This window comes from Crinia signifera, chromosome 12 (assembly GCF_055691185.1).
Source record: "Crinia signifera chromosome 12, ASM5569118v1, whole genome shotgun sequence".
Lineage (NCBI taxonomy): Eukaryota > Metazoa > Chordata > Amphibia > Anura > Myobatrachidae > Crinia > Crinia signifera.
Window position 1 is genome coordinate 13,496,645 of NC_139228.1, and position 117,849 is coordinate 13,614,493.

Here is a 117,849-nt window from a genome sequence, read left to right on the forward strand (position 1 = left end):
GGGATTTTTGTTCGAACCTCTTTCTCTGAGTCCAGTCCGGTGACACGGCGATCCCTCCCTTACGCTCAGTAAGTTATACAGTTCATGTGTTGTCATGTTATGGTTCTATGAGTTTGCATACAGTATAAGATGTTCAGGCATTGTACTGAGTTTTGTATCCTAGTGTGCTATTGAAGTTGAACTGAAGCATTGTGGGGTGCAGAAGGGAGGAGCCTGCTCCCAAAGACTTAGGTGCCTGACTCCTGCGGACCCCTTCTACATCCCAATGTTAGCCGTGTCACCAGGATGGACTCAGAGAAAGGGGTTCGAACAGTAAGTTCTTACAAAAATCCCCTTTTTACATTAAATGGCAAATTATCTACCCAATTCTATTGTAACATCTATGAAGCCTCCTCCTCCATCATCACTTGGGGGGAGATGTATTATTACAGTATTATTAGGTTTGATACATCTCCCCTACAATCTTATGCCAGAATCACAGGAGCTCAGATTCAGGTAACAATGAGTGGGCCAGGATTGTTGGGGAGAGCAGAACACATGGATGCCAGGCAGCAGGAGCAGATCATCAGGGTGATCCAGGTGCTCTCATCAGCTGCAGCACAGACTGACAAGGTAAGTGCTCAGCAGAGGAGGCCAGGAGTGACTCAGTGGTAATGACTGTGACAGGGGACACTTCATAGCTGCCTCCTCTCCTGCATTCCGCAGGAGACTCCCCGAAATACGAGCAATCTCCCGGACACCCTGCAGAGTCAGCAATCTCTCTGATTTCACCTAACCCATATTATGCAGCAGTACATTTTTTTGGGGAAAAAGGGATATACAGTATACATTCACATGGAATCATCAACGCCATCTCCTGCATTCGGCATGTGCACAGTGATCCCTATGGCTGCAGCATTTTATATAAGGTTTCTCGAGGTCACTTATATGGAACCACATGTAAGACACAAAACATGAACAAGCCCCGACATGTATCAGTGTTTATACTTCACCCTGTACAGTAGATGTTACTGACTGCTTTGGGGCTCATCTACATTTGGATGCAGGTCATTTTATGATGTGTCTCTCAGATGTAGCAGTACATGACCGCACCTCTAGGTGTCACCCTCACAGTCTCCCTGACATGCTTATTCACAAGTGTGGGACACTTTAGTGACAGCTGTCTTAGGCTGAGATTTCTTGGGGACGTGGAGCCATCGGGAGGTCTTCGGCTGACGACACAATGAGTTACACAGTGCACCTGAATGGGACGAGGGGCTGTACGATATCCGTGTTTCCCCCATACACTGCAGCACAGATGTGGGCATGATCTGCATGGCACATCACAGTAACAGAGGGTGTCAGATTAGTTCCTGTTCTTTGGGTTCTTTTAATCATAGCTATGAATAGAAAAGGGGAAGAAGGGGAGCCGAGACTGGTATACGGGACATGCTGAGCAGTCGCTATGTCCGTCCTGGTATTCGCCATCGTCATCTGTGAGTACCGAGACTTTCTCTTACTTTTTCTTAAGTGACCAGATAATTAGATCTGTGCTTATCGGGGGCTCAAATATGACGTCACAGTTACAGATGGTTAGATATCAGTATATATGTGATTCAACATGTAATGAAGGCACAGTCTACAGTGGTGGTTGTCGCACTCAGTGGGTTATTCTGGTTCACTTCTTCTGGCAAATTCCTTCTTAGACGGACAAAACCATGTGCACTGCAGGGGGGCAGATGTAACATGTGCAGAGAGAATTCGATTTGGGTGAGTTATTTTGTTTCGGTGCAGGGAAAATACGGACTGCTTTATTTTGACACTGCAATATAGATCTCACTTTGAAGTAAAACGCCATCAAATCAAACTCTCTCTGCACAAGTAACATCTACCCCACCTGCAGTGCACATGGTTTTCTCCATCTAAGAAGGAATTTGCCAGGAGTGAACCAGAATAACCCCCTCAGTCCTCAAGGATCCCCAACAGTTCATGTTTCCCCAGATCACCGAGCACAGGTGCACTCATTACTCGCTGACAAATTTCCCAGGTTACACAGCAGGTGCACAGGTGCACTCATTACTCACTGGCACATTTCCCAGGTCACCCAGCAGGTGCACAGGTGCACTCGTTACTCACTGACACATTTCCCAGGTCACCCAGCAGGAGCACAGGTGTACCCATTACTCACTGACACATTTCCCAGGTTACCCAGCAGGTGCACAGGGGCACTCATTACTCACTGACACATTTTAAGAGATCTACAGGTGGAGGTAATTATTTCACCAGTGATTCTGTGAGGAGACCTGGAAAACGTGCCCTGTTGGAGGTCCTTGATGACTGAGGTTGGGGAGAATTATAAACATTTGGACGGAGAGAGATAAAGGGCAGACTGCATCAATGATAACAATTTGGCCAAGCCTTTGATGATGCCATTTTCTGAGGTTTAGCCACTTACCACTTATGCACCAAGCTCCAGAATAACACGTACTAGGGCTTGGATGCGGTGAGTAACTCCAGAAGGCGTAACCCTATTGAAGCCAATGGTCTGCAAAGACTGTTTCCAACGGCCAGGCAACACCTGCATATTCCGTGGCACTCCCAGAAAAAGCCAGCATTGCCTGTCAATCACCTTGTGTAGTCCAGCAAAGGCTAGCCTTCGCTTGGTCTGTTCGCAAGAGGCCCCCGTGCATGCGCGTTGGTTTGATAATTGGAATAAGCCCCATTATGTGTTACTACAGAGGCATATATATACGTATTGCACGGACACATACATAGTACATACGTGTCTAGGTCAACAGGCAATAGATTGACACATACAAAAGGTTGACATGTAAATGGTCAACACACCGTTTTTATGTCTATGTCAACATTTGTTGAAATGGACACCGTATTAGTGTCCTGTGTCCCCTGGCATGGCTGTGCTTGGGACGCTATTAGATTCTCCCTTTATGCTCACTGGGATCGTGAAGTAAGAAGTCATGAAGTCAGTTTAAAAAAAAAACCATGAAAAAGTCATGTCAACCTTTTCCTGTGTTGACCATTGTCAAGTCAACCTTTTCCTTGTGATGACCTTTCATTGTTGGACCTAGTGCAAGCCTACCAGCCTGTAAGTAATTATCATCCGCACTGTGTCATATACTGTACCATAGCACAGTGTTCCCTCTCTTCCTGCGGACATCCAGAATTGTCTTCGTATTAGGCCGTATATTCCAATATACTGTAGTTCCCTATATCTCAACTAAACATCTACAGTCTCGGTGAGTCTCCTTCTGCTAGAGATAAAAGAAGACCTGGTGGCAACCTAAGTACCGGTATGAGAATCTAGCAATAAGGGAACAGCTGGTGGCTGTTATAGGCAGAAGACCCTCCCCAGGGCTCTAGAGGTCCAACACCATTGTGCTAGTTTCCGTTACACACAAATTTTAGTATAATTAACATTAACTAGTAGGCAGGCTTCTACGGTCATAGTAAACCCCACACGCAGATGTGTCCGACTGTGTTTATAATCACTGACTTGTTTCTTTGTTACTCCTTCTTTAATATTGCAAAACAACCCTGAGTGGTTACATCACCGGCTGATTCATTTTCTTGTGTATGAGAGTTCATCTTTCTGTATGTACTGCTCTATCATTGAAGGATCTTATCTGCAGGGGTGCCGGACGGGGTCCCGACAGTCGGGATCCCAACAGGCATTCACCTGATGTCGGGATCCCGACTGTCAAAACACCAACAGCCGGGTTTCTGACGGCCACCTGCTATTTTCCCTCATGGGGGTCCACAACCCCCATAGAGGGAGAATAGAATAGGTGGCCCGCAGCATGGCGAGCGCAGTGAGCATGCAAGGGGCTTTGTTGCGCTCACCATGCTTTCTGTGTCCGGCCAGTCGGGATCCCGACATCAGGATAATGACTGTCGGACCCCTATACCACATCCATCTGCAGCACCCAGGGCAGGTACAGCTGTCTCTGCAGTCATCCCCTTCCCACGTCATGCCTGCAGCACCTGCTTGAGGTACTCAAATTCCTACCTACTGTGCTCTCTGGCAAGAGGAGGCTCCATAAAGAATTAATTGACATTCACCCTTGGTTGTGTGTGTGTGTGTGTGTGTGTGAATCACAGACTTGTGAATCACAGCCCAAAAACTGTGGTGAGAGAATGTGCTCTCCAGGATTGCTGTCAGTTGATTGGTTACTCTGCATGTCTTGCTCTGTAATTGGCCTGACTCTCCGATGGTCGCAATTCTAAATCTATGTGCTACTTAATAATACACAGACACAACAGCTATCCTGTATAACCTGGCCTGTAGCGGAGATGTCGGCTCACCTAGGTCTGTCTAATACATACTGTACCTGTCAACATCAGGATCCCGCCCCACATAAGCACCACAAATGATGAATGTATTATTATTAGTGTTATTATCAGTGTAATGCTGGTGGAAGTATTATTCTTACGTGACATTCAGAGTAACACATTAATGATTCTCTTTCTTTCAGTATCAGCTGTGAAGAATTCATGTAAGTACATTACCAGGAGCAGCAGAGACCTGATTAGTGTATGAGTTGTCATTGGTGCAGACTCTGGGCCTAATTCAGAGCAGCGAGCAAGGCTGCAATGTTTTCAGATGGACAAAACCATGTGCACTGCAGGTGAGGCAGATGTAACGTGCAGTGTGTTCTCTGATCCGTCAGGACTGACATCACAAATGGGCAAAACCATGCTGCTCTGCAGGTGGGGCAGATGTAACGTGCAGTGTGTTCTCTGATCCGTCAGGACTGACATCACAAATGGGCAAAACTATGCTGCACTGCAGGTGGGGCAGATGTAACGTGCAGTGTGTTCTCTGATCCGTCGGGACTGACATCACAAATGGGCAAAACCATGCTGCACTGCAGGTGGGGCAGATGTAACGTGCAGTGTGTTCTCTGATCCGTCGGGACTGACATCACAAATGGGCAAAACCATGCTGCACTCCAGGTGGGGCAGATGTAACATCTGCAACGTGTTCTCCGATCCGTCAGGACTGACATCACAAATGGTCATAACCATGCTGCACTGCAGGTGGGGCAGATGTAACATGTGCAACGTGTTCTCCGATCCGTCAGGACTGACATCACAAATGGACAAAACCATGCTGCACTGCAGGTGGGGCAGATGTAACGTGCAGTGTGTTCTCTGATCCGTCAGGACTGACATCACAAATGGGCAAAACCATGCTGCACTGCAGGTGGGGCAGATGTAACGTGCAGTGTGTTCTCTGATCAGTCAGGACTGACATCACAAATGGGCAAAACCATGCTGCACTGCAGGTGGGGCACATGTAACATGTGCAACGTGTTCTCTGATCCACCGGGACTGACATCACAAATGGGAAAAACCATGTGCACTGCAGGTGGGGCAGATGTAACATGTGCAGCGTGTTTTCTGATCCGTCGGGACTGACATTGGGCTGTCAATCACCATCGGCTCCCGGCGCGGCTGTACAGGCCATATGCTGTAATGTGACAATATATCGGGCATTGGCTGTGGTGCACAGCCGATGTGATATATCTGTGAACGATATATTGCTCGAACACACTGGCCGATGGTGCATCAATATATCGGACGTTCAGTTGAACGGCCAATATATCACCGAGTGTGTACGCACCTTAGACATTAAACTGTATAAGGTTCAATAAAAACTGGAGAAAATTAGGTTTGTTCCAAAACTATTGACCAGTAGAGGACAAATTGGTGCATAAGTCACAAAGGTCTCATAGATATGTAATGTTACCTTTCTGTATAATTCTTATCCCTGCGTGTTGTCAGAAATAAGTAACTACAAGAATTGACGCTAGGACATGATGAAATCACTATATTTATAAAGAACAATCTGAAGTCTCGATCTCTGCACTGTTACGTTGTGTGTCCTGCACAGGTGTTATTAATATCTATTTACCAGGTGACGCAGCCGGACCTGTGGTGGTGTTTACTCCGAACTGGAAGGATATATATGAAGGTGATAACGTGACTATGTCATGTGATGCGGAGTCTACGGCAGGATTCTACTTCTGGTATAAGAACAAGGTGCCCATAGAGAAGTATGTCCAGAGCTTTACAATTACATCTGCAGAAGAGGAGGACAGTGGGGATTATGAGTGCTGGGGCACTGAAGGTAGTCTCCCTGCCAGGCTGCACGTTCTCCCTAGGGGTGAGTTATGTTTCTGTTAGTGTGGGCCTGATTCACGTTTGTATGCATTGGTCCGATTATCACACAACGGGACTGCGCGTTATGCATACACCAAGCGCCACAATGAGAATTTCATGGAGCCGTGATTGACAGGAAGTTACAGTTTGGAGGCGTTAATGCAGAGTTCACGGAAGGCGTTATGGGGGGTTATGGCCGTTACGGTTATGGCCGTTTTCGGAGCGTGTACCTGCTGATGGCTGTAAGCTCGTATGTGCACATATATGTTGCCAATGAGTTTGCGATGACTTCGGTGTAATGGGAAGCGGTCATCTATTAGAATGAACTTAGGTCTACAGTCATTAGGTCGACCCCACTAGGTCGACTGGCAGGAAGGTCGACCTGACTTAAGGTCGACATGGGCCAAGGTCGACATGACTTAAGGTCGAATTTGCATAAAGGTCGACATGAGGAAGGTCGACTGGTCATAAGGTCGACATGGGTTTTTCACTGTTTTTTGACCTGACATGTGCCGACAGGCGGTATTTCATGCCCTACCATCCACTAGGGCGTGGTGGGAGAATAAAATAGTGTTCCGAGCGCAGCGAGGCACCGTGCCCGAAGCATCGCAAGCGTCCGATTCTCATTGCCAACTGTGTCCATGTCGACTGTGTCGACATTCGGATAAAAAAACAGTGAAAAACCCATGTCGACCTTATGACCAGTCGACCTTCCTCATGTCGACCTTTATGGAAATTCGACCTTAAGTCATGTCGACCTTGGCCCATGTCGACCTTAAGTCAGGTCGACCTTCCTGACAGTCGACCTAGTGGGGTCGACCTAATGACTGTAGACCTAAGTTCATTCTGACAGATGTCCCGATTCCGGTGTAATAGGGCAGTGCAGTACGGATGGTGACTTCTGGGCAGCACGGACGGTGTAATGGTTAGCATTACTGCCTCACAGTGCTGAGGTCATGGGTTTGATTCCCACCAAACTCCGGTTTCCTCCCACAATCCAAAAATATACAGGTAGGTTAATTGGCTTCCCAAAAAAATTAACCCTAGAATGTCTGTGTGTGCATGTACATGTGGTAGGGAATATAGATTTGAGCAGAAAAAAGGGGGCAAGGGACCAGCACCATATGTATTTTCTTAGATATAAGTTGAAAACGTGGATGGACACTATTCTCTACCAGTGGGAGATATTATGTATAAGTTCTCCCCTGTTTAACGGTGCTATCTACTGATTTAAAGAATGCATGAACAAACAGAAGAAAAGAAAATCAGTTTACGTTCGGAAGCACTCCTCATCCAATCAGTCTGAAAAGATTTAGGGCGAAATGTAATAGGGTGCGATTTTTAGACTAAAAAAAAATCGCACCAAATCGCACCTTTAAAAATCGCATTTTTTGCCGCGAATTCGCATATGTAATGAGATGCGAATTAGCGGCAAAAAATGCGATTTGCCGCGATTTTTAGTCATGAAAATGTGCGCATTTTCAGTCATGAAAATGTGCGCATTTTCATAAATGCGATTTTGTTCCAAAAAAAAAAAGAAAAAAAAAAAACGGCGTGGGGTCCCCCCTCCTAAGCATAACCAGCCCCGGGCTCATTGAGCCGGACCTGGTTCCAAAAATACGGGGGGACAAAAAGCATAGGGGTCCCCCGTATTTCTGAAACCAGCCCCGGACTCTTGGACCGGTCCTGGTTCCAAAAATACGGGGGACAAAAAATCTGGGGGTCCCCCGTATTTTGAAACCAGCACCGGGCTCCAACAGCCCGCGGTGTCATGCCACAGCCGGGGGACACTTTTTATACAAGGTCCCCCGGCCAAAACATGAGCACCGTGGCTGGTCAGCCTTGGACGGGGTACCTGGAGGAGTGGGGACCCCCCCAATAAAGGGGTCCCCCCCCCCAGGCTTCACCCGTCCAGGGCTGAAGCCCGGGGCTGTCACCGGCGTCCGTGGCCAGTGGACGCCGGCCTGATAGGGTTAAATCCATCATACATATCATTACATTGCTTTTTACTGGCGAACTACAAGTGCCAGCAGACCTCCCCCGCATGCTGGGACTTGGAGAACCACAAGTCCCAGCATGCGGGGCATTAATGGGCCCGCTGGGACTTGTAGTCCACCTGTAAAAAGAATGTTTATAAAAAACACACACACAGAGAAGTACAAGTTTATTACACACACACACCTCAATTTTACACCTGCATACTTACCATTCCTGGATCCAGCGCTGGTCTGGCTGCTTCACAGCCGGCTCCCCCCGCACTGACAGGCAGCGGGGAGAAGCGGCTGTCTCCGTCGCTTCTAACAGCCTCTGTAGCGCTGTCCGAGTGCTACAGAGGCTGAGAGCGTGATTGGCTGAGCTACAGTATGCGTCTCCATGGAGACGCATAGCTCAGTCCTGATTGGCTGAGCTATGCGTCTCCATGGAGACGCATACTGTAGCTCAGCCAATCACGCTCTCAGCCTCTGTAGCACTCGGACAGCGCTACAGAGGCTGTTAGAAGCGACGGAGACAGCCGCTTCTCCCCGCTGCCTGTCAGTGCGGGGGGAGCCGGCTGTGAAGCAGCCAGACCAGCGCTGGATCCAGGAATGGTAAGTATGCTGGTGTAAAATTGAGGTGTGTGTGTGTAATAAACTTGTACTTCTCTGTGTGTGTGTTTTTTATAAACATTCTTTTTACAGGTGGACTACAAGTCCCAGCGGGCCCATTAATGCCCCGCATGCTGGGACTTGTGGTTCTCCAAGTCCCAGCATGCGGGGGAGGTCTGCTGGCACTTGTAGTTCGCCAGTAAAAAGCAATGTAATGATATGTATGATGGATTTAACCCTATCAGGCCGGCGTCCACTGGCCACGGACGCCGGTGACAGCCCTGGGCTTCAGCCCTGGACGGGTGAAGCCTGGGGGGGGGGGACCCCTTTATTGGGGGGGTCCCCACTCCTCCAGGTACCCCGTCCAAGGCTGACCAGCCACGGTGCTCATGTTTTGGCCGGGGGACCTTGTATAAAAAGTGTCCCCCGGCTGTGGCATGACACCGCGGGCTGTTGGAGCCCGGTGCTGGTTTCAAAATACGGGGGACCCCCAGATTTTTTGTCCCCCGTATTTTTGGAACCAGGACCGGTCCAAGAGTCCGGGGCTGGTTTCAGAAATACGGGGGACCCCTATGCTTTTTGTCCCCCCGTATTTTTGGAACCAGGTCCGGCTCAATGAGCCCGGGGCTGGTTATGCTTAGGAGGGGGGACCCCACGCCGTTTTTTTTTTTTCTTTTTTTTTTTGGAACAAAATCGCATTTATGAAAATGCGCACATTTTCATGACTGAAAATGCGCACATTTTCATGACTAAAAATCGCGGCAAATCGCGGCAAATCGCATTTTTTGCCGCTAATTCGCATCTCATTACATATGCGAATTCGCGGCAAAAAATGCGATTTTTAAAGGTGCGATTTGGTGCGATTTTTTTTTAGTCTAAAAATCGCACCCTATTACATTTCGCCCTTAAATGTGTAATAACTTTAATGGTAATAGTGTTAATTCAAGGTTGTGCGACTGTCCTATCACAAATAGTTGCTTTAAATTGTATTAATTGTCTACCTTCGTGATAAGACTCCCTGTGTCAGGGATAAATGTAGCGAAATATTAAAATAAAGAGATGAAATTATAGAAAAGAAAGGAAAATTTTCAAGATTAAAATAAGGCTCTGCAAATCGCTGTATAGTGACCAGAGGTGTAACTAGGACTTGGTTGGCCCCATAGCAAAATTTTGAAGGGGCCCCCCTTCTACAGGGGGCGGAGGTACACAGGTAAAGTGCGGGTATAGGGTGACACGTGCACAGGTTGATTGGGGGTACAAGGCATCACAAACACATAGGGATAGGAGGGTACATGGTGTCACACACACACACACACGGGTAGGGGGTGTACAGTGTCACCTACAGTGAGGAGGGGGTTATAGGGTATCACACACACAAGGGTAGGGGGTGTACAGTGTCACATACAGTGAAGAGAGAGTTATAGGGTGTCACACACACACACACACACACACACACACACACACACACACACACACACACACACACACACACACAGGGGTAGTGGGAGTACAGTGTCACATACAGTGAGGAGGGGGTTATAAGGTGTCACACACACAGGGGTAGGGGGTGTACAGTGTCACATACAGTGAAGAGGGAGTTATAGGGTGTCACACACACACAGGGGTAGTGGGAGTACAGTGTCACATACAGTGAGGAGGGGGTTATAGGGTGTAACACACACACAGGGGTAGGGGGTGTACAGTGTCACATACAGTGAAGAGAGAGTTATAGGGTGTCACACACACACACACACACACACACACACACACACACACACACACACACACACACACAGGGGTAGTGGGAGTACAGTGTCACATACAGTGAGGAGGGGGTTATAAGGTGTCACACACAGGGGTAGGGGGTGTACAGTGTCACATACAGTGAAGAGGGAGTTATAGGGTGTCACACACACACCGGGGTAGTGGGAGTACAGTGTCACATACAGTGAGGAGGGGGTTATAGGGTGTAACACACACAGGGGTAGGGGGTGTACAGTGTCACATACAGTGAGGAGGGGGTTATAGGGTGTAACACACACACACACGAGTAGGGGGTGTACAGTGTCACATACAGTGAGGAGGGGGTTATAGGGTGTAACACACACACACACGAGTAGGGGGTGTACAGTGTCACACAAGGTGGGGATAGGAGGGAAGCACAGGGTGTCACACAAAAGGGAAGGGGTTACACTGCTGGAAGGTGGTTTCTGGGTGTCTCTCACACACACAAATGAGGTAGCAGTTGTACACCTACAGTCATTTGGCAGACCATCCTGCTTACAGTAGTAGGGGCAGTCAGCTATTACTTGTGGGGAAATTACACACACAGGAAGCCCCTCTATCCTAAACTCAGATAAAATCAACATTAAACATATAAACATTTAAAAGTCCTATTAGCGTCAGTGACATGACAACACTGCTGGCTTCACTTGGATTGAGAGAGAGAGGTGTAGAGAGAAGGAAGAAATAGAAAGGGAGTTAAGAGAAAAGTTACCTTATAACACCAGCCCTGAGCATTGGCAAGTAAGCCAGAGAGAGAGGTGAGGTCTCTGATGGGGGCGGGGCCTTACCTGCATAAAGCCCCGCCCCCTAAATGTCCGCGAATTGCGTCTCGGACAGAAGCCCGAAGTGAAGCGAGGCCTGCCACCTGACTAACAGTGTGACAGGCTAGTGAAAACTTTGTGGGGGGCTGGGGTATGGCACCGCCGCTACATCCTCCGCGGCTGCTGCTTGCGGGAGCCGGGAGGAGCTGGCTCTGCTCTGGCAGGGAACAAGTGTTGAGCTTTGACTACAGTGTGTGCAGGGGGAGCTGCGGGCCCTGGAAACAGCTCGGGCCCCATAGAAGCTGCACCCCCTGCACCCACGGTAGTTACGCCACTGTAGTGACTGTATTAATAAACCTTTATGATAGGTATATATAGTCTAGTACCAATGTGTGTTTGAGTGTCGGTACCCACTTAGTGTTTATGGTACCCTTATGGTCTTTTGGTTCCAGATATAATCTGAGTCGTTCTGGTATTATTGTATTTTCCTGTATGACAACAGGCTGTTTCCCATATAGATGAAACTGTGTTTTACTAAATTGTATCAAGCTCACAAAATAGTATCCCACATTAGGATGTTTGGCAACTTAGTAGCTGAACGTCAGTTAGAGGATATTCAGGTACTTGTTTCCTATCTGGGCGCCCACGATCAAAATCGCGTTGATCGGGGGTAAAAATCGCGGTGATCGCGGTCATCGCGGGCATCGCGGGTAAAATTGGATGGTCGCGATGCCCGCGATGACCGCGATCACCGCGATTTTCCCATAGGGAACAATGTTAAAAAAGGCTGATTGACCGCGATTTCACTGTTAAATGGCTCAATTGACCCGATTTGGCCATAATAACCCTGAATTAGGCCCAATTAACCCTTAAATGTCCCCCCCAAATTTTGACGCCACCCCACGATCGACGCCAACCCGAAGCGTGGCGAGCGCAGCGAGCCCGCGAGGGGCGGCGGTACGCGTCCTCCGACCTTTTCATGCCCTACTATCCACTAGGGCGTGGTGTGAGAATATAATAGTGTGGCGAGCGCAGCGAGCCACCGAGCCCGAAGCGTGGCGAGCGCAGCGAGCCCCGCGAGGGGACGCGGATACCTTCACTGTGAAGGCCGCGAGGGGACGCGCATAACTGTGAAGGTATCCGCGTCCCCTCGCGGGGCTCGCTGCGCTCGCCACGCTTCGGGCTCGGTGGCTCGCTGCGCTCGCCACACTATTATATTCTCACACCACGCCCTAGTGGATAGTAGGGCATGAAAAGGTCGGAGCACGCGTACCGCCGCCCCTCGCGGGCTCGCTGCGCTCGCCACGCTTCGGGTTGGCGTCGATCGTGGGGTGGCGTCAAAATTTGGGGGGGATATTTAAGGGTTAATGGGCTCTGTGGCCCATTTAACATTGATTCCTATGGCCAAATCGGGTGGATTGAGGCATTTAACAGTAAAATCGGGTCCATCGCGGCTTTTTACATTGATTCCTATGGGAAATCGTGAGCATCGCGTCGCGGGCATCGCGGGTGCATTTATGGCCGGCCGCGACGCGACCGACACGATTTCCAAGTTTAACATTGGTTTCAATGGGAAATCGCGGGCATCGCGTCGGTCGCGTCGCGGCCATACATAAATGTACCCGCGATGCCCGCGACGGGCGCCCAGATAGGAAACCAGTACCGATATTCACATACCCTCTGTACGTTCTGAGTGCAAATATAGCTCAGTAATTGAGAGCTGTGTGTTTGCTCCGTTAGTGGGATAATATAATACTTTAAAGCTCTCTGATACTTATATTGACGTCGAGTTTAAAAGGTAGATCTGTGGTTTTGTCTACCGCTGGTACAATCTAAGGGAGCTCCAGTACAAGGAGATTAATGCCTGGTTATATTCTCAGGCTAGTACCCAGAACGTTTAATATGAGATGATAATAGTACTGTAATTTCTCATTTAATGGTCCTGGTGACACAGCTCAACATTGGGATGTAGGAGGGTCCGTAGGAGCCAGGCACCTATCCTAAAGCTTTTGGAGGGTAGGCTCCTCCCTCTGCATCCCAGACTCTTCAGTTCGTGTTAGGTGCCCACTGGAGTGGGTGCTATTCTAAAGGGCTTTATTAGAAGAGAAAAAAGATTTGTCGTATGGTGGTGCACCATTTATAAGAAAAACAATCATAAAATATACCTTTTATTAATTATGGTTAAAAAAGACGCGAAATATGACATACAACATGAAACATATACACAAGTGAAAACAGTGTGGTTTTAAAAGGCACGTGCGAGTTCAGAGAGCAACTACCTATATCTGAGTATATATGAGACCCTCTTATTCAACTCCTGCTTATATTATTATCAAACAGATCATATGGAGGAGGGTGTCTATTGGATTGGGTTTGTGTGGATTGTAATCAAGTTCTGCAGCCTGTTCCTTGTAGTGACCCCTAGTAAGTATTAGTATTATTGGCGCTTGTTAGAGCTCAACTTTCATATCACAGGGGTACTTGAGAGGGTACAGAGATATTCGCTACTAATGTTGTATCTGTTAGTTCAAATTGGATACAGTATGGCAGTGTGCCTATTTCATGTATCGCTCATAGTAAGGGCGTGCAGATACAATCAGTGTAGGTAGGCGCTGGTGTACTTATGCAGCTTGACCGCTGTCTGCAGTCACTCCCTGTGGTAGGGACAAGTGCTGCGATGCGGGCTGCTGTGCTCTGGCCGTCCCTCCCTGTGCCGCTGACCGTAGTACAGTGAGTACAGTGAGAATTGGTTTATGAAGAGCTCCATTCATCAGAGCCCCAAGGAAACACAATCCATATCCCAAATGCCAGATTGACAGCTACATTACCATATTGTGCATATGGATAAACACATACAGAAGGACCCACTAAATAGTAAACAGTTCGCTTATGATTCTATGACAACAATTAGAAAGGGCAATAATGCATAAGCCCGAAGACAGATGAGATTACATAACCAAATGTACACAATCACATAAGTATAAAGTTAACTGACACATGGTCGGGACCACTCGTAACAGGCGGACCACGATTGGAGAGTTTGAAATAAGCACAACCTTATAAACCTGCCCTGGGCACTTGGACCGGTTGCCCTGAGGAAGACCTGCGAAACGTACGCCGGCCGACCTAGCCGTGCGCACGTTCTCAGAGCACTACCGCTGATATTGTATGTTTTGTGTGTGATTGTAAATATCAGTCCTTTTTAGGACTCTAATGTACTAGCACCTTACGGCCAGAGCACCGCAGCCCGCATCGCAGCACTTGTCCCTATCACAGGGAGTGACTGCAGATAGCGATACGCTGCACGGCAAAACTAGTTATCCCCCTGTAACCGCAGTGTGACCAGCCCTTACGGTCAGCGGCACAGAGAGGGACGGCCAGAGCACCGCAGCCCGCATCGCAGCACTTGTCCCTACACAGGGAGTGACTGCAGACAGCGATACGCTGCACGGCAAAACTAGTTATCCCCCTAACCGCAGTGTGACCAGCCTCTACGGTCAGCGGCACAGGGAGGGACGGCCAGCGCACAGCAGCCCGCATCGCAGCACTTGTCCCTACCACAGGGAGTGACTGCAGACAGTGGTTAAGCTGCATAAGTACACCAGCGCCTACCTACACTGATTGTATCTGCACGCCCTTACTATGAGCGATACATGAAATAGGCACACTGCCATACTGTATCCAATTTGAACTAACAGATACAACATTATTAGCGAATATCTCTGTACCCTCTCAAGTACCCCTGTAATATGAAAGTTGAGCTCTAACAAGCGCCAATAATACTAATACTTACTAGGGGTCACTACAAGGAACAGGCTGCAGAACTTGATTACAATCCAATAGACACCCTCCTCCATATGATCTGTTTGACAATAATATAAGAAGGAGTTGAATAAGAGGGTCTCATATATACTCAGATATAGGTAGTTGCTCTCTGAACTCGCACGTGCCTTTTAAAAACACACTGTTTTCACTTGTGTATATGTTTCATGTTGTATGTCATATTTTGCGTCTTTTTTAACCATAATTAATAAAAGGTATATTTTATGATTGTTTTTCTTATAAATGGTGCACCACCATACGACAAATCTTTTTTCTCATCTAATAAAGTCTTCTCCAATATTGTCCGTGGTAGCACACCCCTAGAAATATAAGAACAATTACCTATTCTTACAAGAGGGGGCCAACCTCATATTATTCCAATACTCATCTCCCGTCCTGTGCAACAGACCCCCAACCCCTGACCTATTCTAAAGGGCTGCAGGAGCAGCCAAAGGATTAGAGTTAGTTAGGAGTTTTTTATTTTATTAACTTTTACACTAGCTTGGTAGGCACAGTGTGAGGATTCTCATTGAGACGCTACAGTTTGCCAGGTTCCACTCTCGAGTATTCCAGTGGAACATCCTGACATCCTGGTCAGGGAATACTCAGACCATGAAGTCAGAGCGCATAGTGCTGTCTCCAGAAACCCGGTCTTCCCTGTAATGGTGGATGGAGGTGGATTCCCTTCAGTGGGGTCGGTCTCTGCAGTCCTGGGACTGGCTGGTAGTCACTACCGACGCCAGTCTCAGGGGCTGGGGAGCAATTGTTCTGGACCTACGGCTTCAGGGCTTGTGGACCTCGGAGGAGTCATCCCTGCCGATCAATATCCTGGAACTGTGGGCTGTGTGGAAAGTGATATCCCTGGCAGGAGAAAGATTGCAGGGTCTTCCTTTGAGGATTCAGACGGACAATGCCACGGCTGTGGCATACCTGAATTATCAGGGAGGCACACGCAGCAGACTGGCCATGTGGGAAGTTCCCCAGATCTTCTTGTGGGCGGAGCAGAAGGTTCCAGCATTATCAGCGATATTCATTCCCAGGGTGGAGAATGTCGAGGCCGATTTCCTGAGCAGGTAGGAACTGCTCAAAGGGGAATGGAGTCTGAACTCACAGGTTTTTCACCAGATTGCAGTGAAGTGGGGAACTCCGGATGTGGACCTTATGGCATCCAGGTTTAATCATCAAGTACCCAGGTTCTATGCCAGGACAAGAGATCCACTGGCCGAAGCAGTGGATGCAATGACTATCCCCTGGGAGGGGAATCTGCTTTATGTTTTCCCGCCGTTTCCAATGCTGGTGAGAGTTCTGAAAAGAATCCAATCCCAAGGAATTCAGGTGATTCTAATAGCTCCAGATTGGCCAAGGAGGTACTGGTACTCGAGGGTTCAGAGATTGTCTGTGGACTCGTGGCATCTACCTCTGAGGTCAGATCTGTTAAGCCAAGGGCCGTTCTTCCACCTGGATTTAGCTCGGCTAAATTTGACGGCTTGGCTATTGAGACCACCATCTTAAAGAACAAGGGTTTCTCAGAGGCTGTGGTAAACACCATGGTAAAGGCTAGGAAGTCCGTGTCTTCGGCTAACTATTATAGGGTCTGGAAGAGCTATATTAGGTGATGTGAAAGGCAGAATTTGCATACATCTCGATTTCGATTTTCAAAGTTACTGAAGTTTTTGTAGGATGATTTCTCGTCTGGTCTAAGCCTTCAGTCACTCAAGGTACAGATATTGGCCCTGTCAATCTATTTCCAGAAGAGGATAGCGTTGCTACCGGAGGTGCAGACTTTCCTGCAAGTCTCCTTTTCTTATCTTTCATGATGACAGGGCTGTTCTCCAAACAGTACCCCAATTTTTGCCAAAAGTAGTCTCTGCTTTTCATTTGAATCAAGAGATAGTTCTGCCTGTGTTTCTACCCCCAGAGGGTTCCAGGAAAAGGGACAAATTGAGGAATTTGGACGTTGTGCACGCCTTGCGCATTTATGTGGACAGGGTGAAAGGTGTCAGGAAGACTGATACGTTGTTAGTCTTGTATGATGTGCACAAGATTGGTTGGCCTGCATCTAAGCAGACCATTGCTAGGTGGTTGCGTTCTATCATTGCCTTTGCATATACTAAGGTTGGTAGGCCTGTTCCGGCCAGGATTAACGCGCATACCACCAGGTCGGTCGCCACCTCTTGGGCGGTTTGACATGGGGCCACAGTTGAGCAGGTTTGCAGGGCTGCCACTTGGTCATCTGTTCACACTTTTGCCAAATTCTATAGGTTCCACGAGTTCGCGTCGGAGGACGCATCATTCGGGCGAGCAGTGATGAGTGCTGCAGACCTGAGCGTACCCTCCCAAAGGACAGGCTCTTGAACGTTAAAGTTAGGCTTTTTCAAGGCTTAGCCTTGAAAAAGCCTAAGAGAGCGAAATGCGCATCGGCATTGTAGCTCTGTAAATCAATGTATCATTTACCTTTGTGTGCATTATATGTGTTTGTGTCCTTCAGACGATAGTCCCTGGCACGCAGTAGGCTCAGACGCTGCTTGTAAGAAGCGCGATCACACGCGCTGTTACACGATGAGAGCAGGGGAGATAATCCCCAGCCTGCGTACAGACAATAACCGGAGTTCCGAATATAGGACTCCGGTATCCGCGTGCAGCCCATCCCGTCTACTTACATTCATTGTCTGGCCAGCATTGCACTGTTTGTGCAGACATTCCCTGAACCTTGCCCGGATTATTCTATTATATGTGCAATCAATAAGTATAGTATACTGGGACATAACATATCATCCCAATACTATATGTTGCAATACATTAACTATATTATGCGGCCAGCACTTTGTGATGTAGATGTGTGGCATATGACACTTTGAGACACACCGTGTGTACAAAGCACTGAAAATTTCTGTGCAGCATCTAATCACAATTATATACTACCCTATACATCTGTTTAAGGAAGTATGATTGGGGATGTTGCATGATTAACTTATATGGGACTGACTATCTGAGATAAAAATAATGAGATATTACAATACTATTATCATCTCATATTAAACGTTCTGGGTACTAGCCTGAGAATATAACCAGGCATTAATCTCCTTGTGCTGGAGCTCCCTTAGATTGTACCAGCAGTAGACAAAACCACAGATCTACCTTTTTAAGCTCGACATCAATATAAGTATCAGAGAGCTTTAAAGTATTATATTATCCCACTAATGGAGCATACACACAGCTCTGAATTACTGAGCAACTACATTTGCACTCAGAACGTACAGAGGGTATGTGAATATCCTCTAACTGACGTTCAGCTACTAAGTTGCCAAATATCCTAATGTGGGATACTATTTTGTGAGCTTGATACAATTTATTAAAACACAGTTTCATCTATATGGGAAACAGCCTGTTGTCTTACAGGAAAATACAATAATACCAGAACGCCTCAGATTATATCTGGAATCAAAAGACCATAAGGGTACCATAAACACTAAGTGGGTACGACACTCAAACACACATTGGTACTAGACTATATATACCTGGGATGCGGTCATCTATTAGAATGAACTTAGGTCTACAGTCATTAGGTCGACCCCACTAGGTCGACTGGCAGGAAGGTCGACCTGACTTAAGGTCGACATGGGCCAAGGTCGACATGACTTAAGGTCGAATTTGCATAAAGGTCGACATGAGGAAGGTCGACTGGTCATAAGGTCGACATGGGTTTTTCACTGTTTTTTGAGCCGACATGTGCCGACAGGCGGTATTTCATGCCCTACCATCCACTAGGGTGTGGTGGGAGAATAAAATAGTGTGCCGAGCGCAGCGAGGCACCGTGCCCGAAGCATTGCGAGCGAAGCGAGCGTTGCGAGGGTCCGATTCTCATTGCCAACTGTGTCCATGTCGACTGTGTCGACATTCGGATCAAAAAACAGTGAAAAACCCATGTCGACCTTATGACCAGTCGACCTTCCTCATGTCGACCTTTATGCAAATTCGACCTTAAGTCATGTCGACCTTGGCCCATGTCGACCTTAAGTCAGGTCGACCTTCCTGCCAGTCGACCTAGTGGGGTCGACCTAATGACTGTAGACCTAAATGCAGTCTGACGAATGATCCCATTCCATATACCTATTGTGAAGTTACCGGTTCCTCAATCACTCAGACACCGAGCAGATCAAACCAAAATATGGTTTATTTTTTCACAGCACACACAAGTAGATAAAGACAGGAACAAGAGGCAAAATGTAGCATAGAAACATCCAGGTAGCAGTTCAAGTCCTTGTAGCATCGCAGTTCCAAATCACAAAACTATCACTTATTCCACACAGCAGTGATAGCAGAAACCTGTATAAGTCCACACAGCACCGGACGCTCCACACCAGAGTGTAGTAGGATGCCCACCCCGGGCAAACGACATGTTCCACAAGATCCAGTGGCAGAGTATGACCGCTCAGCCAGGATTGCGACTAACATGAGGAGCCGGCGTATGTACAAGTCATTTTAAAACCTTCTAAATTCCCACAGTGCCCATACCATCAGTGGGCTTGCACTGGGTCTGGATTGGTGGATTCAAGAGTCAGGTATATCCCCCCGGTAATCTACAGCTGTCCATCTGCTGCTGCCCCCCTGCTGGGTCCGGAGTCTACTAGAGTCCAGAAAGGCACAAAGGAGTGTAAATACAAGGAACAAACACCAGCTGATTGCGTTATGTGCTGATGGACATAACCTTTCTGTAAATAGCAGGGGAATTGGATCACCCCCTGTGGACATTTCCTGTCTGATCATATTTGGGCAACAGCATCTGATCTACAGTCTAAAGGCCCCCATACACTATGCGATTTTGGGACGATTTCATCCGATTTCGGCACTTTGGGCCGATAACCGGGTGAAATTGCCCCAAAATCGCAGGTGTGTGATATATGATCCAATCCGATGCGGGGTCCCGTGCGCATCGGACCGGATCAGGGAGGTCGGACGGTCAGCACATAAGATCATCCGACCTCCCTGTATGCTATGCATATGCCTGCCCACCTGACAGGCATATGCATGCAGACACCGGGGAGCACGGCGGGCAGACACACTGACCTGGCCGGGCATGCTGTGATCACAAATAGCAGCGCTGCCGCTACGGGACGGGACGCACAGTGGCGGCTATTAGATTTTTAAAATACCTGTCAAATGACAGGCCGTTCTGTGATTGGCTGAGAGCTCTCAGCCAATCACAGAACGGCCTGTCATTTGACAGGTATTTTGAAAATCTAATAGCCGCAACTGTGCGTCCCATCCCGTAGCGGCAGCGCTGCTATTTGTGATCACAGCATGCCCGGCCAGGTCAGCATCACTCGCCGCACCCGGCACTCGCCGGGAACTCATTTGAGAGCCGCCGCCCGCCCCCACTACTGCCGCCGCCCGCCCCCACTACTGCCGCCGCCCGCCGCCACTACTGCCGCTGCCCGCCCCACTGCTCCTCACCACCCTGCAGCTCCCCATTTGTTTTACATGTGATAAATCGCAAGCGATTTATCACATGTAAAAACTGGCTCATCAAGTGCCAAATTGTATGTGAGCCTCCCGGGGAGCTGCCGGGCGGCTCACAGGAGAATTGGGTCCGACTTGTCCTAAGGACAAGTCGGCCTAATGTATGGGGGCCTTTATACTATGGTTCTGGAAATACACACAGATATGGGGGATAGAAACATCTACGGAGAACAAGAGGGTACAGACAGACTAAAAAGTACTTTAATCACTACACATCTCATATATTTGGCTACATCTGTCACTCAAAGTGTGTCTGGAGCTATAACGCTGGGTGGAGCCTCTGACTCACATGACTGACTCACATGACAGAGAACCAGCCCAGTGAGCCCACAGACAGTGCCAGACACCCTCTGCCTCTCCATGTTACACAGCAAAGACACAGCTACTCACCAGACACACCAGGTGAGCGCCCCACACCTCCATACCTCCCAACATGACCCTCTCCAGGAGGGACAGAATGCTCTGTTTGTGGACTTCCATCTTAATTTATGATTGTCATCACCTGTCATTTTAAACAGGGTAATTGATAAGAAAGGTGTTTAAGCACAGGTGATGGTAATCCATAAATTAAGAAGAAAGTCCAGAAACAGAGCAATGTGTCCCTCCTGGAGAGGGTCATGTTGGGTATGCACCTCCCTCCCCCCCCCCCCCATTCACGGCATCCCCACGATTAAATGGCACATGCAAAACACTGACATGGCTATGGTCGACAATGAAAAAGGTTGACAAGATTTATTTTTCACTTTTTCAATGTTTTCATATTCATTCTCATGTGTCGACATGGACACCAATGAAGTGCCACACTTATGTCAACATTTACATGTGTTGACCTTTCTGTGTTGATTTTTTCTTGTGGCGATTCGCGGCACCCCCCGCAACCCCCCTCCCGCTATTTGCAGCACACCCCCCCGCAATTCGCGGCCCCACCCCGTGACACCCCCCCTCCTGCAATTCGCGGCACCCCGCGACCCCCCCTCCCACGTTTTGCGCCAACCCCCCAAGCCCCCCTCCCGCGGTTCACGGTGACCCCCACGCCCCCCCCTACCGCGATTCCCCACCCCTGACCCCCCCTCCTGTCATTGCGGCAACCCCCCTCCCCCGCGACCCACCCTCCCGCAATTCACTGCAAACCCCCGCGCCCCCCCATCCCACGATTCGCGGCACCCACACCCCCCCGCGACCCCCCTCCCGCAATTCACGGCATTCACCCACGACCCCTCCTCCTGTGATTCGCGGACACCCCTCACCTCCTCCCTCCCCCCCACCCCCGCGTGTGACTCACGGCAACCCCAGGATTAAATGGCACATGCAGTGGTGTAGCTTTGTTTGGGGCGCCCCACCCCCACCGTTAATGGGGGGGCGCCCCCCCTCGGCTGCCTGTGCCCCCCATGCCCCCTCCCCCCATTGCCGCAGGCTTACCTGTCCGCCGCGCGTCCCGGCTCCCCTCCTGGCTTCAATTAATTCTATGCAGACGGATCACGATAAAATGGCCGCCCCCATACCGCAGACAGTTTCAGAGAACAGTCTGCTTTATGGGGCGGCCATTTTATCGTGGTCCGTCTCCATAGCATTGATTGAAGCCAGAAGGGGAGCCGGGACGCGCGGACACTGGACAGGTAAGCCTGCGGGGGATGGGGGGCGGGGGGATTACTATAGCACCGCAGCCCCCCCGGCGCCCCCATATGCACAGCGCCCCCCCGCGACCGCGGGGGCTGCGGTGCTATAGCTTCGCCACTGGGCACATGCAAAACACTGGCACGGCTATGGTCGACAATGAAAAAGGTTGACATGAGTTTTTGAATGTTTTCATATTCATTCTCATGTGTCGACATGGACACCGATGAAGTGCCACACTTATGTCAACATTTACATGTGTTGAACTTTCTGTGTTGATTTTTTCTTGTAGCAATTTTTTTCCAGTGACAACTATGAACTATGTGCACGTCAACCTACACATCATCAACCAATTCTTTGTATAATATATAACACCTGTTCTGTTTTACTGTAGGTGTTTTAAGTCAGACCTTTTACTGCTACTATTACTGTTTATGTAAATGCATTCTGAATGACAGCAACATCCTACCATCCTTCTACAAGAATATATAACCAACTAGGTGATTCATCGCGCCCGTGCCCCCCCTCCCGCGATTCGCAACCCCCCCTTGCGCAATTCACGCCCCCTCCCACGCTTTGCGGACCCCCGCCCTCTCCCGCGATTCGCAGACACCTGCGCCCCCTCCCTCCCTTGATTCACGGCACCCCCTGCGCCCCTCCCGCAATTCACGGCACCCCTAAGCCCCTCTTTAGTCCCCCGTATACTCACACACCCCTATCACTACCCAGCTCCCTGCTCTCCTGAACCGTAACTTCCACAACTGGGGAGTCGCTGACGCTGTTTTGCCCACATGCCCCTATCATGCCTCATAGCCCAGCCTCCTGCTCTCATGCACCCGAACTCCCACCCAGTAGGAGGAGACACTGACTAAGGGCCACCATCCTGTACTCCTGTGCTGCCACGCTGGACCCACACCCACTGACAGAAGCTGCACAGTATCTCCCACCCTCCTCTTTAGTCCCCCTTATGCCCACACACCCCTATCACTACCCAGCCTCTTGTTTTCCTGTGTCGTGACCTCCGCCAGTGGGGAGCCGCTGACTCAGAAACACCCTACTATACTATTGCACACACACACCTAAACAACATGCACACACAGCCCCCCCCCACACCCACAAATGTCACTGTACCATCCACACTATCAATGTACATCTTACTCTGTAACCGCTTTTTAATTAAACAAAACAATACACACACCCCTTCCACATCATATGCTCTCTATTTAACACATTTCACCTATAACTCAAGTTGCAATACAGGCCATCTTTCATACAATTCTAACCATCTTTCTCATATACAAATGTTCACAAATTAAGGGGGCGCAGCCCCTTACGACGGTGTGAAGAGCGCCCGTAGGGCGCAATGAATCACCTAGTAATAAAATATAACAGTACTTGTTTCCTAGAACGGCGCCCACCGTGGGCATCGCATGTACATCGCATGCCATTATAATGGCATGCGATGCGACCGATGCGATGCCCGCGATTTTACATAGAAATGCATGGTAAAATGTAAATCGCGTCGGTCGCATCGCATGCAGCCAAAAAATCGCATGCGATGTGACCGACGCGATTACCGAGAATAGAAAGTGTGGCGAGCGCACGCGGATACCTGTGAAGCCCACGAGGGGACGCGTATAGCTGTGAAGGTATCCGCGTCCCCTCGCTGCGCTCGCCACGCTTCGGGCTCGGTGGCTCGCTGCGCTCGCCAAACTTTCTATTCTCAACTCCACGCCGACGTGGATAGTGGGGGTATGAAAAGGTCGGAGTACGCGTACCGCCGCCGCTCGCCACGCTTCGGGTTGGCGTTGATCGTGGGGTGGCATTAACAATTGGGGGGGGCCATTTCACACTTCAGGGTGGCTATTTGGGGTCTGTGGGCCATTTAACATTGTTCCCTATGTGAAATCGGGTCAATTGGGCCATTTAACATTGTTCCCTATGTAAAATCGCGGTAATTGCGTCGGTCGCATCGTGATTTTTTTGGCCGCATGCGATGCGACCGACGTGATTTTTTTCCTTGCGATGCCTAAGATCAATATCGTGGGCGCCCTTCTAGGAAACAAGTACCAATATAATAATTACAGTCTTACTGTGGGTCTGATAACCTCACACCTATCATAAAGGTTTATTAATACAGTCACTATACAGCGATTTGCAGAGCCTTATTTTAAACTTGAAAATTTTCCTTTCTTTTCTATAAGTTCATCTCTTTATTTTAATATTTCGCTACATTTATCCCTGACACAGGGAGTCTTATCACGAAGGTAGACAATTAATACAATTTAAAGCAACTATTTGTGATAGGACAGTCGCACAACCTTGAATTAACACTATTACCATTAAAGTTATTACACATTTTAAGTCTTTTTAGACTGATTGGATGAGGAGTGCTTCCGAACGTAAACTGATTTTCTTTTCTTCTGTTTGTTCAGGGAATATAGTTTGTAAGCTCCACTGGGGCAGGGACTGATGTGAATGTTCAAATATTCTCTGTAAAGCGCTGCAGAATATGTATGCGCTATATAAGAAACTGTGGTACTTGTGTATTATCACGGCGCCCATCGCATCACATCGCATACCACTAATTAAGGTATGCGATGGGACCCGATTTCAGCCTTTCCCTGGGCTGACTATACAATTTTTATATCGCGCCGCATCGCATGCCATTATAATGGCATGCGATGCGATGCGATGCGATTTGGGCTTATTCCCATGTTAAATGCCACCCCAGACCCGATTTTTAATTGTATACCCACCCTGATGGGTCATGAGTATGTTAAATGCCCCCCATTGTTAATGCTATCCCACTATCAACGCCAACCTGAAGCATGGCGAGCGGCGGCGGTACGCGTCCTCCGACCTTTTCATACCCCCACTTTCCACATCGGCGTGGAGTTGATTCTATAAAGTGTGGCGAGCGCAGCGAGCCACCGAGCCCGAAGCGTGGCAGGCGCAGCAAGCCCCGTGAGGGGACGCATAATATATGTGAAGTAATCCGCGTCCCCTCGCGGGGCGAGCTGCGCTCGCCATGCTTCGGGCTCGGTGGCTCACTGTACTCGCCACACTTCGGGCTCGGTGGCTCGCTGCGCTCGCCACACTGTATAAGATAAACTCCACGCCGTACCGCCACCTCTCGCGGGCTCGCTGCGCTCGCCACACTTCGGGTTGGCGTTGATAGTGGGGGGGAGTTAACAATGGGGGGGCATTTAACATTGTCATTACCCATTATATATATCGGGTCTGGGAGAGAATTTAACGTGGGAATCAGGCATCTGGGTGCCTGTACAATTAAAAATCGGGTCCAAACGCGTTGCATCGCATGCGATGCGATTTTTGGTCATACAATGCCCTACGATGGAAATCGTGGGCGCCGTACTAATACACAAGTACCATAACTGTTAATAAATAAATAAATAATAGAGTCCGAGTTTGCGGAGTCCAGGATTCTGTCCGAGATTGACGATTTTGAAAGTTTTTTCAAGTAGAAACTGTATTGTATGGTATGATCCCTGTGTAGCTGCCATTGCTATGCGGCCTGGAATAAATGTATGTTATGCTGATAAATATTATGCAGATGCAGAATATAAAAATCCATTTATCAAAGAGCCCAACATCAGTACCATAAACAAACATACAAAATCCCACTTCCGGCACCAATGTATTTCCTCATATGTTTGATGGAAGCGTATATACTAAATGTGTCCTGTTCCTATCATTAGAACACATGATAAATGTCCTTATCTGGCTCTGTGGAATGATATTCTCCTGCTACTATTGTGTTACATTGTAGGTTCTGCAGAGAGGCCGGTTGTGACTTTTACTCCTAACTGGAGGGAGATATTTACTGGTGAAAGAGTGACCATAAGGTGTGACGCTGCACCGAGGACATGAGGAAACCAGCGATACTATTGGTACAGAGACAAGGATATGCTACAGGAAGAGACAGAACGTGAGATAACAATTACATATGCAGAAAGGAAGCACAGTGGGGACTATCGATGCTCAGCTGGAACCGGGGATAGAAGTTTCCCTGTGAGACTGCATGTTTCATCTGGTGAGTTACTATATTTGCAACAGGACAAAGGTCAGTCCGTCTTTCACTGGTCTAACAAGATGGCGGCGTGGCAGCTGTACCATCTACATCTGATCCTGGCCTCCCGTGTGCACTGACATGGCCCCGATACTCCCATAACACGCCCACTGAGCGGACCATGTCTGTGCGCACTACTAGCCACACCCCAGTCTCCACCCAAAATTTCATGACAGTATGGATGCTATCAATGTGTGATTCATTCAGCACACACGCACCTCTAATCAGTTAACTGAAATATTAAGGGAGTCTATTTACTAAGCCCTAGAAAGAGATAAAATATCAAAGGTACTTGTTTCCTAGCACGGCGCCCACTACGTTCATTGCGTAAAGGGCTATTCTGCGTTAGAAAAATCGATGCGATTTTAAAGTTAATGTATTCACTGCTGTTATGTGCCCAGGGCCATCTCATCGCATGGCATCACACCTTCCGCAAAATCGCATGCGATGCCATGACATTAGGTATACAATAATATGATTGTATGTCCCAAAAATAGGTTTAACGCACCCCCCCACTATCCACGCCAACCCGAAGTGTGGCGAGCAGCGGAATACATGTAAAGTTATCCGCGTCCCCTCGCTGTGCTTGCCACACTATATAGAATCAATTCCACGCCGACGTGGATAGTGGGGTAATAAAAAAGTCAGAGGACACGTCCCGCCGCCGCTCGCCACGCTTCGGGGTGGCGTGGATGCAAGCTGATCGATTTCTTACGGTGCCGTACGTAGAAAATCTGGGCGCCGTGCTAGTAAACAAGTACCATATCAAAGCATACCTCTGCAGGAACGTCCCGTTTTTTGTGGATGTTCCCACGTCCAGCCCGCCAGTGTGATGCGGCAGGGTGGGGCAGTTGGGAGTGTGTCCCCCCCACTTCCCTGTCACCCGCATGAGCACAGCGTCTATTCCCGCATGCAGAGGGGCTGGGGGCTGGCCAGCAGCTTACAGAGTCACTAACCATGCCCCCGCAGCGGTGAAAAATGGAGGTGTGGCCTTGTGAAATGACGCCATTTGTGCCACGCCCCCTTGCCACTAGACAACGTCCCCTAATTTTAGGTGCACGCGCTGATGTCCCTCCTTCACTGCATTAAAAGTTGGGAGGAATGATCAAATGATAAAATCATTTTTCAAACACAGCCTGTAACATGGCAGTTAGGAGCTGGTTGGCTGCTACCTTATCTCTGTTTGATCTCTCTCCAAGGCTTAGTGCTTAGGCCCCCAAAGTACCAGCCAATCAGCTCCTTACTGCTGTTACAGGCTGGATTTGAAAAATGGCAGTTAGGAGCCGATTGGCTGATACTTTATCTCCCTACAAGGCTAAGTACATAAACCTGGCAGTAACATCTGAACGCTTTCTGTGGGGTCTACTTGTTATTATTTTGGCGTTAATGACATCCCCGTATCACTGATTACTGTGCAGTACAGACTTTGCTAGCGCTAGTTCACCAATCCGGAGCTCTGTAACCCTGCAAAGGTCTCCTCTCCCGTCCCTGCAGCCTAGCGCAGCCGGTGCAGGGTCACAGTACTGCGCATGTGGTTAGATGCCACTGTGATGTTAGCAGGCCTTCGTACAGAGTCAGGGGCTGGGTCAGGGTGGATTTATGAGAAACCTGAGTATATTTTATATAACACGTCATTATTCTGCTTTCAGCCTCTCTCATTCTGCAAGCTCCGCCCAATACATATGAAGGTGACACGCTGACGCTGAGATGTCACAGACGGTCTCCAAACACAGATGAGAAATCAACAGTTTTCTTCAAAGCTAATGAATATACAACATCTAAAAAGCATAATTTTCATTTTCCGAAGGTAAACCTGACTATGAGCGGGACGTACAGATGTACAAGGAATGCTAGCACGGATAAGACATTTATCTTTATCCAAGGTAACTATGGTAACTTCAGCAATGATAGCATTATACTGCAGTACTGTATTACGCTACACAGTACAGTGAATGCAGTCACTTATAAGCAGGGGCCGGCTAATTGTACCTTGGGGGCAAGTAGGCATCACTGACCAATGAGAAGTGTCCACCCCACTGTACTTACCTTCTCCCATCCAGTTTAGAGTAATATATGGGGATGCCCAAAGAACACAGGGGTAGATTTATTAATCTCGGAGAAGTGATAAAGTGTCTGGTTTTTATCACTGTAACTTCACAGGTAGGAGCTGATTGGCCGGTGATAAAAACCAGACACTTTATCACTTCACCGAGCTTAATAAATCTGCCCCACAGAGGGGAAACGCATCTTCCAATCAAGACTTTTATCGAATCCAAAACTTGCATGATCCATTACCAGGTAGATGCAGTTTTCCCTACTTTTGGGACCCGAGCCTGGCATGAGAACCTGGCCCTCACTCTGAGGTACTCGGAACTGCAAAATTCAGGTGGGTTCAGTTTTCAGAACACTCTAATCTGTGCTCACCACACAACCCAGCACAATGCAAGATCCACAACTTTGTGAAGCGTTTACTATAAATGACCCACATATCACACCGTACCCAGTCTTTGTATTCTCATCTCTTCCAGCTCTGTTTGATACCCCACATATAACAATTCATCAGTCATCAGTGACAGAGGGTGGTGAGATGTCCCTGACCTGTGACATAAGACGTAACCCGGCCAGAGCTACTACAGAGCTGGAATTTGCTTTCTACAGAGATGGGCGGAACGTGCAGGACTTCAGTGCATCCACTACATACAGCGTTCTGTCAGCGCAGCTGGTGCATTCTGGGTATTATACCTGTGATGTCAAGACTCCCAGCGGTAGTGTGAGGAGGAGGAGTGACGGGTTATATGTACAGATACAAGGTGGGTGTAATATTGGACCTGTCTCCCTTCTTTTCTATTCAGTGCTTTTGGTTCTATTCAGATTTGTAAGTTCTGGGCCCATTCATTATCAGGGGGGTCTGTGTGTGGCAATTGTCCAGAAGTGGAAACTTTCACCGCTCACAATGACAGGGCTTTTCGGGGCAGCTGTCCCACAGTTGGAGCCATACAGAATGTATCCGATACTTTAGCATCTGCAAGAACAACTGTGGAGAGTTGGTTTTTTTTATATTTTGGGGGTCAATTGCAGGGCCATATCCAGGGGTGTGCAACCATTGCAGTCACCCATGGCACATGTCCCTTTATGTGGCACCATAGCCCCGAAGCCTCTCGAAACCCCATGGATGCTCCATGCTTCCTGGTGCTGGCGGCACTGCCCACTCAGCATGACATCACTGCATCTTGGGGCGGGGCTGAAACAGCCTCCTCATGAATCCTAGAACACAAGTATATCAAAGATAACAGCGCCACAAGGCTGCTGCACTGCGGTCACCTAGGGTTACCAATCCCTAAAGAGCTTGCAAAAACAAATGATGAACACTATTGCGCTGCCATCATAAAATGGTTGTGGAATGCACTCCAAGATGAAAGTGAAAATGTATTTTATTCCATAAATAACAACAACGAGCCCCCACCTGTGGAAAGTGTACAACTTCCATAGTGCTATTGCAATGCGGATGCAAGAAAGACATTACTGAGAACCATTCTATAAAACATAATTATTTATTCATCACCATACAAAATAATACAATACCACATGAAAAGGCATCGTCCTATCTCGGCTCCCTCATCCCTGCTCTCTTCTCGTTCGACACACCCTGGGTGTGTTTGTTTCAATACTTATAAGTTATGATGACTTGGGCAGACACCCCTACTAATACGTCATGACACGTCATTTTTGGGGCATATGAAAATCATGACTGGGACATAGCTATACCAGGATATACTTTATTTAAGAAGGACAGAATGGGAAGAATCGGAGGAGGGGTTGCTATATATGTGAAAAAAAAGCATAAAGACTACCTTAATACAAAGTATTGAAGAAAAAACTGAGGCCCTTTGGGTGACCATAGAAACAGGGGAGAAGGCAATTCTTCGTATAGGGGTGATCTACAGACCACCAGGTCAGGAAGAGGAACTTGACAAGAGCCTATTGCAGGACATCAATCAAATGGCATTAAAAGGAGAGGTGATAATCATGGGAGACTTTAATCTACCTGATGTAAACCGGGAGCTGCTTGTTGCAAGTTCCACCAGAAGTAGGGACATTCTGAATTCCTTGCAAGGAGCATCCCTCCAGCAATTGGTGAGGGAGCCCACTCACAATATTAGACTTAATACAAATGGTGACAAAATATCTGATGTAAATGTGGGTGAAAACCTGGGATCCAGTGACCATTAAGCAGTATGGTTCAAAATAAGGACAGAGACCGACTCATTGCACACAAAAACAATGGTGTTAGATTTTAGGAAGGCTGATTTTGTAGAGATGGGAAACTCTGTAAGGGATTCTTTGTCAGAGTGGAGAAAAAGTGCAATACTGAAAGCAACAGAACAGTTAGGAACAGTTAGGAAAAACACAAGAAAAAGAAAGCCATTGTGGTTTGCGAAAGATGAAGCAAGTATTGTGAAAGCAAAAAAGTTGGCCTTAAGAAATTTAAGCAGACGCAGAATAATGAGGACAAAGAGGTGTATCTTGTTAGACAGAAGGAGGCTAAGAAGGTAATCAGATGTGCAAAAGCACAGGCTGAAGAGAAAATGGCCCAGTCAGTGGGTAAAGGGGGGGAAACTTTTTTTAGGTATAAGTGAAAGGAGAAAAACAGAAAGTGGGGTACTTATGTAATATCTGGGCTCCCGTTTTTCCTATGAGACCGCGTCCCCTCGCGGGGCTCGCTGCGCTCGCCACGCTTCGGGCACGGTGGCTCGCTGCGCTCGCCACACTGTATAAAATCAAATGTTAGTTGGATAGTAGGGATATGAAAAAATGGGGTGCATTTAACATGGGAGCCCAGATAATACATAAGTACCGAAAGTGGAATAATAAGACTAAAGACAGAGAGTGGAAGTCTTCTTGAGGGGGACAATGTAATAGCAGATAATATTAATAATTATTTCTGCTCAGTATTCACTGCTGAAAGAGAGGGGAAGGGGCCACAGTTAAGTTGCAAGTATAGTCAGAAAACTGATGGAGAAACAAGTACATTTACAGAGGAGAAAGTCCTCACAGAACTCTTAAAACTGAAAGTGGATAAATCAATGAGGCCAGATGGGATACATCCAAGGTACTAAAAGAGCTTAAAGGGGAGCTGGTAAAACCAATAACAGAATTATTCAACTAGTCACTAGCTACTGGAGTAATCCCAGAGGACCGGAAAACAGCGAATGTAGTCCCACTGCACAAAAGTGGAAGAAAGGAAGAGGTAAGCAACTATCGACCAGTGACCCTTACATCAGTAGTAGGGAAATTGATGGAAACACTCTTAAAACAAAGAGTTGTAGAATATCTCAAAACCAGCAATTAACAGGATCTGAAACAGCATGGGTTTACTGGGGGAAGATCATGTCAAACAAATCTTATTGACTTTTTTGACTGGGTGACTAAAGTAATAGATCAAGGTGGGGCTGTAGATGTAGCTTATCTAGACTTTAGTAAGGCTTTTGACACTGTCCCACATCGCAGACTGTTAAATAAACTTGAAAGCTTGGGATTGGATTTTAAGTTAGTTGAATGGATAAGAGCGTGGTTGCAAGACAGAAAACAGAGAGTTGTAGTAAATGGAGTACAGTCAAAGGAGGGAAAGGTTACAAGTGGAGTACCCCAGGGATCTGTTCTTGGACCAGTGCTTTTAACATCTTTATTGGTGATATTGCATATGGAATTGAGGGTAAAATGTGCCTTTTTGCAGATGACACAAAGGTATGCAACAGGGTAGACACACCAGGAGGGGTAAAACAAATGGTTGATGATCTAGGTAAGTTAGAGGAATGGTCAAGAGAATGGCAACTACAGTTTAATGCCCAAAAATTCTAAATCATGCACTTGGGTCTCAAAAATTCAAAGACTAAATATAGTAGAAATGGCACTATAATGGAAACTACTGAGGAAGAGAGGGATCTAGGTGTCACTATTTCAGGGGACTTAAAGGCAGGTAGGCAATGTAACAAAGCAACGAAGAAGGCAAGTCAGATGCTTGGTTGCATAGGGAGAGGTATCAGCAGTAGAAATTAAGAAGTAATAATGCCACTATATAGGTCATTGGTACGACCTCATCTAGAGTACTATGTTCAGTTCTGGAGGCCATATCTTCAGAAGGATATAAATACATTAGAGACTGTACAAAGAATGGCAACTAAAATGGTGCATGGTCTATATCGCAAAACGTACCAGGAAAGACTAAAAGATCTTAATATGTATACTTTAGAGCAGAGAAGGGAAAGGGGGGACATGATAGAAACTTTCAAATATATCAAGGGCTTTAACAAGGTACAGTACAGGTGGGAGACATTCTTCACAGGAAGAGGAGCAGCAGAACAAGAGGACATGCACTGACACTGGGGGGAGGAAGATTCAGGGGATATGTAAGGAAGAATTACTTCACAGAAAGAGTAGTAGATAAGTGGAATAGCCTCCCATCAGAGGTGGACAGAGTAAAATTTGAACATGCTTGGGATAAGCATATTGATATCCTTACAAAAAATAAGGATCAAATATGGTTTGAGGTAACATCTTTAAAAAGGGGGGGGGGGGGATAGTGTCCCTAGGGGCACTTCAGAGCGCTGGATCACTATAATTGGTGATGTGGATCACAATTAAAATAATTACAACAATTTATTAACCATCAACAGATAAGACTGCTGCCGCTTTTAAAAGAGGATGTGTGACCTCTTCAAGTATCAAGAAAGAAGGGGGGAGAAAGTGATTTTGTCCCAAATGAATGAGATGCTGTCACTTTAAGAAGCGCAGTCTGACCTGAATAAACATTGACACAATTTCAAGTAAAAATACTTTGATGAATTTATTATTTAAACAAAGTAGTGCATAATGCTATATGTGTGAAGTGCACTTCACCATATAAAATACAAAATATAAAATATAAAATACATACATATAAAATAATGACAAACAACATGTAACATAGATGGCTGGCTGTAACGTTTTGAGGCAGATTTTTATGCAGGCTTGGTAATTATGAGGCTTATTGAGATCTCAAAATGGCATTTTGTATTCCTTTCTATAGTTACCAGTCCTCTGACAAGGGTTATAGGTGGATGCAGGTGGATGCGCCTCCTTGTATAGGTGACCCTCTGTAGGTGGCACTTTTTCCTCCTCCTTTACCAGTATTGTACCTGGATAGATTAGTGTCCACTGTAGTAGGAACCCAGCTGGTGCTTTAGTCAAAAGGATCTGGCGTCTGGATCAGCTCAAAAACGCGTTTCTCCGCCTCGTGTGCTTATCGGCGGCTTCCTCAGTTTTCTGTTAAAGGAGGAGGAAAAAGTGCCACCTACAGAGGGTCACCTATACAAGGAGGCGCATCCACCTGCATCCACCTATAACCCTTGTCAGAGGACTGGTAACTATAGAAAGGAATACAAAATGCCATTTTGAGATCTCAATAAGCCTCATAATTACCAAGCCTGCATAAAAATCTGCCTCAAAACGTTACAGCCAGCCATCTATGTTACATGTTGTTTGTCATTATTTTATATGTATGTATTTTATATTTTATATTTTGTATTTTATATGGTGAAGTGCACTTCACACATATAGCATTATGCACTACTTTGTTTAAATAATAAATTCATCAAAGTATTTTTACTTGAAATTGTGTCAATGTTTATTCAGGTCAGACTGCGCTTCTTAAAGTGACAGCATCTCATTCATTTGGGACAAAATCACTTTCTCCCCCCTTCTTTAAAAAAGGGGCAGTAGTTCTTATCTGCCGCCAAATTCTATTTTTCTATGTTTCTATACCCATGTCTATGTATAGTAATTCTAGCTGCGTATGCTGTCTGGCCCAGATCATGTCAGCGGCGTAGCTAGGTTTTGGGCGCCCCCCCGCCGCCCATTCAAACCCCCCCAATCCCCCGCAGCCTTACCTTTCACGCTGGTCCCGGCGGCTCCGTTCTTCTGCTGAGGACCACCACAAAATGGCCGCCCCTGTACAGCAGACAGTTTTAGAGAACTGTGTGCAATATGGGGGCGGCCATTTTGTGGTGGTCCTCAGCAGAAGAACGGAGCCGCCTGGACCAGCGAAATAGGTAAGCCTGCGGGGGATTGGGGGGAGGTGTAACTACAGCACCGCAGCCCCTGGTGTCCCCATATGCACAGCGCCCCCCCCCCCCCCCCCCCCCCGCGGTGGCGGGGGCTGCAGTGCTATAGTGGATCATGTCTATTTGGTAATATGATGACATGTCTTGTGACTTTGCTGTGTGTGCAAAGATCACTTCTAAGAAAGAGTGAAGATTATTCTGGAAGGAACATTACGTAACATATCCTGTTGTGTTATACAGAACATCTGGATTTGATAAGTTAACTAGTGAAACACAAGTTAATGTTACAAAATGGAAGCTGCTATGATGTGATATGGAAGTAAGCTTATAGATGTTCAATGGCTAGAATCATATACCTTTAACAACGAGCAAAAGAATCTCCATTGAAAAAATGGGGTAGTCCTCCTCTGAACCTACGCGTTTCGGTCCTACCTGTGGCCCTTTTTTTCAAGGTGTAGTGGAGGAGTGGCCTTTGTGGGTTTATATACCACTACCTCAATCAAGATAAAATCAGCACTAAATAAAACTTGTAATAGAACAGGTGCAGAAGTTGCAGTTCTATTGCATACTTCCCTCAACTTCAATAATAAAATACATACAATTCCGTGTTGATAGCTCCGTATACACTTAATTAAAAAATATGCATAAATAAGTTTCAGTCTCACAATAAACCATAAATGAGATCAGCCCCCAATCCTGGATACCATCCAGGTTTTTCCAGTGCAGCAGTGGCACCAAACAGCCGCTACACGAGGCCATAATGCAGCTGCTGGGTTCTATCCCTGAAGCGGAAGTGATGCGCACTTCCGGTGCGGCATTTGGAACGCACCGCTAGTCCTTGGTGCACAGCAAGCTTCTCCTTAGTAACCGGCCGGAGAAGAAGGTGACGTATTCTGTGGGGTCCGTAATGCATACTGAGCAGAACTTTGGAACGCAAATTTGAACGAATCTTTCTTTAATCTTTATGTGTATTCTTTTCTTTGCTTTCCATAGAGACTCCTCATAATTCCGCGGCAAAACCACATAAAATAATCAAAAAGAAAACAAATGAGTAACAATATACAAAAATACACAAATACACAAAAAAATCATTAAAAAAAAAAACATTTTAACTCAAAATCAACATTTAAGCCCCATGGATCCAGGGTCTTGAGCTCATAAATGGATTTCATTTCTGTGCGTGCCAACCTTAGGTGGATGTCATTGACTCTCCAATGGGGTTTAACAATTTTGATACCACAGGATAAAACTAAATTACTATTATTACAGTTATGCCATTTTTTTAAATGGTCGGAAAAAATAAATAAATTGCATAACTGTCATATTAGTCATTTAGTTTCATTCTGTGGTATCGAAATTGTCAAACCCCATTGGAGGGTCAATTGTTCCTGTTTTTCTACAATATCTGTGAGACTACTTACCCGTGGAGCACATCTGTCGAACAAGAGGAAGATCTCTAATATATGCAAAACTTGAGGCAGCGCAATTGTGTTCATCGTTTGTTTTTGCATGCTTGTCCTTATGAAACCTGTCTGGCACTGACCAACTGTCTCTCATTAATGAATAGGCCACACAGACACCAGCTCCCCACTCTCCTCTACATGTTTATTAGATTTTGGCAATTGGAGCCGAAATCCAGTGAAAAAAAACGGCTTAGTGGTACTGTGCCGAAAAACAGGCGTGGTCAGGGGCGTGGTCATATGACACTAGGGGGAGTGGCTGGAATATTGCACGCCGAAGGCACACGGCCAAAATTTACACAGTAATTCCTGTTAAGCGACACACACCCAATACATATGACCCATGCCATAATGCCCGTTACACATTATGCCCCACACCATAATGCTCATTGCACCGCACAACTGATGCCCATTACTAATATGTCCCTACAGTGCCACACATATGCCCTCACAGTGCCACCCATATGCCCCCATTGCCAGATATACCCCCACAGTGCCACACTTATGCTCCCAGTGCCAGATATCATATGCCCCCACAGTGCCACACATATGCCCCCAGTGCCAGATATCATATGCCACACATATGCCCCCAGTGCCATATATGCCCCCACAGTGCCACACATGCCCCCAGTGCCATATATGCCCCCACAGTTCCACACATATGTCCCCACAGTGCCACACATATGCCCCCAGTGCCATTATTGCCCCCACAGTGACACACATATGCCACCAGTGCCAGATATGCCCCCACAGTGACACACATAAATGCCCCCACAGTTCCAGAAGTAAGCAGCAGCACAACTCACTGTGTCCGGTCCTCTCCCCCCCCCCTCCAGTCCCCCGCCGCCTGCTTCTACTTCCCTGAGGAGGGGAGCGCATCTCTCGTCTCTCCTGCCCCGGCTTCATTGACTCTGACTGTGTGACTTTGCAGTCAGCCAATCATATCACGCGGGCTGGCTCCTGATTGGCTGCCAGCCCGCGAGCTCTGATTGGCTGACAGGTGACAGCCCAGTCACAGTGACACAGGGAGGGGAAGGAGGAAGGAGAGACGCACGATGCGCTCACCTCCCCTCCGAAGGCAATCAGCTGTGGCGGGGCGGTGAAGGCCACGCCCGACGCCACTTACATATGCGCGCATGCGCATTTAACGCTTCGGTGGGGGGGGGGTATTATGGCAGTACGGGGTACCGGAAATGTATCTTTTACCAGTGTGCCGTACCACCCCATACCACCATACTTGCACCCCTGCCAAAATCTGCAATCGGCAATGAGAAGAGTCTGTCATTACAATGAAAGGAATCATAGGCGCATGTGAGGTGTGCAAGCTTTGCGTTCAAGCACCCCTCGCACAGTGGCAAGCCAAATTATCTTTACCAGCATCGGCATACACCAGTCCTCGCTATGTATCTGAGGGCTGTCGGGGTCTCTTCCTGCTTCTTCTTCTACTGGCTCTCGCTCCAGTCACTCTTCCTCCTCTTCTTCTGCTGATGGGTCTGACATGGGTAGCACAGCGAGGGCCCACAAGCGTGCTGCTAGATATGCCAAGAAGGAGGCGGGTAGGCATGGCTGCCAAAATAGGTGGAGGAGGGTGGCGGCGCTGTCCCACAGGGAAAGGAAGAGGTGCAATTTGTCTGGCGTGATCCATTGTGACTACACTGCTGTATTGCGCAGATTAAGCGAGAGCTATAGGGTCAAGATAGGCAAGGGGGACTATGTTGACCTGTTCAACTTAACTGACAAGGCCAAGAAAGTGCTTAAGGCTGCTACGGCCAAAGGGGGCATAGGTGCCGAGTCCTACAACAACTGATCGTGGGTTTCTGTGTGTTTGCGGCCTGCTACATAGAGAAAGCGGCCTACTACCTAGAGGATCACCCTGAGGAACACATGAATATCATGTGCTACATCTATATGGTCCATGATATGCAAAGGAAGTATGGTGGAGTGGCTTGGAGGACGTATGATGAGCAGTTCCAGCATAAGCAGGACTGTCTGCATATCATGGATTTTGGATGTAAGGACGTTGAGTTGTGGATGGAGGTAGACGGTGCATCTGGCGGCTGTCGAGGGTGCCCGGCCAGCACCTGACACGGCCCCTCAGGCTTTTGTTACGCAATGGCCCGTGGGGGATGCCCCTACCGTGAGGTGTTTCGCACTTGCTCCCGGTTCAGCTAAGGGGAAGAGTTATGCATTTAACAACTCCTCTTGCGCTCTGGGTCAGCGGTGGCGGTTTCAACACATCTGCACCTGGAGCGGAGGCAATCACCCTGCCTTAAAATGCAGGACCCTCAGTATCCCCAAAGCCTGCCACCCCCGGCCCAGCTAGGTAGAGCCTGTACTCTGGTGCGAGTCGAAGCCATGGCCAGATGGTTACACTGGTACCCGGACAGGGAAGTGGCTGGATTTTTGTATGAGGGTTTTAGCCGGCCAGGGCTTCAGGTTGCCAGTGCAGGGGAGGTTCCGGAATTTTGCAATCAGCCCGCACTTTACCTAGTGTGCTGTGTGAGAAGGGGGATAAGGAGATTCAGTTAAGCCGCATGGCGGGTCCTTTTTCGCAACCAACATTGGTGAATCTGGTCATCTGTCTTACCTTTCCGGGTTCTTCGTCAACGACGACATTTCCATGAAGCATTGCTCAGTGGCATATCAGTCATTTAACAACGCTTTGTCCATGGTGAGGTTGTTTGGTTTGGGGGCCCTCATGGCTAAGATCGATGTACTGTCAGCCTTTCGGCTGCTTCCCCTTCACCCCAATGCATTTAGTTATATGGGCTTCCGCATTGGCGACAAATACTTCATTGGCAAGTGCTTGCCAATGGGGTGTTCTGTTACCTGTGCCTTTTTTGAGAAGTTCAGCACTTTTCTGCATTGGTGTGTTGAGTATTCGTCAGGCGGGAGCAGAATCACTTACTACTTGGACGATTTCTTGTGTGTCGGACCGGCTGGTTCTGACCGCTGTGCAGAACTCCTGTTTAGTGTCTGTTCTCTCTTCCGGCATATTTGCGTAACGATTGCGGAAGAGAAAACAGAGGGCCCTGTCACTTGTTTGTCTTTTCTGGGGATCCAGATAGATATGGCCAGGAGTTGTTGCTGCCTTCCTCCAGTCAAAGTGACCAATCTTGGGGACTATATCGCGCTCTGCCTGGCGGAGCGCAAGATCACACTGTGACAAGCTCAGTCAGTATTGGGTCAGCTTAATTGTGCCTGCTGGGTCATACCAATGGGTAGGTTATTTTGTAGGAAGTTGGAGCGGGCCACGGCGGGGGTAGCCAGGTCCCACCACCTGGTTTGCCTGTCTGCCGAGATTCGATGGGACCTGGCAGTGTGGTCCTCCTTTTTGGAGGACTTCAATGGTGTATGGATCTGGCTGGCCCCCATGGTGGACAACTTGGTGCTGCAGCTATTTACTGACACGGCGGGCTCTTCCGGTTTTGGTTGCTTTCTAGGAGGTCACTGGTGTACGGCGGCTTGGCCACCGGATTAAAGAGGTTAAAGAGGGTCTGACTAGGGACATGTTGCTGCTGGAGCTGTTCCCAACAATGATAGCTATGGAGATTTGGGGCACTTGCTTGCGCGATCGTAGCTTGTTCTTTTGGAGCAATAATTTCATTGCACTGCACGCCATTAACGTAAGTCCCTTGTGGTGTTGCATATTCTGTCTCAGCTGTCCCTGCAATGTATGTGCTTTAACATTCTCTTTCGCGTCCAGCATGTTCCTGGGGTAGAGAACAAGGTGGCCAATGCTTTGTTAAGGTTTCAGTGGGATTGGTTTTACGAGTTGGCTCCTGAGGCTGAAACTGTTGGGGTCCCCTGCCCCTCTTATGTTTTGCAGGTGATCGGGCCGGCCTGGAGAGGTTAGCGGAACTCTCCGTAGCTCCTGCTATGCTTAAGATGCATAGCCAGGAATGGACAGAGTGGGAATACTTTTCTGGAGAGTCTGGGTCTGGGCTGTCAGGTAGGTGTGAGCACATGCTGATGTTGTCCTTTCTTTAGTGCTTATATAGTTCGGTTAGGTCCAGGGCAGTGGCATAGCGATATTTGGCAGGCATTTCCTTTTTCGCATAGTTGAGGGGGTTTCCCGACTTCACGAAAGAGTTTTTGATATGTAAGGCCATGAAGGAGGGACGCGGTCCTGCTGCAGTCGGACATGCACCTCTACAGCAGATCATTATGGTGTAGGATCCGGAGGTCCAAAATGGACCAGATGGCCAGGGGCATGTTGGTGTCTTTGGGTATCGCTTTTCCAGTGGTCGTTTGTCCCGTAGCGCTGGCGGAGCTTTATGCATCATCAGGCCGTCCCCGGATGGATCCTGGCTCTTGCATTATGATGGCTCGCCGCTGACCAAGTACCAATTTGGTTGGATGCTGCGTCATTGCTTTGCTGGGTTAGGCCTTTCCCCGTGGGTTGGTACTCATTCCTTCCATATAGGCGCTGCTATGTCTGCTGTGGCAGTGGGGCTGCCCGTTTGGGGATATTAAGCTGCTGGGGGCGGTTGCGCCCCATTAGCTACAAGAAGAATATTCGCCCTCACCTCCTGCCCTGATGGTACCTTGAATTCGCAAGTCTTGTTTGTTTATTGATTGTCTGACATTTGTTTTCCCTACACCCATGTCCATCCTACTCTGGTATTAGCTACGTTCTGTTTTCACGCTTTTTTTACCTGAATTTATGGACTGAATTTAACTCTCATAATTTGGCTAATTCGGCTCCAATTAAGAGTCCCTCAGCAGGTTCAGATGTTATTTCCTCCGGCCGAGTACACCCAGTGCTTCTATTTCCCTTTCATTCCGCTCTCCTTGTTTGTTTTTTCCCCTTTTGTGTCTAGGAGTGGCTTCAATTGGCTTTGAAGCATTGTTCTATAACACCAAATTGTGATCCTACCAATTTTTTTTTCCTTCTATACAGTATATGCATAATGTACTATTGCCTTATAATCCAATACTAATCTCCTTCTACTAATTTCTTTCCTCTATAGTGATAGGCTCAGGGTGTGGGTAGTTGGTCACTCTTTTGTCCACTGGGCCGCTAGGTTGGTAGCTTCAGGGGGTGGGCCCGTTTTTGCTTGCTCACATATGGTGTGGTGGTTAGGTGTTCGTGGTATGTCATGGCATGAGTTTATGGCATTCCTGATGGTGAACATCCGCCTGTATCGGTTGCCTGTTATCCTGATGATACATTTGGGTTGCAACCACCTTGGGAAAATGTCCCAACTGGAGCTTCGGGCTGTGATCTTGAACGACCTGCCGGCTGTTGGAGAGGTGCATGTGATTGCAGGGTGATAGATGAGGCCAGGAAGAAGCTTAATTCGGCAGTGGCAATGCGAGTTCTGGCTGCCGGAGGTGCAGTCGTCCCACATGAGTGGATTAGGTTTTGGTGCCACTATCTTTTCCGGCCTGATAGTGTTCATTTGGTTACAAAAGGATTGTTCATGTTTTTGGAGGATTTGTTCATGGGGGGTGTCTTCAGTGCTCTAGGCTGGTGGCAGGCTGATGTTCGTGGGGGATGCGGTCATTTGGTCTACAGCATGATGGTAGACAGTCATTAGGTCGACATGGGAAAAGGTCTGCATGGGTCTAGGTCGACATAGGAAAAGATCGACATGGAAAGGGAAGATATCCAAGGAATAACTCCAAGGAAAAACACAGGCGCTTGATGAGAGCTGTCCCTCTAAGGGTTAGCTGCTACTCAAAAGGGGGGATAGTCAGTCCCCACCTGAAAGAAAAACAACAACACCAATCACGCTCTAGGTGTGTGAGCAGCGCTAAGTAAAAGTTTGGCACACAATAGTTTGGTACAATAGATAATTTTTACTGAATAAAATAAACAAGTGATGAATCACACTATAAAAACAATTAATGTTGACATGTAAAAGGGCTCTTCATATCACAGGAAAGAATGAATGAATTAGGTACAATTGGGACCCCAGGGGGAAACAATGGATGCTGGATTGGGGGGGGGGGGTGAGTGAAGTCACAGGTAAGTGCACTTTACCAATTGGTTGGAGATCTGAATGTCCAAGGTTTCCACTTGGGTGGCAGTAAGATCCTCACAATGGTGTGCGGTTTTGTGGCACCATTTGTAGGGAAATCGGCTTCCGCTTTATTGGGTACCCCTCGTCTGTTGGATGGAGGGGGATGGGGAGAGGTGGATTATCCCCAGAAGATCCAGAGAGCGGTGTCCGCCGATTTAACCAGGACCAAGTGGAGTGGTGGTATCTGCTCACTGAACAGTGTCCTCCTATTTAGTTGCAAGTTTGAATTTTGCCGCTAGATGTTTTGGGAGGCACAGTGTCCACCAGACTGAATGGAAGAAGGTTCCTGGGGGGGAGTAATGTGAGTCCGTGGGTGATAATACACCTGGAACAGATGAGACCAATTCAGGTGTAAGAGTCCACAATTGGGGTCCTGTGGGTGAAGAGCAAACAGTCCAACTGACGCGTTTCACTGCCAACTGCAGCTTTATCAAAGGTGTCTAGCAGTGACTGAAGTATGGGTATATATACCCTCCCTAATGGGCCAATGATTAACATCTGTGTGCACCAAACACAAACATAAATAAACACAATATACATAAAATCACATAGTTTACATAATAAAAAGAGACAGACGTATATTTCCAGGCACATAATCTGCAATAATGCAGAAAATTCCCAAAGGACAATAAAAAACGGAATACTGTAAGAATCAGTGAGGTCACGTGACCGGATCCCATAATGTGTGGAAAACGGCATATAGACGCTATTAAATGGTATTCAGGGAATAATGAGAAGGGGAGCCAGTGGATGAGGCTCATCTAAAATCTTATCGGCGTAAATTTAAGTGAGTTAAATAAAAGAATAAGGGTTTTCTTACCTTTGGAACGCATATGCGTTCCAAAGGACGTTCTAAAATCAGTTCCGCCGTCACACCGGAAGTAGACGGCAGACGGCGGGAACTGAGTAGTGTGGCGTATATTGGGAGGCAGTTTTCTGGCGTACACCGCCTCTCAATACAAAGGTTCCATGTATTTTATAGTTAGTCTGTGAAAGTACTAAACTGATTGGGTGCCGGGATGGTCACATGACTCATCCCGGGTGTACCATTGCCCCTATATGTAGACACGGATGGTTATCTCTGATGTGGGGGCAATGTTATTGAATGGCTAAGTCCTGCTCACGTGACCAAGCTGATACCCATTTCTAGAGATAGCACGCAATAGTTTTCAAGTGACCATTAACATATAAGGATGAATTGTCAGATATCACAGTTATTCTCTTTACAGATGAATATCGTTGCAGGGTGTTTTTATTATTATATGAAGAACGGATACATTTTTATCAAACATGTAACAAGATAAATTGAATAAATGAATTGTAGTTAAAGGAGATAGTTGAAAGATCAACCATACCAATTGTTAGCAAGTTAATAACATGTTGAGAAGTGTATATTGGTAATTCCAAAACATCTAGCGGCAAAATTCAAACTTGCAACTAAATAGGAGGACACTGTTAAGGGAGCAGATACCACCACTCCACTTGGTCCTGGTTAAATCGGCGGACACCGCTCTCTGGATCTTCTGGGGATAATTCATCTCTCCCCATCCCCCTCCATCCAACAGACGAGGGGTACCCAATAAAGCGGAAGCTGATTTCCCTACAAATGGTGCCACAAAACCGCACACCATTGTGAGGATCTTACTGCCACCCAAGTGGAAACCTTGGACATCCAGATCTCCAACCAATTGGTAAAGTGCACTTACCTGTGACTTCACTCACCCCCCCCCCCCCAATCCAGCATCCATTGTTTCCCCCTGGGGTCCCAATTGTACCTAATTCATTCATTGTTTCCTGTGATATGAAGAGCCCTTTTACATGTCAACATTAATTGTTTTTACAGTATATTGTGATTCATCACTTGTTTATTTTATTCAGTAAAAATGATCTATTGTACCAAACTATTGTGTGCCAAACTTTTACTTAGCGCTGCTCACACGCCTAGAGCGTGATTGGTGTTGTTGTTTTTCTTTCAGGTGGGGACTGACTATCCCCCCTTTTGAGCAGCAGCTAACCCTTAGAGGGACAGCTCTCGTCAAGCGCCTGTCTTTTTCCTTGGAGTTATTCCTTGGATATCTTCCCTTTCCATTTTTTGCAAGTCCATCAGGCTGCTGACATGACCTGTTTTTCTAATTTCAATGATAGACTTAGTAGGAGACAGACGTATATTTCTAAGTGGGACCAGCCCCACGAGGTTGTTACTGAGAACAAAGATGGTGAAATAATAGTCCTCTTTGAGAAGCTGGAGGATTTATTGAGAGACGAGACAAAACAGTGGTTGGATAGCACCAACCTCAAAAAAAATGTAGAGAAGAAAATGCTCCCACGTGGGCTACGTCTCCATAAACCCTCCATCTTCCAGCAGGGCTCTGAATACCAGAATAAATGGGATCTAATTCTTGACAATTGTTCCTTCCTACTGATGAACTTGGTGATCGAATATAGGGTCAAAAAGACCAAAGAATTAGAACTGGAAATAGAGAACACGGTACTTGTGGACAATCACGGCTCCCACGATGTGCATCGTATAGCAAAAAATCGCACAGCATCGCATGCGATTGCATTGCATGCGATTTGATCGCATGCGATCGCATTGCATGCAATTTTTAACAGAAAAGCATCCAAATGCATTGAAATTAGTATCAAACCTGTTCAATGGCCCCCAAATGTCATTTTTGAGGCTGTACCACCCCCACTATCAACGCAAACCCGAAGCGTGGCGAGCGCAGCGAGCGTATAAAACAAATAAAAAAACTGAATAGAAACCGAACCGACACATGGTTTATACATGGTTGTCGTATCCTCCACAATTGGTTACCACCTAGGCACAGCGTTAAATAAAGGGCGAGTTACAGGGAAGGTTTGCTCACCTCTGATTAGATTATTGATTAATTTTTCCTTCTAGAACTGTTCTCCGATCCAGAAATCAGCCTGGCTCATACAGATAAAATGCCGGAAGGTGCTGCTATGAACCTGACATGTAACGCCAACACCATGCTGGGATACGCCTTAAATCTGCAGTTTGCTTTCTTCAAAGATGGGGAAAACGTGCAGGACTTCAGTGCGTCGGCTTCATACAGCGTTTCACCAGCTCAGCTGGTGCATTCTGGGGATTATACCTGTGATGTTAGAGATGCCAGCGGCAGTGTGAGGAAGAGGAGTAACGTTTTATATGTACAAATACAAGGTAAGTGTGGAATACTGACATCATGGGCATTATTCAGCGTCCCCCATCTGTCATTCACATAAGCATCAGCCCCAGTGTGTCTATAGTGAGGTTACAGCCAATGCAGCCCTAGGAACCTGCCTGCTGATTTGTGCAGGATCTCGCAGATGTGCGCTGTTCAGAATACAGACCCCTGTGAAAGAGAGGCAGGAGCCCCCACTGGGTACCTTCGACATGCAGGCAACTACATGTACCCAATAGTAATCAGTGGTGGCGCCAGGGACATAAGTAGCATTGTGCTGTGCTGGTTGTTTAGGCTGCAGCCTAGGGCACCAGGACTGTCTCCCCAGTCCACATTTATGGGCATATTTATCACAGTCCGCATCTCAGATGTGGCTGGGTTGTGATTAATTCGTCCAAATCTGTATTGCTACTGTATAACTGAATACATCACAAGGATATATCGATTATCGCATGCAGGGACAGAGGTTCCGAGATACCTGTGACCCTGGGATTCCTCTTCCCACAATTCTCAGGGTATTTTTTGTGAATAATACCATGAGATTGTGACTGCGCATACAGGTTAACTCTCGCACCCCATCCCTCCCACCACCACCACCACCACCACCTTGCTTGTGCTCTGCTGTGACCCCTGGTGCTGTAAGGTGAGATGCCGGCATCACAGCACCATATTACTGCAATGTGCGGCACAGCAGGTGCACAGCAATAAGATGACTGGCTGCCCTCAATAGCTCACATAGCGATTGGCCTCTGTCATCTACACATGGCTGATCACAGAGGCAGAATCTAAGCTCGGCCTTCATAGGCAGCAGGCAGAGAAGCCTGGATAACGCTGTCCCAAGATAGCATTATTATCACAGGGATCCACATGCTCCTTTTTTGCAATTTTTTTTTTTGGTCAATTCAGACAGATCAATAAAAAGAAACAAATTTAAAGGCTACGGGGATTATGAGAATTCTGCCCATTAGTACATAAAGATGATACTAAATAATGTGGCAAGGATGTGACATATTGATAAATAACTTGGTTAGAATATAAAGCCCAATAATAAGCAAAATCATCTTAGCTACTGCAACCAGTAAATACTTCGGACCATACAAGATACTGTATGTATGCCATGATAAATATATACTTATAACTTTCTTCTGTCAAAACTGTTACTTGCATTATAGTTAATTTACCAATAACCTTTTATACTGTATAGATAATTATATGTCAATGTTAATTTGTATCTACTTTTATTTGTCTCCCCCCTGGGAGCCCAGGCGCGTAAATGTGTTATAGCGCACGTAACGCGCTCCTAAAGCTCACCTCTATACCGAGTCTAAGCAGCAGCCATATCAATTATATGTGTTATTTTGGATGCCGAAGTAGGTGAGTTCAAAATCCCCCACCACTCTGTTGAACCCCATCAAATGTATGGGTGTAAGTGTAAGTGTATGGGGCATCAGGCTAATGCTGACGCGTTATATCTCACTGGTCCCTCTGGCTCACTGGGCATGCGCATGATCTCCTGTGCAGCCTGGAGGTGGCGCTGCCCAAGGGCGTAACTACCATAGGTGCAAGGGGTGCAGCTGCTATGGGGCCCAGAGCTGAAGGGGGCCCATCTTTGCTGTCTAAGTATATGTTTTACATACATTTATCACAGTTGCTAAATAGGGGGCCCTTACAAACTTTTGCTATGGGGCCCATGATTATCTAGGTAATCCTCTGGCGCTGCCCCTTCTTCAGTGAACAGGCAAGAAAACTACACCTGCATCATACTTGCCTACTTTTGAAAACTAGTGGGCGTGTCTAGTTCCATATATGGTGAGATTGTGAAAAGAGATTGTGAACGTGGCACCTAGAAGCGTGGCTGTGTACTGCTACATCTGAGAAGAATCTTTTAAAATGACTTATATCCAAATGTAGATGAGCCCCAAAGCAGTTAGTAAGAGCTACTATACTTGGTAAAGTGCTGGGAAATGGTGCTGATGATTCAATGTATCTGTCTCTTATTCCTTTTTCCCCAAATAATTTAACAGTGTAATGTGGGCTAGGTGAAATGAGGGAGATTGCTAGACTAATGAGGGAGAGAGGGAGATTGCTAGTATTTCAGGGAGTCTCCTGCAGAATGCAGGAGGGGAGGTAACTATGACCTGCATACATCTCTTATTTCCTGCATTGCATAGTAAGACCTCTCTCTGTTTATTCTGTAGATAGATCTATCAGCCTCCAGAATGCGATCCGTCTGGCTCTGTCTGCCGGTGTTCTTATAATGCTTTCCTATATATCATTCAGCCACATGGACACAGCAAGACAAGTCGGAGCCTGGTCTGGTAATTCAGAGGAAGGATAATTACAGATGGTGTTACCTGCTGGGACCACAAGAGGTCGCTAGACACAGCAATCTGGAGCACATTGCGACAACATATAACATTACTTATAATTAGCTTTTATATGTTATTGGCTTAATGCATTGCTTACTTGAATAGATTTCTACATTTTAAAATCTTCTTATAGTAATAAGTAGAGACAGGATTATATGCATTTGCATATTTGCATATGCATTTGCATATTTTGCCCATTCTCACTGGTTATTGCATATTTTACCTAAAATCTAGTGATGGTGCATATTTTAGGCCCCGTCCTCTTCCCACCCGCGAGTTACAGCACTGCTTTGCCCTGCTGCTGCTGGCCAGGTAGTGGTAGAGTGTGCATGCTGGGGCAATATGTCCACAGTGTGGGGAACCTTGGATGTACACTGACACTGCTCTAGGCTGCCAATCCATGTTGATAAAAGTCAGTCGGGCGGATGCCATTACGGAGCTCCTGAACCTTTGTCTGCCCCTGGCCTGGGACTTTACACCAAGAGACAGACTTCTGCAGCAGAGGAGGTGGGGGGAAGGGTTGTGACATCATGCGGCGCAGAGGAAATTTCGTGTCACAGTGAATATGCAGCGCAGGGAGGAAGCCTTCCAATGCGCCGCCCTCACACACTATGCTCATATTTGGTCCATCGGCGCTGGAGATGAGGGTCCGTGTAGTTGATGCAAGATGAGCTTTGGACGCTGCAGTATGCTGTAGCAGCCAGAAAGAAAAAAAATCCTGTGTACAGCACTAGACATCTGCAGGTGCTGTGGGCCTATTTTTGAGGTTTATTTGCAACTAATTGTATGCAGATTTTTAAATAAATAAGTTAAAAATTACTTTTTTTTATTATTTAATGTAGCATATTTTAACACTTTTTATGCATATTTTATGTATTTTTCATGCATATTTGCATGCATATTTCAAGCTTTTTATGTTGCATATAATCCTGTCTCTAGTAATAAGTGTTACTGTAATAAGAAAATAAAATGTCCTCTGTACTAGGAATAAAACCATCCCGCTGCTATAGTGTATTTTATTGTTATTTCACTGTGATAGTTATGTACATCATATAGATAGAAGCACTTTACCCGATGTGTGTTTTCCTAATACTATAATGCTAATATGTGACTGTCAGGATTCTGTGTGTGTGTCGCCTCCTATAGAGGTGGGCGGAGAAATGCGTCAGGGTTGGCTCCTCACACGCCAGGAAGGGATTGTAATGTCCTGCAGCCGGCAGTGTTGGCATGTTCCTTTGGGCAAAAACCAGAAGAGTATTCAGTTAAGAATACAATCGGGATCCTATGATGTGAGCTGGTTTCCAATAAGCAGCTGCTAAGGAACAGGGGTAGTCAGTCCCTATAAACAAAACCATATACTGAAAAAACAATATAGCAGCGCTTAATGATCCAGTGACAAATGAAGATAAAAAAATGTATTAGTATACTAATAATAAATAAATCAATCAATGGTGGGTGGCTCAGTCCTCAGTCCTTGGGAAATTACACCTACCTTTACAGCGGTGAAGCAATTCTAGTTAACAGGGTAAAGTGCACCAGGGTAAAGTGTTACCTTTTTGTCCACGACTCCCTGTCCTCTATAATCATTGGATGCTTCGTACCAAACTACCTGAGAGTGTGGCAATTTTTTGGTACTACAAGGCATACCTGAGAGCCCGCACAATCTGCTAGCAGAGTGTCCTGAATTACATCGGGTGCAGCACACATTACATCTGGTGTACCAAGTGGCAAAACTAGAAACGTTGCGCCTCCCTACCTCTTTACCGTAATGCGCATTGCCAGGGGTTACATGCTCTATGCCACAGGGAATGACTTGCTCGTTGCTAGGGGTTACATGCTCGATGCCACTGGGGATTACATGCTCGTTGCTAGGGGTTACATGCTCGATGCCACTGGGGATTACTTGCTCATTGCCAAGGGTTTCTATGCTCACAGTGCTCCCGGAATCTGGAATTTCCAGGTAGAGCTGTACGCACTGCATTCACTCGATGCCATGGGGGATTACATTCTCATTGCCACGGGGGATTGAAATGCTCGTTGCCAAGGGGGATTGCATGCATTGAGCAGCATGGCTCTCATTATGAGATAGTACACTGCTGTGCACAGTCTATTTCTACTTTAGATTCTGACACCGCGGGACCGGGCATTGGGATTGGATGCAGTTAAACAAGATTCGGAACTGAACTATATAGTCAAAATCGATAGCAAAAATTGCACCGTGTGTACACACCTTAAGATTTCTCACCTCCGCCACCCACCAGCACCTTCTGCAGTGCAATAGTAATTAGTCCTAATAACAATATAATATGTATACGAGTTCTTATGATGTCATGCTCTGAAGTGATGTCAGCGCTGTGCAGAGCCGTAACTCTGGGACGCAATGGAGTCATCTGCCACCGGGCTCCAGATCACAAAGGGGCACCTCTCCTCCCCTGCCAGTTTGAATCAGTTCATTGAAAGCTGTTGATATCACTTCTGTGGGTGACTCCCTCATCTATCACATATACCTAACATACATACATACATACATACATACATCATACACGCATGCATACATATATTTATATAAGGGGCTGTGTGTGTGTGTGTGTGGGGCAATATTTATCTTGCCTCTCTGCAACTGGTGCTGTGTGTATAATAACTGTGCCAGTAACTGACTGTACCAAAGCGGCTTTCACTTCTTCTTTTCTATCAACTTGCTTTGTATATGTAAAGATCATTATACATACACTTATGCAACAGGCAACCAACTAAGAAAATAATCTTCTCTCTCTATCTATATATATACTCGGTGATTCATCGTGTCCTCTGGGCGCTCTTCACACCGTCGTAAGGGGCTAAGCCCGCACCCCCCACCCCCAGAGCATCAGGTCTGGCCGCACCCCCCCCCCCCCTGGAGCAGTGGGTCTGTCCACACCCCCCTCCCCCAGAGAGCGGGGGATCTGCCCACAACCCCCCCCCCCTGGAGCAGCGGGTACCCCCCCCCCAGAGCAGCGGGTCTGCGTGCACACCCCCATCGCTGGAGCAGCGGGTATGCCTGCAACTCCCCGGAGCAGTGGGTATGGCCGCACCCCCCCCCCCCTCTGCTGGATCAGCTGCATCGGCAGACCCTCCGCTGCTTAAGGGGGTGTTGGGGGGGGCATTCCCGCCGCTCCGGGAGGGGGGGTACCCACTACTGCGGCGGGTGAGTTGCATACCCGCTGATGATTTGCATGTGTGTGTGTGTGTGCGTTGCGGGCAGACCCGCTTGCAGGGGGGGTGGGTTGTGCGGGTCGATCTGCTTGGAGGTGGTGCGGGTAGACCCGCTCGTGCGGGGGGGGGGGGGGGGATGGTGGTGCGGGCAGACCCACTCGGGGGGGAGGGGGGCGCAGTCAGACCCGCCGCTCACCTGTTGGCTGTAGAGTGTGGTGTATAAAGGTGGATGGTGGGGCGGTGTTTTCAAAGGGGGAGGTGGTGTGAATGCCGCTGGTCTTTTCCCTGGGGGGGGGGGGGGCGGGTTTGTGTATAACGCTGGGGGGGGGGTGTCCTAAAGCAGAAACTATGTGTGTGTATAATGCTGTCAATCACTCTTGTAACCCTACCCAGCGTTATACACACAGGGGATGAATGACAGATATATATATAAACAGTACTGTATTGTCTTTTGCAGCCTTATAGAGACGGTCCTGTAATTCACAGCAATGTCTTTGTATTCTATATACTGTATCTGGATCCCCACACACTATGGAGTTGAGCCTAGGGGACAACTCCTATTGTTACACTATACGGACCACCCAGGAAGGAGGCGTGGAATTACATTAATTCAGCAGTAGCGCCTGACAGTGCTCCATTAATGAACTACATGAAATACTAATTATTCATCCTGGTAATGGAAGTGACCAGGGCCGGATTAAGGTCTGTAGGGGCCCTGTACAACAAAAGGTCTGTGGTCCCCCTGCCCCCACACCGTATGGAGGCAGGTCCCCACCTGGTACCTGGGCAGCATGGTCCGTGCAGCGCTGGGAGGCAGCGGCGGGGTCCCTGTGGTGGATGGGCAGTCAGTGGCGGGGTCTCTGCAGCGGATGGGAACTAGTAGAGCTACTAGTTACCATCTGCCACAGGGACCCAGCCGCTAACTTCCCATCCACGCAGGGACCCCACCACTGACTTCACATCTGCCACAGGGACCCAGCCGCTAACTTCCCATCTACGCAGGGACCCCACCACTGACTTCACATCTGCCACAGGGACCCAGCCGCTAACTTCCCATCCGCCGCAGGGACCCCACCACTGACTTCACATCTGCCACAGGGACCCCCTGCCTGCTCCACGCTGCCCGACCCCACTGCCTGCCACCCACCACCGCCGCAGCAGTGGATTGGCGGGTGTGGGGGCCCCGAATGTGTGGGGCCTCGGGGGGGACCGCCCCTGTTGCCCAGTGGGTTATCCGCCACTGCACATGCGGAATAAAGTCTGCTTCATCTCCATCTTTCCAGGTGGCCCATAAGCTGGGTGCACACTTTGCTGAACTTACCAGCAGCGTCCGATGCAATGAGCAGCTCAGTGATTTATACCCAGACATCCCCTGACTGCTGTTTCCTCTGCAGTTACGGTCACAGAGCCCTTTCTTTACGTTGATTCTCAGTCAAATGTTTGGGGAAGGAACTTTTGGTGCCCAGATATTTCCTGCCCCTTCTTTTTATTCAAATCACATCTAAATGCTAAATATAATAAACATATATAGGAAGTGGCGAGTCCGCAGACTCTGGTGCACATTGACTGGGAGAACATGTCAGTCCTGGCATCCGTCATCCTCATCTGTAAGTACAGAACCTTCATTTCTCTCCTAAGTGACCAGATCAATAAACATCTTCTAGATGGCGGGAAGCTCAGTGATTGGTCAGATTGTGTTGAGATAATCAGATATCAGTGCAGCAGTGCGGTGTGTAACATGTAATACAGCTGACGTGTGTATGATAATGGCACAGACCTACAATGTGATCGTCATGAAATTGTTGGATAAGGTTCTGGGAAACTGGTCAACAACGTCTAGGACAACCACTTATGGTCGACAGTGATTAAGTTGCCACCTAAGAAGGCAAACACAAGCAAAATGTTGACATGAACATCTCTTTTGTGTCTATGTCTACATACGTCGACATGGGCACAGTATAAGAGTACCATGGCATGGTATAGCTCACTGAGCTGGACAAACTTCTATAATCTTACTCTATGTCGAATAGGATGGTAAGAGTTCCTAGTGACCATGGTGGAGGGTGGGGGGAGGCCGAATTGCCACTAATCACTGTATCGCACAGAGTGCTGGGGTATAAGGACATAGTTGGCTGGATGTGGAAGGGCGACCTCTCCCGCAAGTTTGGAAGACTCCCCAAAATGTGGAGATTTGCAGATATTTCAGGACAGTAGCGAAGTATCCCCATAACCCCATCAGTGGCCAGGAGTCCCATCACCAATAACAGGTCACGTGGAATACTCCTAGGAATGAATGTGGCCATGGTGATTGGTCAGTTTGCGGTAGGTCCCACTTTGTCTCTGCACATGTTACATCTGCCCCACCTGCAGTGCAGCATAGTGGTCCCTAGTTGCTTGATTTTTTTGCTCTGTTAAAACAGAAATAACGCATCAATAATTCTATACTTTTGTTATACTCTGTTTTCTCAAATATTGTTATTTATTGCTGCAGGTGGCGTTAGCTTGTTGCATAAGGTACTAGCCACGGCGTATGAGGCCTACCCTTTGCGCTAAGCAGCAGGTGTTTGTTAGAAGCAGCAGCCATTTTGTCCAATCATGACTTGAATAATAACATTATAAAATGGCTGATCATTCAGAACAGTGCTGTAAAAGTGATTTCTTATAGAGAATTGTGTTTGGTTTTAGAAGCTTAAGAATGTGATGTTGACAGTATAATGGAGCAAGGACAGACACCTAGACTCCACAAACATCAATTATATGGGAACAGGGCCACACATGCGTAGACCCCAAGGCCACTAAATCTCTCCCTAAGTAACAAGGACGTTGGGTGTTGGGTTAATTATGACATCATGATTGAAAGCAGAGCTTGCCAATAAGACTCAATGCTTATGAGTAATTAATTAATTAATGTGATTAAGGTTTAAATATCAGAGTTAGAGAAGGAGGAGGGAGGCAGTTGAGGAAGAACAAGCAAGCACGGGGGGCTGGAGGTAACTATGAAGGAGGTTTAATCATGGCTGATCACTGTCCTTGAAAGGTGTCCATTTTGATTTGATTTAGAATTACTGTTTAAGTATTAGCTAGTCAGTTTTATGTTTCTTGTGTTAGTCTGCATTTGCAAATACCTGTAATGAAGCTATTCTTTAAGTAAAGCATTGTCATACCTTTTATAACAAGGTTGTGTTGGTGTGCAATCATTTCAGCGTTGCCGTTATATTTAAAGGTAATAAAGTAAATGTATACAAGTTTGGGTTATCAATCATATCTAATCAATCAAACAAATCTTTGCGCTATCAGCTCTCAGTGAAATTCAGATTTTTCTGGTAAGCCACCATGTGTTTATTGACCTCTAATGGGCCTTAATGAAACCATGATAAATGATACCCATTAATGAACAATTCTACAAATCCCACATAAAGTAGCTGGAGGTACTGTAAAAGGTAACAGCTTATATTAGCTGAGTAATCAAGGGATAAACTATTATGTGGTGGAGAAAGCACTGTAGACCATTATAGACCATCAGCTACAGCCAGATAAGTATAATAAGCCTGGGGAGAGAGGTATGTCCCAGGTGCAGATGGTGGGGAAGTCTCAGCCAGGTCTTCTGAGATCAGGACACCTTACCTACTTCAGAGGAGAAATGCCACACAATCACCTCTATGGGTGCCTTAGCAATGCCATCTCACCAAGGTTCTAATGATGGTATCTGGTCGGTAGGTCAACATGCACAAAATGTCAACACAAGCAAAAATCGACATGGCAATAAATGACACATGATAGGGTTTTTGGTGGAATCCAATTGTCCGAGCATGTGTCGACCATTTCCCAATTTAATTTTTTTTGCTTGTATCAACCACTAGCCTATGTTCACCTTTTACATGTCAACCTGTTGTCTATATTGACCTAGTAAACTGTTTACACCATGCAGCCCATCAGGGATAGCATTTTGGCAACACTAAGTATCATTATTCGTGTATATGAAACGCTTCATGCTGAGGAATGTGGTGACTTTTATTATATGATATTCTCATTTATTTCCATCTTTTCTTTCTTTCAGTGTCCGTTATGCAGACATCCTGTAAGTACATTACAAATATCAAAAGGGAATTGCATCCTGCACAGGACATGAACACATGTGGTTTAATAATTGTATAGAACTAGCAGGGATACGGTCATATTGTCTACAGCATTTAGGTCTACAAGCATTAGGTCTACACCACTAGGTCGACCTGCATTAAGGTCGACCTGCATTTAGGTCGACAGGGTCATTAGGTCGAAAGGGTCATTAGGTCGACTTTTATAAGGTCGACAGGGTCATTAGGTCGACATGGGGAAGTTCGACAGGCAAAAGGTCGACGTGGGGTCATTTGACTGTTTTATGAGTCGACATGTGCCGACAGGCGGTATTTCATGCCCTACCATCCACTAGGGCGTGGTGTGAGAATAAAATAGTGTGCCCGAAGCATGGAGAGTGCAGCGAGCCATGCGAATGGGCGCGGTGCTATGTTGACTGTGTCGACGCTTGAAAAAAAGATTTATTTTTTTTAAAAACAAAAAACCATGTCGACTTTTTCACTGTCGACCTAATGACCCCATCGACCTTATGACCCCGTCAACCTAACACATGTCGACCTAATGACCCTGTCGACCTAATGACCATGTCGACCTTGAATTGAATCTAACACACTGTACTTCTCTTTTCCCGTCTCTCTTTGGATATCTTGTGTGTTTTGCTATAATACTCTAACCGTGATTATCTAACCATCTAACAGCTTATTACCACTAATTAACCCTAGGCTAACGGGTATTATTGTTTATTAGTTCTTTTACCTTGAATCTAATAATTAACAAAATTACAACTATTTAACACACTGGACGTGTCTACAACTGTCCTATTTAAGGGCACAACCTAACCATACACCAACAGTGTATGCTAAACAAATAACACCACCAACTACTACTGTATAGATATAACGCACTAAATATCCAGTAGAATTATTCTGTGCTTATAATCCTAGAAGTATATATTCTCTCATTTTTATGACAAATTGTATATGTTGTGAAGCTATTTAGCCATTATTTTAGATAAAAATTGGAATTAAAAGTTACGTTTTATTACACTCATCATTACTTACATAAAAGTGTGCCTCCACAAGAAATCTCTTCTGTGAACGGCTGCCAACTGCTTGTTGTCAACCGTTTCTCCCTCCTGAGTATACATTACAAATATCTCTTGTTTAGCAACACTTCACTATATGTAAATCCTCTCTCTCTGGTGCTGGCCCTGGTTAGGGGGTTCGGTGTATATATGGGCACATATCTGCAGCTGTGTATTCTATCATTGGTACTGCAGAAAACCCTTCCCCCTGATATTCAGATGAAACGCGTCCCTGGGATTGATGTACCGAGCGTAACACATTCCTGTCAACTTTTTGTGTCTCCTCCCAGAGAGAAGCCTGGGAGATGCTTCTGGAAACTTTGTGGATGGGGCGAGGCTCTCACGTCATTAGTGCCAGCCCCATCATGGCAGAATGCTGTAATTTATGTGTCCATGGGGAGGATGAGGCTAAAATGTCCTGAATTACATCATTTAGCCCCGCCTCCTCCATATAGGGTTATTGCATAAAGGGTCTACAGTCACAAGGTTGATCGCATCTAGGTGGACACCATAGGTTCAGGCTAAGACTCCTCGTTGCGCTCACCACACTTTATTGCTGCCATTAGGAGTCCACGCGGATGGTACATTTTTTTTTTTTATTCTCATGCTGTCTTTTTCCTGTGACGCCCATTGTCAGGCCATCCTTGGTCTTCATGGACTACGACTGAGAACGGTAAAGTGTGCTGAGTGCATTGTTAGAGGAGTGAGGAACCCGCCCTGTAGCATGGGGAGCGAATGGAGTACAAATTGACACAAAAAACCCTAAACATCCATGTCAACATTTTCATGTGCCGACTATTTCCTTTTCGTTCTATTGCTTGTCAACCTTTTCCCCATATCGACCTTATGCATGTTGACCTTTTGGTGTCAACCTAGGCACTTTCAGCCTAATTACTGTGGACCCTATGATTCACACCCCTTCCTGCAGACAGTTCATCATACGGCATAAAATTACTTTGGCACAAACGCTGAGTAATACAAGAAACGCCATTATCAAATAAATTATAAATCCATACAAGTCATTTTTGGACTGTCTAATGGAGGATCCAGCATGGGACTAAATTTCATTGTCCTGGATATATAGATTTTTCTGTGAGTCACACTAATGGCTTGATGTTGGTGGCGCATGGTGTTACCATGGGCCCTAACAATCAGTGCCAATATTCCCATAGGTATAAGAAAAAACTAGAATCTCCTACAGCGCATGTGTCACACAGATTGCACTCACCCAGCATGTGATGCAGAAATGTATTGTAAAAGTTATTGGTGCATCTGTAGGATACTTATCTCTGACCATACTCAGAGAAACTGCATCTACAGTAAAGCATATAAAGTACTGTCCTCTCACGTTTAATACCACATTCTAATTTGTGCTATCTATAGTTAGTTCTGCACATTCATTAAAAAAATACCAGGGTGATATAATGTGGACAGTGAGAATGCCAACGCACGTTTCACAAAAAAAAAAAATTGATAAGGCATGTAATGGGTCCGAAACCTACTTTTTCATCTTAGTATGGCAAATAAATGTACTTTAGAACATCAATACATGTAGGTAGTTATGTCTCATCAAATAAATAGACATCTCACGACACATCAAAAATCAAACCATTGCTATTGATTGGACAGAAACCTCTCCCCTTCATGTTTATTAGCACATTTTGTATTTCACTATCAGAAATAATCTTATTGTTTTTCTAATGTGAGTCACTAAAGGATCACAACTTGGACTCAGCATGGACCAGTCCGCTCTCTTACCCCAACCAGTGACAGCTGTATATTGCTCCCTCTTGCAGTCCCCACCATCTTGGCACACTGTCTCATGGATATGCTGTACCTGTAAAAAATATATCCCAAACCCAAAAGCCTAGGATTGCACAAAAGTGGATAAGAAAATGACCTTATATACTTATATTGTAGTAATAGACTGTATTTTACAATGACTATTAACCCCAACATGCCTTTATCAATTGGCTTATTTTACACTTTAGAGACATTGTCTAAGCTTAGTGCACACTCCTCTCCAGACGTGCGTTTCGCTACAGTCTATTGCCGGATGCTGAAGAGCATGTATTGCACTTCTATTTTTAAATTTTTTTATCTGTTGTTTTGTAATTGTAGGTGACACACTCACACATTTTGTAACATTTACCCCTAACTGGGAAAATGTAAATGAAGGTGATTCAGTGACTTTATCATGTAATGTGATATCTACTGAAGGACTGCAATACTACAACAACTACAACTGGTATAAAAACTACAAAACGATAATCGGAAATGAGCAGAAGTTTACAATTACTGCAGGAAAGAATGACGGTGGGGATTATACGTGCCGGACAGGAACTGGAATCCGTTACCCTGCCAGGCTGTATGTTGTTCCTAATGGTGAGTAACTATATCTTTGTTTCATTATCAGATCACTGCCTGTTTCATCCTATATGAGTGATGTGTGTATATACTACTGTGAAGTACTCTTTGGAGGTTCTAATAGATTCGATCCCTTGCACGTTCGCACAGAGGAGCGATTTTTACAGGGCGCCACAGATCTAAGGCCAGCAGAGACTGACTTAGATCTGTGTCGGTGACCATCGAATGATTTCGCCCCTGCCTATAAACTGCGAATGGATGTTTATACAAAACATCCATTCACATGTGTGTGGGGACATTCGCGGTTGCGTGCCGCAGTCATTCGTGCGGGTGGTGCTTAGATGACCCACAAAGTTGCGAATTTTGCAGATTTGCGTGTCAATCAGAATGAGGGCCTATGTCCCTATCTTTAGAGGCTACTTATATCACACAATGACACCGATACAATTGTCCAAGTAGTGTTATACTACCATTTCTTTCCAATATAAGTAATTTATCTTGTTAACTGATGGCACACCTTCCACCCCATAATATACATATATACTCAGGGGTGGTGCTAACAAACATAAACTCCACCCCTGAGTCCTACCAGCCACACCCCTTAACATTTCTTGCTATGAATTTTTTACTATTAAATGAGCTGAGAATGGCCATTAATACTGACAGTTACACTTCATTCTCATATTAATATTGATCCATTTATTCTTGATTATACTTATCTGTGTTTTCAGTATAATGACACTCTTTTTTAATATACAGTTATTATATACATACATATATATGAAAAATAGAAGTTCAGAGTGCGCCCATATACCCACAGTATAATTGATCATTCAATAAATGCAACTTACGTTGCATTTAAGCCCACACGTTGTTGCACGTTTGACTGTCTTCTGGTCCTGATGAAGGGTTAACTCCAGAAACGCCGTTGACCACCTAGAAGCTAATAAATCACTTTTGCTTTCACAAGTCCCGGAGTGACGCCTCTATTTTGGAAAGTGTACTGGTGGCTGCAACGCCACATAGGAAGGCACCCGGGCAAGCGAAATCATCGATAAGCGAGGAGTGCCGGACATTCACCCCCCTGTGTGTGTGTGTGTGTGTGTATATATATATATATATATATATATATATATGTGTGTGTGTGTGTGTGTGTGTGTGTGTGTGTGTAGATAGGGTTATTAGCCTATGATCCTTAATACTGGAAAACACATTTACTGCATATAAATTCATGCATGGGAACCACTGAACTAGACCACCATTTTCTTACATAAGAATTGGGATGGCTGTCAGTGTGCTGTATGCTATACAACTGTAGGCATTGGGAATGTGTGTAGTGAGTGAGCAGAGTGCTGTACACAGGCAATGGTCAGTCAGGTAGTGCAGCTTAAGCAGGGTGTGTTCTTATTGGCACATGTGAATGTACAGCCATGTGCACCTTTACACTGGTTGTATGCGTGGTGGAAGGAAGGCTGTAGGGTGCCGATGTCTTCTCACAAGGTAGAGGTGCAGGATACTGGAACAGGGTATTAGCAGCGTGAAGTCAGGGGTCTCTGGAGCTAAGAGGAGAAACTCTGACCTAAACCATGCTGCTCATACACAGTGGAAAGATGGCGCCGCACATGCACATGTACATTATCAGCAGCCATCTTGGTTAAGGAATTAGGTTTCCCCTGAGGAACCATTTTGTTGTAGCACACAGTAGGCTCTGTATGTTGCATCATCAGTAATTAGTGGAGAATACGGTCTGTTGGTTAGGTATACTGTACCATTCCCAGTGAGTAACATTCCCAGGCTGGCCCTTCCCAATGTAGTAACATACTGTAGATTTTTAATTTCTGAACTTTTAATGCGCTTGTCATAGGAATAGGAAATGTGGGTCAGATGTACAATAAATGGGAATAGCATCTTCATAAATGTGTCTGTAAGAGCTGCATCTGTGATTTCCTCTTCATTGGCTGAGTGACTAGTAGGACAGTATTATGTGAATGACGCCCTCTCCGGCTATAGGGAATGATGTAAGGACGGTGCACCTATTATCCTATGTGTTACATTGTAGGTTCTGCAGAGAGGCCGGTTGTGACTTTTACTCCTAACTGGAGGAAGATATTAACTGGGGAATCTGTGACTATAACGTGTGACGCTGGATCTGCAGCAGGAGGAACCCAGCAATATGTCTGGTACAGAAACAATGCTGTCATTTATAGAGGAAAACAACAGACTATAACCATTACACATGCACGAACAGCGTGGGGTGAGGATTATCAGTGCTCAGCGGGAAATGGGATCCTAAGTTACCCGGTCAGATTGGATGTTTCTGCATATGGTGAGTTCTCACATTTATTTCATTTACAGTAAAAACAACGCAATCCACTTTTGAGCAGCTCCCCTCTATCTAATGCTGCTTTCACACCGCATAACTGGCTTTGACCCTGTATTTGAAAACGTTTCCAAAAACGGGTCTGCCAGGTAAAACCCCTTCCACACCGCATCTCTTAAACGGTATATTACCGTTTAAGTGCGGTTTTTTTGACACTGGCAGACCAGCTTTTGGAAACTTTCCAAATACAGGGTCAAAGCCGGTCTTCAGCGCGCCCCCCCGCCGCCCCCTCCCCGCCCCCCCCCCGCGGGTTAACACGCACCCCCCCCCCCCCCCCGGGTTAACACCCACCCCTCCTGCATTGAGGGTCCCGGCAGTATGGACGGATGCACTTATGAAACAAAGTGACTTTCGGAAAATGGCTGCCCCATAGGAAAACCTGTTTAAAAAAACTATCTTTCGTATGGGGGCAGGCATTTTCCGAAAGTCACTTTTCTTATAAGAAAAGTGACTTTCGGAAAATGGCTGCCCCCATACGAAAGACAGTTTTTTTAAACAGGTTTTCTGTCCATACTGCCGGGATCCGCAATTACGGAGGTACCGGCTGCACAGGGGGGGTTTCTTAACACATTGCGGGGGGGAAGAGCCGTGGGATGTTAACCCGCACACGGGGGGGGGGGGGCGGCTCCAGTGCTATGAATATTTAATGAGCGCTCATTAAATATTCACTGCGCTGAATTTAGGACCCAGCTCATTGCCTGGGTCCTAAATACCGTTTCAGACCCGATTTTGATGCCAAAATGCAGGGTGGGGGGGGGGGGGGGGTAGAGGGGGGTAGAACTGAGTTCCACCACCTGAAATAGTAGGGGGAACTCAGGGGTAGATGCATGAAGCAGTGATAAGGGAGGAGCAGTGATAAAGTGCCAGATTTATAAAGCTTTAAAAAGTGATAACATGGAGAGTGATAAACCACCAACCAATCAAATCATAACTGCCATGTTACAGGCTGGGTTTGAAAAGTGACAGGTTGGAGCTGATTGGCTGGTTGTTTATCACTCTCCACTTTATCACTTTTTCAAGCTTGATACATCTGGCCTAAAGTGCCTGGTCCTTTATTCCCGACCATTCAGCTCCTAACTGTCCCTTTGTAAACCCAGCCTGTAAATTAAGTCAGGAGCTGATTGGCCGGTGATAAAGTACCAGGCACTGTATCACTTCTCCTCAATTATCACTGCTTCATACATCTACCCCTCAGTTCCACCTCAACCACAGCTCTGCACAGTACTTCACACAGAAAAGCCTGTCCCAGACACTTATGGCATATTTGATGTCATGCCATCATTGTCCCTGAAGCGAAGAAGAGAGGAGAGGAAGCTGCTGGAGGGACAGAGATAGATATGTGTATAAAAGGCATTTAGGGGGAAATTTACTAATATGGATTCGTAAAAAATAGGTGTATTCGTAGGCAGAAATACACCTATTTTTTACACATTTGTATTATCGGGATTTACTATCCCGAAAATACAACAATTCGTATTCCTAAAGATGGCACATTCGTATTTGTATTTACAAATACGAATGTCTACACCATTGATAGGATACGACAGAAATCACCATTCAAAAGAATGGTGGTTCCTGATTTACTGAGCAGCCGTATTGATAATACGGCTGCTAATTGGTGTAAAACAGGCACCAAAATACGACAGGAAAATACACCTTGCTTTCCCTGTCGTATTTAGCAGAAGCCTGCACGGATCAGTCAGATCCGTGCAGGCTTTAGTGTTAAAAAAATAGAAAAATAAATAAATAATAATAAAAAACAGCGTGGGGTCCCCCCCACAGCTGTAACCAGCACCAGGCTGGACAGCCACAAGCCAATAGGAGCCTGTGATCTGGCAGCCGCTCCTGATTGGCTGCCGGACAGCGAGCTCCTATCGGCTCGCGGCTGTCCAGACTAGGGAGAATTGATAATAGTGACGGAGCAGGGCATCCATGGTCACCAGTAGGGATGCCAAGTCGGGATTGAAAAATGCCCATTCCCGGGATTGGCTTCCCTAATATAAAAAACACACCTCGGCCGCCCCGCATATTTACTTACTGATGCGTGGTGCGGCGGGAGCCGGGTGGGTGGGAGAGCAGGGGAGATGGAGCCGGGGGGGGGAGGACGAGCTGGGTTGATGGGGAGCGGGCTGGTCCACTGGTCAGCCTGGTCCGCTGCTGGGCGGGTGGGCGACGGCGGTCTGGACTGTGACTGGGCGGGTGTTCGTGCCGGGGACAGCAATGGAGACATCCTATGTGGCCTGCGCAGCGTGACCTCTGACGTCGGAACGTTGCGCAGAGTTGCGCTGCCCGGGACGGCATTAGCTCAGACGCTGCCCGACATTAGCGCAGTCTAATCCCGAAATCCCGGGATTGGAAACTCCGATCCCAGGATTGAAATCCCGGCGTTTTGGGGGCCAAAACACCACCCTAGGATTGGCCACCCTAGTCATCAGGCTGTTGCTGCTGATCTGTCTATACAGCCGGGCAGTGCACAGACAGCGCTCTCTGCCCGGCTGTCAGTTCTTTAAAAAAAAAAACGGTACATTCGGTACAGGTTGAATTTGCCAGTACAGACTAGATAAAAAAATGGTACTGTAACGGCAAATTCGGTACTGTTGGAGGGTATGCATTATGTGTATAAGCAATACTACTGTGGGCATTATGTATAAGTGACACTTCTGTGTAGCATACATGTACAAGGAGTACTACTGTGTAGGGTAACTTGAATAAGGGGCACTACTGTGTGTTATTATGTGAATAGGTCACTAATATATGGGGTAATATGAAACATCATGCAGTGTAATGTGAATAAGGTTGTGCTACTGTATGGCATAATTTGAATGGGAGGTATTATTGCAAGACCACTGTCCTTTTATAAAGTGTGGGAGGCATGGTACAAATTTCATAGTTTGCAGGCGGTGCTAAAAACTCTGGCCTAATTGGGGAATATGGGGGGGGGGGGGGGTGGTTATGTGTCCCTAAAGAGATACACATAACAGGAAATGGAATAGCGTGCAGAGATGTTCCACCGCTGGCCAAGCGGCTTAATCCTGTGCCTATAGCTCATGTTGGTAGGGGACAACAATACTCAGTCAGTGGTGTGGAGAACGTAGAAGAATTATTACTACTACACTAGTATCTTGGACTCGGGTCACCTCAGTCCCTGCCCTGCCAAAGCCCTGCCTCAGCTCTCTCCAGTCCTACCCCCTTCTCTGCTGTTCTGCCCCCGCTCCATCATGCCCCCCCCCCGCTCCACCCCAACTTCTCTATTTTAACCCATTTAAAGGTTCTATACATGTCCCCCTTTGCCAGACAATAGCTGCATTAGACTGAGATACAAAAACATATCCTGCAATAAAATATAATAATATAATACCCGTATAATAATTTCTGGTTTCAGACTCCATTCTGCAAGCTCCGCCCTATATATATGAAGGTGACTCACTGACGCTGAGATGTCACAGTCGGCCTCCATACAGAGATGAAGAAGAGACCGAGTTCTACACAGATAATGAGTATACGCAGCCCGACAAGCATATGTTATATATCCCAAATCTAACCACAGCTATGACGGGGATATATGGATGTACAAAGAAAGTAGGAGTTTATAGACTAAAAGATGAGACATTTATCTTTATCCAAGGTAAAAACACTAATTTCAGCAATAATACATTTATAGCACATAAGAGATACCAAGATACACATTTTACGGGTTCAATTTAATGAGGCTTCTAAAGATGATGTGATGTTGCCCATCGCAACCAACCAGATTCTGCCTATCACTTTCTAGGATGCAATAGAGAAATAATAGACAGAATCTGAGGAGTCCAGGTCATGCCAGGGAGGCAGAGCAATGCCCCCAGCCTCACCATCGACAGGAAGCACATACAGTGCAGAACATAGCAAGTATGCCACATATGGAACAGAGAGATGGGGAGTGGGTACTCTTTGCCCGGAGCTGATCGAGGGGCCCAATGGGGTCCCGGGTGCCACTACCTCTTCTCCAATTGCAGAGAGCCTGGCACAGAGGGAGAGAACTAACTGTCGCTGCAGCAGCCTCTCTCCCCAGCTCAGCACATATGCTGCTCAGTGCAGTTTGGTGAGCTGGGGAGAGAGACAGCAGCAGCCTGTCCTCTCTCTCCCGGCACAGGTTTGTGATCACCTCCGCACCCTGCAGATTCACAGTCACCTAAACTAAGCAATTTTCCTTCTTTTTTTTTTAGGAGGCTGGCCATGCCAACCTCCTGTTGACCATGCCCCCTCCCACTGACTACACCCCTTGATTTTACTGGGGCCTTTCAGAACTGTTGGCACCCCTACATATGACCCCACAATTGGCCATGCCGCCACTCAAGCACTAGGGCCCCTTTGATGACTCATCAGCCCTGAACATTATGCAACCAAGGACTGTCATTGGATACAGTTGGGTGGGCCCTGATTTGGTTGTGTGAAGGTCTGCTTATCCCAACCTATTCTCAATGGTCAATAGACCATATGTAATCTATTGTCAGTCAAGTTTCTTAGAGCTAGCAGTCTCACAGCGACCATATAACTAAGTCCACATACTGTATATATCATCTCAGACGGATTCTCTGAAATTCGCATTTACTACCTGTCCGTAAGACCAGTACTGCAGCATTGCCCGGCTCCTCTCCACACACTTTTTTTTTACTTTACACAATAATTAATTTACACTGCTGGACCAAGTTCAATTTGGGCTCTAAGTAGGTTTATCCATTGTAATAATTATACAAACTTTGCAGGTAACTTTTCCTCCACAGCACACGGGCTTTCCTCCACAGCAAAACGGGCTTTCCTCCACAGCACACGGGCTTTCCTCCACAGCAAAATGGGCTTTCCTCCACAGCACACGGGCTTTTCCTCCACAGCACATGGGCTGTCCTCCACAGCACACGGGCTTTCCTCCACAGTACATGGGCTTTCCTCCACAGTACATGGGCTTTCCTCCACAGCACACGGTCTTTCCTCCACAGTACATGGGCTTTCCTCCACAGTACATGGGCTTTCCTCCACAGTACATGGGCTTTTCCTCCACAGTACATGGGCTTTTCCTCCACAGTACATGGGCTTTTCCTCCACAGCACATAGGCTTTCCTCCACAGCACATGGGCTTTTCTCCACAGTACACGGGTTTTCCTCTACTGCAGTGGTTCCCAACCCTGGTCCTCAAGTACCCCCAACAGTGCATGTTTTGCAGGTCTCTGCACAGAATCACAGGCAAAATAATTAGCTCCACCTGTGGATCTTTTTATATGTGCCTGAATAATGAGTGCACCTGCCGGGTGACCTGGAAAACGTGCACTGTTGGGGGTACTTGAGGACCAGGGTTGGGAACCACTGCTCTACTGTATATGGGCTTTCCTCCTCAGCTAATTGGCTTTCCTCCATGTTGTGAGCGGACCTGAATAAGGTCCTAAATCTCTTCCAGCTCTGTTTGATGCACCGCAAGTAAAAAATAATCGGTCATCGGTGGCAGAGGGCAATGACATGTCCCTGACCTGTGACATCAGACGTAACCCGACCAGATCTACCACAGAACTGGAATTTGCTTTCTACAGAGATGGGCAGAATGTGCAGGACTTCAGTGCATCCGCTATGTACAGCATTCTGTCAGCGCAGCTGGTGCATTCTGGGAATTATACCTGTGATGTCAGGACTCCCAGTGGCAGTGTGAGGAAGAGGAGTGATGGATTATATGTACAGATACAAGGTGAGTGTGGAATCTGGACCTGTCTACTCTACAGTCTGGCTACATGGGCTTTCCTCCACAGTACATGGGCTTTCCTCCACGGTACATGGGCTTTCCTCCACGGTACATCGGCTTTCCTCCATAGTACATGGGCTTTCCTCCACGGTACATGGGCTTTCCTCCACGGTACATGGGCTTTCCTCCACGGTACATGGGCTTTCCTCTATAGTACATGGCCTTTCCTCTGCTCTACATGGGCTTTCCTCTGCTCTACATGGGCTTTCCTCCACAGTACATGGGCTTTCCTCCACGGTACATAGGCTTTCCTCCACGGTACATGGGCTTTCCTCCACGGTACATGGGCTTTCCTCCATGGTACATGGGCTTTCCTCCACGGTACATGGGCTTTCCTCCACGGTACATGGGCTTTCCTCCACGGTACATGGGCTTTCCTCTATAGTACATGGGCTTTCCTCCACGGTACATGGGCTTTCCTCCACGGTACATGGGCTTTCCTCCACGGTACATGGGCTTTCCTCTATAGTACATGGGCTTTCCTCCACGGTACATGGGCTTTCCTCTATAGTACATGGGCTTTCCTCCACGGTACATGGACTTTCCTCTATAATACATGGGCTTTCCTCCACCGTAAAAGGGCTCTTCTCTATAGTACATGGGCTTTCCTCTATAGTACATGGGCTTTCCTCCACAGTACATGGGCTTTCCTCCATGGTACATGGGCTTTCCTCCACGGTACATGGGCTTTCCTCCATGGTACATGGGTTTTACTCCACGGTACATGTGCTTTCCTCCGCGGAACATGGACTTTCCTCTATAATACATGGGCTTTCCTCTATAGTACATGGGCTTTCCTCCACTGTACATGGGCTCTCCTCTATAGTACATGGGCTTTCCTCCACAGTACATGGGCTCTCCTCTATAGTACATGGGCTTTCCTCCACAGTACATGGGCTCTCCTCTATAGTACATGGGCTTTCCTCTATAGTACATGGGCATTCTTCCACAGTACATTGGCTTTCCTCTGCGGTACATGGACTTTCCTCTATAGTACATGGGCTTTCCTCCACCGTATAAGGGCTCTTCTCCACAGTACATGGGCTCTCCTCTATAGTACATGGGCTTTCCTCTATAGTACATGGGCTTTCCTCTATAGTACTGGGCTTTCCTCTATAGTACATGGGCATTCTTCCTTAGTACATGGGCTTTCCTCTATAGTACATGGGCTTTCCTCTATAGTACTGGGCTTTCCTCTATAGTACATGGGCATTCTTCCTTAGTACATGGGCTTTCCTCTATAGTACATGGGCTTTCTTCCATGATACATGGTCTTTCCTCCATAGTACATGGGCTTTCCTCTATAAAACGTGCATTTAACTCTATAGTACATGGGCTTTAGTCCATTATAAATGCAAGTATACCGTACAATATGTACAACATGCATGTTTGTGTGACATTTGCTGACTATAAATGACCCACACATCGCACTGTACTTTCAGCTCTGTTTGATGCACCACAAGTAAGAAATAATCGGTCATCAGTTATAGAGGGTGATGACATGTCCCTGACTTGTGACATCAGACGTAACCCTGCCAGAGTCACTATGGACCTGGAATTTGCTTTCTACAGAGATGGGCAGAATGTGCAGAACTTCAGTGCATCCCCTACATACAGTGTTCTGTCAGCGCAGCTGGTGCATTCTGGGAATTACACCTGTGATGTCAGGACTCCCAGCAGCAGTGTGAAGAGGAGGAGTGATGGCTTATATGTACAGATACAAGGTGAGTCTGGATTTGGACCGGTCTACTCTGCATTCTGTACCGAAAGTATTACACATATAGTAAGGTAACTGTGACATCCCATGCCTCCCAACTTGTGTCCTGTTTGAATTGGGACCTGTATGGCCGGCCTCTAAAGGGTACGGAGCTGCAATCAAGGTGAAGGTGGCACCAGGTAAATGGGGATGTCCTAGCACCACAATCTCCATTTTTGTCATTTTGGGGGGTGTCCAGTGCTCCCTGAGCAGCTAAGCAGCCCACTGGCTCTCCTCCCCACCATGTACACAGCATCTATTCAGGGATCTCCAGCTGCTCTGCGAAGATCACTGGCTCTTCCATCCTGCACCGCCCCGTCCGCGGGACACCGCAACCCGTGGGTGGGTTAGCGGGACAGCGTTCAATTAGCGGGAGTGTCCCAATGTAATCAGGACAATTGTGCGGTATGAACATCCTATTTCTCCAGTCTCTCATCACATATTCTGGAATATAGGTTCTAAGTAACTTTCCCGGACAATGTGCTAATATCAGTATGTTGTGTCTCTGAGGTCATGTTATATGGTGTCTCTCCTGCTCATCAGTTTCTAAATGTTCGTCATGTCGGGATTGGTTGTTCAATATTTCTGATGTCACCACTGTACTGGGTGTCCTTGGGGTAATTGATTCCCCTGAATGTGAAGTTATACAGCTGGGGGGCTCTGTGGTGAAAACTCATCCTACAAGGTCTTTTTATTTTTACACTTGTACTCAGATAAGTATCATTGCTGCTGAATAAAATAATTTGGTACTTGTTTCCTAGCACGGCGCCCATCGCATGGCATTGTGTACCTTATTTAGTGGTGTATGAGGTGTGCGATGCAATGCGATGCTGTACGATGCTTGTACAATGAAAATTCGTATGGCATCGTGTACCTTGTTTAGTGGTGTACAATGCATGCAATGCGATACGATTTTTCATTGTACAAGCACCCATGCCATGATATGAGATGGGTGCTTACAATTTGTGCAGGAGTGCTTAGACAATGAAATATCATATAGCATGTCACCCAATGCAAAGCGATATTTCAATGTATAAGCACCCATGCCATGGGAGGGGACGGCGTTGCATAGTGCAGTGATATGCAAAGCCGTCCTCAAAGACCACAGTATCTACGATAACCCGAAGCGTTGCGAGCGCAGCGAGCACCGCCAGGGTCGGCGGAAACGCGTCCTACGAATTTTTCATACCACCACTATCCACGTCAGTGTGTGGAGAGTGGGGGTATGAAAAGGTGTTACAACGCGTTCCACCATCATCCAGCACCTGAGGGATTATCCAAAGGGTCATCCAGCACCTAAAGGAACAATTGTCACAATTACATACATTTTAAATTACTTTCAACAGTCTACATTACAATAAATTATTTTCAACACTCTAAAAGAAATGAGACGACACATTTCTACAATTAAAATTTTTCATTTTTAAAATCATTTTTTTTTTGGGGGGGGGGCAAGATTATTGGGCAAGATTCATTTAAATATATAAGGAAAACAATTGCCTAAGTGGAATGAGACATACAACAATTGATTTGTTGCACGCCGCCGTCCGGGACCCCCAGCACCCGGACGGTCGGCGAATGTGCGGCTGAGTGGTGGAGCCGGGGACGTTGCCTGGCAGCGTCCCAAGCCTCGCTCTGAGGTCGGGCGTCGGGGGCGTTGCTAGGCAACGTCCCCGAACTTCTGCCCGGCGTCAGGGAGCGCGCCCGCTTGACGTCATGCAGACGTCAAGCAAATAGCCGGCGTCTGCTGGGCACAGACGCCGGTTATAGTTTCTAGCTTGTGGCTGTTACTCCCGGTCCCTGATGCCTCTGGTCATCAGCCCGCTGCCTGGAGATCCCGTCTTGGTTGGTTCCAGTCTCCCAGCTTCTGCTGTGCGTTGTATCCCTGCAGTCCTGTGCCTGCGTCTCCACCATCCACCTCCATCTTCCCGTGGCTGCCGGTTGCTTCATTTTCCTGGGCCTATTTTTACGGCTGATCCACTCTCTCCATCTTTCTGTGGGTCATGGAGATCTTTCCAGTGGAGCCCAGTTATTCCTGTTCTTTGCTCCATAGCCCTCCGTGGCTTCGCTCCCCCTCCTTTGGCCCGTCGTTCCTTCCTTGTGTTATCTGGTTATTTGTTCCTTCCGGATCTGTCCTTTGTCCGTCTCCCTAGTCCCTGTTAGGCAGGGGTTCCCCTTTCTCTTCTGGACCCTGCTTTGGGGAGTCGCTATCCTGTGCTGCCTCTGTTTGGAGATTCCCCACCTGTCTCTTGTGTCTGCAACTGGGTTGCAATCCCGTCTTTGGCCAGGTGCCGGCAGTCAGGGGTTCTTTCCCAGCTAGGCCCTGTAGCTAGTACATCCTCTTGAGCTACCCTCTGACGATTGCTCACCCCTTGTCATTACCTAAGACCTGGCTGCATCGGGGTTGGAGCTGGCCTAACCGGCTCCTTCGAACGCAGCGGCTACAGGCGAAGCCTAGCTCTTGCAGGGGTATTCCATCTGCCCGGGGGACTCAATAGAGTCAGTGTAGGCTTCGCTGTGGCCGTTCTGAACAGCGGTCCCAGCTACGGGCTCACGCCTGACCTCCTGTAGTTTCACCCTGTGCCTCGATGGGCATCGTAACATTATAACCGGCCCATTAAGACAGACATTTGGTGTTCATACCGTTTTTTTTTTCTCGTTTGTTGTTGTTGTTGTGGATTTCCCCTGTTTATTGTCATGAATACATCAGCTCAGATGTTTTCAGATCAAATCCAGGGCTTAACCCAGATGGTTCGAGACCTGTCCTTGAAAGTAGCTTCCCAAGAGCAGAGGATGCGTCCTCCAGTACCAGGGGTTCAAGAACCCAAGATGAATCTGCCTGACCGGTTTTCTGGGGATCGTAAAGCTTTCTTTAACTTCCGTGAGAGCTGTAAATTGTACTTTTAGCTTCGGCAGCGGTCCACGGGGTCTGAAGCCTGGTTGGTCTGGTTATTTCATTGCTTCAGGGGGGCCCTCAGACTTGGGCCTTTGGACTCCCCTCCGATAGTCCGGCCTTGTCCTCGGTTGACAACTTTTTTAGTTCCCTGGGTTTGCTATACGATGACCCCGACAGGGAGGCCTCCGCAGAGACTCATCTCCGGGCCCTTAAACAAGGGAAGGACCCGGCGGAGGTCTATTGCACAGAATTCCGGCGCGGGTCTAAAGACTGCGGATGGAATGATCCTGCATTGCGAAGTCAATTTCGCTGTGGTTTGTTTGAGGACATCAAAGACTGCTTTATTCAGTACCCCGCACCTAACTCCCTGGATAAGTTAATGGAGTTGTCCATCAGAATAGACCACCGCCTCCGTGAGCGGAGGTCTGAGCGGGGTTCACTAACTCGGCCTATTCCCTATGTCCCCACTGGCCCTGAGGAAAGCGAGGAGCCAATGCAGCTTGGGGCAGCCCGCATTACCCCGGAGGAAAGGGCCCGCCGCCTTGGCTCCGGTTTGTATTGGGGGAACAAGGGACACATCCTTCGGAACTGTCCCAATAGGCCAGTAAAAGCCCGGGCCAAGTGAACGAGGAGAGGGTTCACTTAGGCCTTCAGCTTTTTTACCGGGTGTGTATTTCTGGTACTGTTTACCTAGCACGGCGCCCATCGCGTTGATCGCATGTACATCGCATGCCATTATAGTGGCATGCGATGCCTCCGATGCGATGGGTGCGATTGTAGCGATTTTACATAGGGAACAATGTTAAATTACCTTCCAATCAACCAGATCAACCCAATGGACCCGATTTTACATAGGGAACAATGTTAAATTCCTTTCCAATCAACCAGATCAACCCAATGGACACGATTTTACATAGGGAACAATGTTAAATAGCCCCCAGACCACAAATTGAATAGAATAACCACCCTGCAGTGTGAAATGCCCCCCCCCCCCCATTGTTAACATCAACCCACGGTCAACGTCATCCCGAAGAGTGGTGAGCGCAGCGGTACGCGTCCTCCAACCTTTTCATACCCCCACTATCCACGTCGGCGTGGAGTTAAGAATAGAAAGTGTGGCGAGCCCGAAGCGTGGTGAGGGGACGCGGATACCTTCACAGGTATCTGCGTCCCCTCGCGGGCTTCACAGGTATCCGCGTCCCCTCGCGGGGCTCGCTACGCTCGCCACACTTCGGGCTCGCTGCGCTCGCCACTCTTTCTATTCTCAACTCCACGCCGATGTGGAAAGTGGGGGTATGAAAAGGTCGGAGGACGCGTACCGCCGCCCCTTGCAGGCTCGCTGCGCTCGCCACGCTTCGGGATGACGTTGACCGCGGGGTGATGATAAGAATGGGGGGGGGGGGGCATTTTACACTTCAGGGTGGTTATTCAATTCAATTTGTGGTCTGGGGGCTATTTAACATTGTTCCCTATGCAAAATCGTGTCCATTAGGTTGATCTGGTTGATTGGAAGGGAATTTAACATTGTTCCCTATGTAAAATCGGGTCCATTGGGTTGATCTGGTTGATTGGAAGGGAATTTAACATTGTTCCCTATGTAAAATCGGGTCCATTGGGTTGATCTGGTTGATTGGAAGGGAATTTAACATTACAAACACATAAGATGCATGCAATGCCTGTGATTTGCGGCAAGATACCCGCGATATAGATCGTGGGCGCCGTTCTAGGTAAACAGTACCGTATTTCTTTTCAGGGTGACAAATTCTCCGGGTCCGTGTTTATTGACAGCGGCGCGGCCGTAAACTTTTGGGATTTCACCGTAGCCCAGAGTTTGGGTGTTCTCTGGCTAAAGCTCCCCGTACCTGTTACCCTACGGGGTCTAGACGGTAGTATCCTCTCCAATGGGGCCATATCCTTTCAGACTCCTCCTTTACTGCTGACAATCGGCATATTTCATCAAGAGGAGATGTCTTTTCTGTTAACCTCATGTCCATCCGTCCCCATAGTCTTGATTGGAATCTAGGGGAGATTGCTCGTTGGAGCTCCAGCTGGGCGATGGTCCTCCACACCTGGGTGCGGGCGTATATTCGGCGGCGGGCAGCAGCATAAGCACTGCGCTTCTGCCTGTTTGTAATAAAAAGCCCCGCACGGCCCAGCCTACTCTCCATAACGGAGACCAGTGCCCTGAGCTCCGCAGGAGAGAATGGGGCTGCTCTCCCATAGGCCGCCATCTTAGCAATGGCGCAATACAAGCAATCATGTCCTGTAATTGGTTGTTCACAGTGATATTTGGTAATAACTTTATTGTTCATTTTTACATTAACAGCGTGTATGCGCCACAACAAATGGCTAAAACATTGCATCGCAAAACAACACTTGCTGTAGGTTGGCATCGCTGAGCTGACCTTGGCATTACTTAGTATATACAAAACAGACAGGGTGAAAGAAGTTGGGAAACCATTATACTCACCAAACATGGCTAAAAACAACAGGTGAAATAGTGTGCAACAATATCCAGTTACACATAACTCTACAAGGTACTAAATTAGACAGCCTTATTAGTGTGAAAGCAATACGTATGACTGATGTTGTGTGTACAGGATCTGACTCAGATCCATCTACAAAGTGAGCAGCTGTGGTCCAGGCCCTCAGTTCCTCATCACACAGGTCTTCCCCTGAGGCCGTGTTCCACCACATGTAACATATAACACGTGATATTTTATTTCTACCTTTTAGCCATTTCTGTGGATCAGCCCCAGCTGGCGTGGGGGGTGAGGTTGTGTTTCTGTGTGAGTCCAGCAGCACTGGCGTATTTAGGGGGGGGGGGGGGGGGGCACCCGGGCACGTGCCCCCCTGTCATTTCTGACACAATTTTTTTTTTACATTAAATGCCGCCGCAAAGAATTAACAGCCGGGCAGATCGTCCTGCTGCCCGGCTGTATACAGTGTCAGGCTCAGCTGTGCAGCAGCCCCTAGGTCCCGGGCGGCTCCCGAGTCCCGGCTATTTTAAAGCGTATCTCGCGCTGCCGGGACCGTGAGCCAATCAGGAGCCACCACTCCTGATTGGCTGCTGGACCGCGAGCAAGCTCTGATTGTCTCGCGGTCCCGACAGGCGGCCCGGCAGCGCGAGCTAAGCTTCAAAATACCCGGAGGTCCCGGGGCTGCTGCAGAGCTGACCTGAGCCTGACACACACTGTATACAGCCGGGCAGCAGGACGATCTGCCCGGCTGTTCATTCTTTCAGTTAACGATGGACATCCCCTCCCCTGAGATTGAGAAAAAGCCTGCAAGCAATAAGGAGGAAACTGTGCAGGTAATGTTTCACTACACAATGATATACAAACCATGGGACCCATGAACTCATTGTATCACCTTTTTTTTATCCAAATGAATGCATAGAGAAGGAGCTGACATCTTGTTATATAAAAACAAATCTCATAGTTTAATAATAAATACAGAGGTGATGACAGAGCATTCGTGTTTGTAAGCTCTTGTGACTGAGCTGTTCTACTTTACAGTTGTGATGGGGCTATTGCAGATTGCACGTAATGGCTGCAGCTGCACCTGCATTGCATAAAACACGGATAAAAATGGCAGAATAGTCTCCCATATGCTTCTATGCACGGCTGTAATTGGGAGTGTGTGTAGGGCTCTGTGTCCTAGGGGGCTGGCTGCTGCAGTGATCTCTGTGACGGACATTGTATGCAGCCGGGCAGCTGGACGCTCCTCCCGGCTGTGAATTCTTTCAGGCGGCGGGCGGCAACTTGTAATGGGCATTATGGTGAAAACTTTGTCCATGTTTGTGGTGTCTTTTGTGAATTTTGGCGCAATCCATGTGGCATAATGTGAATTTTGGCTCACTTAGTTTGGCATAATGTGTAAGGGGCAAGTATAATGGGGGTCTACTATTTTGTTGAATAGTGTGTAGATGTGGTATATGGTGTGGTACACAACACTCAAGGCCACACACCCTTTTCCGCCTTCGGCGTGCGCACAACTGCATCCTTCAGTATTGACGCCAAGGTGGGCCTGTGTACTTTCAATGCCAGGGCCTAATTTTTAATCCCATTCCCGCCCTCTCTCTGTCCTCCTTCCCTTCCTCCTCAGCATGCACACTGGCACCCCCCCCCCTACCCTATCTTGGTGTCCCCCCTGTCATTTTCTCCTGGATCCGCCCCTGAGTCCAGGGAAGGCTCCCTACCTATACAGTACCGGTATTACCACAACGGCACACTCCTAGGTGCTATCACTGTGCATGACCTGAAGGTGGCCGAGCTGAGACTGAGCATCTCCTCACTGGCCATGGCTGGTTCCTATCACTGTGATGCTGCCAATGATTTCTTCCCTGGACAGCAATGCAGTAATACAGTCCATCTGCTTGTTATGGGTGAGTACCGGCTGGGACACCTGGGATGTATCCAAGTAAGAAGAAAACATGTTCTGTAATACTGTGTCATGTCACATACAATCTTCAAAATAATTACACATTCTCCTCTGACAGCCAGGAGTATGCTGTGGCCAGCACTTGGGATTCTGCTGCCGATAATGCTGAGCCTCACCGTCCTGCTCCTTGTGTACAGACACAAACTGGCTCCGTTGTTCTCAAGATGTCACCGGAAACAGCCGCCCACAGGTTATATGCCACCTTTATGTATATATTTATATATGCAAAAGAGATATATATAGAGAGCACCTGTGAATGTGCCACCACCAGCCAAGAGAGTACTTATAAGTGACACTACAACAACTGGTTAAATCGATTTTTACATTTTTTTTATAAAATCTTTTTATTTTTTTTGCTAAATCTTTTTGCAGCCTGATAACATCCAGTGGTTCAGATATTGTCATATAATGATCAACAGAAAACCCGACGCGTTTTGTCATCAAGACTTCATCTGGGGTGATGATCAATGAAGTGGAAATGTTAGAATACCATATTCAAAGTGTGGGTCCTCTTGGACTTCTTATAACATTAAAAAACATTCACTGGTATCCAACATAGAATAAGCGAAAAAATTGCATGATCAAATGGGGGTTTTGACAAATGGTCCTGTTCGGCTTCGAACAAACAAGTTGCAGATAATCTCCAGATCTGTGAAAACCCAGATCTGCAAGAGATTATCTGCAACTTGTTTGTTCGAAGCCGAACAGGACCATTTGTCAAAACCCCCCTTTGATCACGCGATTTTTTTGCTTATTCTATGTTGGATACCAGTAATTTTTTTAATGTTATAAGAAGTCCAAGAGGACCCACACTTTACGCTCTGTTGAATATGGTATTCTAACATTTCAACTTCATTGATCATCACCCCTGATAAAGTCTTGATGATGAAATGCGTCGGGTTTTCTGTTGATCATTATATGACAATATCTGAAAAACTGGATGCGAAAAGATTTTGCAAAAATAATAATAATAAAAAAAGATTTTATTAAAAATGTTTAAAAATCAACCAGTTGTTGTAGTGTCACTTATAAGTACTCTCTTGGCTGGTGGTGGCACATTCACAGGTGCTCTCTATATATCTCTTTTGCATCTATCCCTTCTTTCCCCCACCAATAGGGGGTTATTCTGGTTGGTGCGTTGGGACCGTACGTAGTCGGATTGGTTTTTTTTTTCATCTGCGCATGCGTAGATGCGTAGCAATGTGCATGTGCGGCGACCTCACACGGACGGGTCTCTCTGTGCGAAAAAACCTGTCCGCAAGAGCACGGTCATTGTGGGCGGCATGTGGGCCTTTTTATGGGAGCGGCCGGAATAATGAGGAAAACTGGGCGTAAACATGGGCGTACACGGGGGTGTGCACACAAAATGTACGGTGCTACAACCGCCTCGATCGGCGAAAGCGCCCTGCATTTTGGCACAAAAACAGGCGGACGCCAAAGAGTGCTCATGACCACCCCTAGAGATACCACATGAGAGCAGACGCCTGGGTCTGCTAATTAACGCTGATTACGACACAAACACATACACCTGAATGTAATAAGCAATGCTGCAGGCTATTAAGTGAAAACCATTATTTCACTACCTGCAAGCCACACACAGCCCTCAAACACATTGGAAGCATATCTTTCTACACTTCTCTACATGTAAAGTTTGGTTTAATTGTAGGTAAGATTCATTCTAAGACCTGCTTATATATGGCAAGGTAGTTATTTTATAACCATCTACACCCATTCAGTAAGTGTTTTTGTATACTTTAAAAAGCAGGACACTCAATTCACAGAAGTCGACATGTGTCAACTTTTTCACTGTAACACAAACATACCAGTTTTTTATTAGGAAAAAGACACATAAACCACATCTAAGAGCAACAAGGATGTTTTTGGACTCAACTTCTACTTGCAATGGTGGAGCAATGTCCTAAGGCCATGGCCACTATTTTGCACACAATCTTTATATTTTTGGCCAACAACATACATTATGCACTTTCATATCTGCTATGTGCACTGTGGTGTACGCTCAGATACGGAAGGTGTCAGTGTGAAAACGGACGAGATGTATGCCAGGTATCGGTGGCTAAGAGGGAGATCCGTCCGTGCACGGTGGCGTACGCTCTGATGTATGCCAGGTATCAGTGGCTAAGAGGGAGATCCGTCCGTGCACGGTGGCGTACGCTCAAGTGAACGCCACTCCCCATTGTCGGTGTTTGTGACCGTCCGTGTGCGGCTGTTCTGTGGGCGGACTTACGCTCACCTTGAGCGTACGGGAAACGCACGGTGTGACGGACCGTACGCACGTTTCACCGATCCGATCATAAAAAGGCCCATATAGAGGTGCAGCCTTTACTTCTACAGCTCAGGGAAAGGGTTATCTTGTCCATACTATATATCTTTATCTATCTATCTATCTATCTATTTATATCTATATATAGTTATATAAATATCTAAATATCTAAATATATATATAAATATATATATCTGGGAATATTACCAATGTTTCACGTTATTATATTACACAAGAGTTCCTAATATTGAGAAAGTGCCAGTAATGTGCACAGCTAACATATGCCAGGAGGTTTAGGGTTAGACTACAGGAGGGGAGGGTTACATACTAATGTGATGGGAGGGTTAGGGATACTCACTAGCGGGAGAGGAGGATTAGGCTATGGGAGGGGAGGGTAAGGACAAGCTACAGGAGGGGAGGGATAAGGTTACTCACTTGTAGGAGGGGGGGGGTTAGTTCTCACAGTGGGAGAGGATGGTTAGCCTATGGGAGGGATAGGGTTAGGCTACAGAAGGGGAGGGGAGGAATAGGGTTACTCACTAGTGGGAATGTAAGGTTAGGCTACGAACGGGGAGGATTGGGGATAATCTCCACCTGAAGCGCCTCAGGATAGACTGGAAGACCTCCAGTTGTCATTGTCTGACCCAGAAGTCACTTCTAGAGTTGTCGTACCCACAGTATAACCTGGTGCATTTTGACAACAATCTAAATGTGTCGTCAGTGTCGACATGATGAATGTTAACAAATTTCGAATATGGAATGACTTATGTTGTGGGAGCCCCCAATGTAATACACCATGCATCAGTGACCCCCTAATGTCTTCGTCCAGCACCGATCCCAAGAGCAGCGGTTGTATAACTATTCTCATAGGACTGAGTATAGAAGTTGTGTGTAGTCGTCATTTCTCCAGAACCATTTATAGAATGATCTATAACATACATTTACCTCCTTCCCTCTTATCTTCTGCTCCTGCCCCATGTAAATATCATTGTAGGCATTTCTTATACTTTATTATCACCACACCCACTAAACATACACCTGGGGAAACGTATGTAAGATGTGTGTGTGTGTTCTCTCTCTATTAGAACCTGCCAGAGAGAGCCATGCTGGGGAAACCGTCTGTTATTCCTATATTGATGTTGGTAGGATACAAGGTGAGTGTGCCCTGTTCTATGTCATTGAAGCAGCCCATACACTAGACCGATTCAGGGCCGATAGCACAACTGGCTCGTACGATGCATTGTGTGTGTTTTTGTGCACATTGTGATGTATTTTGGTATGGTAACGATGGGCGGACCCGTGGGTCAGTATATGGTTTCTGTGATCTTACATGCTTCACATATGGGACCTTATGCTAGTCGGTTTGCTCCCAGTGCATTCTCTGCACATGTTACTTCTGCCCCACCTGCATTGCAACATGGTTTTACACATTTTGAGAACAAATCTTTTGAAGCTTAGATAAATATCCCCCATACAGTAGATTCTTGTGTGTCGGCACAGTCTGTAATACTATATATGTTCTGTGTTTGTCTTTCAGCCTCTCCAGTTACTGCCCAAAGTAATGTAAGTACTTGTATTTGTCCAGACAGAATCATTATAATTATATATTGTATACCTGGGAAAGTACCATCAGGGTTGTGGTTTGTGACAGATAATTGGGGTTGTCAGTATTTATCAAGGCTGAATTATGGACCAAAATTATGGACAAATGTGGGTACTCTTTACTTAGCACAGTGCCCATCGCGGCCATTGAATGCACTAAAAAATCGGGTGCGACGCGACCGACGCGATGCCCGCGATTTCCCATAGGGAACAATGTTAAATGTCTCAATTGACCCGATTTTTCCATAGGAAACAATGTTAAATGGCCCACAGAGCCCTAATAGTCCCCCTGAAGTGTGAAATGGCCCCCACAATTGATAACGCCACCCCACGATCAACGTGAACCCGAAGCGTGGCGAGCGCTGCGAGCCTGCGAGGGGTGGCGGTACGCGTCCTACGACCTTTTCATACCCCCACTATCCACGTCGGCATGGAGTTGAGAATAGAATAGTGTGGCGAGTGCAGCGAGCCACCGAGCCCGAAGCGTGGCGAGGGGACGCGGATACCTGTGAAGCCCGCGAAGGGACGCGTTTACCTGTGAAGGTATCCGTGTCCCCTCGCGGGGCTCGCTGCGCTCGCCACACTATTCTATTCTCAACTCCACGCCGACGTGGATAGTGGGGGTATGAAAAGGTCATAGGACGCGTACCGCCGCCCCACGCGGGCTCGCCACGCTTCGGGTTCACGTTGATCGTGGGGTGGCTTTAACAATTGTGGGGGCCATTTCACACTTCAGGGTGGCTATTTGGCCTCTGTGGGCCATTTAACATTGTTTCCTATGGAAAAATCGGGTCAATTGAGGCATTGAACATGAAAATCGGGTCAATTGAGACATTTAACATTGTTCCCTATGGGAAATCGCGGGCATCGCGTCGGTCACGTCGCACCCGATTTTTAGTGCATTCAATGCCCGCGATGCCCGCGATTTTTTTACCTGCGATGCCCACGATCAAAATCGTGGGCGCCGTGCTAGGTAAAGAGTACCCAAATGTGTACTGTAACCTGACTACTTGTGACAAAATCCTACCAAATCTCTGGGAATGCCCCCCCCTCCTCCGAGTGCTGTAAACGGGGGCTTTCCTCAAGACCTTTCACCCACATTTCTATAAATGGGAGCTTCCTAGGAGGTCACGGCCTCTTTACAAAAGACAACGCCCCTTTTTAGAAGTGGGGAAATATACATACGGTATAAATGCAGCTTTTCGTCTTTTTGCTGCATACTGCATATGGAGCAAAAGCAGCCAATGATTGGGGCCTGTTGATAGATAAGTGCTTGGTCTGATCTGCACTATTTTTATTGCAACATATTAATTTTACAGGTGGGAAATGCTAAATACATGTGTTTGTGTTTTATCTTAGTTGTTTTGCTTTTTCAGCAATTTGTTCAAATCTGTTGTATATGAGGCTAAAGTTATATTCCCCCTCCCTCCCTTTACCCCCTTGTTCAGGATGAACTCTGTGTTATATATTCCGTGGTTAAATGTTCTGGGGACACTTTGAACACACAAAAGAACCAAGAGACGAGGGACTCAACCGACATTTACCAGAATGTCACCAAAGTGACTAGGACATCGTGACTTATAATTTAGTATAAAGTATAATTGTTTTCCTTTGCTTTTGTTTAGGTAATTTATAAATATAGGGGTGTATTTACTAAACCTTGGAGAGAGATAAAGTGGAGAATCATCTTCTGTTATTTTAAAGACTGTGGGGTCCCTGTAGTAAGTCTTGGATGGAGATAAAGTAACAGCCGATCAGCTCCTAACTGCCATATTCAAATACAGCCTGTAACACGATAGGCTGAGATATGACCTGAAAATGGGCACCTCCTTGCATTTTTTCCCTCACTCCGCGCTCCCTCACGGTCCTTGCTTGTCAATAACTTTGCAATGAAATCCTCAGTGCGAGTGTCGTGGCAAAGTTGTGCCACCCTGGTTGTCATCGTTCAACCCCATAGATATTGCCATTGCATCCACCACTGTATCATGCCCCTGATTGGACGAATTAATCCGCATGTTCCCAAACTCTGGCACAACTGCTACATACAGCTACTGTACTTCCATGATCACCAAACAATGCCAGTCTTCTCAGTTTACTTGGTCTTTAAATCAAATAATCAAACACATGTCATTAATAATGTAAATGTTTTCATCTTTTTACAATGGCGACGATCCGGAAAATAGAAACTGGTTATGAATAGTGACGTCAAATTTGTCAACGCTAAACCGGAATAGTGTTGTACTTGAAAATGGTGAATAGTCAACATCTGGTATAAAATGTTCCTCTAGATTTTGTTCTCTAAAATTTATGAGGATGTTCTTGGACGTGTTTTCTGCCTCAGTACAGCAACTATATAGGAATGAGAAATGTGTATTATCATATAAAACAAAATAAAAAGTATTTAAGAACTGTGTGTAATGCCAAATTTCTTTTTAATTTGTAATGTGATTTATAAATTAGAAAATATATTTGTTATTTGAATTGCTGGTTCCATCTCTAAAAGTAATCCATTTCACCACCCGTTTCAATTACCCTGATGAAGTCTGTGCAGATGAAACGCGTCAGTGTATTTGGAACAGCTTAGACTAAAACTTCCATCACCCATTCTATTTCTGGGATTATTTGTTCTTGAAGATCAGTGAGTTTGGAGAAGTGATTGCTCTTCTTTCTGCCCCTAAAGGCTCATGGGGCAATGGGTGCTATTCCCCCAATACAGTTTATACAGTATAAAATGTATTTATATAAAGACTGTGTATATATTTTGTAAGTTTGTTGTGGACTTGGGGTCTACAGGCTTCCATGGGTGCTGAGAAACTGCGGTATTCAGTGGCTTTAAGAGGCACACAACTGACCCTTATGGAGGCTTCTAAGGTATTGGAGCAGTCGCATGTAGCCGTGCTGCACTGGGAGAGCCCCCTGTCTGAGCACGGGGACCAGTGATATTCCAGGGAGCACCTGTTGATGGCCATTGGTGACGACACCTGGTAAGCAAGGCTGCCATCTGGTGCAGGAACTCCAGTCCTGGGTATGGACAGAAAGGGGCCCCGGAACTGGAGTCTATCAAATGTAATTTGTCATTTCCCTGGAAGCAATGTAGTGGTAGAGTACTGCGGCCAGTTCTGCGGTCACTGAAGGTCTCACTATGTGACCGCAGTATCAGAGAGACACAGAATTGGTGAGGAACAGCCATGGGAGCCATGCAGAGCCGCTGCTGTGGGCAGGTAGCGCAGGGTGGCTGATGTAGGCAGGTAGCGCAGATCCGCTGCTGTAGGCAGGTAGCGCAGAGCCGCTGCTGTGGGCAGGTAGTGCAGAGCCGCTGCTGTGGGGCATGTAGAGCAGAGCCACTGCTGTGGGCAGGTAGAGCAGAGCCGCTGCTGTGGGCAGGTAGCGCAGAACCGCTGCTGTGGGGCAGGTAGCGCAGATCCGCTGCTGTGGGCAGATTGTGCAGAGCCGCTGCTGTGGGCATATAGCGCAGATCCGCTGCTGTGAGCAGATAGCGCAGGGCTGCTGCTGTGGGGCAGGTAGCACAGAGCCGATGCTGTGGGGCAGGTAGCGCAGAGCCGCTGCTGTGGGGCAGGTAGCGCAGAGCCGCTGCTGTGGGCAGGTAGCGCAGAGCCGCTGCTGTGGGCAGGTAGCGCAGAGCCGCTGCTGTGGGCAGGTAGCACAGAGCTGCTGCTGTGGGCAGGTAGCGCAGAGCCGCTGCTGTGGGCAGGTAGTGCAGAGACGCTGCTGTGGGGCAGGTAGCGCAGAGCCGCTGCTGTGGGCAGGTAGTGCAGAGATGCTGCTGTGGGGCAGGTAGCGCAGAGCCGCTGCTGTGGGCAGGTAGAGCAGAGGCAGCACATGGGGAGTGGAGCTGTCCAGGTGCTGGAATCCTTTCCACTTCATAGTAACCTATCCTCACGACGTCTGCCATTCATCCTCACAGCAGTGCAAAGGATGTCAGCACAGAACGCATGTCCCATAGCCCAGTCTGGAGCTGAGAACAAGGTCCACGTCACATGCCTCTGCTAGAGACCGCTGACACGTCGCCATATAAGAAGGGGAAGGAAATGCTGATATCTCCCATGGGACAAGCTCCTTATACCTGCCTAAGTAGTATGAAGCGTGGAGTGTGAGGCGTGCTGCTGTCATCATGAAGTAACAGCAACAGCAGCCACAATTTGGAAGAGGTGAGAACTAAGGAAAATACAGAGTAAGTCTCTTTTTCTGTTCTTAAGTTCATTATTCCTCTGAAGTGAAACCATACCTCCCAACTTTTGTAATTCCAAAATCGGGACCTGCTGCGCCTTCGGCTTGCCCGTCCTGAAATGTGGTGAAGCTAAGGGGTGGATAGTCATGGTCTTGGGTAGAGGGGTGTGGTCTAATGCCATGACCTGTGGTTTTTATCATTTTCAGGGGCCTGTCTTAGCAACTGAGCAGCCCTGACACCCTTAACTCCCTCCCTCCCTGCACTGAAGAAATGCCGTGCACTTGCGCATGACATCTCCTCAGCGGTCACCAGCTGCTCTGCTGAGCAGCTGTGTTCTCTGGCTCCCCCAAACTGCCCCCCCCCCGCCCGCCCGCGGGGCAGTCTCCAAATAGCAGGACTATCCCGCTGTAATCAGGACAGTTGGGAGGTATGCTGAATCTACAAACTGTACCCATGTATTGCGTTTCTGGCCCCAATGCCTCTTGGCTGAGGGTGAGTGTTATGGCTCATAAACCCTTGAAAAATTCTGTTGCAACCAATATTGAGACCCAACGGGGTGCCGGCCACAGTAAGTACATACACACTTGCTGATGCCAGCAGGGGGAGCAACGACGTTGGGGGGAGTGAGGGCCATGCTGCATTCTGCAGCATCTGTTTACAAGGGGCATAATGTGTGTCATAATGTGTATAAGGGACACTACTTTGTAGTGTAATGTGAATTAGGCACTATATGCGAAACAATGTGAATACAATTGTGTTACTGTGGGGCGTCATTTGAAATGTAGGCAATTACCACACATGAGACCACACCCCTTTTTTCAACATGATGTCCATTTCAATATTATGGGAGGGAGGGCGCAATTGCATAGTTTGCAGGGGGGCGCCGAACACCTTAGCACTGATCCTACACCAGGCATAAATCAGTGACATTTATTCATATACCGGTTCAGAGCCGTTCACACTGCATAAAAAAAAACGGCTCTGAACCGTGTAGGACTCTGCAAGTACCGGTTATTTGTAACCGGTAAATGCAGACTGGCTCTTTCACACTGCAGCTCTAACCATTCTAAAAGGCAAAAAAAATCGGCAATATACCGGTTAAGAACTGCAGCGTAAAAGGGGTATTACATTATACAATGCTGACACACAGGCAGTTTATTGTGTAACCAGCAGATGGCAGCAACATACTGTATTGCTTTCTGCTCAGTGTTAAAACCCTTATACAGTGCGATAGTGGGATATAGCCCTTTGTGACACAATTTCAGCCCATCGGACGATAAATCGTCTGAAGTGTCATATCTTTTGTCATCAGTTTAAAAAAAAAAAAAGGACATGCAAAACTTTTGTCGACATTTTCCTGTGTTGACTATTGATGTGTCTATACCTTTTGCTTGTGTTGACCATTTATCAGTGTTGACCATTTATCAGTGTTGACCTAGACCATGTCAACTTTTTCATCTGTTGCCCTATTGCCTGTTGACCAATAGTGGTGGATCCCCAGTAGTTTGTATTTTGTGCTATTCACAATATTTTTGTAAAATAATCGCTCGTTATCACAGCTATGTAGGAATTGGGAATTAATACTGTTTTATTTGCATACATACTGGGATACGTACGCAATTTACTGGTTTATTATAGATCTTCCCATCAGTAGAAGTAACCCACATGCTGTATAATATGGAAATCATTGGACTTGTGTTTACATATGGAAATGAGAATCTCTGATTGGTTGGGGAATCGCACACACCTTTCCTTTGATTGGCTCTCTAAGCAGGACTTTTCCAGGAAGTCACTCATGTGTTCCAATCTGTTTGATAAAACAACATGATCACATGACTCATTTATCCACACTGATAGGCTCATGAGAGTGGATATAAGGCTCCTCCTGGCTGCAAGTCTGGTTAGCTGAATGGTATTAGGACATGTGAATGCTGGCTCCTATAGGCACTGCCTAATAGAAATGTATATGTAGTGTTTTACATGGTGGACACTCAACAGGTGGACATGAGTTTTTCACTTTTTTGTCCCGATTGCCAACATAGTGGACATGGACACCGTCCAAATGTACCGCGTTCCCTGGCATGGCTCGCTGTGTTCGGCACACTATTTTATTCTTGCGCCGTAGTGGATAGTAGGGCATGAGATACCGCCTGTCGGCACATGTCGGCTCAGATAAACCTGAAAATCTCATGTTGACTGTCGACCTTGCCATTGTCAACCTAATGTTTGTGTCGACCTTCCAACCCTCTCGATCTTAGCCGTGTCGACCTATTTCAGCTGCTGACCTAAGCCCTGTCAACATTCAGTGGTCAACGCAATGCATATCGACCTAAATAGGGTCTACCCAGTAACCGTATCCCATGGTGATTGAAGATGGGATGGGACACTGTAATAAATATTAGGGTGGCAGAGATCTATATATATTCTTAGAAAAGCACATGAGGAGAGAGGGCCCTGCTCGTGAGAGCTCACATTACATAACAAGAAGCTTGGATAGCCCGTCTCATGTTATTCCTTCCTATCTCTATGCATAGTCCTACCATTTCACCCCTTTTCAACCGGGAAACAGATTCTGTGGTGGGCTGACTTCAAGCCTGCCTTTCACCTGGTTGTAAGCAGCAAGAGAACCTGCGTAATCCATTAATGTCCCGTGTAAAGGGCTAGTACTGTAAGCCTATAATTACTGTAACATAAGGTGCAGCATTTTGTTGTTGAGGAAATCATTGCTTACAAGAATGCTTCCTATAGGTCAGATGCTCTAACAGTTTGGAGACTAAGGGGTTAATTTACTAAGCTGGGAGTTCTATTGAAGATGGGATGTTCCGCATAGCAACCAATCAGATTCTCCTTTTTATTAAGCGCCTTCTGTTTGGTTGCTATGGGAATTATCCCATCTTTAATAGCACTCCCATCTTGGTAAATTGGCTCTTTTATAACCACAGGAGGAGTGTGGATCAATATCTGAACTTTAATGCACTCATACCTAATAAATGCACTTACTACTGTATAACCGAAGCACTAACCAGATCCGCAGCCGTTGGGGTTGCCGTTGGAATTATTTGTTTCTCAACTGAAAATCTATATTCTTTCTAATCTTTGTAGCAAAGGGGTATGGTTCAATAGATCTACATTAAACAGGTCAACAGTACAAAATGGCTGGCCCGTTCAAATGGTCGAGGCAAAAAAGAGGTTGACACAGTTTTTAAAAGTTTATTTTTTACTTTGTATAGAGAAAGAAAACATTAATGCACTGCTTCACTGGCCATTTTGCCATGTGGGGGAGGGGAGTGGGTGTGGTTTGGAGCGAGCGGTCCATGGCTCCTCCTCCTCCCAATAATGTTTCATAAACCCCATTTTTCTTGGTAAATTTTTTTTCCACTTTGATGATTTTGTAGAAAAAAAATTTTCTCACGTTTAAGTAAAGTGGTTTCCCCTAAAAATGTGTTTGTGGTTTGTGTATAAATCATAACTTCATTTCAAAGGCTGATGTGTTTTACTTGTATGTTTAAGAACGGGAACTATTTTGGGGTATATTGAGGGCATGTGATTTTAAGACACCTCTAAGAACAGGATTTAGTGGGAACAACTGAACTAATATGGTTTATTATAATGTCAATATCATGTTAACCCCTTACCGACGCAGCCTGTTTTTGCCTTCCTGACAGAGGCCTTTTTTTCAAATCTGACAGGTATCACTTTATGTGGGGATAACTTTTTATTGCTTTTACTTATCCCAGTGATTTTGAGATTGTTTTCTCGTGACACATTGTACTTTAAGTTAGTGGTAAATTTTGGTCGATACAGTCTGTTTTTTTTTTGTGAAAAATACCAAAATGTCGTAAAAAAATTGAACATTTTGCAATTTGCAAAATGTTAAATTTTCTGCTTGTGAGACAAATAATCATACCACTCAAAATAGTTAATAACTAACATAGGCCATATGTATACTTTATTATTACATCATTATTTCAACCTGCTTTTAATTTTTTTGGACACTAGGGGGCAGCAGAGTCAAAATTATACACATAACACAGTAAACGCTGCTTTTGGCTGTTCACGTTTGAACAGCCAATCGCAGCGATCGCTGAGGGGGGGGGCATCGGTGCCCCCCCTGGGCAATGAGGGAAGATGTCTGCTGTCAGGGACAGCAGACATCGTCCCTCTGTCACCGCGTCTATAGACGCGGTGACAGTTTAAAAACATGACGTACATTTATGCCATGTGTCGGGAAGTACATCCCGACCATGACGTAAATGTACGTCAAATGTCGGGAAGGGGTTAAGATATTTCCATTATATGTATGTAATTTAGTTATATAATGTGTATTTTTAGCTGTCTGGTGTGTGTGTGTATCGTGGTTGGCAGAAGTGTTTTTTGTGCCAACCAATCATCGCCCCCCTCCTCATCCCCAGGTGTGGTGGGTTTAGAATGGGAATTCTGAGACGCGGCACAGCCCTGGTGATCCCTTGGGCCCTGCAGCCAGCACATATGTTACATAGAAGATCTCTACATGTATGTTTATATGTTCTGACCGGCTCCCCCCCCCCCCCCCCATACGCTATGTGGTGTGAGCTGCAGTCCCCACTATAACTATAAGAGTACATTAGTGTATTTATCCGATCACTATATTGTATCTCAGCAGGAAAGGTGGTTAGACCACGTGAGAAGTACAAAGTGACACATTGTATAAGTGCCACGTTTTGAGGTTTTAACACTAGTATTAGTTTGACACAACCTCAGAGGCCCGGATACTCACTACTAGCCGCAACTTCCTTTGCTTCGTACCTGTGGGTCTAGACAGTCTGTAAAAGCAAAAGTGCTATAATCAAATACTATACAATGATCACAATTCAAAGTACCAATTATATCAGTTATACCAATTGTATCTCCTTACTGCCATGAGTTGGATAACAGAAAACAACTTTCCTACTTTAAATGACTCCACTTTGGGACATAGGTGCCGATTTATGTTTTTGCTGTTGGGTACTCAATCCAAAAATATAGGGGAGTGGCTTCATGGGGAAGGGGTGTGGCCACAAAAATAATACCAATTTATATTACACAGCACAGTTGTCTCCAATATTCAAATTACGGCAGCAGTGCCAAATACATAAATGCCCCCACAGTGCAGGTACATAAATGACCCCACAGTGCAGGTACATAAATGACCTGTGCTGGCTACGAGGGAGGGGGAGTGCGGAGGGACACGGGCAGATGGGCCGATGCTGAGCTATTCAGCCAGTGCGCGGTATGCAGCACTGGCGTCTGACATGAGACGCCGGCGCCACACAGCACACACAGGCTGGCCCGCCCCACATCTGCGTATTACTCCGCGGATGGAATACACTCTTCCCACCATCCCGGCATACTGTTTCCCAGGCGGCAGGTCGGGTGCTGCAGCCGCAAATTAGCACGTTAATATGGCGGCCCAGTGGAGGGACTTGGGCCTGTGGGTGCTCATCAATTTCCGTGGGTACTCAAGCCCTTGAGCACCCACAGAATCTACGCCTATGCTTTGGGAGAAGCCCAGACAGAAGCCACTTTGTCGACATGGGGTTTTTCACCGTATTTTTGACCTGAATGTCGACACAGTCAACATGAACACCAGCGCTCACCATGCTTCGGGCTCGGTGCCTCACTACGATCGGCACACTATTTTATTCACCCACCACGGTATTTTGACCTTGTCTGTATTATGACCGTCGGGATTTTGACCGTTGGTATTTCATACTGAATCCGTCACCCCAATATATAGAGAACACGTTATATAGAAATATCCCGCATTAGGTGTTTAAGCACATATATACGCCCCTATTTATAGTAAGTAAGTTAAATTTATATAGCGCACTTTCTCCAACAGGACTCAAGGCGCTTTACAGTCATTATAACAATGCATACACAGGGCAGCCGAGAGGGGAGGGGGACGGGTACATTTTACCTGGGCCCAGGCCTGTCAGGGGGGCCCGGGTCCGGACACACACTTAAATTTTTTTTATTTATTTGGTGCGGAACGACCGGGTTTGAAGGACTAGGAGCATGGGCCTGGGGTCAGCTGTGTTTGTGCGGCGGGGTCAGCTGTGTCCATGCATCAGCGGCTGTGCCGCGCACCAACTCACAGTGCCGAATATTCAGTGGCGGCGGGGGATGGTACAGGGCTGCCTGCAGCCACACTGCCTGCCGGAAGCAAGTACAAGAATAGTGGCAGAGGACGGGCGGGAAGGCGCCAAACAGAATGGCAGATGCTGCTGATTCTCTCACCCACAGAGCTATCTACAATAGAGGCTCCGTCAGATCCGCCTGTAGGAGCGCTCCTCAGGCTGAAGACAGCAATGTGCACAATCACAAAGGTCATTTGCTGGGGTGCGGGGGGAACAAGGAGACAGGTGTTATTGTTCTTTTATTTACCCCTAAGTGCTGCAGACTAGGTTTCTGTTGCCGTCCCTGGCAGCAGCAGTCAGTCCGCAGCTGCGGAGCTCAGCAGACTCTCTCATTTCATCATCTCGCGAGTCTGCCGCCAGGGGACGTGGATGGACATAGGGAGGAAGGGAGCATCTCAGGGAGGCTGTGAGGATGAAGGCCGGTTGCAAGGCTGTCTTCCCTGCACTGATTCCCTCACAAACCCCGCTGGAGCCTGTCTGGCGCACCTGGCTGTAATCCCTGCTGCATCTGGAGCCCCGCTGGATGCTCATGTGGGGTGCGCCCAGCTGTCATCCCCACTGGAGCACCGCCGGACTCTACCACTGGACCCCTGGTAGGTGGGCTTGCACAATAAATAGCCTTGTGTAATGCATCACTGTCCCTGCGTCCTTGCCATCTCTGCCCCTGCTGTCTCTATGCCTGCGTCCCCACGTCTCCGTCCTCTCCTTCTCTGTCCCTGCTGTCTCTGTCCCTGCATCCCGCCATCCCTCTCTCTGCACCATTGCCCCCACCATCTATCTCCTTGTGTCCCCGCCATCCCTCCCACTGTCCCTGAATTCTGCCTCAATAAGTGTGGTATAATGTGAATATTGGCTAAATCCATGTGAATTTTGTCTTATTCTGTGCTGCATAATGTGAGTTTTGACTCATTCCATGAGAAGTTTGGTTTATTCCATGTAGTATAAGGAGGTTTACTATTGTGCTGCATAAATGGTATATGGTGTGCTACACTACACTCAAGGACATGCCACCTTTTAGTGGCCACACCCCTTTTCCGTAGCACTCCCCTCCAGGGGGGCCCCGGGATGCTGTTGCACCGGGGCTCAGGATTTCTCTTGGCAGCCCTGCACACAATACAGAGGATGTAGGTAGTACAGTAACAGACAAAAGAAACCCATTGAGCACACAGTAAGCATAATGCAGGAGTGGTGCAGCATTTTGGATAATAACTTCCATGGGTTGTGTACTCCACCCTAATAAGGTACCAGGTGCAGCAGCTATTTTAGGCGTTCTGCGTAGGATTACCCTGGGTGGAGTAGATTAACCCTAAAATGGGTGATTTCAATGTATGCTCAGGTCCATGTATTTTTCATCCCATCCGCAAGTGCACTAGATGAGGCAGCCATGGTGCAAGACACCCCCTCTGTGGGGCACTGTGTAAAATGTTACTACCAGCTATAATCTCCCTGAAACTAGTTTTCAGAAGAAGGTGAGTAGGATATAATGGTGGGATATGAGTACATAGGGCCCTATTCAGCCCTGATAGCAGGAGATCATCAGAGGACTGGTCCGCAGTGCGCATGAGTGAGCATTCTATGCTATCACAGGCTCCGAACGCCTGTGATCGCTGGCTGCTCTCTGTGTGACAGCGGACGGCCGTCTGGGGGTCTTGCCGCCAGCATTTTCTGGGCGTTCCCCCGGCCGTTGGGAGTGCTGCTGACATCATCAGCGGTCTCTGTACTTGTGTAATATCTGGTCGCCCGATTTTTTGATTGTATGCGATTTTAGCCAAAATTGCATGCCATACGATGTGATGCAATGCGATTTTCCCATAGGAACCAATGTTAAATGGTCCCAAATGATCCCTGAGACCATTAGGGTCAATGTGAAATGCCCCCCAGGCCCCCCCATTGTTTGTATGCCCCTTCATTGTTAATGCCACCCCACCATCAACACCATCCCGAAGCGTGGTGAGCGGAAAGGGTAGGCGTCCTCCGACCTTTTCATACCCCCACTATCCATGTCGGCGTGGAGTTGATTTTATATAGTGTGGCGAGCGCAGCGAGCCACCGAGCCCGAAGCGCGGCGAGCGGACGCGTAATACCTGTGAATTAATGCGCATCCCCTTGCCACACTTCGGGCTCGGTGGCTCGCTGCACTCGCCACACTATATAAAATCAACTCCACACCGACGTGGATAGTGGGGGTATGAAAAGGTCGGAGGACGCGTACCGCTGCGCTCGCCACGCTTCGGGATGGCGTTGATGGTGGGGTGGTGTTAACAATGAGGGGGCATACAAACAATGGGGGGGCCTGGGGGGCATTTCACATTGACCCTAATGGTCTCAGGGATCATTTGGGACCATTTAACATTGGTTCCTATGGGAAAATTGCATTGCATTGCATGCAATTTTGGCTAAAATCGCGTCACATCGCATCTGATTGTATGCCTTAAGTTAAGGCATACAATAAAAAAATCTGGCGCCCAGACCGCGGTCTCCTCCCCGCAGCCATCGCAGCACCAAGTAAGTCCTGGCTTACTCAGCGCTGTGAACAGGGTGAAATCCATTTGATGGTGAACGAATTCACAGCTGTGCACAGGAGCTGGAATTAGTGTGTGTGTGTGTGTGGGGGCGTTCATCTGATCGCTGGGCTCTGAAGATTTGCAGGTCTGAATCAGGCACAGAGTGTATTGTATACAGGCCAAGCAGCAGAGATGGAGGGGAGGGGAGACACAGAGAGGGGAGGGGGAGAGGATATCCGTGCCTCTCTATTATGTACAATAACAAAGATGGTCGTGCTGCATTTGTCCTGTCCTGGCTGACGGAATGCATCTGTCCCACAGCAATATCAGTGAGTCTGGAACCTGAAATGGATATTCCACACAGAACAATGACGGGACACACTGCGGACAGGATTTGTGTGACAGAACAAGACAAGACCCAACAGATTATGTCTGACCTGCACCTGGGAGAAATATTCTCCTAAACCCTGACGTCCTGAAATGCTGGCATTCATCACTCTCCAGTCTGTCCTGATAGTGGCAAGGCTTGCTCTCTTACAAGGTGTGTATGTTCTTACTGTAGCCTTAGGCTGCATATTTAGCTGTTGCTCAGACTTCTTATACCTACAGGGTGTTATAATCGGGAAGGGATGTCAGATATGCGCTGCATGGACCCAGGCAGATGTGTTTTGCACTGAGTCTGGGGCGCTGGGGTCCTGGGACAGTGGTGAGTTATTTTGTGTTATTAGATGTACAGTGTTAGGATATACGTCTACAACACAAGCTAATGCTGTATTCACACTGCAAAACATGCTTTGACCCGGTTTTTGAAACGTTTCTTAAGACTGGTCAGAGCAAGTTATAACCCTTTCACATCGCATGTTGTGAACGGTATACTACTGGTTAATTACCTTTTTTGTACCTTTCACATTGAACGAGTTTTCACCCATTCACTGGCCAGCACGGGGATCCAGGCAGCGGGGTCTCACCCCCCTCCCCTGGTATTTGCAAGTGTCCTACCCTGGTACTTGCCAGTGCGGGGGTCCATGCATTGTTGGGGAGGCAGCGGGGTCCCTGCGGCAGATGGGAACTAGTAGCGCTACTAGTTCCCTTCCGCCGCAGGGACCCCGCCGCTGACTTCCCATCCGCCGCATTGACCTCGCCGCACGCTGCCCATTTGCTGAAGGGACCCCGCTGCCTCCCCAGCAATGCATGGACCCCCGCACTGGCAAGTACTAGATGAGTGTGTGTGGGGTGGGGGGGTTTGGGGGCGCTGGCAAGTACCAGGGGAGGGGGGGGGGGACCAGTTTAAAATTGGCAAAATACCGGGTTATAACTGCGGTGTGAAAGGGGTATATGAGATGTTTTATAACCTCAGTTACGGGGGCGGGTTTACCAACCAAGTTATATACATGCCAACTCTCCTGGATGGTTTGGGGGAGAGTCCCAACTTTAGGGGTGCTCTCCCGGACTTCCAACAGAGCTGGCCAGTCTCCAGCTGCTGTCTGTTCCCCAACTGAAGTGGACGCCCCAGGGGTTGGATGATGTAGTCTGCTGTGATCCCTACTTTTCACTCACAAAAGCCGTCCCTGTAGAACCCAAGGGAGCAGGTAGAACTAAGCCAGCACTATGAAATCCCCAGGTAGCCGCACACGGTATACGCCGGCGTCCTCTCACCCCGAAATAACAATGCGATACGGGTGCCTTATTCACGTCTAGCTCCTTTTTGTGTAGTTTATTCCAGATAATACAATAAAATAATGAGCTTTTACACTATGGCATCAGGTGCGCTAGGTCCTAGACGACTTGGCCGGATTACACGTCCTGTCCGTTCACCCTGTGCATCTTGAAGCGACAAAGGGCCAGATGGGCATAAACATGCTGCGCTGCAGGTGGGGCAGATGTAACATGTGCAGAGAGACTTAGATTTGGGGGAGTTATTTTGTGCAGGGTGTATAAATATTGTCTGTTTTTATTTTTACACTGCAATTTAGATTTCAGTTTAAACACACCCCACCCAAATCTAACTCTCTCTGCACCTGTTACATCTGCCCCACCTGCAGTGCAGTGTGGTATTGTCCACTTGCAAAAATCACAGCCTTGCTAACAGGCATGATTTAATCCCAAAGTGCCATTGCTAGCGGATGCAAACCACTGGGATTTACAACGTCTCTGTGTGCCTGATAATGCGCGATGTGTGGGCGGCGCTGACCTGTTCACACAGCCTAGCGGACAGGTCTGAATCAGTACCAAAGTTTCTCTGAGGTAAAAAATACTCCCTTAACCCTTTCAGCGCAAAGGGTTAAGGGAAAAGTGAATTTGTCAAAATACAGTAGGTGTGAAATTTGCCAAGCAAACGTTTTTATACATCATAATGATCTGTAACGTTTACCTTTTATATAGGAAATATCATTTATTTTTACACAATATTTTTTTATTTGCATTTATATAACAAATGTGAGCGACGCTGGTGAATTTGTTAGCTGATGTTTTGCACATCTCTAACACAGATGTAGGCACTCAAAGCGTTAACCACCGTTATGTACTGTGCAACAGATGGCCCTCATCATAGTTTCACCACACCGCGTGACACCACAGCTGGTCATTGTATCATACATTGGCACTATTTGGTTGTAAAATATCCTATTTATTATTTGCATAGAACTCTCCATTACGCCATCGCTGCTGCTGCTAATACCGTGACTTCCCCACTGAGCGATCGTTTCTTCCCATTACTGTGCCAGTAAAATGAGGAAGTCTGTGACTGTCACACAAATATGAGAAGACTTTCTAACAATGGGCCTGATTCTGGTTCACTCGCAAAAGCACATTCTCTCTCTAAGGGCGAGATGTACTAAAGGGAAAATGCGGTAAAACCCCCGTTTTACCGCATTTTCCTATGTACTAAAACCCGTTCGCCACGTCACCGCAGGGCAGGGTATCGCCACCTTTGGGTGGCGATACCCTATAGAAGCCTATGGGCTTCTTTTCGCCGCCCGCCGCGTCGCCGCAACCCCGCCGCCTCGCCGACCCCCCCTCTCCCCCCTCCCTTGGGCTTACCTTCTTGCAGGTCCTCCTGGACCCCGGAAGGTAAGCCCTTCCTCCCCCTAGCAACGCAGCCGGACGTCCTTCCGGCTGCAGGGGGAGGAGGAAGCGCCGGGGACAGCTTGCTTAGCTGTCCCCGGCGTGAAAGCTGCAGAAGCCGGCTGGGAGGTGACGGAGCCCCCCCGCAGACCACAGTACAGGTATCGCGGGGGGGCTCCGTCACCGCATCGCGATGCCAGCCGCATATGTTAGTACATATGCGGCGGCATCGCGGCGGGGGGGGCGCGAAGGGCGGCGATGTATTTTAATACATCCCGCCCTAATGCTGCACTGCAGGTGGGGCAGGTATAACAAGTGCAGAGGGAATTAGATTTGGGTGGGGTTTTCATCATTTGATATCTATATTGCAGTGTTAAAATAAAGCAGCCAGTATTTACCCTGCACAGAAACAAAATAACTCACCTAAATCGAACTCTCTCTGCACATGTTACATCTGCCCCACCTACAGTGCAGTATGGCTTTATCCGTTTATGAGAGAATTTGCTTTTGCGAGTGAACCAGAATCAGGCACGGTATGTGTTTGTTAAAACGAACAGAATAAAGCCACATAAACACTAAGCGATATCTTAAACAATATGTCGGCCCTTCAGAACGATATCGTTTCTAGTATCGCTTAGTGCTCCGCTTAGTTAACACCCCAACTCATTTGTGCTGCATGGTACTAGCGACTGCCAGGTGACATCACTACCATATCGTCCTGATGGCTGCTTCTATCTCAGTAAATTAGGGATACTGGCCCTTGTTCTGGTTCACCCGCAAAGGTATATTCCTTCTCAAATGGACAAAACCATGTGCACTGCACGTGAGGAAGATATAACTTGTGCAGAGAGAGTTAGATTTGGGTGGGGTTTTACTTCAAACTGAGATCTATATTGCAGTGTAAAAATAAAGCAGCCAGTATTTTCCCTGCACAGAAACAAAATACCTCACCCAAATCTAACTCTCTCATGTTACATCTGCCCCACCTGCAGTGCACATGGTTTTGTACATTCGAGAAGGAATTTGCCTTTGCGAGTGAACCAGAATAAGGGCGGCTGTGTATTACGTGAGGACACACGGGCTGGTGAGTTGTATGGGGCATACGTTGGCATTGAGTAGGAGGGCCCAATATGCTGAGTATTTTTTGTTAGCTAGTCTTTTTGACTGTTTAATATATATTACAGAAAAATTGCGGCTGGCAGTGGGCAGCGATAGAAGCCCATAAGCTTCTATAGGGTATAGGCGATACCCTGCCCTGTGGTGACGCGGCGGCAGGGTTTTAGTACATATGAAAATGTGGTACCATTTTCGGCTTGGTACATCCTGCCCATTGTCACACCTGCTGCATTCATTCCTACCATAGATCCACAGGTGGCCTGAGACACATGACCTGTTGGTAGTTCCTGAGGACAGGTTTGGCCACCCCTGGTCTAGTGCATACCCTCCAACTGTACCGTTTTAGCCGGACCAGTACCGTTTTTTAACAAACTGTACCGGCTAAAACAAATTGTACCGATTGTACTGGTTTTATGGTTGAGGCGGCTCCTCCTCTTCCTGCACCACATGATAAGCGATAAGATCGATTGGGCCCAGCGGGTGTTGTGAATTTATTTTGGCCCTTACAGCGGCTCTCACCCACTCCCAGGGGTGCATTGCGCCAGGTCACGGCCAGCGTGTGTCGCACCATTACATCACATGGCACCGCGGACCCTCCTGCATTGTATTTGCCGGAAGCCGCAGTTGCAGAATCAGTGGCTGGAGATGAGGGCACTCAGCGGCCGTGCATCTCTGTTTCAGAAGCAACAGCCTGTGAGTGAGACAGGCAAGGAGCACTATGTGGCATTGTGCAGGAGATGGTAGCGATAATAGTATAGAGACCTAGAGAGGGGAATAGTATGTTGCCATTAGACTCCTCTGCGTAGGACGTAGCTGCATGTGGCTGTCACACTTGTAAGATTGTTAATTTGCGTTGCAGGAGGCACAGTCTTTGATGTAATGTGAATGTTTCTCCTGGTGTGTTATTGTGGTGGTGTTATTATTGCAGAGTGATGTGTGTCAGGGACTAGTACTGGACTGTTGCTGTGGATGGAGAGAACGGTGGGATTGGTCAATTAGGGATAATACATATATGGGGAAAAATGCCTAGCAAAAATTCGGGAAGGGGGCAGGGCCACACCTCCCCTTTGCAATTGACCATGCCCATTTGCCAGAGACCACGCCCATTTCTGGATGTGTACCAATTTCTGACAGTCAAATGTTGGAGGGTATGCTAGTGTGTACACCCTAGGTCGCAAGTGGTGCACACTAACATTGCCAGCGACATAGGGCGTATTACTAGTGTAATATACAGCAAATGTCTGTGCAATGGGGTGTGTACCTTGTGTTTATTCTGACCCTCCTTACGGATCTCACATCCTCCTCTCTGTATACAGTGTGATGTTATTACAGGATTACAATTTATTATTCCAGGATATTCCCAGGAAACTATTTCCATTACCATTATGGTGCTTAGAGACCCACTATATAAACACAGGTACTGTAATAAACCAAATTTCTGTATTCATTACAGGGAAATTGCTGAAAGCAGCCGGACCTCCTGCTCCAACATTTGTTTAGGGCCCTAATTATTTATAATAGCAACCAGTGGTGGCCCCAGAGCATAGCTGCCTACCCTCCTGCATTCTGCAGGAGACTCCCTGAAATAGCAGCAATCTCCCTCATTAGTCTAGTAGTCTCCCTCAGGTCACCTAGCCCACATTACACTGTTACATTTTTTGGGAAAAAGGAATGAGAAACAGATACATTTACATTGAATCATCAACACCATTTTCCTGCACTTTACCAAGTATAGTATCTCTTACTAACTGCTTTGGGGCTCATCTACATTTGGATATAAGTCATTTTAAAAGATTCCACTCAGATATCACAGGTCACACCCACAATCCAGATGCCTCTTTGACAATCTCTTTTCACAATCTGTCCATATATGGAACTAGACACCCCCCTTTGGGTGGAGCATGACACGCCCCCTCAATGGGGCACTGTACAAAACTGTACTACCAACTATAATCTCCCTCAAACTCGTTTTCAAAAGTAGGCAAGTATGCCCCAGAGGAGGAGGGGGGGCTGCAGCACAGCTAAACATTCAAATAGGGAAGCCACACCTACTGTCAGTGAGTCAGTTTGGAATGCCAGCTGGTGGCAGGGGGTGTGGCTTTCCTATGTTTTATGAATTGTGCTGCAGCCCCCCCCCCCCCCCCCCCCCCCCCCAGATGTGCCACTGTTAGTAAGACACAGAATAGTAAAGCTGAGAGATACTTTGTGTATAGTAATGATCTCCAGCTGCCTTTTGAGAACAATGGTGATGTTTTCATTGCGGATGCCAATGTAGGACTGCACATCAGACTATGGTATCACGCAGGAAAAATCTGTTTCCCTTACCCCAGATTTGTAGGAAAACATTTCCTGTTATTTCCATAAAAAGTTAAAATAAGTACAATGCACCTATTCCGAGCAGGTGCCTCCGTCCGCAGAATGGTTCATGGCCTGTCATCGGCCCTGATCTCCCCATGGCTATCGCAGCGACGAGTAAGTCTTGACTTATGCGGCCGCTGCACACTGGGGGAGCGTGGGGGGGGGTGTGTGTGGGGGGGCTAGTCGATGGTGAGTAATTACAAATGGATTTCCATCTCTACGCATGGCTGCGATCGCATTTGCAGATGTGCACAGGGGTGGGTTTACACTGTTGCGGGGCGGAGGCTAACAGACAAGAGTAAACGTCTCATGCAGCTGAATAATAGACAAGACTTTATATACTTTATATATATATATATATATATATATATATATATATATATATAGGTTTTGTTTGTTTTCCTTTTTATGTTTTTGTGTAACAGTTTTTGACTATTAAGTTGCTTTTTGCCCCGTAATGTTTTTGCTGTGCTCTTACAAAACTGCAATTAATATAATATATATATTAGTAGTTTTAGTAGGTATGATTTATGGCTGACCGTGTGTGGGTGGTTACCATTGTGCTCTTATGATGACAGGCATATGTTTATATGGAGGCCTGGAGCTATAGGCTCATTTGCGCCATTGCTAATCAGGTCCTGGAAGGCAATAATCATATGACGCTCCTGTCATGCTGGTTTTCGTGAGATCGCTTACAAGTCGGTCTGTCATGGGACCTGTCATCTGCAGAGTATCACGTGTGTGCAGTATGGGGCCCATTCAGACCTGCTCAGTGAGCAGCGAACTCGGCCCCGTGTGTGGGGGAGCGCATCGTTTCATGGGGATTCGGTCGGTGAGGGTGCGTTTACATGTTTTTTAGGCAGCGAATATACCCAGCCTAGCGACCACGTCTGAATTACCCCCTATGTGTGATGTAACCTGGCTCCTGACTCGCTGACCAGTCTGCTCAGCACCTGCTTAAAGGGCGCAATTGAATTAGCAGCACATTTTTCCTCCTCTGCTTATGCAGGAACGGATCAGAGAAAAACAAAAAACTTTTAATTTACAAAATCGGCTAAAAACTATTTGTGGATGAAAAAGGTCTCATATACTCATCTTTGCTCAAATCCTTTTAAAATGAAATAGTGAAAATTAATTAAAACATTTACTGATGTTTTACATTAGCATCTTATTGCCCTGTCTACACAGGAAACAGATTAATTTAATTATTTGTTATTGACGTCAGGGAAGAGCATCCCATCAGTCCGTTGAGTGCTTATTACAGAAATTGGGGTGCCGGACGGGTTCCCGACAGTCGTTTACCCGTCGTCGGGATCCCGACTGTCAAAACGCTGACGCCCACCCGCTATTTTCCCTCGTGGGGGTCCACGACCCCCATAGAGGGAGAATAGAATAGGTGGCTCGCGTGGCTCGCCATGCTGTCGGGATCCCGACATCGGAATAATGACTGTCGGGATCCCGACTGTAGGAGTCCCATACCACACCCCAGAAATTGCTGTTTATTCTAAACAGTAATCGGTGTTTGCTAAGTGTTCAGTATTGTCCAGCAGCTGTGTAATGCTTGCCTGCTATTGGTGGCTAACTGTACAGTATCGTCTTGCAGCTGGGTAAGGAGTGCTTGCTATTGGTGTGCTAACTGTGTGGCAGAGGCGGAACTACCATTGGTGCAACAGGTGCATTGGACTGGGGCCTCTGAGGACAAAGGGGCCCATTGCTGCACATTCAAGCAGCTTATACCCCTGTCACCCACTGGTGCGGGGCCTAAATTATACTTTTGCACCTGGGCCCACCACTCACAAGTTCCGCCACTGCTGTGTGGTATCATCCTACAGATGTGTAATGTTTGTTTGCTATTGGTGGCTAACTGTGCATTGCACACACATGATACAGATACAGTATATACACTGTATATCTGCCACTGTACGCAGGCTCTGTGTCGCGTTAGCTGCAGCGTAACCTCTGTGCTTTTTAAATAGTCCCTACTTTCCCAGCCGCCTCTGTGATATTCGGATCTTTTTGTGACACATTAACACCGATATATAATATGTATTCTCCTTTACAAAATAATGAATTCAGTTAACTGAAAACAAACCAGTGGGAATGGTGTTTGCAGCTGTACAAATTAACAGATGTCCAGATAAGCAACAGGCTCCGAAGATGACCGCCTGTTATACAGGGTTTATCATAGCAACTTAAGAGTGAACTAGAATAAGGCCCATTGTCCCTATCCAGCAGATTTCTGTTACATCATATAACTCAGAGTGCAGTATATAAGTATAGTCGGTACTTATGTAATATCTGGGCTCCCGTTTTTCTTATGAGACCGTGTCCCCTCGCGGGGCTCGCCACACTTCGGGCACGGTGGCTCGCTGCGCTCACCACACTATATAAAATCAACTCCATGCGTATTTGGATAGAAGGGGTATGAAAAAATGGGGTGTATTTAACATGGGAGCCCAGATAATACATAAAAACCGTATAGTCTTATACAAACTGTACCTCCCCAGTGGTCACGTTACAGGGCGTGTTGGTGTAAGGTTTACATGTGCTTCTTACCATACATAATCACCTACTGTAGATTATTCATGTGAGCTGGCCCAAGGCTGCTTCCCACATACTGCAGTACAACCATTACTCACATTACAGGTTTCCCATGTGGAGAATGTTTGTTTCTCCCACATATTATTGGATAAGATTCTGTCGGTTCACACACTGATAACTTTTGAAGTTACAGTATGTATAAAACAACAACTAAGGTCAGATAAAATATCACTTTAATCACACCAGTTTCCCTTACATCCGAATTTGCACTTGATGACCCATTTTCCAGGTCACCGAGCAGATCCATATGTGCACTCATTACTCACTGACACATTTCCCAGGTCACCCAGCAGGAGCACAGGTGTACTCATTACTCACTGACACATTTCTCAGGTCACCCAGCAGCTGCACAGGTGTACTCATTACTCACTGACACATTTCTCAGGTCACCCAGCAGCTGCACAGGTGTACTCATTACTCACTGACACATGTCCCAGGTCACCCAGCAGGTGCACAGGTGTACTCATTACTCACTGACACATTTCTCAGGTCACCCAGCAGGAGCACAGGTGTACTCATTACTCACTGACACATTTCTCAGGTCACCCAGCAGGAGCACAGGTGTACTCATTACTCACTGACACATTTCCCAGGTCACCCAGCAGGTGCACAGATACACTCATTACTCACTGACACATGTCCCAGGTCACCCAGCAGCTGCACAGGTGTACTCATTACTCACTGACACATTTCCCAGGTCACATAGCAGGTGCACAGGTGTACTCATTACTCACTGACACATTTCCCAGGTCACCCAGCAGGTGCACAGATACACTCATTACTCATTGACACATTTCCCACTTGACTTCCCCCATCCGTGGCATAGCAATAGCCCCCCACAGACCACGTGGTGGCTTGGAGGCACTATCACCTGTGTTATGCAGATATGACTGTCCTCATGGAATCTACTGAAAATGTCCCTCCAAAAATGGCGGCCTCGGACAGACGTTAGAGATCCTACTGAATGCATCCCAGTGGAAGTAACGTTTTCATTAGTTGCCCATTAGTTTGCAAATTAACCCAGCCAATGTCGCAATTGAATCCAGCGCTGGTCTCTCAGCCAACTGAAATATTCTCTCTATCCATTATTGTCTGGAATGATAATGCAGCGCGTTCACAAAGTTATCTGACAGGGAGCATCCTACAACTCTAGTCAGTCTCATTTGGGGTGTTTGTATACTTCTAATTTCTAATTTATACTCAATCCCGGGATTGAGTATTTTTCGTGATTGAAAAAATGCCCCGGGATTGGCCTCCCTACCTGTGATGCTTGGGATTGATGTTGGCATACTGCAATATTGAGGCACAAACTGAAGTACGACCAGTTCTTACTTGTTCTATCTGTTATGATCCAGAGTAAGCTGATGCCAGGAGAACAGATGCTGCTTTGGAGACTATAGGGCACAGCTGCCAACTCCTAAAGCATTCCTACAGTATAATACATGAGTGTATAATAAGCTACACATTGGCCATTATTCTAGTTCATTTGCATAGGCAAACTCCTTCTCAAATGGACAAAACCATGGGGTTTATTCTATTTATTCTTAGATGGACAAAACCATGTGCACTGCAGGGGGCAGATGTAACATTTGCAGAGAGAATTAGATTTGGGTGAGTTATTTTGTTTCTGTGCAGGGAAAATACTGACTGCTTTATTTTTACACTGCAATATAGATCTCACTTTGAAGTAAAACCCCACCCAAATCTAACTCTCTCTGCACAAGTTACATCTGCCCCCCCTGCAGTGCACATGGCTTTGTTCATTTGAGAAGGAATTTGCCTTTGCGAGTGAACCAGAATAAGGGCCATAGTCTGCTGATTCCTGCACTGATCGATGTAAAGGATCATACACACTCGACGACTTGGCTCAGCGTGAATGGAAAGCGATGATCGGTATAATCGCTGGGGGGAAAATCCGCTCGGTGCAAACACACTGAGCCGCTTCCCCCCTGCCCAGCACTATCAGTGGGGGGAGGATGGCTTTGCATAGCTCAGCGCTATGCAAAGCCATCCTCAAAGCCGCTCATCTGCTGGTAATACCAGCAGATGTGTTAATGGGGAAAGGACGGGGAGGATATATGTCCGTGCGTTCTGATTGGGGGAGCTAAATGAATAAATATAGCCCTAAGGAGGGAAATCGGTTGGTCTTGAAAAAGCCTTTAATAGGTGAAACACGTGTCGGAGCTCTCAGAGCCCGCCCTCTAGCTGCATGTTATGAGAAAATGTATATGACTTAATATAGGATGAATGTGTATGTAGGAGGGGAATAGCACAATTGTTTACCCAGACGGGGAAGCCACTTGCAGTCCATCCATATAGCATTATGTAGCTATATACACTGCAAACTGTAAGACACGGGCACACATAGGAACAGCTATTACTGCAAGTTCCAAAGCAGGAGACCACAGCGGGGCTCCAACTACCGGTCCAGGCAGGGGATCTCTGTATTGGCACGCATCAAACTGGCCAGCGATACACAAAGTGGCAAACCCAATCAATGTAACATCAAAAGCCTGACATATGGGAATAAACATTGAGGCATAAATATAAAGAACACAATACAGTATAAACCGAGTTGCACGGAGCCACACACACTGCAGCCTGTAAAATACGATTAAAACAGAACTCCAATTACTGGCTCACTCAGGAGATCTGTATATTATTATTATTATTATTATTATTATAATTTTATTTATAAGGCGCCACAAGTGTTTCGCAGCGCCGTACAAAGGAACAATACAGGGAGACAAAGCTTGGCATAACATTGAATAAATAACAAAAATACAGTACAAATAAAGAGCACCACAGTTCAATACACATTACAGCTTAAATGTAAGTAGTGAGGACCCAATCAACATACAACTAGAGGCTTGAGGCCAATGATGGAGATGAGTATGAAGATGGTCACTGAGTGTTGGAGTAAAGGAGAGCTGTGAGTGACATGTGAAGAGAAGTGGGCTTTGACAACAGGAAGGAAGAGGGCCCTACTCGGAGGAGCTTACAATCTAGTAGGAAGGGGAGACAGACAGATTACAAGAGGTGCAAGCGAGGGGGTGGTGGTTAGATAGCAGGATGTAAACAGGCAAGGGGTCGGAGAACCAGCTGGTTTATGCAGTGGAAGGGTACGCTTTGGTGAATAGGTGAGTTTTCAGTGCCCGTTTGAAGCTTTGCAAGGTCGGGGAGAGTCTAATGGAGCGAGGGAGTGCGTTCCACTGAAGGGGTGCAGCACGGGCACCCCTTCAGTGGATACTACTGTATATCTAAAAACTGACCATCTATGTACAGAGTGGCATTATAAATAAATATCATAAACATTGAAATAAATCGATGCATGTAAACAAAGATTTAAATACAGCTTAAAAGTGCGATATATTACAACTAAAACTGTACATAGACTTGGGATCTCTATGATTGGTCCAGATAAAGGCTCTCCTGGATAAATACAAGTCACTAGGTATGAAATACCAGAGAGCACAGCGAGTGGAATATTAATAAATAACAAACAGGAGTGCAGAGTGTGCGTGACACTGCCCATACACAGCTATCTCCCCCCCCCCCCCCCCCCCTAATAAACCAATATAATCCCAAACCCTGAGAGAGCTTGAAATAATAAGGATATAAATAAACAACATTCTACACCCATACACCCTTTCAGGGAAGAAATACTGGGCTAGGTGCAAAGAGAAACTAATTGGCAACAATAGTAGCCAGTATAAATCTCTGTGTTGTACATCAAAAGAGATAAGACTGGGCGGAAAGCCAATTAATGGCAACAATATATAAATGTAAACAGACCCAGAAATACAATCAAACACAGGGGGTTATTCTAGTCCATTCTTTCTGACAAAATCCTTCTTAGATGGACAAAACCATGTGCACTGCAGGTGGGGCAGATGTAACATGTGCAGAGAGAATTAGATTTGGGTGGGGTTTTACTTCAAAGTGAGATCTATATTGCAGTGTAAAAATAAAGCAGTCAGTATTTTCCCTGCACAGAAACAAAATAACTCACCCAAATCTAATTCTCTCTGCACATGTTACATCTGCCCCCCTGCAGTGCACATGGTTTTGTCCATCTAAGCAGGATTTTGTCAGAAAGAATGAACTAGAATAAACCCCACAGTGCAGCACAAGACGGGCTCTGAATTTTTTTTAACTACTTTTCACATTTTCTCATTCTTTGTATGAGCACAATGTCAATGTTATATCTGATTTTAACCCCTTATTTCACCTAGAATTACTCATTCCCCTCTGTTTATATACAAATAAAGGAAATACAACATAGGGGTATTTTTAATAGCAACATTTATTAAAAGTTAAATTTTATTGACTCAATAAAAATAAAACAATAAATTCCAAACATAATACATAAAAAAGATATTTTTCTGTGTGCATTCAGCCAGCGCAACCACTTTTCTGCACATGAGCGGCTTTCCTGGTGATAATTCAGGAGCACTCATCACCGCTCATCGCCGGGCCGTACACACTGGGTGGCTTTGAGCTGAAAGCCGCTCAAACTTGCTGTTTTGAGCGGCTTTCAACTCAAAGTCACCCAGTGTGTATGGGCCTTAACCTTCCCTTTCATATCCCACACTAACATACCACAACAACTGGCAGCAGAAGACCATTTCATTTATTGAATTACAATTGTGGAATAAATGAAGGGTGGCAAGAAGGCATTGCATTACTATCACATGGTAGAACAGGAAGATTAAAGGGGAGCACCTCTGCCACCCCCTCCCTATATATACACTTGACTGTAAGAATAGCCACCTCTGCTACTGGAATGTTCCTTCTAGCAATGCCCAGGTCCCCTCACAAAAACAGGACCCCTCGCCCCACTTCCAGTCCTGGAAGTACACAACCCAGCAGCACCAATAAGGCACAGCAAGCAAACAAGGTAGCGAGGGGTGGGGAGCTTCCAAAATCAAAGCGGTGGATCCCAGGTAGGGTCCAGACGATACAAGTCCAATGCACTTATTGCAAAGTACTCAGGAGCCTTTAAATTATAATGCGAAACTTGAGAGACGACTGGTGCTGAGACCTGGCGACCTGGTGGTGTTTTCTTAGATGCCAACTTCCTGACTGCTGCTCTCTGGCTCGGGGAAAGGGGTGTTGCGGGGAGGTGACTAATCACAGGGGGTGGGATGGAGGTAAGGGGGCGGGATGGGGGGAATGGTGGCAAAGCTATGTCATAGCTGAGATTCCCAAACATTGAATGATTTAGCAGGCGCTGGCATATCTAAGACACCTCTCTGGTGTCTTGGGTCTTCGGGTGTCTGTACGGGAAGCAGGCGGGCAGCTGTCATCCGCTCCTGTCTGCTGCCGCACCCCCACACCCGCGTCACCAGTGATTTAGCATGGGAATGCCAATAAAATGCTGGATGCTCCCATGGATGCGACCATGGCCCACCACCCCACGCTCCCCACCCACACTGCTGTGCGCAAGCGGCTGGCAAATAATCAATTCACCGTGACCGCTCGCACAAAGCGGCTGCACATGCGCATAAATGCAGGGGAGCGTATCAATCAGAATCATGCCCTATATACAGTACGAGTAACTTTATATGGATCAGACGCTGTACATAAATACTGACTGACCCATTTCTACCCATTGCCCAGGAGAACAAGTCGTCCCTCTACAAGTGGCTGGAGTGAGGTCCCTGTCTGTGGATCTGTCAGTGTCTGTGGATCGGTCACAGTCTGTACATGAAATCTATTGGAATTTCCGGTCACAAATCCTGGCCAGTTACACAAATCATCAGCTCAGCATAAAGAGGAAGCAGTTTGATGAGAGGCTGAAGATGCTGCGCGACGGGACCACGCTGAGGATCAGTCGCCTGAGAATGGAGGACAGCGGGATGTACCACGTATCCATATTGTTTACTGATGATAAAAACTATGACAGCTCGTATAACGTCACTGTGTTTGGTATGTCATTGAGATTAACCCTATAGGTGCGCTTGGAAGGGTTTGTGTGAAATGTGCGGATGTAACATCTGGTCACAGAAAATGTAATTGTGCAAGTACTGTAGATCCAGAAAGAAGCTTATTGGGGTTGCTTTTAGGGTATCACAGTGGCGGATTCTGGGCGGGGACACCCAGTGTGACCAGTATTACCCCCCTGTGGGAACTGGTTATTGATAGATGTAATATAGCAGTGGCTAGTGAGTTTCTCTGTTGATCACAGATAAGTCATGGGCATACAAAGCCAGCCGAAACGCGTAAGAAGGTCTGTATTGCAGCTGGGATGTACAAACCGCCCCTAGTGATTTCTATACAGCATATTACTATAGGGGTAAACCCCTTTATTAAACTTATGTAACATGTCTGTTTCCCCTCACAGAGCCTGTTCCTCCCCCGGCTATAAGGATTGGATGGGAGAAGAGGACCAGTGACTGGTGTAATGTGACTCTGCATTGTTCTGTCTCATCAAACACATCAGCGTTGTCCTATACCTGGAGATACAGACACGGAGACTCCGAGTATCAGCTGTATAATAATGGTGACATCGCCCAGGTGGCCCTGCAGCCTGAGTCCTGGGACGCAGAGCTCCTGTGTGCAGTACAGAACCCAGCGGATCAGAAGAACGTCTCCATACACATACAGGACGTCTGCCGGGATGTTGGTAACAGGAATGGGCATAAAATGGGTGAGGACCGGGGTAGTTATTGTCGTTCTGTTACCTGAGGCAGGAACTACAATGTGACCCTGCGATCTCTCCCTGGGCCATGCACACACCCTCTGCTGGAGTACTCACACCTCCAAGGCTTTAAGGTGCCCACACATGCACCGATCCCGGCGGTGCGATGCTATGGGGTGCACGCTCCCGCGGCACCTCATCGCACAGTACAAAAAGTATGTGCTGCACATACTTTTTGTACTAGCTTTCTATCGCATCGCATGCACAAGGCATGCGATGTGATGCGTGCTAGTTAAGCACAGAACGCACGCCGGGATCGATGCATCTGTGGGCACCTTTAATACTACTTTAGCATATATTGGGACTTAATTGTGAATATGGGACTAATTCAGTAAGGGTTCTAGTTTTGTGAATAATCGCAAAACTACATCCGTGGCAGAAGCATGTGGGGGTCTGGCCAGCACAGGACCGGGGTCCCAATGTCCCGTGACGCAATTGCCACTGCATCGCTATTATGCGCGTGCTTCGCTATATACTGTAGTGAAGCGCTCACATATTATCGGCAGCCCCCTGGCATTGCCTCCCCACATCGTCACATAAACTACGGTTGCATTTTTCGCAAATGCTTGCGCGTGCAATTTTCAGTAATTTGCAACCAATACAAAATGAGGGACGATATAATTTATACTGTAAACACAGGGTGAGTATTTTGTGTTCAATTTTCACTATATAGTCAAAATCGAATGGACAACAAACGGTTTTCTGCCTCATACGATGCCGATTCGATCCTGATGCTTGCTCCCGTTTAGTGTACATCTAATAGAAATTTACACTGAGCAGGCAAGTCTATATACTGTAGTACAGATCTGTACTATATAGTCCAAATGAAATGCATTTTGCTTACTGTTCAATTCAATCCCGATTCGATCCCAAGCGAATCCCGAGCAGAATTGCAAATTACTTTTGCATCGGTCCGATCCATAATATATGATTTGAGGCATGGGCCAGCCCCGGGAACACTGCGCCATTCCTTCTCGTTCTACCATTCATTAGACTACTCGTTAGTTACTGTATTAGGCTACTACTATTTTTAACAGTATTTTGTTTAATCTACCTTTTCTTTTTTCATTATAGATAGACAACGCAGTTATTACGCAACACTCTCCTTGTTTCTGATATTACCTGTACTTCTTATTGGATGGTTCCTGTTTAAAAAGAAAAAAAGAAAGAAAGGTAATTTATTGCTACTGACGTAATTCGTGTAGACGTTACATGTAGTGTTAGTTTCCCCAAATCTCGTTCCCCAAACTTCTTCCTATTTTTAAACAAATTTCTGTTGTGATTTTCTTTTATAATTATTATAAGATTACATTTCATTGTGTGTGCCTTACACTGTGCCACCGTGCTGCTGTCTCTCTGGTGTACATCTAGAACATTCTGAATGGTTCTTGTAGTGTTAAAAAAAATAAAATAGTTTTTTCTTCCTCAGAGCCAATCAGAGAATCTCCGGCAGAAATACATTACGCTGATCTCATGTTGGGACCTCACAGTCTCTGTGGTCAGGTGAGAGTACTGTATGTCTCTGTCTCTCTGGTTACCCCCACAGCCCACATCTTGTATCATGGGACATGTTTTTTTTTGTAAATAAAATCTTTATCGATAAATATGCTGGGTGGTCCCCAGCCAACGCAGGCCCGCTCTGGGCGGGCGGATGACATCAGCACCCGCCCCCAATTCGCAGAAGACCGGGCATCTTAAAAGTAAGTCCTGGCTTTGATTTGCGAACAGAGGATAAATCTTTTGATGGTGAGGGCCTAGCGAGCAGGTCTGAAACAGGCCGTAACTACAGAGCTACGATCGTATCATATATGCGTAGACACTGGATGAATATTTCCTTTGTAAATGGGCGTTTCCACAACAACTATATACACTACATATATTTATTTCAGATACCTGATCGTAAAAATGGTGAAAATGAAAATGATTTTTCGCTAAAAACAAGTGAAGCGACCATCTATAGTGTCCTGAGACGGGGCAGAGACTGAAGATGTTGGAAAGGCTCAGTTGTCAAAATATACAGTATTAGTAATATAGCCCCCCCCCTCCCCCCCCTCCTGCATTGTGTCTGCCGTTAGAATTACAGACAGTAATTCACACCGTTTATCTTCCTTTCGAATGTGTAAATTATCCTGTTTTCTGACAATAGATCTCGGCTGTAGGCATTGTATATTCTTTGCTGACGCCCTTCTCTTTAACTTGAGTTGTTATGTCTACTGTACAAAGCGGGTATGTGGGAAATTATTGCACAGTGGTATGTAGATATATTTATGGTAGTAATTTGCATTTGGATAATGCTAGTATAAAACTGTTGAGCCAATCAGCTCCTAACTGTCATATTTCAAACCCAGCCTGATTGGCTGGTCATTTATCACTCCCCGCGTGACTTTTTGAAGCTTGATCCATCTGTCCCAAAGTGAGTGTAATTTGCAGCGGTGGCAATAGTTCCTCAGGAGTTAGTCGTCAGCCATCTTGTCCAGTGCCTGCAAATGTTTGTGAGCTGACATATTACATACAAGCTGGTATATACTGATAGTAATGTGTATCCGGGGCGTGGCTGCTGATGCTGGTGACCGATTATTAGGTTACCTGGCAGTCTGTGGCACCAGATTCTGGTTCTGAGTTCTGAGTTGCACGCCAAGTAGAAACATGCGGGTTTGGATTTACTCAGAACTATTCGCCTCTTATTGGCTATTGTCTCTCAAGTTTTGTTTAGCCAATAACGGAAATCCGGCTAATTCTGATCTTGCGCTAGTTTGTCGAAATACCGGGAAACCGTACCATCCACTGACTTTACACCAGCCACCTTTGCTGCCATCTTTAGTATTGGCACTTACACCAGGCCAATACTGGTTACTGGAGATTGATCAGCAACAATATTCCCTTCTCAAGTCAGTGAGGTTCTGTGTGATTGCTGCCCAGTTCCCACCCTTGCCAAGTTTTATTCCATCCCAAACAGCATATGACGACTGATTAACGGAATGACTTCCATAGGCATGTAGTGGGTTAAATATCCAAGGCTTGGTGCACCTAGGGAAGCATGTGACTCGGGTCCAATAAGGATGCAGGGGATGGCAGAGTTAGCCGGGATATAAGGGACAGGAAAGGGAGGAGTCTTCCTTTTTCTCCTGAAGTTTCCCGCCCTCCCTTCCCTTTTGGCTTAATTGGTGGGTGTTTAATTGCGTTGGCTGATTGGAGTGAAGGAACAACAGGATAATTGATTTAGGTCTTCATTAAGTGATGATTCAGTGTATATGGTTTGTTTTCGGTGCGTTCACCTTGATTGACTATACGTCTTCGCTGGATCACCCGCTTGGGGACAGTGACACTACCGGGACGGGTGGGAAGACCATGTAGAAAGTGGGGCGGATACCGCTTGTTGTTAGGGAATGTTTGATTACGTAGGTCAGTTGTGGGGTGGAGTTTAGATAATTAGCCGTTCTTTCTTGGCCACCATTAATTAATGAATTATAATCAAATTAATTAGCTTAAAGTGCTTTAAATAAATTCAGCTAACACTTTCTCCCAAACCTAAGTCTCTGAGTCTTTATTTCAGGTTTAGATAAGTAAGATTATTGAATGTGAAATGTTTTACATGCTAGAGGTCACACATCAGATGCTAGGATGTTTATGCAAACATGTTTAAATACCAGTCCTGTGTTTTGGCTATAAATATTATCTGTAAGATACAAAGATATTGTGGAGTAAACTGGTGTATAACAGGAGAGGTCCTGCCTAGCTTGCTTCCCCTGCCTACCTTGTCCGCACATCTCTGCCCGCTGTTACATGAGATATTTGTGCATGTACTGTACGATAAGGTGATGTAATGAATTCCCTACAATCACGTGTATATAATATATATGTGTGTGCATTGCAGGTACCTGATTCTAGAGCTGCTGGAAGTGACTCCTCGCAGAGAACAAGTGATGCAGTCACCTACAGTGTCCTGCGACACGGGCCAGAGAGAATGGGCACAGATGTACAAAATACGCAGCGCTGGCATGTATAGTATTACCCACCTGCCTGTGACGAACATTACACACAGGAGGTCACCTGAGGCACCTATACAATGCCAGTCTTCCAGAGTTCCCAATGCCCCACATCATCACCATGTCAGATGCCGACATGAGGGTGAAACATACAGCAGAGTTGTACCTGTGCGCTGCTCCACTGTGTGATTGTTATCGTGGGAGCACTGCGCCATGTGGCGGCCCTGTGTCATGGTCCTGCACTGAGGGGGCGGTGCTACCAGTGCCGGAACACACAGCACTACTTTACAGGCTTCTGGTTGCATGTCTGGTTTGTCCAAAACACGCTCTGGGTGGCACTGCAGCAGCGATACCAGCTTCAGGGTGTCTGAAGTGGCACCCTCATGGTGAGGGGCGGGGGCTGTGTGGCAACGTCTGGGCCCCTACAGAGCAACGGGCGATTGGCTGTGATGTCACAACCTAGCACCATTTCCCCTGTTGAAGAAACAGATCAACATGAAGAAAAAGCATGGGCACAATGCACAAGTCGAGTGTGGAGAAAGGGTGCCACCTTGGGCACCCACATAACCCTGCCAAGAGCTTATTTACTACCTGAAACCACCAGAGAATCAGCTTCTAGCACTTGGCGTGTGTTAGTATTGGGCTACAGTATATTACGGTGTATAATCTAGTCACAATGACACCACTGTAACACCACGCCAGTGCCACGTCTGGCTTCTACACTACGGTAACAAGAAGTACGCAGGAAGCAGGATTAAGGTGGGGAATAGGCCGAAGCCTGCACCGCCTGAGGTAATGCCCAGCACTGCGCTGATGTGTTTGTATAGCAGTGCAAGAATTCTGCTGATATGGAGGAGTCAAAATATATGACATTCCTACACGTAACAGCGATAAGGAAAATGCTGTGGTCAGTTTGTGTTAGAGCCCAGATAATGGATATCTCATCATATTAAATATCAGACCTAGTTCCTAATATGTAAACCCATTGAATAAACAGCCTGATTTTGGTCAATGTGCACCCGTGCGAATTCGCGCGTTTGTGTGATGTTCCTTTACTGCGGGTGGGAAGGCGTCAGGTAGTCGCACCCATGGGAACCCCCAGCGTTTCGTGGGCGTTCCCATAAAAACACTGGGTGTTCTCATGCTAATGGGCTGATGATGCGGGTGCCGGGGGCGGGCAGCTGACATCACCTATGGTGTCGGCTGCCCGCCATGTTCCCCTCCAGAACACACACGCCTGAGAGTGTCTTCGATGTGCATGTGCGCACCACTTCATCCAATGGTCGGTCAACGACGCAAAAGATCTATTCGCAGCCGTGGGGGCAAATTCACCCTGCGAATGGGGGTGGCGAAACGTGACTAAAGCACCAACATAGTTGTAGGAACTGTGATATAAGCAAAAACATAAAGCGGGTATTGAGTTAGAAGTGGGGTATTCAATTGATAGTGAATACTCCAAGCATGGACTGAACCTCACGGGCCTGACCTGACCTGATTGCACACCTGATCATTTGCAGAGCCCAGCGATCAGGTTTTCAACACCCAGCCAGAATTAAATCCCGCCCCGCGCAAGCCTGGGAATCGATGTGCGCGGCTTGTGATTGACTTGGGGAATCACAGCCGTGTGAATACCTGCTGATCCGTACGCAAGAGGGCCTGCTGATTGGTCCATGGTTTTGGACTCTCATTGTTCCTCTCGATCGATTGGCCAGATCAGTTTCAGCCGGAACGGACTGTGCCCATAGAGGCCTGGAAGAAGACTGAGCTAGTAAATGGGACTGTAGTTACAAAGCCTCTTATTGTGGTACCGCAAGCTATTTCATATTTCTAAACACTACAGTATTGTGCAATTGCAGGCCAGCACGGTTGGTGTAATGGTTACCATGACTACTGTACAGCGCTGAGGTCATAGATTCGATTCCCACCATGGCCCTAACTGTGTAGAGTTTGTATTTTCTCACCATGCTTGAGTGGGTTTTCTCTGGGTGCTCCTGTTTCCTCCCACAGTCCAAAAATATACTGGTAGGTTAGTTGACAAAATTAACCCTAGAATGCCTGTGTGTGCATGTATATGTGGTAGGGAATATAGATTGTAAGCTCCACTGGACCACTGAATGATGTGACTGTTCAACTATTCTCTGTACGGCGCTGCAGAATATGTGTGCGCTATATAAATGACTGGTAACTAATTAATTTGATATGCAGTGTATTATGAATGATGTCTATTTAAATAAAATACATTTCCTCCTATACTTCATACAGTCCAATGGTTTTCATTTGTAGACTTAAGTACACACTAAGCTGTAGGATGTTTGCATGTCTCTGGCCTTTATGTGCGGTCCTGTGATGCTAGAAGTCAACACTTTATATGGGGGGGGGGGGGGTAGTGCTGTTCGGGGTAGATGGGTGGGTGTATCACTCACTGCATAAAGACCTTAAGTTGGATCCTCTAGATAAATAGATAGGTAGCGGATTTGCGCTCGCCCTTCCAAGTATTTGTTGCTCTGGGGCCCTCCGTGTGAATGTTCTAGAAGTTCTGTAACAATCCTTCTGTTTCATCAATAATACAAATGGTATATTAACCCATTGAGTTCCAGTTTTTACAAATTCACTTGGCACTCAAAGTGTTAAAGTACACAGTGACCAATTTTTGGTTCCAAGCCCCCTTTTGTCAAGGTAAATTTAGATTTTTCAACTTGACAAATGAGCATTGGGTCCCCGATTATATATACATTATATTTACTGAATAATAATTAGCACCTGGAACACATAAAGCACAATCTCTATAATATGCTTCAGTTCTGAATGTCAGAGGTGCTCTATATCCTGAATCCCAGATACTGCAAGCGAGCATTGTTATTAGCAACCTCACTTTCGGCTGAAGCCCTATATGGCTCAGTAGAGAAAGGAATCCAAACAAGGAGTGAAGGAGACGCACAGACTTCTCTGTTTATTTCCATGCTTCTTTTGGATTCCTTATCCACATAAGGCTCGGGGGCCAAAGCACGCTGTTTGCTGCCACCTGGATACTTACGTTGCAGTAATCGGCTGATGTTCCTACAATCATTTACCCTGTACTTGTCCTGTATTGTCTTCAACTGTAAGTCACTGTTTCCCAGTTTGATTATGTGTACTCTGTAACTGGGCGCTGCAGAACCCTTGTGGCACCATATAAATAAAGGATAATAATAACAGAGCCAGATTCACACTACAATACAGTATCGCATCTCTGATATCCTGATATGAACCCGTCTGGTGGTAAAAGCTTTTATTTTATACAAGACATAAAAAAAATCCTTTAACAAGAGCAAAAAGAATTTGCTTATCTGATAAACAGATTTTAGTAACATGAGAGAAGTCCAATAAACACAGGAGATGTAGACAAAGCATCGCAGATGGTGCAGGGGAGGAGGCCGGTGCGCATTCCCTTCTGTCCGGAGCCGCCTCTCCCTACCAGCCACAGCGCATCACTGTACAGTCTGAGCACCTGGAGAGCATGCGAGTTCGGCCCTCCTGGACACGGGAACTTGTGCACTGCACACACTGCGCAGTTATAAATGCATGTGATGCTATTGATCAAACTCAGAATTAAAAAAGTCCCTTAAGTAAATATCGATGTTGATTGATTTTAAATCGATTTGCGAATAATAATAATACTGAAAAGAACAATCTAGAAAATGTTCTACCTTGGGGTCCAAAGGATCCCCCTGACGTGCAGTTCCTGCAGGACACAAATCAATAGACAATTATAAAATCTTTAAAAACATGAACAGTACTTGTGTAGTTTCACAGCGCCGCCGCGCGCCCAGTCTGTCTCAATAACTTGGCAGCCTGCCAGACGCTCTGTTTAACTGTGCGCGTGCCGCTCTAGCTCTGCCTGACTGTGCTCGTGCCGCTCTAGCTGTAAGCTACGTATTGTAAGCTACGTTATCAGCGTAGTGCCGGGCAGCAGCGCGCTGCCCAGGCGCCGACAGGTCACTGTGGTACTTGTAGTTTCACAGTGAAATAGGCAGTCCTGCGCACCGCTGACAACGGGGGCATGTGAAGTGGACACCCCGGCACACCGCTGGCGTGCCGGGGATTCTAAACTACACAGCCCGGCACACCGCTATCAAAGGGGGTGTCCCCCATGTAGACGCTAAAATTTAGGCGCAAAACCGTCTGAATCCACACTGCCTGCAAGCCGCTAAAAAGGGGGAGTCTGGATTTAGACGCTAAAGCGTCTGAATCCAGACGCCCTGCAAGCCGCTAAGAAGCGGGGTTTCTGGATTTTGACGCTAAAGCATCTGAATTTAAGCTCCCTGCAAGCCGCTAAGGTGGTGGGGCATCTAAATTTAGATGCTAAAGCGTCTGAATTTAGTTGGGTCTAGGGGTACACTATTAAACCTGTCCACAATGACACTAGTCGACGCAACAGCTGTCGACCTTGTAAATTCCACTATCCACGCCAACCCGAAGCGTGGCGAGTGGCGGCAGTACGCGTCCTATGACCTTTTCATACCCCCACTATACACGTCAGCGTGGAGTTGATTTTATAAAGTGTGGCGAGCGCAGCGAGCCACCGAGCCCGAAGCGTGGCGAGCGCACGCGTATACCTGTGAAGTTACGCACATCCCCTTGCGGGGCTCGCTGCGCTCGCCATGCTTTGGGTTGGCGTGGATAGTGGTGCTGTTTCAGGAACACATTCACACCTAAGTACTAAGCACAGACTGTGCGCGGGAAGTGTTGGGAGTGTGAATTCAGACGCTAAAAGCGTCTAAAATGATAGCGTCTACGTTGGGGACACCCCCTTTGATAGCGGTGTGCTGGGGTGTGTACTTTAGAAGCCCCGTTTGTGTGCCGGGGTGTCCTGTTTTTAGGCTACATTTCATTACATTATAGCTAGAGTGGCATGCAAGCTTCTGGCAAGCTGCCAAGTTTCTGAGACAGACTGTGTGCGCGGCGGCGCCTTGAAACTACACAAGTACCACATGAACTATAGGGGGGTACTTCAGTCCTGCTCGCTAGGCTGCATATATTTTCTGCCTAGTGAACAGGTAAATGTTGCCAGAATCCCCGCACTACCATACGAGCTGATGTGTACGCTTACACACCTGCTCGCATTCGGACGAACAGAGGAAAATCATACGATGGAATTATAAGTAAGCCAGTAAACTCTCATTTGAACAGTTTCTGATGAATTGGGAGCGGGCACTGAGGTCATGTGACGACAGCCGCCCACCCCGAGCAGGCAGGGGCACACCTGCATTTTGACAGGCCCGTCCAGCTTTTCTATGGGTGCGCCCACCGTTTTTGTGGGCATGCCCATAAAAATACTAGGCGGGCCCTTCGGAGCGCCCCCTGCCTGTCACCCCGACAGCAAGCGCCCGGGCAAATTAAACATTTGCTGAAGGTGCTCGCTGCGGGGGTTTGCACATGTGCATAATACCCACCATCGGAGACTGGGACGATTTGGGACCTGTTCGAACAGCTCTGAATGGGCCCCAGAAAGAGGAAATGGCTTCTGTTTCCAGGGTTTACTACAGATCATAAATGACCTGACCCTGCAGATTTGCGTCCAGCTGCTGCCACATAATGCAGTTCTCATATCCTATAATCTAGTTTACAGTTAACTGACATAAGATAAATACAATATACAGTACTGAATATACAGGAAGTCATTGTATTTTGATTTAAGTGTAAATACATAAAAAGAATCTTTCAGCAGCCACCTGGAGCCATAAATGTAGATAATTCTATAGATTGTAAGCTTGCAGCAGGGCTCTCCTACCTCCAAGTCTGTCTGTTGTTACCCAGTTTGTCTTATCACTGTCTACTATTGTAAAGCGCAACGGAATCTGCT

The 117,849-nt window shown here is 46.9% G+C and overlaps 2 protein-coding genes across 3 annotated transcripts; both read left to right on the forward strand.

Annotated features, from left to right (window-relative positions):
- Positions 1-401: 401 nt before the first annotated feature.
- Positions 402-81,727, forward strand: LOC146050301 (Fc receptor-like protein 5). Its single transcript, XM_083167234.1, has 20 exons — positions 402-1,475; positions 4,473-4,493; positions 5,918-6,166; positions 26,043-26,306; positions 27,992-28,225; positions 28,871-29,152; positions 39,731-39,853; positions 44,836-45,117; positions 47,317-47,453; positions 52,211-52,286; positions 54,737-54,757; positions 57,959-58,222; positions 60,264-60,530; positions 63,967-64,209; positions 66,016-66,297; positions 67,794-68,075; positions 75,505-75,636; positions 78,813-78,881; positions 79,265-79,290; positions 80,778-81,727. The coding sequence occupies exons 4-20, from the start codon at positions 26,180-26,182 to the stop codon at positions 80,904-80,906; spliced, it is 2,976 nt and encodes a 991-aa protein (XP_083023360.1). The 5' UTR covers positions 402-1,475; positions 4,473-4,493; positions 5,918-6,166; positions 26,043-26,179; the 3' UTR covers positions 80,907-81,727.
- Positions 81,728-92,415: 10,688 nt separating this feature from the next.
- Positions 92,416-114,259, forward strand: LOC146050439 (SLAM family member 5-like). 2 transcript variants are annotated; one of them, XM_083167449.1, is made up of 6 exons: positions 92,416-92,721; positions 106,941-107,249; positions 107,665-107,970; positions 109,096-109,194; positions 109,451-109,524; positions 109,911-111,548. In XM_083167449.1, the coding sequence occupies exons 1-6, from the start codon at positions 92,661-92,663 to the stop codon at positions 110,004-110,006; spliced, it is 945 nt and encodes a 314-aa protein (XP_083023575.1). In that variant the 5' UTR covers positions 92,416-92,660; the 3' UTR covers positions 110,007-111,548. The 2 variants fall into 2 exon arrangements, with proteins under 2 accessions (XP_083023575.1, XP_083023574.1); XM_083167448.1 differs by lacking the exon at positions 109,911-111,548 and adding an exon at positions 111,896-114,259 and having other exon boundaries at positions 92,417-92,721.
- Positions 114,260-117,849: the final 3,590 nt, after the last annotated feature.

Excerpts from the sequence above, each read along its gene's own strand:
- LOC146050439 (XM_083167448.1), top strand. The coding sequence starts at position 92,661 with ATGCTGGCATTCATCACTCTCCAGTCTGTCCTGATAGTGGCAAGGCTT. Across the intron at positions 107,971-109,095 it reads CAGGAATGGGCATAAAATGG|ATAGACAACGCAGTTATTAC; the intron begins GTGAGGACCGGG and ends TTTTCATTATAG. Across the intron at positions 109,525-111,895 it reads CTCACAGTCTCTGTGGTCAG|GTACCTGATTCTAGAGCTGC; the intron begins GTGAGAGTACTG and ends TGTGCATTGCAG.
- LOC146050301 (XM_083167234.1), top strand. The coding sequence starts at position 26,180 with ATGCTACAGGAAGAGACAGAACGTGAGATAACAATTACATATGCAGAA. Across the intron at positions 29,153-39,730 it reads GTTATATGTACAGATACAAG|GTGATCGGGCCGGCCTGGAG; the intron begins GTGGGTGTAATA and ends TATGTTTTGCAG. Across the intron at positions 68,076-75,504 it reads CTTATATGTACAGATACAAG|CCAGGAGTATGCTGTGGCCA; the intron begins GTGAGTCTGGAT and ends CTCCTCTGACAG.